This window comes from Mangifera indica, chromosome 11 (assembly GCF_011075055.1).
Source record: "Mangifera indica cultivar Alphonso chromosome 11, CATAS_Mindica_2.1, whole genome shotgun sequence".
NCBI lineage: Eukaryota > Viridiplantae > Streptophyta > Magnoliopsida > Sapindales > Anacardiaceae > Mangifera > Mangifera indica.
This window is the reverse complement of record NC_058147.1, coordinates 7,357,749-7,501,927: the sequence shown is the minus strand read 5'-3', so window position 1 is coordinate 7,501,927 and position 144,179 is coordinate 7,357,749. Positions and strand designations below refer to the sequence as shown.

The window sequence follows — 144,179 nt, the reverse complement described above, 5'->3', positions numbered from 1 at the left end:
TGTCTTAGATTATCCTTTGACACTTTTTCTATTCATGCTTCAGCCTTGTTTTCCTTCCACGAATTGAATTCTTAGTCCCCCATCATCTTGTGGACAGGAGAATAATGCATAACAAAGTTCTTTCACTTGGTTGAGATTCAACATTTGAAGAGGGATAGGCTTATCCGTAATCATTGTACTATTAGAATTTCTAATTCATCTAATTACTTAGTATCTAGATAAATGGTTTATTCACTTCATTATTTTCATAGCTGTTAGTTGTTATATCATAAATTTTGGTTTACATATTTCTTTTTTATTTCTAGGACTTTTGCAGTGAATAGTAATCCGAATAAAATCAAATTAGTGTCCATTTAGGAAAAAGGAATTCCTTTAAAATTAGTTATATGAAATCAGAGTCACTAGAGGATTAGGATTGAACCATTATAAAATCATTACACTCTTCAGCCTTCCAATTCAATGCTTTTAAAGATAGACTTTGTTTACCAACTTTGGGTAGAACAATCTGTTAAAGTGTTGAATCTCCAATGCGAGTCCAGAGTCCATTTTCTACTCTCATAGGTGGACTTGAGTACACATAATAACACCTTTAAATATGCACATATTTAAATGAGAGATCGCAATGATGAGTTGTTAGACTAGTTTTAGAAGAGTGTTGTAGGGGTGTACATAATTTGATTTAAATCATAAAATCGAACTACTAAAAAATTACAGTTTGATTTGTAAAATAGTTTAGTTTGAGTTAGAAATTTTTTAAACCGTTTTTTTTTTTTTTTCAATTTGGGTAGAGGTTTTGATAATTTTCAAATAGAACTAGACTGTAAACCATATTTTTTTAAAATACATATATATAATTATATTTGATAAAATTTTTTAATAAACAATTAAATGTACAACTTATTTTGCTCATATTTATTTTGGAAACTAAACCCTAGGGAGGGAATGCCATTTTTTAAAACTTGGTCTAGGGGGCAAACTTTCAGATTTTAGGGTTTTGGGGGGAAAAAAGATTAAATTTTAATTTATTTTTAATATTATAGGTAAAATGATAATTTTGTCCTTGAAACTAATAGGCTTAACCCCCATAGGTAGGTGTTTGAGAATTTTATAATTATGAGGTGAAAACTTGAGATTAGAGGATACTTTGGGTGGGAATAAGTCCTTTAGCCTAAATTATAAATATATATTGTATATATCATCATAATAGAGAATACTAATAAAAATTTATGAATCAGTTTGTTAAAAAAAAAAATACTATGTATACTTATTTTAAGTATATAAATATATACAATATTTATATATATTATCATATAATTGAATATTATTTTATCTTTAATTTAAAATTTTTTAATTATATGATAACACATATAAATTTATCTTTATTTATATATTAAAAATAAATACATATAATTTTATTAATAAAAACATATCGATGTGAAACTCAATCTTGATTATCTGGTAAAATATTTGATTTCCCAGATTGCTACACAATTTTGATAAATGTGGATAATAAAAAATAAATTTATATACAAACTTTTTGTCAATTAAATTTAATTTAGGTGTGTAATTAATCAGGTAAATTGAATGTTTCACGAAAACTCTTTTTACAAAGATCATTTTCATGTAAGAGATGGCAGAAGAATAATGTCATGTCCCTTTCGAGTAAAATATTATAGAATAAGCCATTTCGTGATTTTTATGATTTTTTTTTTTAGTGCAATGATATAAAATTTCGAGTAATCTAATAATGTGAAATTCTTTTTTTATTTTTTATTTTTTATTTTCTATTCAATCCATATGAATAGATGTCCCTACTTATGTTGATGCACATGAGCCTTCTGCAAAGACACATGAGATGTCAATGTGTTTTTAATATTGTTAGTTTTTTAAATTAAGGGGAGAAAATGAGATAAAATGATATATATTTTAATATTATTGATAAAATAACGATTTTATTTTTAACCATAACAGAAAATTCTTAAGTGATTAAAAATGAATTAAACTTTTGATAGATATTTGAAATTTTGAAATCTTGTACATGAATATTTGGAAATGCAGTAAACCTTGGGTGGGAATATGTCTTTTGGCCATTTTAAAATTCTATATGACTCACTCATATAATAAAATATTAGCCAAACGACTATTTTCCACTCAAGGTTTGATGCAAACTCAATTTTTTATTTACTAACTATTGAAAATTCAAATATCTATTATTTTGTTAAATTTCATTATTACTATCAAGGGTAAAATTGTTATTTAATAAAAATATTTAAAAAACTATAAAAAAAAATCACATTTTACCCCATCAGGTTTAAAAACTACCATTTTATCCCCATCAAGTTTAAAAACCAACAATTTTACCCCCTAGGATTTTTGCAGTAACTATCGATGGTGATTGCAACATTCTCCCTCCCTCTCGGCTGCTCTCTCAACCACCATCTATTTTCGATTATCATCGACTATCCTCATCTCTCATCAGTTAATGCACAAAGAGACCCATATCTAGGTCTCTTCATCACACAATAGAGTAATGAAGAGACCTAGATCTCTTTGTTGCATGATGACATGATGAAGGGATCGAGATCTCTTCGTCATATGATAAAGAGACCCAAATCTCAGTCTCTTCGTGCATTGGCCAGTGAGGGGAGAGGATGACCGATGATGGTTAGAAATGGATAACCACTGAGAGAGAAGCTATAAGGGAGGGAAAACACCATTGTTGTCATCGTCTCTGGCCGTCGACAGTTGCTTCAAAATTTTTAGGGAGAAAATATAAGTTTTTCAAACTTTGGGTGAGGGAAGGTGGGGTAAATTATTAGTTTTTAAACCTAAAGGATAAAATATGATGTATTTATAATTTTTTAAAATATTTTTATTAAATAACAATTTTATCTTTAATAGTAACAATAAAATTTAATAAAAAATAAATACTTAAATTTTTAATAATTATCAAATATCAAATAAAAAATTGAGTTTGCATCAACACAGGCCGGAAAATAGTCGTTTGGCCTAAAATATTTATCTACAAGTTGTGTTCATCAATTGGAGCCACAATTTAAGGCTTTGAAACTCTTATTTATCTACAAGTTGGCCTAAAAATTCACAACTATTACGAAATTCAGTTTTCCATAATCAATTTCAATATCTTGTTCTTAATACTATGATTTGATTTCTTATTACAAAACCTTAAATGAAAAATTAAAATCCAAACCCTAATGAAAATAAACCCTAATTTGGATTTTCAATCAAATCTTAGTTTTATAAAATTTATCTTGATTTCAATTTCCTAATTCAGATTCTCTAACCTCATACATACTGCTCTGATATCACATATAAGATTTATTTTGCAAAAACATAATAAAATAGATCATCCAACTATAATCCCACAATTTATGCACAAATTATAAAATATTGAATTAGACTTTAGAGTTTTAGAAATACATAAATCTCCATGCAATTTGAAACTGAAAAATCTATTGAAATCACATGAAATTATTTGCTGAGATTACCTCTCGATGTGACTTGGTTTTCTACTCCAAAAACCTCCATAAATGACAACTTTAAATGGAAAAACTATACTGCATTAAGTTTTGGAACAGAGACCTAGCCAATTTATAGTAGGTTAATTGACTCCCTATCAAGATCTAATAAACCTTAAGACTCACGCTTATGCTGTCCACTCAGATAATAACTTTTAAGTGTATTATGTTTATCCTTATTGATCACTTAAGTGCATCTATAAACTGGTATTGAAGTATTCAATTATTTAGTTTTATTAAACAAAACTATAATTAATGTTAGTTCACATCAAAGATTTACATATTAAACTTGTTGGAACTCGTATTTGTGCATGACTCATTTGATAATTTTACAGTTCGAATCAGCTACTCAAGACTTGTGCCCGTCGAGTTTGAAAAATGAAAAATTGAACATGAAGCAAGAAGACTCACAAGTCACAATATTCAACAAGAGAAACGACACCAAAAATTTTATCAATAAATTAAAATTCAAAACCCAAAAAAAAGCATCAAAGTTACATACCCTCGATGCAGGTGAACAACTGAGTTGAAGGATGCGGAGTCGTTGCAGAAAGTTGAAGGCTCTTGATCAGGCAGTCGGCATAACAAGACTCTTGAGCAACAGAGTAAGTGAAAATCGACTAGTGAATGAAAAGCGTCCCACGGAAGACTCTTGATTCTACAGTTGATGGAACAAAACTCTTGAGCAGCACGAACAGTAAACGCTAAAGAAAGTTGAAGGCTTGGAGTTTCGCCATAGAAAGTTAAAAGCTTGGAGTTAATGCCAGAGAAAGTTAAAGGCTTGGAGCAACACGGACATCAAACGACATTAGTGGCGATTGACAAGCTTGAACTTGAACACTTGGCGTCGTGCAGCGGTGACTTTAGTTTTAGGTTTGATTTTATAATTTGAAATTTGAAACACGTTTTCAAGAATAGATTTTTAATTAGATTTTTTTTAATGCTATAATTATCTTCCTGAAGCATCCACTGGAAACTTTCCTTATTCTATAAAACAAGGGAAAACAGCTCCCTCACAGAGTAACATATTTTTAAATTTTACACAAGTGAGCCTAGCTAGGCTCGTGAGCCAAGCATAACTTATATTTGGGTTTGGACTTATGTTCGTTTCTCACTTTAACCTCAAGCTCGTGTTTGAGCTTATACTCATTTAGGGCAAGTTCATTTCAGGCTTGTACTAGTCTAAGACAGACTCATTTCAGGTTTATTCTAACAAAACTTGTTTCAAGCTCAAACAAACTCACTTTGAGTAGACTTGGTCACAGTTTATGAACCGTTGATTTCAGTTCAGAATCGTCGGTTCACAGTTAAAAAAAAAAGAACTCTGAATTGGAACCGTTACAGGACAGTTCATAACCAGTTCAAAACTGATATTGAACCAATGGTTCTAGTTCATCGCCTCGGTTCGAAATTGACATTGAATCGTCAGTTTTAATACAAGGCCTCGATTTATTTTGTAATTAATAATTAAAATAATCAAAAATTAAAAAAATTAAAAAAAGACTTGGACTTAATTTTTCAATTAAGCTTCCTATGTATCCTCTTGGGGTTTAGAAGAATCAAAGCCTAGTAGTTCTCTTATTTTTGCGTATCTAATAGCCGGTGGTACCCCCTTATCTTGTCATTCACCTCCGTTATCTTGACTACTGGTTTTCGTCATCGAACTATCTGTAGTTAAATCAAGGGGTTTTTCAGTAAAATCCACTTTTATATCTTATTGGCGTAATTCGGCTCTTATCCAATCATCCACACATACTTGAGCTTCAATAAATTCAGAAGCTAAACTTAATCGCCTCTCATCCAATACATTGCCCCTTAACTAAAAGTTTATTCTACTACAACAGTTGATGATGGTACTGCTAGGACTTGTTTAGCAATAGCTGCTAATATTGAAAATGTTGATGTATGTCGACTCTACTATTTTAGAACTAGAAAGTCTTTACTTATATTGTTGTCATCAAACTCAAAGGTAATAGTTTAATAAATATCAACCTCCGAGGTGGAGTTTGATGTTTCTCTTGGTCTTTTGCCCTTTTGCATCATAATACAATCACCATAACTAATATTTTGATTGGTGATGGGGTAGTAGATGGTAGAGAGGAAGAAGTAGGGCTGGATTCGAGCCGAGCTTGGCTCGGCTCGGTTCAGTTCGAGCCCGAAACGAGCTCGGCTAAGCCGAGCTCAAGCTGGCTCTAGTTGGCTTGGTATATATATATTTTAAATTTTTTATACAAAACGGCGTCGTTTTGATAAGAAAAAATAAGCCGAAACGAGCTGAGCTGAACGCAAGCCCGAAACAAGCCGAGTCGAGCTCGAACCGAACTCAAGCCTCTCATATATGAACCGAGCCGAGCTCGAGCTAGCTGCAAGCCGAGCTTGGTTCGGCTTGAATGCAGCCCTAGGAAGAAGAACCACCATGGTTACCATAAACTAATGAATATTTAGTATAAATTTTTTTAATTAAATTTATAATGGTGGTTATAGTTAATGGAATATTAACTTCATTCTCATAATCTAATTGCATGCATTCATAATATAATGTTAAATAATCTGTAACATCATCTAATTTAAACCTAGGATAAAAAAACAAACAATAAGAAAAAAATTTGGAATTTTTTTCTAGTAATTTATCCATTTTGTTTTCATTAAAAAAATAGCTTCTTTTAAAATAACATTTTATTCGACCTCTTGTAAAGCCCTAATAATATTAAGAAAAGCAAATGAGAAGTGGGATAATAACCCTACTTAAAATATAAGTTGCATTATTAAAATTTCTTAATACGTTTAAAATTGTCTTACAAATATCCCAACGTTGAGGATACAATATAATTTGTGACATATTTTGTAAAATAAATGTGTATAATAATTCTCTATAATCAAAAAACTCATTATGTAATTTATATGTTGAATTCTAATGAGTCAACACATCTTTAGGAAATCTTTTTGGTCTTTTATTATGTATTTTACAAAATTTATCCCATTTTTTTATTGTTTGAGGATGTGTCCATAAAAATGAAATTGTTGTTTTTATTGGACTAATATAATTATTAAGATATCTTAAACTATTTTGTACACATAAATTTAACATATGACATGCATATCTAATATGAAAAAAATCTACCACCTAAATTGGGTTTGCAAATTTTTGTTAAATTAGTAATTGAGACTGTATTTGTAGCTACATTATCAAATAAAATTGAAAAAATTTTAAAAACTAAACTATATTTTTTTAATATTTCTTTAATTATTCTTAAATATTATCGGTCACATGTCGGTCATCAAAAACCCTAAATACTAAAATTGTTTTTTGTAATTGAAATTTATCATCTATCCAATGACAAGTTATACCCATATAAGAGTGAATTTGCCAATAGTCACTTCAAATATCACTACATATAGACACACGTCTATCTAAATTTGTAAATAATTGAATTAATTCATTTTTTTTGTTTTTATATAAACTTAATAATGATCTTTTTAATGTATTTCTTGAAATAGTTTTATGTGCAGGATTTAATACAGTTTTATAATAATTATTAAAACTTAAATTTTCACCAAAACTAAACGCTAAGTGATTTATTGCTACCATTTTTATAAATTATTCTTTACTTTTATTATCATTATAAATAAATAAAGATTTATGCGAAGAATCATATTCGGTTATTTGTGTTTAGCCTCTATTTTGCCCCATTTTTTAGATGTTTTGACTCAAAGTGCTTTTTAAATGCTCCATATCCATCTCCTTACCTGAATTTATAAATTTGTATACAATAATTGCAAACAACTTTAAAATTATCATCTTTTTTTTTTATATTTTCTTGAAATAAATCTTCAAAATATCAAAAGTAATAATTTTTTTGGGTTGTTGTTCTATCTTCATTTGTTGTTGATGTTGTTATTGCTCCACCTCTACATATTAACTTCCACTTTCTTATGTTGAAAAATTGTATATAAATTGATCTTTATTCACATTTGATGTATATGAATATTGACCGAATCTCTTATTACCAAAAAAATTTCCATTATTTGTTATTTTTTTATAATAAATAAAATTAATTATATAAATAAATTATATAACTAATTATAAAAGATAATGAGAAAATAAATAAATAATAAATAAAATTAATTATAGAGATAAATTATATAATTAATTATAAAATTGTATAATAGAAAGATAATAATAATTAAATTATAGAAATTAAAATTGGAATTGATAAAAAATAAAGAGGGCACTTAATTGAATTTGACAGAATTTGATTGAAAAATTGAGAGAGTATTGAGAATTGAGAGAATAAGAAATGTGAAAAAATGAGAGAGTTGAAAGATTGAGTGAATATTTATTAGGGAAATTTAAAAAAAAATTATATAAAAAAAAGGGGCTAACAGATATTTGCAAAGGCTGCCTTTGCATTGAAGTTTTGTAAGGACCGGTGGTCCACTGCAAAAACCTGAAACATTTGTAGGGGACTTTCTTAAATTTAAAAAATAAAAAAATTTAAAAACTTTTTAATATTTCCGGTTTATCAAGCTTTGAACCATCGATTCATGATGGTTCATGAACCGGCGGTTCGATGATTTAAAAATAAAAAAATCTCAACCGAGTCATCAAAATCCGATTTTAGTTTCGATTCAGACTAGTTTTGATTCTAATTTTATACGGATCAGTTTTAGTCTAGTTTACAAGTCAAACCAGCCCATGGCCTAGCCTAACTTCGAGTCTAACCCAATAGACACCCAAACTATCAATCATGTGTGGATAGCTAAAATTTAAGTTGAATTAGAAAGCATTAACAATATAAAGTTACCATTAATAAACCGAACAAAAATTGATTAAAAAAAAAGATGTAATAGTGATTGGCCCTTGCCAGACTTCTTGTTTTTGGACAAGATCCCTTGGATTAAGGGATGATTAATCTATAGGTTTTGATTGCAATACAACGTTATTTTTTATTTTTAGTTAAATTTAAAATACAAAATTTTCTATTTGATTATGTATTATATTACATTATTTTTAATAGTTAATTAAATATTTTATATTTAAATTATTATATTAATTTTTAATAATAGTTTATAAAAAACACTAAAATTATTATAATATTATCGTATTTTTAAAATTATATTATTAATAATATATCATATTAAACCTATATTTATATATATATTATATATTTTTTATATAAATTTTAAGAATATTTTTTTATAAATATATTATTATTTTTATTTATTCTATTATATTCGTATAATTCATTAACTTTTTTTTTTCGTTCCCTATTTGCCAACTAAGTGGTAAAGCATTCCCCTTTCTGATTTTAAGTTGTATGGTTATGATTAGTCCACCAATCTTGACTCAAAACTAAACCCATCCTGAAACTTATGGTGTGTTTGTTCACACAACGTCGTTTTTCAATCAACCAATAATAACACACCACAGTTCAAAAATTCACTGTGTTAACAACACGCGAATAGAACAATACAACGCTGCTTTCCCTTATAATTTGTTTACACGTGATCCCTTATTAGTCTCATTTCCACCGTTTTCTCTTCTCTGAAACCAACATTCCAACTCCTCGATGTTTTTTTATCGATGATATTGGTGGAATGAGATTAAAGATCTTGGCAGCATTGATGACAAGAAATAAATCAATTATATAAATTATTAATTTATGAAAGTATTTTTTATTATATTTAGTAGAAAAAGATAAATCAATAATTTATGATTAATCTACAAGAAGATATTAATAGAATTGAATGATAGATGAGCATTTGATTTTTTTTTTTTATTTAATGGGTGAAAATTTGTGGATAGACTATGCCTTTGGTGGGATCATTATATTTATAAAAAGGGTAAATTAATAATTTATGATTAAACGAATAAAAAACATTAACATACTTAAATGATAGATGCGTGCTTAAAATTTTCAAACTCAATTGGTAAGAATTTCTTAATGGGCTAAACTTTCGGCGGGACTAAGTCTTTTGGCAAATAAGTCCAACAAAAGTCAGACAAGATGTGCGAGCGGCCTTCTTTTACAATTTCAGGAAAGTTCAAGGAAGTAGCATTGCTGATGAAGCGAACCTACTTCCATGATAGTTTTTTTTTTTTTTTCAGGAAAAATATTATTATTTTCGTTGCTGAAGATGTTACTCTAGCAAACTTTCTATATTGCTTCTCCCGAAGTTGCTGGTTAATTTTTGCAAAGTGATTAAAGTAGGATGGCTTCTTCTTCTTCCACTACTGTTGAAGTGAAAAAGCATGATGTATTCCTCAGTTTTTGTGGTGTTGACACCCGCTACACTTTTGCCAACACTTTACATGAAATTTTGCAGAGCAGTGGTATTGATGTTTTCATTGATTACGAACTTAAGAGAGGAGAGCACATTTCTTCATCTCTTATGAGCGAAATTTCGGATTCCATGATTTCAGTTATCATTTTCTCGAAAGGTTATGCATCTTCAAGATGGTGTCTGGAAGAACTTGTGAAGATCTTGGAGTGCAGGAATACGGAAAAACAGGTGGTAATACCAGTTTTCTATCATATCAATCCATCAGATGTAAGGCATCAAACTGGATATTTCGGAGAGGGATTTAAAGAGCTTCTAGGAAGTATGGATAAGGGGAAGTTAGAGAGGGTACAATGGACAGAAGAACAATGTACAGAGAAGGTGCTGCAGTGGAAGAATGCTTTGAGAGAAGCAGCTGATATATCCGGCCGATCAACAGAAGAGGACCCGTAATTTTCTACTCTTTAATTTCGTACCCTGCAGTGTCGGCTGATTAATTTAATTTTCACATTATATATAACATTTTGTTTTTCACTTTTGTTAGATTTTTCCATCTCTTAATGATTTATTGCATTATAACACTTTGTTTTTCATTTTTGTTAGGTTCGATTATAGTCTTGCAAATAAAGTTGTCCAAGATATTTGGTTGACACTAAACAACATGGTCCCCACTAATAATTACGAAAAATTGGTTGGAGTTGAATCAACCATCCGCCATATTATAGATTTATTGAGCGCTCGGTCGAGAAATGTCCATGCTATAGGAATTTGGGGAATGCCTGGTATAGGTAAGACAACTATTGCAAATTGTGTATTCAGCCAAATAAGAAGTCGTTTTGAGGGTTCTTATTTTGTTGAAAATATTAGGGAAGAATCAATGAGTCTTAACAGACTAAAACCAATGCGGCAAGAACTTCTTTCATCTATTTTTGAACATGCTGATTTGATGACAAATTCCAAAGTAATAAAAACAAAGCGTAGACGAAAACAAGTTCTTATTGTTTTTGATGATGTCACAACTTTGAGTCAAATAGAATATTTAGTTGAAGATATGTATTCCTTTGGTTTGGGAAGTCGAATCATTATAACAACTATAGATAGACAAGTACTTCGAAGTTGTGGAGTGGATGACATATATATATATGAGATGAGGGGGTTGCCTGAGGATGAAGCTCTCCAGCTTTTTAGTTGGTACGCTTTTAAGCAAAGTAATCCTAACAAAGATTATGATGACCTATCAAAAAGGGTTGTAAAATATGTTGAAGGTGTTCCATTAGCTCTAAAAGTGTTGGGCTGCCATTTACTTTGTAAGTCAAAACAAATTTGGGAAAGTGCAATAAATAGATTAGAAATAATTCCTCATAAGGATATTCACAATGTACTAAAAGTTTGTTACGAGGGACTCAGTGATGATGAACGAAATATATTTCTAGATATTGCATATTTCCTTAAGTTGGAGAATATAGAATTTGTGATGGACTTTTTGAATGCTTGTTACTTGGAGGTTGAAAGCCAAGTAAGTGTTCTTAAAGACAAGTGTCTCATGACCATATCAAGAAATAATAAGGTAACAATGCATAAATTGCTTCAAGATATGGGAAGGGAAATTGTCCGACAAGAATCCCCAGGCAATCCTGGTATACGTAGCCGTTTATGGAACCATATAGACATCGATAATGTATTGAAGGAAAACAAGGTGAGCATTGAAGACATTTTGTAAAGTTGGATTTGTTAATTTATATATACTAAATCTAACATAATATCATCTATATAAAATGGGCAATGTTGTGCATACATTTTTTTAGAACACAATTGGATATATAAAAATAAATGATGTGTCATTGTGTGATTAGATATTATTATTTTTATTTATTCAAAATTACCCCATTACAAGATGACACATCATCTATGTATTCAATTGCGTATTTAAAAGTGTATACATATTATTTTATTGTATAAAAATTACATTTCGACTTTTGTTAGGTTGGCATAAATGTGTTTGAGTAGTGTCATGTGCACAATTTTTGTGCACAAGCAATGACGTGTCATCATGCGATTGGATGTTAATTTATCTTTAATTTTCAATTATCTAATTATATGATGACACGTCATTGTTTGTGCACATAATTTTATGAAATGTGTTTTGGTCTATGTGTTATCATTTTTCAGGGCTTATAAACTCGTAATAAGTTTGTAGCTAAGAAATTTTCTTTCCATGGTATCAGATGTCTAATGCAATCGAAGGCATATGTTTAGACATGTCTATGCAAACAAAGATCATATACTTACAACCTTCGTCTTTTGGAGTGATGGATCAATTGAGATTCTTTAAACTACATAACTCAGTGAATAATATCAATAAGGTGTATGTTTCTCACAGGCTTAGTTCTATTTCCTCTGAGCTACGATACATATGTTGGTATGGATGTCCATTAAAATCATTGCAGCTAAATTTTCTGTCAGAGAACCTTGTTGCACTTCACATGCCTCATAGCCATATTGAACAACTTTGGTCAAGTGTTCAGGTAATGCAGTGATTTTTGTATTGCGATATTTTCTTCTCATGTTGTCATTATCAGAGTGCTAATTAATTTGCGTTACTTTTTATGTTGCAGCTTGATAATTTGAAACATATTGATCTAAGTTTTTCTAAACATCTGAGAAGCCAAGATCTCTCATTGACTCCAAATGTTAAAATTTTGGTTCTGGAAGGTTGTACAAGTTTACATGAGATTTCCTCGTCTATTCACGGCTGCAAATACGAGCTTCATATGTTAAATCTAAGGCACTGCAGAAGCCTTGAGAGTCTTCCAACAGACATTCATGTAGCATCTTTCGAAAAAGTTATCTTTTCTGGATGTTCGAAACTCAAGCAATTTCCACAGGCCTCGTGGGATATGAAAGAGATATATTTAGATGAAACTGCAATCGAGGATTTGCCCTCATCAATAGAGAATTTATCCAGACTAGTTATATTAAATCTTAAGGACTGCTCAATGCTTCAGAGGCTCCCGAGCAGTATCTACCAGTTGAAATCTCTTCAATATCTCAATCTCTCGGGGTGTTTAAAACTTGATGGATTGCCTGATAAATTGGGAATTTAGAAGCTTTGAGGGTGCTTAAAGCAGAGAGGGTGGCTACAAGAGAAGTACCAACATCCATTCTAAATTTAAGATGTCTAGAAGAGTTAGATCTGACCAACTCTAGTATTGTGAAGTTGCCGAACAATCTTGGTCAGTTATCATCGCTAAAAAGTTTACTTCTTGGCAGAAACTTCTTTGACAGCATTCCAGAAAGTATAGAACAGTTGTCTGAATTATCTTATCTTGATGTAAGCTATTGCGAGAGGCTTCAAATCCTGCCAAATCTTCCGAGCAAACTGGACAATATAAATGCAAACAATTGCATATCATTGGAAGAACCACTAAGTTTACGAGATCTTCTGAAAAGAGATTTTTCTCCCAGCATAAGATTTAACTTCAGCAATTGTTTCAAACTGAATCAAAATTCCTGCAGTCAAATTATGAGACAATTTCAAATGTCAGCGAATCTTCAAATTTTAAGGGTATGTATGGTTGGGAACAACTAAAAGGTCTCCACACTCTTCCTTATTTCTTATAATTTCCATTACTGGTTAACTTCAATTTATTTATTTATTTTTTTACAGGGATTGGGACAGGAAATTTTTCTAGAAACTGATAGAAGTTATTTCTGTTTTCCGGGAAGTGAAATTCCAGAATGGTTTACCTTGCGTGCTAAAGGTTCTTCTGTATGGTATCCATGGCCAAATTTTTGCAGTAGTGACTTGACTTCTCTTCTTATCTGTGTTGTGGTGGAGTTTCGAGACTATAATAAAGACCAAGGTTTGGCGATTGGCTTGGACTGGTTGCTCCAGAGAGAACATGGAGCAGAAGTAGTTATCCATGGAACTTGCAGTGTATGGGACAATGGTAATGGACCCGACTATCTGGAATCAGATCACGTATTCCTGGGATTTTATCCTACTTTCAAGTTCGATGATCCACTTTTACCCAGAGATGAAAGATATGGTGGCATAGGCATCCGATTTCATGTTCAGAATTCATATGCTGAAAGACTACATTACTGCAACGTAAAGAAGTGTGGATTTTTTGGTCAATATCTGAATCCAGTCAAGGTAAATAAGTTGCCATTTCTTTTCCCCTTTTACTGTGTTATCTATCTTTTTAAGATCTTATTTTACTTCGATTCTCGGGTATATGTGCCACATGTTTATCTTTCTTTATTGCATCAAACCATTACCAATGCCATTTGTCATTGGTTTTCATTTGTTATACTCCACTTACGATCTAGGCCAAATGTGCCACAAACAAATTCTCTTCTTATTCGTATAACATTGATTCAATGTAAATTAGAATCTTCCCCTATTCTAATTTCACTTACACTTGATGGAGAAAAATTTTGTGATCAATATTAGTTTGTTATCAATTTTCTCACTTACAACCGAAATGAAACCACTCTGTATCCTCCCACTCTTACCGAGGTTCTAGTTCTTTCTTGAACCATTCACATATATAGAAATCCTATGAAAGATTTATCAAAATTGTGGAACTTACTTCATCTCAAATTAATATTCCAATTAGAATATAATTTTTCTAATTTTTTTAGGTATAATTTTTTATTTAAAAAATATAATTAAGAATAAAAATATAATTTTTTAGGAATTTAAATAAAAGCCTTATTAAGATATGAATTATGAGTAATATTAGGAATAGTATTTCAGATATTAAGTACAAAAAAGGTTAAATTTTAGAGCTAGAAATGGAACACAATAGGAAGAAACTATTACAATTAGAGAGTGAGAATCACTAAAGGGAGGTATAGAGTGAACCAATTTCTGAGTCTTGCTAGAGCCTCCTATAGTTTTTTTTGAAAAATGGACATGGCTCTCTTACGGAGAGTAAACCACTATAAACCTTGTGCGTGTGTATGGGGATTACGTTTAGTCTTTTGTTTGTTATATTTTTATTTTCAAAGGGATTTAGGATTTGCTTGCATTTGATTAAATCCTGACAAAAATTACTGATATTTGAGCTTGGAAATAAATTACACATTTAGGAAGGTGCAAATTGAAGATCATTTTTATGGCAGAAAATTGCATCTACCTCTTTTGGGAAAGCGACTAGAAAAGATGTCATTTGAAGACTGAGAATGTTTTAAGTACTCTAAAATCAATTGTCACATCTATGTATTAAAATTGTAATTATATTTTTGTTAATAAATCCGATTATTTTTTACTTAAAGTAAATTCAATTAATATCCTATGTTCACATATATTGTCTATTCTTGCTAGTAATGTTCATAATCCTAATATTAACTTGACAATAGACAAATGTAATAAGATTAAAATTATCATAATATTGAACGATTTTATCGAAAAACAATGATAACTCTCATGTGACAAAATGGTTTGCTTGATAGTGTGGTACAACATATAGATCTAACCAGTCAAAAGGATTTCATATAGATGCGTAACCTATTATTTATGGAACACATCCTCTAACAAACGATGTTATATGTGATCCTTCAACTTGAGTTACTATACCATTTTGTACAAAAATTGATGTAGTTTGACACCAACCTAACGTAGTTATTAAAAAATGATTATTAAAATGGTAGTGATTGATCATACTGAGGATTGTATGAAGGTTATATTGGATCAATATATAATTTATCACTTTAGGGTATAAGAGTGGATATCTCTGTTAGGTCTATTAACATGTATCATTGACCACTGAATTTATGTGGGCACTATAGGATTGAATTATTGTTTAATCTAATATTGTCCAATCATTGGTACAAACACTAGTCAATGTTTATTAAGAGTTTTATGATGTAGACACTAAATTATTGTCTCACCTTCAAAGAGACATCAATTTAGGAAATGATCAAATTATATGATAACTGTATTGTTGACAAGTACATGTCTATTGCTGATACTATTATTTTGATGGTCATGATGGTTTACTAAAGGTCAATTTTAGTTTGCGTATGAATGACTAACGGATTGTAGATTTATCACGAATATGTTCACTAATAACATGATGAAAAACCCACAGGTCACAAACAAAAGGGGTACATCATGACATCTAGAGGACTTAGGTTGTACAAAGTGAATCAAGCCTAAAATACAAGATGACAGGTATGAGTTCCAATAGATGGTTGGACTAAAGTATGAGTTTTTCTTCTTAAAAGGTCAAACTTAAATAACCCAAAAGTGGATGAGCCAGAGTAGAATATTGGTGAGTTGCTTTTATTCAATTTACATAAAGAAGGTTTAAATATTGGATAATGATAGGTCATGTGAATGGTCATGCATGATGGATGAACAAACATTCATTATCTCAAGTTAACCTTATTTGATATCTTATTATACATCCCAAAGATATGAAATATCAAGTATATGAGATGATACTGTGATATGATATGATTCATGTGAATGGTTATACATGATTAGTAAATAATCATTCATTATTTTTTATATAAAAGAATCGTATTGAGTCCTTTTAACCTTTTAACTTTTTCATGAATTTTTACAAGCACATATTATTTCATTCTCTAAAGGTCTTCACAGACTCAAGTCATTGATCATCTTTAACATGATGTAAGTTTCATGTGGATACTGCAATATATTGATGTCGACATGTTGACTCCATTACCAGAGTAAAAGACCAAGAAACTGTCAACAAGAGTAAGTTCTACTAAACTAAACCGCTATGGTAGTTTTTAATATACATGATGCATAAGATGATATCTGTAATTGTATCCAATTGTGTTCCTGGTGGAATGTTTTGATTTTAAACTTTAATATTATTTTTGTTGTGCAAAGTCATTTTGAGACCATGAATTAACCTACAGACACTACAAAAATATAACTTTTAATAAGAGAAAAAATACTCATAAAAAATCCATTAGGCATAATTAAATAACTTTAGTAGCAAAAAAAATCTTATTGTCAACCGTTCTTGTAACCTTTACCACTGAAAGTATTAACAGCAAAAAGAAAAAAAAATTATCATTGATATAAATAACAAGGGATATAAGTCTTATCATTATAAATATTAATAATAATGAATAATTTTTTCACTAAAACAATGTATTTGATTGTTAAAAATAATATTTTGATAAATATTCATGATGTTATAGCAATCATATGTGTGTGTGTGTATATATATATATATATATATATATATATATATATATATATATATATATATATATATATATACATACATATATAAACTTATAACAAAAGGAAAAATTAGTCATTAAAACTCTATTTACCATTGTTAAAGAATTTTAAGTTTTAATATCAAGAAAAATCTTATTATTGTTTGTTATTATACTTTTGCCATTAAAAGTATTAACAATGGGAGGACAAGTCTCATCATTAATATAAATAACGAGAAATATTCTCTATCATTATGATAATATTTCTCTGTTATTATATATAATATCAATAATAAATATTCTCATCATCACAACAATATTTATTGACCATTAAATATAATATCAACGATGAATATCTCAATCCTCATTACAATATTTATTGGTCTTTAAATATAATATCAATAATAAATATTTTTATTATAACAACATTGATAATAAAATTTTGATTATTAAAATATAATCATTGACATTAATTATGTTTTAATAACAATTATTTTAAAGTCTTCATATGATCTACAATTAGAAAAAATAAGAACAAAAAAACTATAAATTTCCTATTATATAAACTCTCCCTATAATCAAAACCAAAAAATTATTACAAATTACATAAGAATCTATTTATTAAATACTATCAAGTGTTTTATGATTTACTTGTATCTTCAAGTACCTACAAATTGTACAGAGAGAATATATGATTAAAATGTGCATAACATATACACACACACACATATATTCAAATATATATTTTTTTCTCAGAAACTAATTATCAAACAAAGTAAAGAAAAACAAAATAGATCGAATCAATTATAATTTCAATCCTGCCAAATTAATAATCATGAAAAAAATCCAACCAAACAACCAAATATTTTCATAAAATGTCACAAATCCTTGAACTCAGTAGTATTTGACAAAATCCTTCTGAATTCACTGTATCATAATGTCAATCTATAGAGGTCACCTTACAGTTTATTAGAATAAACAATAGAGTCACAAAATGCAAGTTGGGTGGTATAGCAAAAACAATCATTTTGAAGACAATAAATATACCACAGTTTAACCAAAAAAAGCATCCAAAATTTATCATATTTAATCTTTGGAGCATTACAAACACTAACGTATGCCATCAATCACTCAGAGATTAATTCCTAGAATCAGATGAAAAATGCATAAAAGTACTAATCAATCATAGTCAAGCATAGCATAAATAGAATGAACTACACAATAACTAACCAAAATCAGCCACTGATAATAACCCTAAAACTAAATAATAAACATCAAGCATTAAAGAAATTAAATGAGCAAATCAATTCAACCATCTTAAATGAAAATAACATATGGCATGAGCAATTTAAGTATCACATTACAAAGAGACCAATTCCTCTACTATTTTACGATTGTCATGTTTTTGTAATGCTGCAACCTACAAATAACAAAATAAACAATTAAAATTTTAATATATAATTATTTAAGCATCATAAATATATCCAAAAAACAATTCACTTAAATTTTAAACCAATCAATAAACCTTCTATTCCATTCCTCATATTCCATCCTTTGCAAATTTAATATCTAAGATTGAAGCAATTATCTCTGTGCAAAATGATCTAGAACCAGGTGCCTCTTGTTCCTCGGACCTATGTACAAAGGATATTAAGGGAAGCTAGAAGCAAATTCTATCATCTCCAATAACATAACCGAACAGATGTTTTTTCCTATCTTCTAAGAGTAAATGTGTCCACGCCAATGATATATCCACCTTTTTTATTCGTTCTACCACAGCAGACATGAAAAGAACTAAACCAACAGAAACACTTACAATTTAGCATGAGAAACACATAAAGCTGACCGTCACAAATCAATAAGCCTTCTTGAGCATTTTGAACTGCTATATGCTAACAAATTACAATGAGCAGGGTGGAATTCTGCAGATGTTACCACTTCTGCAAGAACAAATGAAAATGGGTTTAAGCTTTCAGTAAGACATCAGTAAACAAAACGATAGAACTTAAAAGCAAACAATAAAACAAGCAAACCAAAAACCAGGGAAGAGGAATAGCAAATTGGTCAGGAATCTAAGAGAAATGTCAGAAAACAAGGTTGGTTAGTAAAGTAGAAGCCAGAGCATTCAGGCCTAGCAAAAACCAACTGGCCTGATCAACTCAGTTTCCTACACAAATACCATCAATGGCCAATTTAGTCCCCAGAATATTTAAAATAAAGGTAAGGAACAATGTCAAAAATGTCCAAATATATGCACAGTAAAGAGACAGACATGAAAAGGTGCAGGGTGAGAACATGAAAAGAAACCAAAGCTTCCATGGAAAATGTAAGTGCAAGAAAGCATATTTCATCATATCAGAATCCACTGAAAAAGGAGGATAACACCAAAAAAAATTTCCATAATACCCTGAATGCCAAGATATTAGGATGTTTACCAGTTAGATCCTCCATGTTTGCAGGCATAACATCAACAATATTGAAACTCTGATTGCTAATCTCCAAGTTCCAAGGAATGCCCCAATATAAAATCTGAACCACTAAATTAGTAGCATCAATTTTCAAAAGTTATAGTATCAGGGAAGCTATCAAAAGATGATGAAAACGTGAGGAATTATGAAGAAATTAGATGCCATTAACAATGATGTAAAACAGTAGTATTGATAGCTGTAACTTGACATTATTGTCCAAGTATATGAGCTTTAGATTGCATGAAGAAAAGAATTAACAGGGAATAAATAGAAAAAAAATAGTACACCATACTTTAATGCCTGAAGTAAAACATTTTTTCAAGAAACATATATACAAGTATTAAGGAATTATCACCAATCATAGACAAGTACTAAAGAATTATCTTAAAACAACATCTCAGTTTGATTAAGAAAGAAGATAATTATCCTTAAATTCTCTTGAAAAAGAAATCAATAACGATAACTACAAATAATCTAAACTGATCTGTTTAAACCTTTAACTAATAGTGATTCAGTCTTCAAAGTAATTTTATTGCCTAAATTTAATGTCATAGACAACTCAAAAGAACAGATTTCGTCAAAATTAGAATAACAACAACTGAGCAATAAATGATCTTTTTCCCAAAGCCTATTTACAGAATTAGTGAACATTTTACAAATCATAGAACTTGAAGTCTAATTATCAAATCTCATTTCAAACTCATTCACACAAATAAAAAATTAACCACAACTAAACCTTATAATCCTTCAATTATCAAAAACAAAATGCAATCATTAGAATTTGAACGCTTTATTGAAATTGGAAGTTGCACAATACTTAATGTACCAAGACTGTTATTGCACAATATTCAAACATAGGAATATACTGAGTTAATGTAGCAAAACTGTTACTGCACTCACCAAATTTGAATATGTATAATTGTCCCTGCATTTTTAAGCACACTGATGTGTATTCTTTTACACCTACAAATTAATGTGCTGCTAACTAATAAAATCATACAGAGTACCAAAAAATATTCATACAGAATACAAAACCAATAAAATTCAATCTCAATTGCTAAAAATGTGTAACGAACATCTTGTTTGAATTGCAAATCTTGTAAATGACCGAAGTATTTAGTGTGGCAAATAAAACTGAAATTTTAGTGGAGGAGATTAGTGTATTGTATACACGGGTTGATGCCCCATATTGATGGGGAAACACATTTTAGTGAAACAACATAAAATAAGATAATAAAGCAAGCATAGGCAGGGTCCAATAGAAGCCAAAGACATGGACAAGACAAGTTTGAAAATATCAACTTACTAGTACAAAAAAAAAAAAAAATGCTCATGTTTCCTGTTATGCCAAAACTTTTACTCCAATCTTCTAACTATCATTTACTTTCAATCCACTCACACAAAAGAGAAACACTAACTATATATATTTCACATATATGGTTTTTGTGAGAAAATTTTTCAACATTTTGAAACTAACCATAAACCATATATATTTCATGTCTTCATGTGCACTACCATCCACAAAATTACAGTTGATATCAACATTGTTTGATATGATAGATGATTTTACGCTAAATTTAAAAACAAATGCATTAATGCTTACCGGTCAAAAAGGAAGTCTGAATATCTCTATGTAATGGAATGGTACAACCTGAAATGTCCCTTGATCTTCTCATTCTGCCTTCAAAACCTGTGTTAAATTTTATAGACGACATAACAAATAATATAAGAAATTAGAGAAAAATTGAATCTAAAGTGCATTTTTTATTTCTCACTTCATAGACTGACTTTAAATAATGATTAACAAGTAACTAGCAACTTTATACTAATAAACAAAAATTACATTAAGGAATTAAGCATAAAAATTAACACATAAATACACACTGACAGGCATCCACTGAGGAGGCCGAATTGTGCATTTTCCTCTCTTCTTAAAAGCCACGACATGCCACTGCAGCACTTTAATGAATATTTGAGAGAAGAAGGGACCAAAATAATCCTGCCATTTGAAACATCTAGACCATTAAAAATTATCATAAACTAAAAGCTTCGATTTCACAAAGAAGGGTAAACTTAGAAAATACACAGATGAAACTGAGAGAATCCATTCTCAGAAATGCTAATCTTCCGCCTATTTGTCAAATTTTATTACAAAATCTATTAATTTCTTTTTATAAAATTCTTAGAAAGACGACAAAAAATCAAAAAATTTGAAAAAAATCTAAGGTATTTTTAAAATTTTAATATACCCCTCAATAGTTTAAAGAATTGGCCTTTACACCCTAAAAACTAGCATAAGTAATTTGATAAACAATATTCATATTGGATATTATCCTAATAACGACAGGTTTATAAGTGTTTTATTGAGAGATTTAAAAAACTTATAATTTTAATGAGAATATATATAATTGATCTTTAAAATTATAATAATAATACTTATAACGAGAGGATAAATATAACAATGGGATATTTATTTTTTCATTAATTTTTTCTTGTTAAAACCTTTTTTTATAATAAATATTTAATAGTTACTAAACATAATATCAATAATAAATATTGTTATCGTTATAACTATATTTACTAATTACTAAACATAATATTGACCGTAAATATTTTTATTCTTATAAGTAAATATACCTATCATTATACATAATATCAACAATAGATATTACTGCTCACTAAACATAAACTTAATTATGAATATTTCTACAGTAATATCTATATACACCAATCAATAAAATAACAATAAAAGTCATGAACAAATTATATTAAATAAAAAACATGTCAATCCAACAATCAAATAAAAATATAGATTATACAATTAAAAAATAATTCATAAGAAGTCTTTCGTTTATCTAATATTAATAATCATTCCAAAAGTTACAAAAGAATCATGAACAAATATATCAACACTTGGATGTCTCTTTATATCTTGTCTTGTCTCAACCCACTCTTCTTTCTTGATTAGAGTGGTGAGATTATCCCTTTTATTCTAAACCCATAGTAGAGAATGGTGAATCAGACAAAATATTATTTATAGATGTATGCAATATAAACTTGGTAAAGTGATACTCACTACATGAATAATTTTGAAGGAGCTCTTATTATCACGTATAACAAGTAAGTCACTCTTTCTATCTTTGCTTTTTGGAATTATGACCTATAAGAAGCACATTGACTCTTAAAACATAAATTTTGGCCTAAAGTAACTAATAGAACAAAAGTTATACAAGAATCCAAAAGTTATACAAGTTATGAGTCTTTATTCAAAAGGTGTTAGGCCAGGCCACAGGTTGTTACTTATAACACATTGTTAATAAGTCTTTTTCTTACATGTAAAGATAAATATGCAAGGAAAATATTTGGGGAGCTGCAACTGAATAATGTTCCACCCAATTTAATTGCATATAATATTTTTATTGATGGGCTCTGCAAACATTTGTTATTAAACTATTTCATACTTAATAAAAAAGGAACTTTCAGCCTGAAATCATCTTTTTCTATCGTCTCATTGATGGAACATGCAAAACAAGGAAACTCAAAAAATCTTGGGACCTATTTCATAGATTGTATATGAAGATTTGGATCCAGATGTTGTGACCTAATGATTGATGGGCTTTTGTAAAGAAGGGCTCCTAGAAAAGCAAATGATTCATTATTTAAACATATTTTAGATGTTGGAGTCTTAAGTGTGTGTTTTGATAAATACAACCTAAAAGTACAGAATTTATATCAGTTTATAAGAAATGAATGAAACATCATACAACAAAACATTAGGAATACCTTATGAATCTCCCTCTCAAATTTGTACATTGGATCTCGAGACTCAAGGTTCATCAATGGGTGGTTCTGTGAAAATATATATATTCAAACATATCTTTTATTTTAATCCCACAAACTAAATATCAAACAAAGTAAAGCAAGCAAAAATAGATCAAATCATGTCACACCAATGGAAGTATCTCTAATAAATGGTTTGTAGAAATAAGGTGAAAAAAGTTTCTTGAAACAAGACCATAAGCTAATTACCCGAGAAATTATATACGACTAAAATTTTAGTTCAAGGACTCAAACCATTAAACAAATAACACTACATTTAACAACTGTAAAAGCTTATGTTATATTAAAATGAATTAGTGAAATCTAGAATTATATAAATTTAACAAATTTTAATGGATAACACAGCATAACATATAACAAAGCAAAGTCAGTTTGTATGCATGACTAGTTGTGCAGTATTACTCCAGTATCAACACAATAGAGAATATATGGAACAAGTAGAATTTCAGACTTCCTGTGTCCATTATATTTCATAGCACCAGTAAAACACATTGAATTTTCAGGCATTTAAGTCTAAAAAATATCTGGTATCTAACACACATCAAAAGATTTCTGGCATAGATACTTTTTGGAAAAAAAATCCCCCAAGAATCGAAAATAAAAGGTGCATTACATCAAGATAATACTCATTATGTGACAATTTTGGGAATCATACCAGCTGCTACAGATGAAAGATAAGTCTTATTTTTTATTTTCCTATAACATATGGATAACCTACAATCAAGCTTTTGTAGTTATTTTAAATTGCTCAAGAAATTTAAATATTTCATTTCACATTATAGGCAGATTTTAGTACTTCTAATGAAAGTTTATTATGTTGGGGATACTTAAGATTGTATTGTCTGTTTGGGTATGTAAGGTCTTCATGTGTTTTGAATATTCAATATCAATTATCTCTTCATGCTATGCCTCTCCACTCTCATCTTACCCCTTTTTTTTTCCTTCTATATTATCTCCCCTTAATTTTCTATCTGTGATAATCGAGATCACAAAGCAAAGAAAGGGACAGTGGATGGAAATTGAGGAAAGCAGAGAAAATATAGAGGACACTTTGAGAAAAAAATTAATGAAATATTCCATTCCTATTATATATTATTATCTAAAGTGCTTCTAGAACTTTATTATAGATTCTCCGTCAATAAAAATAAACCTAATATACATATGCCCAATAGATTACTCACCCTTCGGAGCCATCAGTAGCTTCATTTATTAACTGAAGGAATTCTGCCTGGTGTAATTGAATTAATCTTAAAAGCTGTGGGTTTTGCTTTCGAAGCTCCTGAAGCATAGGCTGTAACACAGAAATAGCAGTCTTAACTCCAATCAAAGGTCAAGATTAACTAAAATTAACTGATTCAAAGCAAAAGACGAAAAAGAAAAAATTATGGACCTCTAAAATCTGTGGATTTGATTGCAGAATTCAATACAAAGCTTGAAACTAAAATGCTAATAAAGTTACAGAAAACAATTAGTCAGTGGCAGGAAAAAGTTTCAACAATCAATTAAGCATATCAAGACTTAATCAAGTAATTCTTCAACATAAGCAGAAAATATTGCGAAATCCAACCATAACCCAAACTTTCTGAGCACATCGATCAACAACTACTTAAAAGATATATGAATTAGAATAATTATCACATATTCATAAAAACATGTATTTCTGAGTGGATTATGTCATGGTTCATTTTCTTATGATAAGCATGACCCATTACATTAACTTCAACACTGCTAATCCTACAACACATCAACAGAATCTTATTAAATGGAATGTAGCCCACACATGTTAACTACAGGACCATAATTGAAAGGAAATTGAACTCAACACATTCTGTCACTGCGACGTGGTGCTTCAATAGAATCAAATAAATAAAACAAATAGTGAAGAAACAACACTTAGATAATACATGAATATTCATACTAGTTGATTGTTTCCAAGAAAGTCCAAGGATCCAAGTCCACCGGCAGCAGCACCTGAAAGTGTCTCCCGAAAGTGGACACAATGAGTGAAGTTTCTCCCTTGAATTAATTGAATCAACTGACATGAAATAGGCCTACCCGTGAGTCAAGTGCTAATTTTGAACTGGTGTGATTTTGCTTACAGGATCCAAATGATCCACCTATTAGATTCTTGTTAGATGAAATGGATCATCCATGATGTCTAGTGCACAAGTATATTAAAAGTTAATTGAGTTTATTATTATACAAAAACGCCTACCAGACATCCAAGCATATATATTTTTTCCTTTCATGACAATTATGAACAGATTACAAATTACGCAGTTTTTATTGAAAATCGCACATCAAACGTCCGTTATTCCTAAGTGTGTAAGACTTTGTTCCACAAAAGCAGTAACTCAAAATGAGCATCATCATCATCATAATGCACTTAGACTTTGTTTTAAAAATTCTAATATTACTATGTAGGAATTTTATCAAACACTTTGTGAGCAACGCAATGCACTAAAACTTTATTACCTAAAGCACTTGCATTTTGATGCAGGGAGTTGCTTTTGGAAAGATGATTAACAGATGAATCTAGAAAAGAAAAGATGAATTACAGAATGAAGAAGGAGAGAATTTGGTTCATGAGTTCTGCGCCAAAAACTATTCTATTCAATTATTCCGCAGTTTTTAAAAACATAACACCCGCGCTCAGTTAGACGACACCGTATCAAGACAATATAAACGACACCGTTCCACAATTGTTTTCCATTAAGAACCGACTCATACGGCACCGTGTCATGATTCAACCGAACCACAACTCTTCAATTTTCTCCTTCCTGCCGCCACCAACGAATGAAATTGTTTAGTCCGCAACACATTTCTTCCAATAAGATGCAAAGACAAATGAATGGTAAGCAAAGACAACTTCATTCTGCCGCTTGCCAGCAGCCTTACAGTGCACATCCTACACTTGTGCAACCTTTTGTTCATGTTCCCCTCGGTGATGCGGTTGACACTGTCGGCAGGATTGATCAAGGATTTTATGTTGGAGATCTGGGTTGTTGATATACGCTTGCTCCAGGCAGGCTATTAATTATGTGTCTCCATATATGAATCCAGCCGCTACTATGCCACCCGCAGCTTTGAAGGATAGCATCAGGAAGCAAATCGAATACTACTTCAGTGATGAAAATCTTTGTGATGACCCGTACTTGATCTCACTGATGGATGGCCAAGGAATGTAAGATTTATCATTTACATGACATTAAAAATTTATTTTATTGAATATAATTGTATTTATTTGATAAAATAATTAATATTTAATAAGATTTTTAATACATAAACTTTATTCACTAATGTAAATAATGTAAATATATGGCTCGTATGATAAAAAGAGAAGACTTTTTATAATAAAAAAATATAACTCTTTATAATGAAAATAGATGACTCTTATAATGAAAAGAGAAGACACTTTACAATAAAAAGATGTAACTCTTTATGATGAAAATGGATGAGTCTTTTTAAACATGTGACTTTTGATAGGAAATCACAATTAACTCTATATATAAATAGGAGTTGATTCTCTCTCTATCTTTTACATTTACACTTAAACGCAACACACTAACAACAACAACTTATAAATTGAAAAACTGAAGTTCTTTTTATCTATCATTAAGTTAAAAAATTAAGTGAGAGAAATCAACATTGTTTGATTAATAATGTTTTTCATCTATTACATTCTATGTCATCAAAGTTTTGAGTCTCTAAATGTGCTATAGATGACTAAGTTCATATGTTAAGGATGTAAATGGTAAGTATGGAAAGGAACTAATTGTCAAGTGATTATCACTTACTCATTTCTTTTAATTAAATGTTTTGTAAGTAAGAAGTGATCAATATAAAAATCCTTTCAATGATATTGTGTAAATTTACTATTAAACAAAAGTCTTCTCAATCATTATCACAAAATAAATGGTCTATTTGTGTTCCTTGATGTATAGTGGATAAAAAATGTATGAAGTCATTGATATTGTAAATGGTTGTTGGTCGTAGCTGCTTAGACATGTTCTCTTGAAGTAATGTTTCTCATAGAGACATCTTGTGATGCAGAATAAGTGGTAATAAGATTATAATATCGTTCATAAGGATGTTCAGGATTGATATTGTTTAACGAACGTAAAAAGATAAACAAGAATTTAATGTAATTTGTAAAATAATTCTAAAAAAACTCAAACTGAATTTTATTAATAATCTGATAATTGATTGACTACGAAGACTTAAGCTTTTTATATAGGCTATCGACTCTTCTAATTAAAATAGAAATCATAATTCTACTATAATATAAAAATTATTAAAATAGGACAATGGTTTAACTAGAATTAAGAATATTAACTAATTCCAAATTTTAGGAAACTTTAGACCTAGGAAATAAATTTAATAGACTCCTAATTAAAATTAAGCTTTTCTTAACAAATAATCCTAAAGCTTTTTATTCCCTAAATTAACATAGGATTTTAATATTAATTAAAGACTCACTTAACTATTTTAGACCAAGAAAGTAAATTTAAACCAAACTTCACAAGAAAACATGATTTAAATTAAACTCTACTCAACTAAGAATCATTATTTGACATTTATTAGGCTTCCTATATGGCTCCACATCATCTTACATGCCCATATCATCATGTCATGTCGCCAAATAAGTTGCCACATCATCATAAGCTTTCATGTCATGTGTCACGCCATTCTCTAGCGTTTGAGTTGTTCCTTTCATGTTTTTAACATTTTCTATCCGATCACTCTCTTTCCATAGTCTTTTATTAATCTTCTCTTTATTCACCTCGCAGACGAAGACGGAAGACATTGATCTAGTTATCTTTCTATCTGCCCTCTTTCTCAAGATAGATAAGCAAGGTCTTTATCACTACTGGCAAGAAGCCTTAAGAGAAGAAGCCATTTCTAGTGGAAGTGGCTGGGAGTTAGCCTTCATGCTCTTATCTTCCTCCTCATGTGGTAAGGAATTAAGAGCACCATCAGTAGACCGCACCAGTTTATACTGATAACTTGCAGTCATACCATTCTTGTAAACTGTCTTTTACCTAACCTCCCTCTTGCCTGGGATTATCCTTTGGCATCTTTTCTGTCCATGCTTCGGCCTTGTTTTCCTTTCACGAATTGAATTCCTTAGTCCCCCATCATCTTGTGGATAGGAGAATAATGCATCACAAAAGTTCTTTCACTTGGCTGAGATTCAACATTTTACTATTAACTTAAATCGAACAGTTCCTTTTTACATTTTTCAAGAGAAAAAAATGACGGAAAGAGAACACAATGCAGAAGATCTTTGAAGAAGAACCTAAAGGTAATGTAGGACACAAACAGCTATTAGAAATTGGAAAGTTAAGTTTGAAGAGGGATTAGGCTAATTCGTAATCATTGTGCTATTAGAATTTCTAATTCATCTAATTACTTAGTATCTAGATAAATGGTTTATTCACTTAGCGTAGTATTTGAATTTAATAGTCACAACTGATTATCATTATTGATTTCTTCATCATATAATCACATAACTGATACAATTAATCAGCTCTTTCTTTATAATAAAAAAATGGCTACATAGTTAAACTTTTCATTTTTTCCATAGCTGTTAGTTGTTAGATCATAAATTTTGGTTTATATCTTCATTTTTCATCACCACTATATATATATACACATACACAAAAAAATATATATATCTTACCCGTAACCGCTAAATTGAAAAACTTGTTTTCATTGTCAGACATCTTTCTTTTTTATTTCCAGGATTTTTCCAGAGAATAATAATTAGTCTCCATTTAGGAAAAAGGAATTCCTTTAAAATTAGTTATACGAAACCAGAGTCACTAGAGGATTAGGATTGAACCATTATAAAATCATTACACTCTTCAGCCTTCCAATTCAATCATTTGTTACACAATTCTTTTGGCTTTCCTTTCTGTACTACATTCTTAATTTGTGTTTTGTTCCCCATGGCTCAACGTAATTTAGATATGCCCATTCCTTTTCCCTATCAATCTCAACTTCATTCTGTCGCTAACCAGCAGCCTTACTGTGCACATCCTACACCTGTGCAACCTTTTGTTCATGTTCCCCTCGTTGATGCTGTTGATACTGTCGGCAGGATTTATCAAGGATTTTATGTTGGGGATCTGGGTTGTGGATATGCACTTGTTCCAGGCTTTCCTACACAGGCTCTGAACTATGTGTCTCCATATTTGGCTCCACATATGAATCCAGCTGCCACTATGCCACCCGCAGCTTTGAAGGATAGCGTCAGGAAGCAAATCGAATACTACTTCAGCGATGAAAATCTTCGTGATGACCCATACTTGATCTCACTGATGGATGGCCAAGGGTGGGTTGCTATATCCAATGTTGCAGAATTCAGGAGGGTAAAAAAGATGAGTACAGATATATCCTTTATTCTTGATGCGTTGAAAAGCTTGACTTCTGTAGAAGTTCAAGGTAATTTGATAAGAAGACAGGGCGTGTAGTGGAAGTGGATTTCAGCTCAAAAGTCATAAATTTTGACTTCTCTTCTCACCATCAATGTTGCACACCCAGGATTTCTGCTTTTCGGCTTGTTATTTTCTGAGTCCAGTGTTAAATCAAGATTTTGTTTAAAGGGCAATGGTTGAAATAATTAATTAAAACTATTTTTTATTTGCTCTTCTTAAAGTTAACTTTGTAGAGAATGACTATTTTCCTAAACCTCACAATGTCTCTTCTTTCAATCCTCATCTGTCTACTCTCTTTTACTCTCTTCTCTCCTGTGCGTTGCTCTTTGCCTTATCTCCCTCAGTCTCTGCTGTTTGTTGGCCGGTCGCGGTGATTTAGGTACTCTGTTGCATCAACCACAGTTGCGCCCAGTAGAAGATGATCAGATGTTAATATTGGGTAAAAGCAAAGGGTCTAATGTTTGACACTTGTGATCTAATTTAATTGTAACCAGACTTTGATTTTACCCAATATAATTATTTATTTATTCTTTTATTTACTCAACATGCCATTAGAGCTGAGGATTAATCCAACATTATTATGAGTTTGAACACAATTAAATTCATAAAAATAAAAGTCTCTCTTATCAACATGCACTGTGCCTTTGAGAGATTTACAATTTAATTTTTTCTTGACTATGCCATATTAATGATGAACATGATGATGATAAAGACTTCGAAATCAATGGTATAAGGGTTGAGTCATGTTCATACGAATATAATATTTCATGCCCTTGTCGTAATTCAAACGAATCATCTAAATGATGGGTATAACATAGCTTTTACTTTTAACATCAAAGTATCTCATAGTTTATGCATGTTTGAAAATCTTAGGATGAAATTTGATTGCAATTTTTTTTTTTTTTAAATTTTGAGATTATTAAGCACAGGCTTTTTGAAGTAGCATGACATTATAGTTTTTTTTTTTAATGGAGAAATTAAATAAATTAATCAAAATTTGAGTGGTGGATACATATATAATCACAACTTCATATTTTATACTGATATAACCATCATATTAGAATTGGACTAAAATGCTCCCAGATGTAATGCGGATTTTCACAAATTGTCTAGCATCTTCACGCATTCACTTCAATATTCTGACTATGTTTTCAACAAAATACCAACCAACAACACTCCTTTGTCGCCATCAGTATTTGTACTTTTCTCCTATTCTCTTGACTTTCTTCTTTATCTTACTTCTTGTTCATTGTCGATCTTCATAGGTAATCAATCTTCTTAGGCACCATTCATGTTTTTTGTTGTTCTTCGCTCAAATTTGGCTTGATGTTCATTCAAAGTATGGGAAAAAATGTTAGCGTTTATTGTTTCAGTTTTAAAGTATACATATTTGTAGGTAAATTATTGTTTTACAAAAATATTATGTGATTTGAAGGTTTTGTACCATAGCCATGGTTTTTGGCTTTAGGTTTGAATATGATTATTGTTTTGATGATTGAGTTGTGAATATGCTTGAGATTGAAGATAGTTGAAACTTATTTGCGTGAAACTGAATTACTTTCTAATTGATTTGGGAAATATTGTTAAAATACTGACACATTTTGTCACTTGGTGTAAGTTACCCAATTGGCATAATTTTATGTCAAGGGGATAAATAATTAGGTATGAATTGATTTAGCTTTATTTGGAGGGTGTAAGTGCAAGAATTTAAAGATTTAAGGGTTATTTGTAATTTTTCACATAGCACATAAATATACCAACTGAATAAATTTTGAACTAATTTTACATGTTAGGGTAGGCAATTATAAACATTTCACGTCGAGAAGAGGTGAAATAAAAGGTCAATTATAATTATATCAAAACATAGGGTACTTTATTTTACTAATAAAACAAACACTTGACATGAAAATATGCCAATCGTGTAAAATTGTTTTGTTTAGAATTGATTTGGTATAGTTAGAGGTAATTGTAAACATTTCTTGTTAAGAGGTGGGTAAAAAGGGGTAACTTTTACTAATATAACAAGTATGATGAAATTGATCTCCCACCCAAACGATTCATAACCACTTATATATTATCTTCATCTCCATTGTATGGACATGAGAACAATGAATGCCTACCATATCAAGTGATTTAGTGTTTGAAGAATCAATTGTATATATTATTTTTACATCAATGTAGCAGATGTTGGTGAGCCAAGAGCGACTGTTTCATAGGCTCATTGTCATGGTGCAATTGTATATCAATGCTTATATCAATGGGGTAAAAGATCAAATGAGTTTGATAGAGCAGTTAATCAATGATTTACAAAAAGTTATGAGTGTATCTCGGATGGTAAGGAAACCACTTACCTAAAGCCCTTATATTGTTCCCTACAACAAAAACCTAAGCCAAGAAAATTAAAAAGCAACTACTACATATTTGGATAGGTCTCTCGCATTACATATCATGATGGATGCGTAATTGGTAGATTGGTATGATGATGCATGCAACTGAAAAATAATAGTAGAACATTGTAATTGTTTGATAACAAAGTAAAGTTGGGTTTCAGTCACCTTTGTTGATACTTGAATTGTGGTTGATAGACACTGTAAGTTTGAATTACATCATTGTTAGATTTTTATTCAATAAGGTTCTATTTTTGGTATAATTTTCATTTAGGCCTTTTAAAACATAACCTACAAGAATTTTTATGGCTCATATAACATTAAGATTTTATTTTATCGAGTATAACAGTATTTATTTGATAAAATAAATAAATACAAGATTTTCGATACCGAAATTCTATTATTTAATATAAAGATATGACTTTTTATGATAAAAAGATATGACTATTCATGATAAAAAAGAGGTGATTCTTTATGACTTTGGTTTGACGGTCTATCACTGTATGACTTGATGAAAACTTGCACCAAACACTACAGGTGGACCCATGAGGGGTCAAGGATGGTCACCTAACCCTTTTTGAGTTTGAAAATTTTGCATTGCCTTCTTTATACAAAAAATGAGTATTTTAATATGCTTTTAGTTTTGAAAAATTACTAGTTTGATATATTTAAAATATCAAAATAATCTCTAAAATTTTACATGAACCCTTATTAGATTTCATCATTTCATAATTAACCCCTTATATTATTACTTTAATTCAATTTTGACCCCTTTATACTATATCTTTGGGTCCATCATTGCCAAAAACCTTGACAAATTTGCAAAGTTGATGTTTCGTGGTCATCTACCTTGTTAGACTACTTACATTCATTTTATACAAAAACGATATTCATTTTATAATTTATTACAATCTTTTGCATATAGACTATCCAATTATGGAGTTACATCAATCAATAGTTTTCAAACATGATCCAAGACCACTATGTGAAGAACCATAGTTCATAGTTATCCTCTATCATATTTCATTATCTTATGTACATAACCAAGTAACCTCATTTGTAGTTTTTATCAATATAGCAACAATAATAGATAAAATATATAAGATGATTTGACTTAAAATATGATTTATCACTAAAAAAAGAAAAATTCATGCAATTAGTAGTAAAATTTCTTTACCCTCTATTAGTCTAAAATTATTGCTCTTACCTCTATCATCCAATATTTTTTATGTTTAATTTTTTATTTAAAAAATATAATTAAGAATAAAAATATAATTTTTTTTAGTAATTTAAGTAAGAGTCTTATTAAGATAAGAATTATAAGTAATATTAGGAATAGTATTTCATATATTAAGTACAAAAAAAGTTAAATTCTAGAGTTAAAAATGGAATACAATAGAAGAAAATGTTACAATTAGAGAGTGAGAATCACTAAAGAGAGGCATAGAGTGAACCAATTTGTGAGGCTTGCTAGAGCCTCCAGTAGTTTTTTCAGAAAAATGGACATGGTTGTCTTACGTCGAGTGAACCACTATAAACCTTGTGCTTGTGTATGGGGGTTATGTTTAGTCTCTTGTTTGTTATATTTTTACCTTAATAGGGATTTAGATTAAATCCTGAAAAAATTACTGATATTTGAGTTTGGAAATAGATTACACATTTAGGAAGATGCAAATTGAAGATCATTTTTATGGTAGAAAATTGCATCTACCTCTTCTAGGAAAGCAACTTGAAAAGATGTCATTTGAATATTACGAATGTTAAATTAAGTGCTCTAAAACCAATTATCATATCTATGTATTGGTAATTGTAATCATATTTTTGTTAATAAAATAAAATTCTCTTAATCAGGTTGTTTTGTACTTAAAGTAAATTAGATGAGTATCCTATGTTCACATATATTGTCCATTATAGTTAGTAATGTTCATAGTCCTAATATTAACTTGACAATGGAAAAACGTAGTACGGTTAGGATTATCATAGCATTGAATGATCCTATTGAAAAACGATGATAAGTCTTATGTAACAAGATGGTTTGCTTGATGATCTAGTATAACACATGGGTGTACATTGAGTAGATGTGTTCGTCAGATCTAATCAGCTAAGAGGATTTTATATGGGTGGTCAACCTATTGTTTATGGAACACATCCTCTACCAAATGATAGTATATGTGATCCTTCAATTTGAATCATTAGACCATTTTGTACAACAACTTATATGATTTGAAACCAATCCAACACCATCATTAAGAAAAGATTATTAAAATAGTGGTGATTGACTATATTGAAAATTGTATGAAGGTTATGTTGGATCAATATATGATTTATTACTCTAGGGTATAAGAGTAGGTATTTCTGTTAGGTCTATTAACAGGTATCAATGAATAGTCAATTTATGTGGCCATAATAGGATTGAATTGTTGTTTAATCTAATATTGTTCAATCATGGGTACAAACATTAGTTAATACATATCAAGAGTTTCTTGATGTAGACACTAAATTATTATCTCAACCTCAAAGAAACATCAGTTTAGGAAAAAATCACATTGTATATATCTATCGTTGACATTGTCATTTTGGTGGTCATAATGTTTTGTTATATATCAATCTTAGTTTGTGTATGGATGACTTACGAAGTGTAGATTCATTACAAATATGTTCATTATTAACATGATGAAAAGTCCATAGGTCATACACAAAAAAGGTACATCATGATATGTAGAGGACTTGGGTCGAACAAAGTGAATCATGCCTAAAATCTGAGATGATAGTTATGAGTTTCATGGGATAGTTAGACTAAAGTATGAGTTTTTCTTTTTAAAAGGTCAAACTTAAATAACCCAAAAATGGATGCGCTAGAGTAGAATATTGAGGAATTGCTTTTATTCAATTTACATAAAGAATGTTTAAATATTGGATAATGTTAGGTCATGTGAACGGTCATGCATGATGAGTGAACAGATGTTCATTATCTCGAGTTAGCTTTATTTAATAATTTTATTATGTATCCCAAAGATCTAAAATATCGTAGATATGAGTTAATATTTTGATATGATATGATTCATGTGAATGGTCGTTCATGACTACCGAATGGTTGTTCATCATTTTCTATATAAAAGTATCATATTGAGACCTTTTAACATTTTCTTGAATTTTCACAAACACTCATATTATTTCATCCTCTATAGATCTTAACAAACTCAAAGGTTCATTGATCACCTTTAACGTGATATGTGTTTCGTGTGGATACTGCAAACATATTGTTTTATCAATCTTATTTTAAAATGAATGCCCCAAAGACGAAGGAACTACCAACTGGAGTAAGTTCTACTAAACCCCTATAGTAGTTTTTAATATACAAGATGCATAATATGATATCTATAAATCGATCTTGTCATACTCATGATGGAATGTTCTAGTTTTAAACTTTTAAAATTATTTTTGTTGTGCTTATAGTCATTTTAAGATCATGAATTAACCTACAAACACTACAAAACAATGGCATTTACTACCAGGGAAAATATTTATTAAAAATCTTTAGTGACACAAAAAATCCTATCGTTAATCGTCGTTATAAACTTTGCTGTTAAAAGCATTAATAACGGGGAAAAAATTTTATCGTTAATATATATAACGAGAGATGTAAGTCACATCAATAAAAATAATAACAATAATGAATATTTTCATCGCTAAAATAATGTATTTGATCATTAAAAATAATAACAATGATAAATATTCCTATCATTATAGTAATATTTACTAGTTACTAAATATAATATCAATGATGAATATTCTCGTCATTATAGCAATCACTACAAAAAAAAAGATTATAAAAAAAATAATCGTTAAAAATTTATTTACTATCGTTAATAAGTTTTAACGATCGAAAAAATTCTCGTCGTCATTCATCGTTATTGTTTCTGTCGCTTAAAATATTAACGATGGGAAGACAAGTTCTCAATAATGAATATCTCTATTGTTATAACAATATTTATTTGTCACTATATATAATATTAACAATGAATATTTTCGTTATTATAGTAATATTTATTAATTATTACACATAATATCAATGATAAATATCTCTGTTATCATAACAATATTTATCGGTCTCTCAACATAATATCAACAATAAATATCATCGTCATTATAACAATATTGATAATAAAATTTTGATTCTCAAAATATAATTATTGACATTGATTATATTCTAATAATAATTATTTCAAAGTCTTCATATGATCTACAATTATATAAAATATGAAAAAAACTATAAATTTCCTATTATGGTAATCTTTTCCTATAATCTAAACTTAAGAGCTGTTACAATATAAGAATCTTTGTATCACGTACAATCAAATGTTTTATGATTCACTTGTATCTTCATATACTTACAAATTGTGAAGAGAGATGATAATATTAAAATGTGCAAAACATACACATATATATACACATTCAAACATATATTTTTCTCACAAACTAATTATCAAACAAAGTAAAGGAAACTAAAATAAATCGAATCAACTATAATGTCAATTCTACCAAATTAATAATTATGAAAAAAAATTCCTACCAAACAACCAAATATTTTCATGAAATGTCACAAGTCCTTAATAGTATTTGACAAAATCCTTCTCAATTCACTGCCATAATGTCAATCTATAGAACTCACTTTACTGTTTATTAAAATAAATAATAGAGACAAAATGCAAGCAGGGCGGTACAACAAAAGCAATTATTTAATGATTTCTTGTTGTTTACTTAGGTCAATTTTACGAGTCGAAAACTTACCATATTAACCTACTTAAACAATAATCATCAGATGAGTAGAAACATTTCATGAGGACAAGAAATATAACACAGTTTAGCGAAAGAGAGCATCCAAAATTTATCAAATTTAATCTCATTGGAGCATTAAAACACTAATGTATGTCATCAATCACTCACAAATCAATTCCTATAATCAGATAAAAAATGCATAAAAGTACTAATAGCAAATCAATTCAATAATCCTAAATGAAAATAACATATGACATGAGCAGTTTAAATACCACATGACAAAAAGATCAATTCCTCTACTATTTTATGATTACTGCAACCTACAATTACAAAATAAAATATTAAAATTTTAATATATGCTTGTTTAGGCATCATAAATATAATGAAAAATCAATTCACTTTAAATTTAAACCAATCAGTAAACATTCTATTCCATTCCTGATATTCCATCCATTGCAAATTTAATATTTGAGATTGAAGCAATTATCTTTGTGAAAAATAATCAAGAATCAGGTGCCTCCTGTTCCTTGAACCTGTGTACAAAGGATATTAGAGGAAACTGGAAGCAAATTTCTATCCAATAACATAACTGAACAGATACTTTTCCCTATCTTCCAAAAGTAAATGTGTCCAAGCCAATGATATATCCACCTTTTTTATTCGTTCTACCACAAAAGATATTAAAAGAACAAAACCAACAGAAACACTTATAATTTAGCATGAAAAACTGTTAGGATCCTAAGTGCAAGGTATGAAACTTGGATCCCGCATTGGAAAATATGGACAACTAATGTGGGGTTTATATAGTTTTGGACTCTCTCATCTCAATAACTAGTTTTTGAAGTGTGATTCTCCTAAGGTTCGTATCAAAAACACAAAAGCTGACTGTCACAAATCAATAAGCTGTCTTGAGCCTTTTAAACTGCTAAATGCTAACAAATTACAATGAGTAGGGTGGGATTTTGCAGATGTTATCACTTCTGCAAGAACAAATGAAAATGGGTTTAAGGTTTCAGCAAGACATCAGTAAACAAAATGATAAAACTTAAAAACAAATAATAAAACAAGCAAACCAAAAACCGGGGGAGAGGAATAGCAAATTGGTCAGGAATCTATGAGAAATGTCAGAAAACAAAGTTGGTTAGTAAAGTGGAAACCAGAGCATTCAGGCCTAGCAAAAACCAACTAGCCTAATCAACTCAGTTTCCTCCACAAACACCATCAATAGCCAATTTAGTCCCCAGAATATTTACAATAAAGGTAAGGAACAATGTGGAAATATCCAAATATATGCACCGAAAAGAGACAGACATGAAAAGGTGCAGGGTGAGAACATGAGAAGATTCAAAAGCTTCCATGAAAAATGTAAGTGCAAGAAAGCATATTTCATCATATCAGAATCCACTAAAAAAGGACACTGAAAATTTTTTCAATAATACCCTGAATATCAAGATATCAGGATGTTTACCAGTTAGATCCTCCTCGTTTGCAGGCTTGACATAAAAAATATTGAAACTCTAATTGCTAATCTCCAAGTTCCATAGAATGCCGCAGTGTACAATCTGAACCACTCAATTACTAGCACCAATTTTCAAAGGTTTTAGTATCAGGGGAGGTATCAAAAGATGATGAAAACTTGAGGAATTATGAAGAAATTAGATGCCACCAGTCGTGACATAAAACAGTAGTATTAATAGTTGTGACTTGACATTACTGTCAAAGTACATGAGCTTTAGATTGCATGAAGAAAAGAATTACCAGAGAATAAATAGAAAAAAAATAGTGCACAATACTTTAATGTCCAAAGTAGAACATTTTTACTAGAAACATATATACACATTTACTAGAATGATCAAAACTGTCCAATTCTGATAAATATAACAATAATCATCAATCATAGACAAGTACTAAAGAATTATTTTAAAACAACATCCCAATTTGATTAAAAAAGAAGATAAGTATCCTTAAATTCTATTGAAGAAACAAATTAATAGTGATATTTAAAAATAATCTAAACTGATTTGTTTAAACCCTTAACTACTAGTGATTCAGTCTTCAAAGTAATTTTATTGCCTAAATTAATGTCTTAGACAACTGAAAAGAATAGAATTCATCAAAATTAGAATAACAACAACTCAGCAATAAAAGATTTTTTTCCCAAAGCCTTTTCACAGAATTAGTGAACATTTTACAAATCATGGAACTTGAAGACTAATTATCAAATCTAATTCAAACAAATAAAAAATTGACCATAACTAAACCTTATAATCCTTCAATTCTATCGAAAACAAAATGCAATTATTAGAATTATTCAAATTGGAAGTTACACAATACTTAATTTACCAAGACTGTTACTGTACAATATTCAAACATACGAATATACTAAGTTAATGTGTCAAAACTGTTACTGCACTCACCAAATTTGAACATGTATAATTTCCCCCACATTTTTAAGCACAATGATGTTTATACTTTTACACCTACAAATTAATGTGCTGCCAACAAATAAAATCATACAGAGTACCAAAAATTATTCATATGGCATACAAACCAATAAAATTTAATCTCAATCGCTAACAACGTGTAACGAACATCTTGTTTGAATTGCAAATCTTGTAAATGACCAAAGTACTTAGTGTGGTAAATTAAATTGAAATTTTAGTGGAGGCGATTAGTGCATTGTATGCACGGGCGATGCCCCATTTTGATGGGGAAACACATTTTAGTGAAACAACATAAAATAAGATAATAAAGCAAGCAGCGGCAAGGTCCAGCATAAGCCAGAGACATGGACAAGACAAGTTTGAAAATTCCAACTTCCTAGTACAGGAAAAATGACGCTCAAGTTTCCTGTTATGCCAAAACTTTTACTGCCAATCTTCTAACTATCATTTACTTTCAATCCACTCACACAGTAAAGAAACACTAACCATATATATTTCACATATATGGTTTTAGTGTGAAAATTTTTCAATATTTTGAAACTAACCATAAACCACATATATTTCATGTCTTCACATGCACTCACAATTGAAATCAACATTGTTTAATATAATAGATGATTTTACACTAAAATTAAAAAATAAATGCATTAATGTTTACTGGTCAAAAAAGAAGTCTGGATATCTCTATATGTAAAGGAATGGTACAACCTGAAATGTCCCTTGATCTTCTCGTTCTGCCTCCAAATCCTGGGTTAAATTTTCTACACGATATAGCAAATATTATAAGAAATTAGAGAAAAATTGAATCTAAGTGCATTTTTTATTTCTCACTTTTAAGACTGACTTTAAATAATGATTAACAAGTAGCTAGCAACTTTATATTAATAAACAAAGATTACATTCAAAAATTAAGCATAAAAACTAACACATTAATACACACCGACGGGGATCCACTGAGGAGGCCGAATTGTGCGTTTTCCTCTCTTCTTCAAAGCCACGGTGTGCCACTCCAGCACTTTAACGGATATTTGACAGAAGAAGGGACCAAAATAATCCTGCCATTTGAAACAACTCAACCATTAAAATTTATCATAAACTAAACTTAAGAATAACATAAAAGCTTCGATTTCACAAAGAAGGGGAAAATTAGAAAATACACAGATGAAATTGAGAGAATCCATTCTCATATTAGGCATAATCTCCATCAATTCATCTTCTGCCGTAAACTCAACCTGCTTAACAACAATCCAAAAACTTATCACAATAATAAGATAAATTAAAAAAAGAGTTTAATTAATATAACAATTGAAACGTGTTTGATGTGAATTGAACAAAGAAGAATGGGATTTCTGGCGCAAAGATGTTTGAAGATCTCGCAATTCTGGTGATTGATGGATGAAACCCAGAAGCTGTCGTCGTTGGCAATGGAAGAAGCCGTTTCGGCAAATGAATATTAATAGCACGGCGTCGTTTAGTACAATAGGAATTGTATAGCTAAATTATACGGTCTCGTTTGTGTTGTAAATAATAGAGTAATGCGTCGTCGTTTACATCAGTCATGCGTTGCGTTTTGGAAAAGTTAATTCAGCAATTGTGCAAGTCGGAAAATTTGAGGGGCAGTTACTCAGTTGCAATTCTATGCCTTCTGTTCTTCTGTTGTTCTCTGAATCTTTTCTAACCCTATTCAATCTCTTTCTGTGATTCCAATTTGATAGTTAGCAGCATCAGTGTTATGGAGAAAAACAGAGAGATAGTAGAATCAGATTGACCAGACTGAAAGTTTACCCTCGGCGGCGTCTTTTTGCTTCTCCAAGTTCCCCTCACGAGAAATCTTTGACTTCTGCCCTGCCTCCTCCCATTTTCTTCTTTTTGATGTCACGTTAGGGCTCAGACGAGAAACACAAAAGTACCAAATGAGATAAAATTTGATGTCAGTAGTTTTCAAATATCTAATTTGTTGATAGGATAGGATCCAACGATGAATGGCAGATAAAGCAAAAAATGAAACAAAAACAACTGCCTTAGACCACTAAGAATGACTCTACAAGAAAGAAAGTTTTCTATATTTTTATTAAAAAAAATGAGCGCATAAGTGCAGTACAAATGTTTGACGCATTTATGTATAAACAGATAATTACAAATTGGCCCTTCTTGTCTCTAATGATTAATTGAGACACAGATCTCTTGACTAATGACATGTTCATCTTTTTTTTTAATTCTATTAAAAAAAAAGAAAAAAAGGTGAAATGAGTATTTCCCTCCAAGGTTTGATGAAATTAAATTGCCACCATTTTGAAACGCTAATCAGCCGCCTATTTGTCAAATTTTATAATAAAATCTATTAATTTCTTTTTATAAAATTCTTGGAAAGATGAAAAAATCAAATAAAATAAAACTTTGCTCTTAAACTTTATATAAATTTCAATTAAAAATAATAAAAATTGTATTAGTGCTTACATATATATGAGTAATAATGATATATAATCATATATTTTAGAGATGAATTATGATTTTTGAAAATATTATTAGTGTCAATAAAAATTTTAAGGGTTTTTATAAATTTTAAAAATATTAAAATATTTTTAAAATTTTAATATACCTTTCAATAGTTTAAAAAATTGATTTTGACACTCTAAAAACTAACTTAATTAATTTGGTAAAAAATATTAATATGAGATATTACCCTAAATATGACAGGTTTGTTAGTGTTTTAATAAGAGATATTAAAAAGCTCATAATTTTAATAATAATATAGATAATTAGCCATTAAAATTATGATGATAGTATTGATAACGAAAGTACAAATATAATGACGGGATGTGAGCCATCTTGCTCTCTTTATCCATGCCAGACGTACCTTCCTGCAAATCTTGATGTTTGTAAATGTCTACAGGCAGATTCGTTTCAAGTTTGTCCACATTAACTAAGAATTTGGACGAAAATAGGTTGAAACATCATGCAAGGTTAAGCAGGAAAGACTGGAGACTGTTTACTGGTGATCTGTCTAATCCGGTTACCATTGATTTTTTCTCACAAAATCCAGATTCTCCTCACCCCCTTCTGGTCCTCTGGATGTTGTGCTGCCGCAACTCTTGTCAAAGGTCTCCAAAGAAGTGCTCCAGATCATGCCAGCACACATCTTCCAGCTCATGTGACATCTGATGCGACAACTTTAAATTATTAAAGTTTTCACGCGTTTCATGAAAAGTCTCCATGGCCCCCTGCAATATTGAAAGCTTTTTATTATTAAGTCTTAATGATTAAAGCTTTGCTGCACGTCCCTTACAGTGTAAAAGCTGTCTGTACTCTTTCTGATTTTAAACTGTATGGTTATGGTTAGTCCACGTATCTTCAAAACTGAAGCATCCTGAAATTTACAGCGTGTTTGTTCACACAACGTCATTTTTTAGTCAGTCAACGAATAATAACACAGTACAGTTAAAAAATTTACTGTATTAATGACGCATGAATAAAACAATACACATTCCAACTCCTCGATATTTTTTTGAGTTCATATATGAAACCCATCAGCTATCATATCTGATTAGATTAATTTTTAAAGATAAAACTATTTAGTGTTGTAATCACATCCACAACAAATCCAACTTCTAGAGTTATTTTCAACTCATAAGTAATGAATTATTAATTATAAAATTTAGATTTAAAAATGAGTAGAACATCCACCATAATTAGTATTTTTTATTTAATTTAAAATCGATTAATTTTTAAATTAATTCAGTTTTAGTTTATAATTTTTTTTTAAAATTAAAAATTCATTTCAATTCAAAAAATTATCAAATCAATTCAATTAACCGATTTTCAACATATTACAACTATTTGTTTAAACAGATGAATGCTCATATTAGATAAACTTGGTTATTACTGGAGAACCGAGTTTTAATCTTTTAGTGAATCTTGAACCCTGCTATCCTGACCAATAACAAAGTATTTTCACCAATGTCATCAAAGACAAAAGAGGCAAAAGAGGCAAATATATTATTATTATTATCAAGTTAAGACAAAAATTTATTTTCACCAATGCCAGTTGTTTCCTCCAGCTTGACCTGGATTCATCTTCTTCTCCAGTGATGCTTCTGCTTCTTTTCCTTCCGTATTTTCAGATATTTTTTTTCCATAATTTTCCTTTTACCTGAAAACAAGAGCAAGTCTCTATACAATTGTATAATTACAATTAGCACTATATGTTGTAACAATTGATAATCAGCTTTTCATAGTAGATTTTATTACCTTGTGCCCAGTCAATGTTTACAGAATAGATGTTTCAACTATAACATGGGTTGAGGTTAATAATTTGGGTGGTCAAGCTTTGTTTATTGATGAGATTGATGGGATGAGATTGAAGGGTTGAGATTAAAGATCTTGGCAACATTGATGACAAGAAATAAATCAATTATATAAATCATTAATTTATGGAAGTATTTTTTTATTATATTTATTAAAAAGGATAAATCAATAATTTATGGTTAATGGGTGAATGATATGTAAGTATTTGATTTTTTTAAATTTAATGGGTGAGAATTTGTGAATAGACTAAGCCTTTGGTAGGAGTAAGTAATTTGACCAGTACCACTAATTTATGATTAAGCTAACAACACTGATGATTATAAACAAATCACTTACAGAAACTATGAATTTAAATAATGTTAGTGTATGAGGATATTTTTGTTATTGTTTTTATTAAAAGGGTAAATCAATAATTTATGATTAAACGAATAAAAAACATTAACATAATTAAATGATTGGTGCGTGCTTAAATTTTCAAACTCAATGGATAAGAATTAAATGAATGGGCCAAACTTTGGGTGGGACAAAGTCTTTTGGCAAATAAGTCCAACAAAAGTCAGACAAGGCGTGCGAGCGGCCTTCTTTTACAATTTCAGGAAAGTTCAAGGAAGTAGCATTGCAGATGAAGCGAACCTACTTTCATGATAGTTTTTTTTTAGGAAAAATATTATTGTTTTCGTTGCTGAAGATGTTACTCTAGCAAACTTTCTATATTGCTTCTCCCGAAGTTGCTGGTTAATTTTTGCAGAGTGATTAAAGTAGGATGGCTTCTTCTTCTTCCACTACGGTTGAAGTGAAAAAGCATGATGTATTCCTCAGTTTCTGTGGTGATGACACCCGCCACACGTTTGCCAACACTTTACATGAAATTTTGCAGAGCACTGGTATTGATGTTTTCATCGATTACAGTTTTCAGAGAGGAGAGCACATTTCTTCATATCTTATGAAGAAAATTTCGCATTCCATGATTTCAGTTGTCATTTTCTCGAAAGGTTATGCATCTTCAAGATGGTGTCTGGAAGAACTTGTGAAGATCTTGGAGTGCAGGAATACGGAAAAACAGGTGGTAATACCAGTTTTCTATCGTGTCAATCCATCAGATGTAAGACATCAAACTGGATTTTTCGGAGACGGATTTGCAAATCTTCTAGTAAGTATGGATGAGGGGAAGTTAGAGAGGGTACAAAGGACAGAAGAACAATGTAAAGAGAAGGTGCTGCAGTGGAAGAATGCTTTGAGAGAAGCAGCTAATATATCCGGCCGATCAACTGAAGAGGACCCGTAATTTTCTACTCTTTAATTTCGTACCCTGCAGTGTCAGCTGATTAATTTAATTTTCACATTATATGTAACATTTTGTTTTTCACTTTTGTTAGATTTTTCCATCTCTTAATGATTTATTGCATTATAACACTTTTGCTTTTCATTTTTGCTAGGTTCGATTATAGTCTTGCAAATAAAGTTGTCCAAGATATTTGGTTGACACTAAACAAAATGATACCGACTAATAATTACGGAGATTTGGTTGGTGTTGCATCAACCATCCCCCATGTTATAGATTTATTGAGCACTCCGTTGGAAAATGTCCATGTTATAGGAATTTGGGGAATGCCTGGTATAGGTAAGACAACTATTGCAAATTGTGTATTCAACCAAATAAGAAGTCGTTTTGAGGGTTCTTATTTTGCTAACAATATTAGGGAAAAATCAATGAGTCCTAACCAACTAGAACCAATGCGACAAGAACTTCTTTCAACTATTTTTAAACGTGCTGATTTGGTGATAAATTCCAAAGCAACAGAAACAATGTTTAAACGAAAACGGGTTTTTATTGTTTTTGATGATGTGACAACTTTTAGTCAAATAGAATATTTAGTTGGAGATATGTATTCCTTAGGTAAAGGAAGTCGAATTATTATAACAACTACAGATAAACAAGTACTTCGAAATTGTGGAGTGTATGAAAGATATATATATGAGATGAAGGGATTGCCTGAGGATGAAGCTCTCAAACTTTTTAGTTGGTACGCTTTTAAGCAAAGTAATCCTGACAAAGATTATGATGACCTATCAAAAAGGGTTGTAAAATATGTTGAAGGTGTTCCATTAGCTCTTAAAGTGTTGGGTTGTTATTTACTTGGTAAGTCAAAACAAATTTGGGAAAGTGCAATAAATAGATTAGAAATAATTCCTCATAAGGATATTCACAATGTACTAAAAGTATGTTACCAGGGACTGAGTGATGATGAACAAAATATGTTTCTAGATATTGCATGTTTCCTTAAGTTGGAGGATATAGAATTTGTGATGGATTTCTTGAATGCTTGTTACTTGGAGGCTGGAATCGAAGTAAGTGTTCTCAAAGACAATTGTCTCATGAACATATCGAGAGATAATAAGGTAACAATGCACACTTTGCTTCAAGATATGGGAAGGGAAATTGTCCGACAAGAATCCCCAAGAAATCCTGGTACACGTAGCCGTTTATGGTACTATAGAGATATTGATAGTGTATTGAAGGAAAACAAGGTGGGTGTTGAAGACATTTTATAAAGTTAGATTTGTTAATTTATATATACGAGATCTAACATAATATCATCTATATAAAATGAACAATGTTGTGCATACATTCTTTTATAATATAATTGAGTATATAGATAATGTGTCATTGTATAATTGAGTATTACTTTATTATTTATTCAAAATTACCTTATTATAGGATAATACATTATCTATATACTCAATCGTGTATTAAAGAGTGTGTACATATTGTTTGATTGTATAAGAATTATGTTTCGACTTTTGTTAGGTTGGCATAAATGTGTTTGAGTAGTGTTATGTGCATAACTTTTGTACACAAACAACAACATGTTATCACATGATGGGATGTTGGTTTATCTTTAATTTTTAATTATCCAATCATATGATGACACAACATTGTTTATACACATAATTTTATTGAATGTGTTTTGGTCTATCTATTATCATTTTTCAGGGCTTATAAACTCTTAATAAGTTTGTAGCTAAGAAATTTTTTTTCCATGGTATCAGGTGTCTAATGCAATCGAAGGCATATGTTTAGACATGTCTCAGCAAGCAGAGAACATATACTTACAACCTTCTTCTTTAGGAGTGATGGATCAACTGAGATTCTTTAAACTACATAACTCAGTGGATAATATCAATAAGGTGCATGTTTCCCACAAGCTTAGTTTTATTTCTTCTGAGCTACGATACGTATGCTGGTATGGATGTCCATTGGAATCATTGCAGCCAAATTTTCTGTCAAAGAACCTTGTTGCACTTGACATGCCTCATAGCCATATTGAACAACTTTGGTCAAGTGTTCAGGTAATGCAGTGATTTTTGTATTACGATATTTTCTTCTTCTGTTGTCATTATCAGAGTGCTAATTAATTTAGGTTACTTTTTATGTTACAGCTTGTTAATTTGAAACGTATTGATCTAAGTTTTTCCAAACGTCTGAGAAGCCAAGATCTCTCATTGACTCCAAATGTTAAAATTTTGGTTCTGGAAGGTTGTACAAGTTTACATGAGATTTCCTCGTCCATTCACGGTTGCAAATATGAGCTTCATATGTTAAATCTAAGGCACTGCAGAAGCCTTGAGAGTCTTCCAACAGACATTCATGTAGCATCTTTCGAAAAAGTTATCTTTTCTGGATGTTTGAAACTCAAGCAATTTCCACAGGCCTCGTGGGATATGAAAGAGATATATTTAGATGAAACTGCAATCGAGGATTTGCCCTCATCAATAGAGAATTTATCCAGACTAGTTATATTAAATCTTAAGGACTGCTTAATGCTTCAGGGGCTCCCAAGCAATATCTACCAGTTGAAATCTCTTCAATATCTCAATCTGTCGTGGTGTTTAAAACTTGATGGATTGCCTGATAAATTGGGAAATTTAGAAGCTTTGAGGGTGCTTAAAGCAGAGAGGGTGGCTACAAGAGAAGTACCGACATCCATTCTAAATTTAAGGTGTCTAGAAGAGTTAGATCTGACCAACTGTGGTATTGTGAAGTTGCCGAACAATCTTGGTCAGTTATCATCGCTAAAATGTTTACTTCTTGGCAGAAACTTCTTTAACAGCATTCCAGAAAGTATAGAACACTTGTCTGAATTATCTTATCTTGATGTAAGCTATTGCGAGAGCCTTCAAATCCTGCCAAAGCTTCCAAGCAAATTAGGCAATATAAATGCAAACAATTGCATAAGTTTACGAGATCTTCTGAAAAGAGATTTTTCTCCCAGCATAAGATTTAACTTCAGCAATTGTTTCAAACTGAATCAAAATTCCTGCAGTCAAATTATGAGACAATTTCGAGTGTCAGCGAATCTTCAAATTTCAAGGGTATGTATGGTTGGGAACAACTAAAAGGTCTCCACACTCTTCCTTATTTCTTATAATTTCCATTACTGGTTAACTTCAATTTATTTATTTATTTTTTTTACAGGGATCGGGACAGGAAATTTTTCTAGAAACTGATAGAAGTTATTTCTGTTTTCCGGGAAGTGAAGTTCCAGAATGGTTTACCTTGTGTGCTGCAGGTTCTTCTGTAACGTATCCATGGGCAAATATTTGCAGTAGTGAATTGACTTCTCTTCTTATCTGTGTTGTGGTGGAGTTTCGAGACTATAATAAAGACCAAGGTTTGGCGATTGGCTTGGACTGGTTGCTCAAGAGAGAATATGGTGCAGAAGAAGTTATCCACGGAACTTGGAGTGTATGGGACAATGGTACTGGACCCGACTATGTGGAATCAGATCACGTATTCCTGGGATTTTATCCTGCTTTCAAGTTCGATGATCCACTTTTACCTAGAGGTGAAAGATATCGTGACATAGGCATCCGATTTCATGTTCAGAATTCATATGCTGAAAGACTACACTACTGCAACGTAAAGAAGTGTGGTTTTCTTGGTCGATATCTGATTCCAGACAAGGTAAATAAGTTGCCATTTCTCTTTCCCTTTTACTGTGTTATCTATCTTTTTAAGATCTTATTTTACTTCGATTCTCGGGTATATGTGCCACATGTTTATCTTTCTTTATTGCATCAAACCATTACCAATGCCATTTGTCATTGGTTTTCATTTGTTATACTTCACTTACGATCTAGGCCAAATGTGCCACAAACAAATTCTCTTCTTATTCATATAACATTGATTCAATGTAAATTAGAATCTTCCTTATTCTAATTTCACTTACACTTGATGGAGAAAAATTTTGTGATCAATATTAGTTTGTTATCAATTTTCTCACTTACAACCGAAATTAAACCACTATGTATCCTCCCACTCTTACCGAGGTTCTAGTTCTTTTTTGAACCATTCACATATATAGAAATCCTATGAAAGATTTATCAAAATTGTGGAACTTACTTCATCTCAAATTAATATTCCAATTAGAATATAATTTTTCTATTTTTTTTATGTATAATTTTTTATTTAAAAAATATAATTAAGAATAAAAATATAATTTTTTAGGAATTTAAATAAAAGTCTTATTATGATATGAATTATGAGTAATATTAGGAATAGTATTTCAGATATTAAGTACAAAAAAGGTTAAATTTTAGAGCTAGAAATGGAATACAATAGGAAGAAACTATTACAATTAGAGAGTGAGAATCACTAAAGGGAGGTATAGAGTGAACCAATTTTTGAGTCTTGCTAGAGCCTCCTATAGTTTTTTTAGAAAAATGGACATGGCTCTTACGAAGAGTAAACCACTATAAACCTTATGCGTGTGTATGGGGGTTATGTTTAGTCTTTTGTTTGTTATATTTTTACCTTCATAGGGATTTAGGATTTGCTTGCATTTGATTAAATCCTGACAAAATTTACTGATATTTGAGCTTGGAAATAGATTACACATTTAGGAAGGTGCAAATTGAAGATCAGGCAAAAAATTGCATCTACCTCTTTTAGGAAAGTGACTAGAAAAGATGTCATTTGAAGATTGAGAATGTTTTAAATGCTCTAAAATTAATTGTCACATCTATGTATTAGAATTGTAATTATATTTTTGTTAATAAATCTGATTGTTTTTTACTTAAAGTAAATTAGATTAATATCTTATGTTCACATATGTTGTCCATTCTCACCAGTAATGCCCATAATCCTAATATTAACTTGACAATAGACAAATGTAATACGGTTAATATTATCATAGTATTAAATGACTTTATCAAAAAACAATTATATGACAAAATGGTTTGTTTGACAATTTAGTATAACATATAAGTGTATATTGAGTAGATATATTTACTAGATCTAACCAGTCAAGAGGATTTCACATGGATGTGTAATCTATTGTTTATGGAACACATCCTCTAACAAACAATGTTATATGTAATCCTTCAATTTGAGTCATTAGACCATTTTATACAAAAATTAATATAGTTTAACATCAACCTAACATAGTCATTAAGAAATGATTATTAGAATGATAGCGATTGGCCATACTGAGGATTGTATGAAGGTTATATTGGATCAATATATGATTTATCACTCTAAGGTATAAGAGTGGATATCTCTGTTAGGCCTATTAACAGGTATCAATGACCACTAAATTTATGTGGCCACTATAAGATTGAATTATTGCTCAATCTAATATTGTCCAATCATTAGTACAAACATTAGTCAACGCATATTAAGAGTTTCATGATGTAGACACTAAATTATTGTCTCACCCTCAAAGAGATATTAGTTTAGAAAATGATCATATGATAACTGTATTGTTGACAGATATATATCAATTTTTGACACTATTATTTTGGTGGTCATAATGGTTTACTAAAGATCAATTTTAGTTTGCGTATGAATGACTAACGGATTGTAGATTTATCACGAATATGTTCACTACCAACATAATAAAAAACCCACAGGTCACATATAAAAGGGGTACATCATGACATCTAGAGGACTTGGGTTGCACAAAGTGAATCAAGCCTAAAATCTAAGATGACAATTACGAGTTCCATTAGATGGTTGGACTAAAGTATAAGTTTTTCTTTTTAAAGGGTCAAACTTAAATAGCCCAAAAGTGGATGAGCTAGAGTAGAATATTGGTGAGTTGCTTTTATTCAATTTACATATAGAAGGTTTAAATATTGGATAATGTTAGGTCATGTGAATGGTCGTGCATGATGGGTGAACAAACGTTCATTATCTCAAGCTAACCTTATTTGATATCTTATTATGTATTCCAAAGACATGGAATATCAAGTATATAAGATGATATTATGATACGATATAATATAATTCATGTGAATGACAATACATTATTAGTAAATAATCATTCGTTGTTTTTTATATAAAAGAATCGTATTGAGATTTTTTAACCTTTTCTCGAATTTTCACAAACACTTGTATTATTTCATTCTCTAAAGGTCTTAGTAGACTCAAGTCATCGATCATCTTTAACTTGATGTGTGTTTCATGTGGACACTGCAGGACCCTTCTGATTTATACTTCGATGCTCACTTAGAATAGTAAAAGACGAAGAAACTGCCAACAAAAGTAAGTTCTATTGAACTAAACCCCTATGGTAGTTTTTAATATACATATGCATAAGATGATATCTATAATTGGAGCCAAATTGTGTTCTTGATGGAATGTTTTGGTTTTAAACCTTTAATATTATTTTTGTTGTGCAGAGTCATTTTAAGACCATGAATTAACCTGGAGACACTACAAAAATATGACTTTTAATAAGAGAACAAAGTCATTAAAAATCCATTACGCATAGTTAAATATCTTTAGTGACAAAAAAATCTCATCATCAAATGTTCTTATAACCTCTATCACTAAAAATACTTAAAAAAAAAAAAAAAGATTATATCATTAATATAAATAACGAGATATATACATCTTATTGTTATAAATATTAATAACAATGAATATTTTTTTCGCTAAAACAATATATTTGATTATTAAAAATAATAATATCAATATTGTAGCAATCACTATCTATATATATATATATATATATACACACTCTATTTACCTTTGTTAAAGAATTTTAAGTTTTAATATAAAAAAAAATCTCATTATTACTTGTTATTATACTTCCACCACTAAAAGTATTAATGATGGGAGAACAAGTCCCATCATTAATATAAATAGTGAGAGATGTAAATTTCTTAATTAAAAATAATAATTTCAACAATAAATATCTCTATCGTTATAATAATATTTCTCCATTACTATACATAATATTAACGATGAACATCCTGATCCTCATAACAATATTTATTGGTTTTTAAATATAATATTAATGATAAATATCCTCGTTATAACACTGATAACAAAATTTTGATTATTAAAATATAATTATTGACATTAATTATGTTCTAATAACAATTATCTTAAAGTCTCCATATGATCCACAATTATAAAAAATAAGAACAAAAAAGCTATAAATTTCCTATTATGGTAACTCCCCCTATAATCAAAACCAAAAAATTGTTACAAATAATATAAGAATCTATTTATTAAATACTATCAAGTGTTTCATGATTCACTTGTATCTTCAAGTACCTACAAATTGTGCAGAAAGAATATACGATTAAAATGTGCACAACATACACACACACACACACACACATATTCAAATATATATTTTTTCTCAGAAACTAATTATCAAACAAAGTAAAGAACAACAAGATGGATCGAATCAATTATAATGTCAATCTTGCCAAATTAATAATCATGAAAAAAAGTCCAACCAAACAACCAAATATTTTCATAAAATGTCACAAATCCTTGAACTCAATAGTATTTGACAAAATCCTTCTGAATTCTCTATGTCATAATGTCAATCTATAGAGGTCACCTTACAGTTTATTAGAATAAACAATAGTCACAAAATGCAAGTAGGGTGGCATAGCAAAAACAATCATTTAATGATTTCTTATTGTTTACATAGGTGGATTTTACCAGTAGAAAACTAACCATATTAACCTACTTAAACTATAATAATCAGATGAGTAGAAACATTCCATGAAGACAATAAATATACCACAGTTTAACCAAAAAGAGCATCCAAAATTTATCATATTTAATCTTTGGAGCATTACAAACACTAATGTATGCCATCAATCACTCAGAGATAATTCCTAGAATCAGATGAAAAATGCATAAAAGTACTAATCAATCATAGTCAAGCATAAATAGAATGAACTACACAATAACTAACCAAAATCATCCATTGATAATAACCCTAAAACTAAATAATAAACATCAAGCATTAAAGAAATTAAATGAGCAAATCAATTCAACCATCTTAAATGAAAATAACATATGGCATGAGCAATTTAAGTATCACGTTACAAAGAGACCAATTCCTCTACTATTTTACGATTGTCATGCTTTTGTATCGCTGCAACCTACAAATTACAAAATAAACTATTAAAATTTTAATATATAATTATTTAAGCATCATAAATATATCAAAAAAACAATCCACTTCATTTTTAAACCAATCAATAAACCTTCTATTCCATTCCTCAAATTCCATCCTTTGCAAATTTAATATCTAAGATTGAAGTAATTATCTCTGTGAAAAATGATCTAGAACCAGGTGCCTCTTGTTCCTCGAACCTATGTACAAAGGATATTAAAGGAAACTAGAAGCAAATTCTATCATATCCAATAACATAACTGAACAGATGCTTTTTCCTATCTTCTAAGAGTAAATGCATCCAAGCCAATGATATATCCACCTTTTTCATTCGTTCTACCACAGAAGACATTAAAAGAACTAAACCAACAGAAGCACTTACAATTTAGCATGAGAAACACATAAAGCTGACTGTCACAAATCAATAAGCCATCTTGAGCCTTTTGAACTGCTATATGCTAACAAATTACAATGAGTAGGGTGGAATTCTGCAGATGTTATCACTTCTGCAAGAACAAATGAAAATGGGTTTAAGCTTTCAGTAAGACATCAGTAAACAAAACGATAGAACTTAAAAGCAAACAATAAAACAAGCAAACCAAAAACCAGGGAAGAGGAATAGCAAGTTAGTCAGGAGTCTATGAGAAATGTCAGAAAACAAGGTTGGTTACTAAAGTAGAAGCCAGAGCATTCAGGCCTAGCAAAAACCAACTGGCCTGATCAACTCAGTTTCCTACACAAATACCATCAATAGCCAATTTAGTCCCCAGAATATTTAAAATAAAGGTAAGGAACAATGTCAAAAATTTCCAAATATATGCACAGAAAAGAGACAAACATGAAAAGGTGCAGGGTGAAACATGAAAAGAAACAAAAGCTTCCATGAAAAATGTAAGTGCAAGAAAGCATATTTCATCATATCAGAATCCACTGAAAAAGGAGGATAACACCAAAAAATTTTTCAATAATACCCTGAATGCCAAGATATTAGGATGTTTACCAGCTAGATCCTCCATGTTTGCAGGCATAACATCAACAATATTGAAACTCTGATTGCTAATCTCCAAGTTCCAAAGAATGCCCCAATATAAAATCTGAACCACTCAATTAGTCGCATCAATTTTCAAAAGTTTTAGTATCAGGGAAGGTATCAAAAGATGATGAAAACGTGAGGAATTATGAAGAAATTAGATGCCACCAACAGTGATGTAAAACAGTAGTATTGATAGCTGTGACTTGACATTATTGTCCAAGTATATGAGCTTTAGATTGCATGAAGAAAATAATTAACAGGGAATAAATAGAAAAAAATAGTACACGATACTTTAATGCTTGAAGTAAAACAATTTTTTCTAGAAACATATATACAAGTACTAAAGAATTATCACCAATTATAGACAAGTACTAAAGAATTATCTTAAAACAATATCCCAATTTGATAAAAAAAGAAGATAAGTATCCTTAAATTCTCTTGAAAAAAAAAATCAATAGCGATAACTAAAAATAATCCAAACTGATCTGTTTAAACCCTTAACTACTAGTGATTCAATCTTCAAAGTAATTTTATTGCCTAAATTTAATGTCATAAACAACTCAAAAGAACAGATTTCGTCAAAATTAGAATAACAACTCAACAATAAAAGATCTTTTTCCCAAAGCCTTTTTACAGAATTAGTGAACAATTTACAAATCATAGAACTTGAAGACTAATTATCAAATCTCATTTCAAACTCATTCACACAAATAAAAAATTGACCATAATTTGTAATCCTTCAATTATCAAAAACAAAATGCAATCATTAGAATTTGAACACTTTATTGAAATTGGAAGTTGCACAATACTTAATTTAGCAAGACTGTTATTGCACAATATTCAAACATAGGAATATACGAGTTAATGTAGCAAAACTGTTACTGCACTCACCAAATTTGAACATGTATAATTGTCCCTGCATTGTTAAGCACATTGATGTGTATTCTTTTACACCTACAAATTAATGTGCTGCTAGCTAATAAAATCATACAGAGTACCAAAAAATATTCATATAGAATACAAAACCAATAAAATTCAATCTCAATTGCTAGGAAAGTGTAACATCTTGTTTGAATTCCAAATCTTGTAAATGACCAAAGTATTTAGAGTGGCAAATAAAACTGAAATTTTAGTGGAGGAGATTAGTGTATTGTATACACGGGTTGATGCCCCATATTGATGGGGAAACACATTTTAGTGAAACAACATAAAATAAGATAATAATGCAAGCATAGGCAGGGTCCAATAGAAGCCAAAGACATGGACAAGACAAGTTTGAAAATATTAACTTACTAGTACCCAAAAAAAAAATAAAAACACACATGTTTCCTGTTATGCCAAAACTTTTACTCCAATCTTCTACCTATCATTTACTTTCAATCCACTAACACAATAGAGAAACACTAACCATATATATTTCACATATATGGTTTTTGTGAGAAAATCTTTCAACATTTTGAAACTAACCATAAACCATATATATTTCATTTCTTCACGTGCACTACCATCCACAAAATTACAGTTGATATCAACATTGTTTGATATGATCGATGATTTTACACTAAAATTAAAAAGCAAATGCATTAATGCTTACTGGCCAAAAAAGAAGTCTGAATATCTCTATATAATGGAATGGTACAACCTGAAATGTCCCTTGATCTTCTCATTCTGCCTCCAAAACCTGTGTTAAATTTTATACACGATACAACAGATAATATAAGAAATTAGAGAAAAATTGAATCTAAAGTGCATTTTTTATTTCTCACTTTATAGACTGACTTTAAATAATGATTAACAAGTAACTAGCAACTTTATACTAATAAACAAAAAATTATATAAAGGAATTAAGCATAAAAATTAACACATAAATACACACTGACAGGCATCCACTGAGGAGGCCGAATTGTGCATTTTCCTCTCTTCTTCAAAGCCACGACATGCCACTGCAGCACTTTAACGAATATCTGAGAGAAGAAGGGACCAAAATAATCCTGCCATTTGAAACAACTAGACCATTAAAAATTATCATAAACTAAAAGCTTCGATTTCACAAAGAAGGGGAAACTTAGAAAATACACAGATGAAATTGAGAGAATCCATTCTCATATTATGCACAATCTCCATTAACTCATCTTCTACCACAAAGTCAACCTGCTCAACAACAATTCAAAAACTGATCACAAAAATAAGATAAATTAAAAAAAGAGTTAAATTAATATAGAAATTGAAACGTGTTCTGGAGAAAACAAAGAGATAGTAGAATCGGATTGACCAAACATCCTTTCGGATAGTGTCGAAAGCTTTAGGTAAAATCGAAGGAGAGAGTTTTGTCATTAGATGAATTTGAGAGCGTGAATCTGTTAGGAACCCAGTTTTTATTCAACCAAAACACAAAATACATAATAACTAAAATATTTCATTACTAAAAACATTACAAGATAAACCGAACAATTCGAGGAGTTCGGAACCTTTCATTTTCCGGCCATTCGAGGCGTCGGAGACCTCCCTAAATCAACCAAAGGTGGCTGCCCTCAAACCCAAACCCTAATATTTTTCTTCCCTCCTTTTTTCTTTTAAAACTCAAACATATATTTATAAAAGAAATGAGCCATTGGATTGGGGACAAGTGTCCCAATCCTAACATTTCCCTCCCCTTCAAAATCATCTTGTCCTCAAGATGAGTTTTTTTTTTTTTTTTAAATTTTCCTTTTCTGATTTTTTTTTTTTTCACAGCTGTCTCTTCCTATCCAAGGCAGTTTCCCGCCCACTGTTTTTACTTTTTTTAATTATTTTTTTTTTTTATACAGCTGTCTCTTTTTTTTTTTAATATATATATTTTTTTCTCTCTCCTCTGCTTCTTCACTTTTCTTTTCTTCTTTCCAACGCCCAATTCTCTTCTTTTTCTCTTCCCAATAAACCTACCCACTGCCTCCACCCTTTCTTTTTTTTTTTTTTTTCTCTCTCTCTCCTTTCTCTTTTCTTCCTTCCGTCGCCTGACTTTTCTGCTAATTCCATATCGGTCTGTCCTACGAAATCAACAGGAAATTTGCAGTTGCTTTAGCAGCTCCGGTGAAGGCGAAAAAAGAGCTTCGGTTTGTAAGCAGGAAAGAGAGCAGCAAATTCTGGGCATTCATGTGGAGCAAATTCTCGAACAAGAGCAGGGGATTCTTTTGTCCGAACACCGGATTCCCTGTGATGATTTTTCTTCAAGTCAGCCTCATGAACATTTTCTGGCGACTCTTCACTTTTCCGACCATCAGCTATCTTCTCCATTGGATCGAACGCGCTCTGATACCATTTGTTAGGAACCCAGCTTTTATTCAACCAAAACACAAAATCAAAACACAAAATACATAATAACTAAAATATTTCATTACTAAAAACATTACAAGATAAACCGAACAATTCGAGGAGTTCGGGACCTCCCATTTTCCGACCATTCGAGGCGCCGGAGACCTCCCATTTTCCGGCCATTCGAGGCGTCGGAGACCTCCCTAAATCAGCCAAAGGTGGCTGCCCTCAAACCCAAACCCTAATATTTTTCTTCCCTCCTTTTTTCTTTTAAAACTCAAACATATATTTATAAAAGAAATGAGCCATTGGATTGGGGACAAGTGTCCCAATCCTAACAGAATCTAACTGAAAGTTTAACCTTGGCTACTTCTTTTTGCTTCTCCAAGTTTCTCTCACGAGAAATCTTTGACTTCTGCCCTGCCTCCTCCCATTTTCTTCTTTTTGATGTCACGCTAGGGCTCAGGTGGGAAACACAAAAGCACTAAATGAGATTAAATTTGATGCCAATAGTTTTCAAATATCCAATTTGGTGAGCGTATTCAATGATGGAAGAAAGATAAAGCAAAAAATGAAACAAAAACAGAAACCTTAGATCACTAAAAATGAGTCTAGGAAGGACAAGAAGTCTTTCGTTCATCTAATATTAATAATCAGTCCAAAAGTTACAAAAGAATCATGAACAAATATATCAACAATTAAAATAGCTAAAAAAAAGAAATAGATTTCATAGAAACAAAAAATCATCAATCTCAAGATTATCATGTAGGAGATTTAAAAATATAATACCCATCTAACAAAAAGTTGCCAAAATGCTTTCATATCGTCTAGTTTTAAACATTGTTTTGAAAAATTTTGAATCATTTGGTAAAAGAAAAAAATACACTTTCAGATTGAATGTCTCTTTATATTTTGTCCTGACCCACTCTTCTTTTTTTATCAGAGTGGTGAGATTATCCCTTTCACTCTAAACCTATAATAGAGAATGGTGGATCAGACAAAATATTATTTATAGATGTATGTAATGTAAACTTGGTAAAGTGATACTTATTGTATGAATAATTTTGAAGGAGCTCTCATTATCACATGTAACAAGTAAGTCACTCTTTCTATCTTTGCTTTTTGGAATTATGACCTATAAGAAGCACATTGACTCTTAAAACATATATTTTGGCCTAAAGTAACTAATAGAACAAAAATTAAAGAAAAAGCATTGTGTATTGAGATGTTGGATGAAGGTGTGTGTCCTGATGTCTTGACATTTAGAGTGCTCCTAAATGAGCTTTGCAAGAAAAGGAAGTCAATGGATTGAAAGGAGTTGTTTGATACAATGATTAGTAAGGAATGCAGACCTAATGAATATAGCTATATGTACTACTTTGATGAATTGGTATTGCAAGAATCCAAAAGTTATACAAGTTATGAGTCTTTATTCAAAAGGTGTTAGGCCAGGCCACAGGTTGCTACCTATAACACATTGTTAATAAGTCTTTTTCTTACATGTAAAGATAAATAAGCAAGGAAACTATTTGGGGAGCGGCAACTGAATAATGTTCCACCCAATTTAATTACATATAATATTTTAATTGATGGGCTCTGCAAAAATGTGCTATTAAACTATTTCTTACTTGATAAAATAGGAACTTTCAGCCTGAAATCATCTATTTGTATCGTCTCATTGATGGAATATGCAAAACAAGGAAACTCAACAAATCTTGGGAGCTATTTCATAGAATTGTATATGAAGATTTGGATCCAGATGTTGTGACCTAATGATTGAAGGGCTCTTGTAAAGAAGGGCTCCTAGAAAAGCAAATGATTAATTATTTAAACATATTTTAGATGTTAAGAGTCTTAAGTGTGTGCTTTGATAGGTACAACCTAAAAGTACAGAATTTATATCAGTTTTTAAGAAATGGATTAAACATCATCCAACAAAACATTAGGAATACCTTATGAATTTGTACATTGGATCGCAAGACTCAAGGTTCATCAATGGGTGGTTCTGTGAAAATATATATATTCAAACATACCTTTTTTTTTTAATCCCACAAACTAAATATCAAACAAAGTAAAACAAGCAAAAATAGATCAAATCATGTCACACCAATGGAAGTATCTCTAATACATGGTTTGTAGAAATAAGGTGAAGAAAGTTTCTTGAAACAAGACCATAAACTAATTACCCAAGAAATTATATACGACTAAACTTTTAGTTCAAGGACTCAAACCATTAAACAACTAACACTATATTTACCAACTGTAAAAGCTTATGTTTTATTAAATGAATTAGTGAAATCTAGAATTATATAAATTTAACAAATTTTAATGGATAACACAACATAACATATAACAAAGCAAAGTCAGTTTGTATGCATGACTAGTTGTGCAGTATTGCTCCAGTATCAACACAATAGAGAATATATGGAACGAGTAGAACTTCAGACTTCTTGTGTCCATTATATTTCATAGCACCAGTAAAAAACATTGAATTTTCAGGCATTTAAGTCTAAAAAATATCTGGTATCAAAAGATTTCTAGCATAGATACTTTTTGGAAAAAAAATTGTTAGGATCCCAAGTGCAAGGTATGAGATTTGAATCTCATATTGAAAAGTATGGACAACTAGTGTGGGGTTTATCTGGCCTTAAGCTCTCCCATCTCAATAGCTAGCTTTCGAGGTGTGGTTCTCCTAAGGTTTGTATTATTTGGTATCAGAGTCATCATCATGTCTTCCAGTTGTAATCGCACAACACGGGTGGTGACGCCAGCATTGTAGTGTTCGCCAGGGGCTAGCAGGGAGTTAGAGCACAGCTAGCCCGCATGGATGTCGGGGCTACGGAGCGTCATGATATATTAGGATCCCAAGTGCAAGGTATGAGACTTGGATCCCACATTGGAAAGTATGAGCAACTAGTGTGGGATTTATATGGCCTTGGGCCCTCCCATCTTAATAGCTAGCTTTTGAGGTGTGGTTCTCCTAAGGTTCGTATCAAAAATCCCCCAAGAATCTAAAATAAAAGGTGCATTACATCAAGATAATACTCATTATGTAACAATTTTAGAAATCATACCAGCTGCTACAGATGAAAGATAAGTCTTATTTTTTATTTTCCTATAACATATGGATAGCCTACAATCAAGCTTTTGTGGTTATTTCAAATTTCTCAAGAAATTTAAATATTTCATTGCACATTATAAGTAGATTTTAGTACTTCTAATGAAAGTTTATTATGTTGGGGATACTTGAGACTGTATTGTTTGTTTGGGTATGTAGGGTCTTCATGTGTTTTGAATATTCAATATCAATTATCTCTTCATGCCATGCCTCCCCATTCTCATCTTACCCCATTATTTTTTTCCTTCTATATTATCTCCCCTTAATTTTCTATCTGTGATAATCGAGATCACAAAGCAAAGAAAGGGACAGTGGATGGAAATTGAGGAAAGCAGAGAAAAACTAGAAGACAAGTTGAGAAAGAAATTGATGAAATATTTCATTCCTATTATATACATGTGTCAAACAGAGTACTCACCCTTCAGAGCCATAAATAGGTTCATTTATTAACTGAAGGAATTCTGCCTGGTGTTATTGAATTAATCTTAAAAGCTGTGGGTTTTGCTTTCCAAGCTCCTGAAGCATAGGCTGTAACACAGAAATAGCAGTCTTATCTCCAATCAAAGGTCAAGATTAACTAAAATTAACTGATTCAAAGCAAAAGAAGAAAAAGAAAAAGTTATGGACCTGTAAAATCCGTGGATTTGATTGCACCATTCAACATAATGCTTGAACTGAAATGCTAATAAAGTTACAGAAAACAATTAGTCAGTGGTAGGAAAAAGTTTCAACAATCAATTAAGCATATCAAGGCCTAATCAAGTAATTCTTCAACATAAGCAGAAAATATTGTGAAATCCAACCATAACCCAAACTTTCTGAGCATATCGATCAATAATTACTTAAAAGATGTATGAATTAGAATAATTATCAAATATTCATAAAAACATGTATTTCTGAGTGGATTATGTCATGGTTCATTTTCTTAAGATAAGCATGACCCATTACATTAACTTCAACAATGCTAATCCTACAACACATCAACATAATCTTATTAAATGGAATGTAGCCCAGACATGTTAACTATAGGACAATAATTAAAAGGAAATTGAACTCAACACATTCTGTCACTGCGACGTGGTGCTTCAATAGAATCAAATAGATAAAGCAAATAGCGAAGAAACAACACTTAGACAATACATGAATAATCATACTAGTTGATTGTTTCCAAGAAAGTCCAAGGATCCAAGTCCACCGGCAGCAGCACCTGAAAGTGTCTCCCGAAAGTAGACATAATAAGTGAAGTTTCTCCCTTGAATTAATCGAATCAATTGACATGAAATAGGCCTACCCGTGAGTCAAGTGCTAACTTTGAACTGTTGTGATTTTGCTTACAGGATCGAAATGATCCACCTATTAGATTCTTGTTAGATGGAATGGATCATCCGTGATGTCTAGTGCACAAGTATATTAAATGTTAATTGAGTTTATTATTATACAAAAACGCCTACCAGACATCCAAGCATTTATTTTTTTTCCCTTCATGACAATTATGAACAGATTACAAATTACGCAGTTTTTATTGAAAATCGCACATCAAACGTCCGTTATTCCTAAGTGTGTAAGACTTTGTTCCACAAAAGCAGTAACTCAAAATGAGCATCATCATCATCATAATGCACTTAGACTTTGTTTTAAAAATTCTAATATTACTATGTAGGAATTTTATCAAACACTTTGTGAGCATCGCAATGCACTAAAACTTTATTACCAAAAGCACTTGCATTTTGATGCACGGAGTTGGTTTTGGAAAGATGATTAACAGAAGAATCTAGAAAAGAGAAGATGAATTACAGAATGAAGAAGAAGGAGAGAATTTGGTTCATGAGTTTTGCGCCAAAAACTATTCTATTCAATTACTCCGAAGTTTTTAAAAGCATAACACGCTCATGTGTGGATAGCTAAAATAAAAGTAAAAATTTAAGCTGAAATTAGAAAGCATAAACAATATAAAGTTTCCATTAAAAAACCGAACAAAAATTTGATTAAAAAAAAGATGTAATAGTGATTGGCCCTTGCCAGACATCTTGTTTTTGGACAAGATCCCTTGGCTTAAGGGATGATTAATCTATAGGTTTTGATTGCAATATAACGTTATTTTTGAATTTTTAGTTAAATTTAAAGTATAAAATTCTTTATTTGATTATGTATTATATTATATTATATTATTTTTAATAGTTAATTAAATATTTTATATTTAAATTATTATATTAATTTTCAATAATAAATTTGTGAAAAGCACTTTATTATAATATTATTGTATTTTCAAAAACATATTATTAATAATATATCATATTAAACTTATATATACATATTTTATATTTTTTATAAATATATTATTTTTGTTATTTATTAGTCTCATATCCACCGTTTTCTCATCTCTGAAACCAACATTCCAACTCCTCAATGTTTTTTTGAGTTCATATATGAAACTAATCAACTAACATATTTGATTAGATGGTTAGTAGTTTGTATTCCATAATTAATATTTTTTATTCGATTAAAATCAATTAATTTTTAAATCGAATCAATTTTACTCTAAAATTCATTTTAATTCAAAAAATTATTAAATCAATTCAATTAACCTGTTTTAAAACTACTACAACTATTTGTGTAAATAGATGAATACTCATATTTGTAAAGCTTTGCTGCATGTCCCTTATAATGTAAAAGCTGTCTGTACTCTTGTCTGGTTTTTTATGCTTTTGTAAACCTGTATAAGGCACCTCCACTTGTTGTAGAAGGCAATCGACAATTAATAAAAATTTTACTCTTTTTTCCCCGTTCCCTGTTTACTAACTTGGTAGTAAAGCATTTCCCTTTCTGATTTTAAACTGTATGGCTATGGTTAGTCCACGTATCTTCAAAACTGAAGCATCCTGAAACTTACAGCGTGTTTGTTCACACAACGTCGCTTTTTAGTCAACGAATAATAACACACTACTGTTCAAAAATAATTTTCAAAGACAAATGAGGCAAAACAATAATAATAATAATAATAATAATTTTCAAGTTAAGACAAAAGGGGCAAAAATTTATTTTCACCAATGCTAGTTGTTTCCTCCAGCTTGACCTGGATTCATCTTCTTCTCCAGTGATGCTTCTGCTTCTTTTCCTTCCATATTTTCAGATATTTTTTTCCATAATTTTCGTTTTGCCAATAAGCAAGAGCAAGTCTTTATACAATTGTATAATTACAATTACCACTATATGTTGTAACAATTGATAATCAGCTTTTCATAGTAGATTTTATTACCTTGTGCCCAGTCAAAGTTTACAGAATATTATTACCTTGGGACTAAGTCTTTTGGCAAATAAGTCCAACAAAAGTCCAACAAAAGTCAGACAAGGCGTGCGAGCGGCCTTCTTTTACAATTTCAGGAAAGTTCAAGGAAGTAGCATTGCAGATGCAGCGAACCTACTTTCATGATAGGTTTTTTTTTTTTTTTTTCAGGAAAAATATTATTATTTTCGTTGCTGAAGATGTTACTCTAGCAAACTTTCTATATTGCTTCTCCCGAAGTTGTTGGTTAATTTTTGCAAAGTGATTAAAGTAGGATGGCTTCTTCTTCTTCTTCCACTACGGTTGAAGTGAAAAAGCATGATGTATTCCTCAGTTTCTGTGGTGTTGACACCCGCTACACGTTTGCCAACACTTTATTTGGAATTTTGCAGAGCAGGGGCATTGATGTTTTCATTGATAACGAACTTAAGAGAGGAGAGCACATTTCTTCATCTCTTATGAAGGAAATTTCGGATTCCATGATTTCAGTTATCATTTTCTCGAAAGGTTATGCATCTTCAAGATGGTGTCTGGAAGAACTTCGGAAGATCTTGGAGTGCAGGAATACGGAAAAACAGGTGGTACTACCAGTTTTCTATCATATCAATCCATCAGATGTAAGGCATCAAACTGGATATTTCGGAGAGGAATTTAAAAAGCTTCTAGGAAGTTTGGATATGGGGAAGTTAGAAGGGGTACAACGGACAAAGAAGGAGCTGCAGTGGAAGAATGCTTTGAGAGAAGCAGCTGATATATCCGGCCGATCAACAGAAGAGGACCCGTAATTTTCTACTCTTTAATTTCGTACCCTGCAGTGTCAGCTGATTAATTTAATTTTCACATTATATAAAACATTTTTTTTTTCACTTTTGTTAGATTTTTCCATCTCTTAATGATTTATTGCATTATAACACTTTGTTTTTCATTTTTGTTAGGTTCGATTATAGTCTCGCCAATAAAGTTGTCCAAGATATTTGGTTGACACTAAACAACATGATCCCGACTAATATTTACGGAGATTTGGTTGGTGTTGCATCAACCATCCCCCATGTTATAGATTTATTGAGCACTCAGTCGGGAAAAGTTCATGTTATAGGAATTTGGGGAATGCCTGGTATAGGTAAGACAACTATTGCAGATTGTGTATTCAACCAAATAAAAAGTCGTTTTGAGGGTTCTTATTTTGCTGAAAATATTAGGGAAGAATCAATGAGTCCTAACCGACTAAAACCAATACTGCAAGAACTTCTTTCAACTATTTTTAAACGTGCTGATTTGGTGATAAATTCCAAAGTAACAGAAACAATGCTTAGACGAAAACGAGTTCTTATTGTTTTTGATGATGTGACAACTTTGGGTCAAATAGAATCTTTAGTTGGAGATATGAATTCCTTAGGTCCAGGAAGTCGAATTATTATAACAACTACAGATAGACAAGTCCTTCGAAATTATGTAGTGGATGAAAGATATATATATGAGATGAGGGGGTTGCCTGAGGATGAAGCTCTCCAACTTTTTAGTTGGTACGCTTTTAAGCAAAGTAATCCTAACAAAGATTATTATGACCTATCAAAAAGGGTTGTAAAATATGTTGAAGGTGTTCCATTAGTTCTTAAAGTGTTGGGCTACCATTTATTTGGTAAGTCAAAACAAATTTGGGAAAGTGCAATAAATAAATTAGAAATAATTCCTCATGAGAAAATTCACAATGTACTAAAAGTATGTTACGAGGGACTGAGTGGTGATGATAAGAATATATTTCTAGATATTGCATGTTTCCTTAAGTTGGAGAATATAGAATTTGTGATGGACTTCTTGAATGCTTGTTACTTGGGGGCTAAAAGCGAAGTAAGTGTTCTCGAAGACAAGTGTCTCATTACTGTATCAAGAGATAATAAGGTAACAATGCATAAATTGCTTCAAGATATGGGAAGGGAAATTGTCCGACTAGAATCCCTAAGCAATCCTAGTATACGTAGCCGTTTATGGTACCATAGAGATATTAATAGTGTATTGAAGGAAAACAAGGTGAGTGTTGAAGACATTTTATAAAGTTAGATTTTTTAATTTATATATACGAGATCTAACATATTATCATCTATATAAAATGAACAATGTTGTGCATACATTTTTTTATAATACAATTAGGTATATAGATGATATGTCATTGTATAATTGGGTATTATTTTATTATTTATTCAAAATTACCCCATTATAGGATAACACATTATATATATATTCAATCGTGTATTAAAGAGTGTGTACATATTGTTTTATTGTATAAGAATTATGTTTCGACTTGTGTTAGGTTGGCATAAATGTGTTTAAGTAGTGTTATGTGCACAACTTTTGTGCACAGACAACGACGTGTCATTATATGATTGGATGTTGGTTTATCTTTAATTTTTAATTATCCAATCATATGATGACACATCATTATTTGTTCACATAATTTTATTAAATGTGTTTTGGTCTATCTATTATCATTTTTCAGGGCTTATAAACTCTTAATAAGTTTGTGGCTAATAAATTTTCTTTCCATGGTATCAGATGTCTAATGCAATCGAAGGCATATGTTTAGACATGTCTCAGCAAGCAGAGGACATATACTTACAACCTTCTTCTTTAGGAGTGATGGATCAACTGAGATTCTTTAAACTACATAACTCAGTGGATAATATCAATAAGGTGTATGTTTCCCACAGGCTTAGTTCTATTTCCTCTGAGCTACGATACGTATGCTGGTGTGGATGTCCACTGGAATCATTGCCGCCAAATTTTCTGTCAAAGAACCTTGTTGCACTTGACATGCCTCATAGCCATATTGATCAACTTCGGTCAAGTGTTCAGGTAATGCAGTGATTTTTGTATTACGATATTTTCTTCTTCTGTTGTCATTATCAGAGTGCTAATTAATTTAGGTTACTTTTTATGTTACAGCTTGTTAATTTGAAACGTATTGATCTAAGTTTTTCTAAACGTCTGAGAAGCCAAGATCTCTCATTGACTCCAAATGTTAAAATTTTGGTTCTGGAAGGTTGTACAAGTTTACATGAGATTTCCTCGTCCATTCACGGTTGCAAATATGAGCTTCATATGTTAAATCTACGGCACTGCCGAAGCCTTGAGAGTCTTCCAAAAGACATTCATGTAGCATCTTTCGAAAAAGTTATCTTTTCTGGATGTTCGAAACTCAAGCAGTTTCCACAGGCCCCGTGGGATATGAAAGAGATATATTTAGATGAAACTGCAATCGAGGATTTGCCCTCATCAATAGAGAATTTATCCAGACTAGTTATATTAAATCTTAAGGACTGTTCAATGCTTCAGAGGCTTCCAAGCAATATCTGCCAGTTGAAATCTCTTCAATATCTCAATCTGTCGGGGTGTTTAAAACTTGATGGATTGCCTGATAAATTGGGAAATTTAGAAGCTTTGAGGGTGCTTAAAGCAGAGAGGGTGGCTACAAGAGAAGTACCAACATCCATTCTAAATTTAAGATGTCTAGAAGAGTTAGATCTGACCAACTGTAGTATTGTGAAGTTGCCGAACAATCTTGGTCAGTTATCATCGCTAAAAAGTTTACTTATTGGCAGAAACTTCTTTAACAGCATTCCAGAAAGTATAGAACACTTGTCTGAATTATCTTATCTTGATGTAAGCTATTGCGAGAGGCTTCAAATCCTGCCAAAGCTTCCAAGCAAATTGGACAATATAAATGCAAACAATTGCATATCATTGGAAGAACCACTAAGTTTACGAGATCTTCTGGAAAGAGGTTTTTCTGACAGCATAAGATTTAACTTCAGCAATTGTTTCAAACTGAATCAAAGTTCCTGCAGTGAAATTATGAGACAATTTCGAACGTCAGTGAATCTTCAAATTTCAAGGGTATGTATGGTTGGGAACAACTAAAAGGTCTCCACACTCTTCCTTATTTCTTATAATTTCCATTACTGGTTAACTTCAATTTATTTATTTATTTTTTTACGGGGATTGGGACAGGAAATTTTTCTAGAAACTGATAGAAGTTATTTCTGTTTTCCGGGAAGTGAAATTCCAGAATGGTTTACCGTGTGTGATACAGGTTCTTCTGTGAAGTATCGATGGCCAAAGTTTTGCAGTAGTGAATTGACTTCTCTTCTTATCTGTGTTGTGGTGGAGTTTCGAGACTATAATAAAGACCAAGGTTTGGCGATTGGCTTGGACTGGTTTCTCCGGAGAGAAGATAGAGCAATAGAAGTTATCCATGGAACTTGGAGTGTATGGGACAATGGTACTGGACCCGACTATGTGGAATCAGATCACGTATTCCTGGGATTTTATCCTACTTTCAAGTTCGATGATCCACTTTTAGCTAGAGATGGAAGTTATCGTGACATACGCATCTCATTTGATGTTCAGAATTCATATGCTGAAAGACTAGACTACTGCAACATAAAGATGTGTGGAATTTTGGGTCCAAATCCAAATCTCATTGCTGGATTCGAGCTGAGCTGAGCCGAGCTCAAGCTCGGCTCGGTTCATATATGGGTGGCTCAAGTTCGAGCTCGACTAAGGTCGGCTCGTTTCGGGCTCGAAGTCGGCTTGACTCGGCTCGACTCATTTTTCGTTATCAAAACGATATTGTTTTTAATATATATTAGTCAAAACGATGTCGTTTTGTATAAAAAATCTATCGAACCAGCTTGAGCTTGATCGAGCTTAGCCAAGCTTGGCTCTTTTCGGGCTCAACCAAGCCGCTCGGCTCGAGTCCAGCCCTACCAAATCTGAATCTTTTTTCCTTTGGTCGAAATGCTGAAAGATGTGTGTAAATAGGTTACTATTTCTTTTTTCCTTTTACTGTGCTGTCATCTTTTTAAGATTTTTTCCTTTTACTGTTTATCTTTCTTTATTGCATCTAACCATTGCCAATACCATTTGTCATTGGTTTTTATTTATTATACTTCACTTACGATCTGGGCCAAATGTTCCACAAACAAATTCTCTTCTTATTCATATAACATTGATTCAATGTAAATTAGAATCTTCCCCTATTCTAACTTCACTTACAATTGATGGACAAAAATTTTGTGCTCAGGATTTGTTTGTTATCAATTTTTTCATTTACAACCAAAATGAAACCACTTTGTACCCTCTCACTCTTACCAAGATTCCAGTTCTCTCTTGAACCATTCACACATGCAGAAATACTATGCAAGATTTGTCAAAGTTTGTGGAACTTCATCTCAAATTAATATTCCAATTTGAATACAATTTTTCTAATATTTTTTGCGTATAATTTTTTATTTAAAAAATATAATTAAGAATAAAATATAATTTTTTAGGAATTTAAATAAAAGTCTTATTAAGATATGAATTATGAGTAATATTAAGAATAGTATTTCAGATATTAAGTACAAAAAAGGTTAAATTCTAGAGTTAGAAATGGAATACAATAGAAGAAACTATTATAATTAGAGAGTGAGAATCACTAAAGGGAGGCATAGAGTGAACCAATTTGTGAGGCTTGCTAGAGCCTCCTATAGTTTTTTCAGAAAAATGGACATGGCTCTCTTATGGAGAGTAAACCACTATAACCTTGTGCTTGTGTATGGAGGTTATGTTTAGTCTTTTATTTGTTATATTTTTACCTTCATAGGGATTTAGAATTTGCTTGCATTTGATTAAATCCTAACAAAAATTACTGATATTTGAGCTTGGAAATAGATTACACATTCAGAAAGGTGCAAATTGAAGATCATTTTTATGGTAGAAAATTGCATCTATCTCTTTTAGGAAAACGACTAGAAAAGATGTCATTTGAAGATTGAGAATGTTTAAGTGATCTAAAATCAATTGTCATATCTATGTATTAGAATTGTAATTATATTTTTGTTAATAAATTGGATTGTTTTTTACTTACAGTAAAATAAATGAATATCTTATATTCACATATGTTGTCAATTCTCACTAGTAATGTCTATAATCCTAATATTAACTTGACAACAGACAATTGTAATACGGTTAAGATTATCATAGTGTTGAACGCCCTTATCGAAAAATAATGATAACTCTAATGTGACAAAATGGTTTGCTTGATAGTTTGGTACAACATGTAGATATATATTGAATAGACGTGTTTATTAGATTTAACCAGTCAAGAGGATTTCATATGGATGTGTAACCTATTATTTATGAAACACATCCTCTAACAAACAATGTTATATGTGATCCTTCAACTTGAGTTACTATACCATTTTGTACAAAAATTGATGTAGTTTGACATCAACCTAACGTAGTCATTAAGAAATGATTATTAAAATGGTAGTGATTGATCATACTGAAGATTGTGTGAAAGTTATATTGAATCAATATATGATTTATCACTTTAGGATATAAAAGTGGATATCTTTGTTAGGCCTATTAACAGGTATCAATAACAACTAAATTTATGTGGCCACTATAAGATTGAATTATTGTTCAATCTAATATTGTCCAATCATTGGTACATACACTAGTCAATGCAAATTAAAAGTTTCATGATGTAGACACTAAATTATTGTCTTAACTTCAAAGAGACATTAGTTTAGGAAATGATCAAATTATATGATAACTGTATTGTTGACAAGTACATATCTGTTGTTGACACTATTATTTTGGTGGTCATGATGGTTTACTAAAGGTCAATTTTAGTTTGCGTATGAATGACTAACGAATTGTAGATTTATCACGAATATGTTCACTACCAACATGATGAAAAACCCATAGGTCATTTACAAAAGGGGTACATCATGACATCTAAAGGACTTGGGTTGCACAAAGTGAATCAAGCCTAAAATCTAAGATGATAGGTACAAGTTCCATTGGATGATTGGACTAAAATATGAGTTTTTCTTCTTAAAGGGTCAATCTTAAATAACCCAAAAGTGGATCAGCTAGGGTAAAATATTGGTGAGTTGTTTTTATTCAATTTACATAAAGAAGGTTTAATTATTGGATAATGTTAGGTCATGTGCATGGGCGTGCATAATATATCATTATCTCAAGTTAACCTTATTTGATATCTTATTATGTGTCCCAAAGATATGGATTATCAAGTATATGAGATGATATTATGATATGATATGATTCATGTAAATAGTCATACATGATTAGTGAATAATCATTCATTGTTTTTTATATAAAAGAATCGTATTGAGACATTTTAACCTTATAACTTTTTCTTAAATTTTTACAAACACTCATATTATTTCATTCTCTAAAGCTCTTAGCAGACTCAAGTCATCGATCATCTTTAACATGATGTGTGTTTGATGTGAATATTGCAGTATCATAATTTCGACTGATACACTCCATTACAAGAGTAAAAGATGAAGAAACTGCCAGCAAGAGTAAGTTTTACTAAACTAAACCCCTATGGTAGTTTTTAATATACATTATGCATAAAATGATATTTGTAATTGGATCCAATTGTGTTCCTGGTGGAATGTTTTGATTTTAAACTTTTAATATTATTTTTGATGTGCAAAGTCATTTTGAGACCGTGAATTAACCTACAAACACTACAAAAATATGGTTTTTAATAAGAGAAAAAATAGTCATAAAAAATCCATTAGTCATAATTAAATATCTTTAGTGGCAAAAAAATCTCATCAACCGTTCTTGTAACCTTTACCATTAAAAGTATTAACAGCCAAAAAAAAATTATCATTAATATAAACAACAGGAGATATAAGTCTTATCATTATAAATATTAATAACAATGAATATTTTTTTCGCTAAAACAATGTATTTGATTGTTAAAAATAATATTTTGATAAATATTTTTAATGTTATAACAATAATTAATTTATATATATATATATATATATATAGAGAGAGAGAGAGAGAGAGAGAGAGAGAGAGAGAGAGAGAGAGAGAGAGTTATAACAAAAAGAAAAATTACCCGTTAAAAATCTATTTACCGTCGTTAAAGAGTTATAAATTTTAATATTGAGAAAAATCTTATTATTATCCATTATTATACTTCCACCGCTAAAAATATTAACGATGAAAAGATAAGTCTCATCATTAATATAAATAATGAGAGATGTAAATCTCATCATTAAAAATAACAATTTCAACAATGAATATTTCTATCATTATAATAATATTTACCCGTCACTAGATCTAGCTACGGTTCATGAACCATCAATTTCAGTTCGAAACCATCGATTCACAGTTCGAAAATATAAGGACCCTGAACCGAAATCGTAATAGGACGATTCATCCACGGTTCGGAACAGACGGGTCCGGTTCATGGCCCCAGTTCGGAATTGATGATTTCGATTCGAAACCGATATTGAACTGTCAATTCTAATACATGATCTTGATTTAATTTTTAAATTATTAATTACAATAATTGAAAATTAAAAGAAATGCTTGAACTTAATTTTTCAATTAAGCTTCCTACGTATCTTCTCAGGGCTTAGAAGAATCAAAATCTACATAGTTCTCTTACCTTTGCATATCTAATAGCTGACAGTACTCTCTTACCTTATCATTCACCTCCACTATCTTGAGTATTATTTCTCGTTATCGAACTATCCGTAGTTAAATCAAGCGATTCTTCATGGAAGTCCGCTTTTATTTCTTGTTGACGTAATTCGACTCTTGTCCAATCGGCCACACATACTTGGGCTTCAATAGATTCGGAACCCAAACTTGATCGCATCTCATCCAATATATTACCCCCTTAACTAAAAGTTTGTTCTACTACGACAGTTGATATTGATGCTACTAGAACTTGTTTAGCAATAACTGCTAATGTTGGAAAAGTTGATACGTGTTAACTCCACCATTCTAAAACTGGAAAGTTTTTACCTATATTGTTGTCACCGAACTCAAAAATAGTAGTTAAATAAATATCAAGCTCCGAGGTGGAGCCTAATGTTTCTCTTGGTCTTTTGCCCATTTGCATCATAATACGATCACCATAACTCATATTTTGGGTTGATGATGGAGTAATAGGTGATAGAGAGAAAGAAAAACCACTATAAATTAATGAATATTCAACATAAATTTCTTTAATTAAATTCATAATATTAGTTATAGTTAATGAAATATTAATTTCATCTAATTGCAAACATTCATAATATAATGTCAAATAATCCGTGACACCATCTAATTTAAATATAGGATCAAAAAAACATGTAACAAGAAAAAGTTTTGGAATTGTTTTATAGTAACTTAACCATTTTGTTTTCATTAAAAAAATAGTTTCTTGTAGAAAATATCTTGTTCAGCTTCTTGTAAAGCCGAATAATATTAACAGTTTTATTTAAAGACAAATGAGAAGTGGGATAATAAACCTCATTTAAAGTATATGTTACATTATTAAAATTTCTTAACACATTTAAATTTTTTTTACAAATATCTAATGTTGGGATATAATGTAACTTGTGACACATATTGTGAAATAAATGAGCATAATAAATCCCTATAATCAAAAGACTCGTTGAATAATTCATATGTTGAATTCCAACGAGTCGGCATGTCTTTAGGAAATCTTTTTGGTATTTTATTATGCTGTTTACAAAATTTACCCCATTCTTTCATAGTTTGGAGATGTGTCCATAAAAATGAAATTGCTGCTTTTATTGGACGAATAAAATTATTAAGAGAATATAAACTGTCTTATACACATAAATTTAATACATGACATACATATCTAATATGAAAAAATCTACCATCTAAATTAGGTTTACAAATATTAATTAAATCATTTATTGAGACAGTATTTAAACGTGCATTTTCAAATGAAATTGAAAAACGTAATTTATATTCTTCTAATATTCTTTTAATTATTCTATAAATTTTATCAGTCGTATGTCGTTCATCAAACATTCTAAATGATAAAATTCTTTTTTGTAATAGAAAATTGTCATCTATCCAATAACAAGTTGAACCCACATAAGAGTGAACTTGCCAATAGTCACTCCAAATATCACTACATAAAGATACACGCCGACTAAAATTTGTAAAAATTTGAATTAATTCTTTTTTTGTTTTTTATATAAACTAAATAATGTTCTTTTTAATGTATTTCTTGGAATAGTTTTATGTGCAAGATTTAATGCAGTTTTACAATAATTATTAAAACCTAAATTTTCACCAAAACTAAATGCTAAATGATTTATTGCTACCATTTTTGTAAATTCTTTTTAACTTTTATTATCACTATCCATAAATAAAGATTTGTGTGTAAAACCATCCTGATTATTTGTGTTTAGCCTTGGTTTTGCCCCTTTTTTTCGGATGCTTTGACTCCAAGTGTCTTTTGAATGTCTCGTATCCACCTCCTTATTTGAATTTATAAATTTGTCTATAATAATTGCAAGCAACATCGAAATTACCATTCTCCTTTTGTATTTTCTTGAAATGAATTTTGAAAATATCTAATGTAAGAATTTTTTGAGAGTGTTATTCCATCTTCATCTGTTGTTGATGTTATTGTTGCTCTACCTCTTCATATTGACTTTCATTTTCTTGTGTTGAAAAATCATCTATAAGTTGATTTTTATTCACATTTGATATATGTGAATATTGACCAAATCTCCTATTACTGGAAGAATTTCCACTACTTTCCATTTTTTGATAATAAATAAAATTAATTATATAAATAAATTATATGATTAATCATAAAAGATAATAAATAAATAATAAATAAAATTAATTATAGAAATAAATTATATAATTAATTATGAATTGTATAATAAAAATTGAAATTGAAATTAATAAAAAATTAAAAAAGAATTAAATTTAAGTGAATTTGATTGAATTGAAAGATTGAAAGAGTATTAAGAGTTAAAAGAATGAAAATGAGAGTTTGAAAGATTGAGTGAGAGAGTAAAGAGATTGAAATTTGAATGGATATATATAGAAAAAAACTTTTTTGAAAAAAATTAAAAATAGGAGGTGAATTGAGATTTTAAAAATTGCAGGGGACCAACAATCCCCTACAACTTCTCTGATCCTTCAGGCTTCAGCAAGCCAACGGTTCCCTGTGCAGGGAACCGTTAGCTGTTTAAATAAATTTAAAAAAAATTCTAATTTTTTCGGTTCAGTACAGTAAACCGCCGGTTTATATATCAGTTCATAAACCGGATGTGAACCGACGGTTTCACGGTTCAAATTTATGTAAACCGAAACCGAACCGCAAAAACCTAGTTTCAGTTCCGATTCAGTCCGGTTCTGGTTTTATCCAGACCAGTTTCAGTCCGGTTCACGAGCCAAACCGGCCTGTGGCTAGGTTTACCCATCACTATACATAATATCAACAATAAATATTCTCATCATCACAACAATATTTATTGGCACTAAACATAATATCAACAATGAATATCCCGATCCTCATAACAATATTTATTGGTCTTTTAAATATAATATTAAAAATAAATATCCTCCTCATTACAACAACATTGATAATAAAATTTTGATTATCAAAACATACTCATTGACATTAATTATGTTCTAGTAACAATTACTTAAAGTCTCCATGTGATCCACAATTATAAAAAATAAGAACAAAAAACCATAAATTTCCTATAATGGTAACTCCCTATACTCAAAACCAAAAAGTTATTACAAATAACATAAGAATCTATTTATCAAATACTATCAAGTATTTCATGATTCACTTGTATCTTCAAGTACCTACAAATTGTGCAGAGAGACTATATGATTAAAATGTGAATAACATATATATATATATATACACACACATACGCATATTCAAATATATATTTATTCCCAGTTACCTAGCAAAAACCAACTGGCCTGATCAACTCAGTTACCTACACAAATACCATCAATAGCCAATTTAGTCCCCAGAATATTTAAAATAAAGGTAAGGAACAATGTCAAAAATTTCCAAATATATGCACAGAAAAGACAGACATGAAAAGGTGCAGGGTGAGAACATGAAAAGAAACAAAAGCTTCCATGAAAAATGTAAGTGCAAGACAGCATATTTCATCATATCAGGATCCACTGAAAAAGGAGGATAACACCAAAAAATTTTTCAATAATACCCAAAATGCCAAGATATTAGGATGTTTACCAGTTAGATCCTCCATGTTTACAGGCACAACATCAACAATATTGAAACTCTGATTGCTAATCTCCAAGTTCCAAAGAATGCCCCAGTATAAAATCTGAGCCACTCAATCAGTAGCATCAATTTTCAAAAGTTTTAGTATCAGGGAAGGTATCAAAAGATGATGAAAACGTGAGGAATTATGAAGAAATTAGATGCCATCAACAGTAATGTAAAACAGTAGTATTGATGGCTGTGACTTGACATTATTGTCCAAGTATATGAGCTTTAGATTGCATAAAGAAAAGAATTAACAAGGAATAAATAGAAAAAAATAGTACACAATACTTTAATGCCTGAAGTAAAACAATTTTTTCTAGAAACATATATCCAAGTGCTAAAGAATTATCACCAATCATAGACAAGCACTAAAGAATTATCTTAAAACATCATCCCAATTTGATTAAAAAAGAACATAAGAATCCTCAAATTCTCTTGAAAAAAAAATCAATAGCGATAACTAAAAATAATCTAAATTGATCTGTTTAAACCCTTAACTACTAGTGATTCAGTCTTCAAAGTAGTTTTATTGCCTAAATTTAATATCATAGACAACTCAAACAGATTTCGTCGAAATTAGAATAACAACAACAATAAAAGATCTTTTTTCCAAAGCCTTTTTATAGAATTAGTGAACGTTTTACAAATCATAGAACTTAAAGACTAATTATCAAATCTCATTTCAAACTCATTCACAAAAATAAAAAATTGACCATAACTAAACCTTATAATCCTTCAATTATCAAAAACAAAATGCAATCATTAGAATTTGAACACTTTATTGAAATTGGAAGTTGCACAATACTTAATGTACCAAGACTGTTCACAATATTCAAACATAGGAATATACTGAGTTAATGTAGCAAAACTGTTACTGCAGTCACCAATTTTGAACATGTATAATTGTCCCTGCATTTTTAAGCACATTGATGTGTATTCTTTTACACCTACAAATTAATGTGCTGCTAACTAATAAAATCATACAGAGTACCAAAAAATATTCATATAGAATACAAAACCAATAAAATTCAATCTCAATTGCTAAAAATGTGTAACGAACATCTTGTTTGAATTCCAAATCTTGTAAATGACCAAAGTATTTAGTGTGGCAAATAAAACTCAAATTTTAGTGGAGGAGATTAGTGTATTGTATACACGGGTTGATGCCCCATATTGATGGCGAAACACATTTTAGTGAAACAACATAAAATAAGATAATAAAGCAAGCATAGGCAGGGTCCAATAGAAGCCAAAGACATGGACAAGACAAGTTTGAAAATATCAACTTACTAGTACCAAAAAAAAAAATAAAAAAAAGAGAGAGTCATGCTTCCTGTTATGCCAAAACTTTTACTCCAATCGTCTAACTATCATTTACTTTTAATCCACTAAACACAATAGAGAAACACTAACCATATATATTTCACATATATGGTTTTTGTGAGAAAATTTTTCAACATTTTGAATCTAACCATAAACCATATATATTTCATGTCTTCACGTGCACTACCATCCACAAAATTACAGTTGATATCAACATTGTTTGATATGATAGATGATTTTACACTAAAATTAAAAAACAAATGCATCAATGCTTACTGGTCAAAAAAGAAGTCTGAATATCTCTATGTAATGGAATGGTACAATCTGAAATGTCCCTTATCTTCTCATTCTGCCTCCAAAACCTGTGTTAAATTTTATACACGATATAACAAATAATATAAGAAATTAGAGAAAAATCGAATCTAAAGTGCATTTTTTATTTCTCACTTTATAGACTGACTTTAAATAATGATTAACAAGTAACTAGCAGCTTTATACTAATAAACAAAAAATTACATAAAGGAATTAAGCATAAAAATTAACACATAAATACACAATGACAGGCATCCACTGAGGAGACCGAATTGTGCATTTTCCTCTCTTCTTCAAAGCCACGACATGCCACTGCAGCAGTTTAATGAATATTTGAGAGAAGAAGGGACCAAAATAATCCTGCCATTTGAAACAACTAGACCATTAAAAATTATCACAAACTAAAAGCTTCGATTTCACAAAGAAGGGGAAACTTAGAAAATACACAGATGAAATTGAGATAATCCATTCTCATATTATGCACAATCTCCATTAACTCATCTTCTACCACAAAGTCAACCTGCTCAACAACAATTCAAAAACTGATCACAAAAATAAGATAAATTAAAAAAAGAGTTAAATTAATATAGAAATTGAAACGTGTACTGGAGAAAACAAAGAGATAGTAGAATCAGATTGACCAGACATCCTTTTGGATAGTGTCGAAAGCTTTAGGTAAAATCGAAGGAGAGAAAGCGTGAATCTAACTGAAATCTTTGACTGCTTCTTTTTGCTTCTCCAAGTTCCTCTCACGAGAAATCTTTGACTTCTGCCCTGCCTCCTCCCATTTTCTTCTTTTTGATGTCACGCTAGGGCTCAGGTGAGAAACACAAAAGTACTAAATGAGATAAAATTTGATGCCAATAGTTTTCAAATATCCAATTTGGTGATCGTATTCAATGATGGAAGAAAGATAAAGCAAAAATTGAAACAAAAAAATCTATTAATTTCTTTTTATAAAATTCTTAGAAAGATGACAAAAAAATCAAATAAAATAAAAGTTTACTCTTCCAATTTATATTTCAATTAAAAATACTAAAAATTAAATTACTAATTATATAAATATAAGTGTTCTATCTGATCATATGCTTGTCGCATATCCACCTTAACTGCCACATATCCATCCTTGGTCTTTGATTTTTTCAAAACATGAACCCGCTCTTGTGCAAGGATTGCTTGATGGTGGAGCTTTTTTAAAATTTTAATATACCCTTCAATAGTTTAAAAAATTAGCTTTTACACCCTAAAAACTAGCCCTAGTAATTTGATAAAAAATGTTCACATTAGATATTATCCTAATAACAACAGGTTTGTATGTGTTTTAGCGAGAGATTTAAAAAACTTATAATTTTATAAGAATATATATAATTGGTCTTTAAAATTATGATAATAATACTTATAACGAGAGGATAAATATAACAATTGGATATTTATTAGTCACTAAACATATATTAACAATAAATATTTTTATTGTTATAAGTAAATATATCAATCATTATACATAATATCAACAATAGATATTACTGTTTAGAAAACATAAAATTAATTATGAGCATTTCTGCCGTAATATTTATATACATGGATCAATAAAATAACAATAAAAGTCATAAACAAATTATATTAAATAAAAAACATGTCAATCCAACAATTAAATAAAAATATAGATTATACAATTAAAAAATAATTCATAAGAAGTCTTTCGTTTATCTAATATTAATAATCATTCCAAAAGTTACAAAAGAATTATGAACAAATATATCAACAATTAAAATAGTTAAAGAAACAAATTAGATTTCATAGAAATAAAAGATCATCAATCTCAAGATTATCATATAGGAGATTTAAAAATATAATACCTATCAAACAAAAAGTTGCCAAAATGTTTTCGTAGTGTCTAGTTTTAAACATTGTTTTGAAAAAATTTGAATCATTTGGTAAAAGAAAAAAAAAATACACTTTAAGATTGGATGTCTCTTTATATCTTGTCTTGACCCACTCTTATTTCTTTATCAGAGTGGTGAGATTATCCCTTTCACTCTAAACTCATAATAGAGAATGGTAAATTGAACAAAATATTATTTATAGATGTATGTAATGTAAACTTGGTAAAGTGATACTCATTACATGAATAATTTTGAAAGGGCTCCCATTATCATGTGTAACAAGTAAGTCACTCTTTCTATCTTTGCCTTTTGGAATTATGACCTATAAGAAGCACATTGACTCTTAAAACATAAATTTTGGCCTAAAGTAACTAATAGACCAAAAGTTAAAGAAAAAACATTGTGCATTGAGATGTTGGATGAAGGTGTGTGTCCTGATGTCTTGACATTTAGAGTGCTCCTAAATGAGCTTTGCAAGAAAAGGAAGTCAATGGATTGAAAGGAGTTGTTTGATACAATGATTAGTAAGGAATGCAGAACTAATGAATATAGCTATACGTACTACTTTGATGAATTGGTATTGCAAGAATCCAAAAGTTATACAAGTTATGAGTCTTTATTCAAAAGGTGTTAGGCCAGGCCACAGGTTGCTACCTATAACACATTGTTAATAAGTCTTTTTCTTGCATGTAAAGATAAATATGCAAGGAAACTATTTGGGGAGCGGCAACTGAATAATGTTCCACCCAATTTAATTACATATAATATTTTAATTGATGGGCTCTGCAAAAATGTGCTATTAAACTATTTCATACTTAATAAAATAGGAACTTTCAGCCTGAAATCATCTTTTTCTATCGTCTCATTGTTGGAATATGCAAAACAAGGAAACTCAACAAATCTTGGGAGGTATTTCATAGATTGTCTATGAAGATTTGGATCCAGATGTTGTGACCTAATGATTGAAGGGCTCTTGTAAAGAAGGGCTCCTAGAAAAGCCAATGGTTAATTATTTAAACATATTTTAGATGTTGGAGTGTTAAGTGTGTGCTTTGATAGGTACAACCTAAAAGTACAGAATTTATATCAGTTTATAAGAAATGGATGAAACATCATCCAACGAAACATCAAGAATACCTTATGAATTTGTACATTGGATCTCGAGACTCAAGGTTCATCAATGGGTGGTTCTGTGAAAATATATATATTCAAACATATCTTTTTTTTTAATCCCACAAACTAAATATCAAACAAAGTAAAGCAAGCAAAAATAGATCAAATCATGTCACACCAATGGAAGTATCTCTAATACATGGTTTGTAGAAATAAGGTGAAGAAAGTTTCTTGAAACAAGACCATAAGCTAATTACCCAAGAAATTATATACGACTAAACTTTTAGTTCAAGGACTCAAACCATTAAACAACTAACACTACATTTACCAACTGTAAAAGCTTATGTTATATTAAAATGAATTAGTGAAATCTAGAATTATATAAATTTAACAAATTTTAATGGATAACACAGCATAACATATAACAAAGCAAAGTCAGTTTGTATGCATGACTAGTTATGCAGTATTACTCCAGTATCAACAAAATAGAGAATAAATGGAACAAGTAGAACTTCAGACTTCCGGTGTCCATTATATTTCATAGCACCAGTAAAAAACATTGAATTTTCAGGCATTTAAGTCTAAAAAATATCTGGTATCTAACACACATCAAAAGATTTCTGGCATAGAAACTTTTTGGAAAAAAAATTGTTAGAATCCCAAGTGCAAGGTATGGGACTTGGATCCCACATTGGAAAGTATGGACAACTAGTGTAGGGTTTATATAGGCTTGGAATCTCTCATCTCAATAGCTAGCTTTTGAGGTATGGTTCTCCTAAGGTTCATATAATTTGGTATTAGAGTCATCAACATGTCTCCCAGTTGTAATCGCGCAACGCAGGTGGTGACGCTAGCATTGCAGTATTCGCCCGGGGCTAACAGGGAGTTAGCGCACAGTTAGCCCGCGTGGACATCTAGATTGCAGAGCATGGTGGTATGCTAGGATCCCAAGTGCAAGGTATAAGACTTGGATCCCACATTGAAAAGTATGGGCAACTAGTGTGGGGTTTATATGACCTTGGTGTCTCCCATCTCAATAGCTAGCTTTTGAGGTTCGTATAAAAAATCCCTCAAGAATCTAAAATAAAAGGTGCATTACATCAAGATAATACTCATTATGTAACAATTTTAGAAATCATACCAGCTACTATAGATGAAAGATAAGTCTTATTTTTTATTTTCCTATAACATATGGATAACCTACAATCAAGCTTTTGTAGTTATTTCAAATTGCTCAAGAAATTTGAATATTTCATTACACATTATAGGCAGATTTTAGTACTTCTAATGAAAGTTTATTATGTTGGAAATACTTAAGACTGTATTGTTTGTTTGGGAATGTAGGGTCTTCATGTGTTTTGAATACTCAATATCAATTATCTCTTCATGTCATGCCTCTCCACTCTCATCTTACCCCATTATTTTTTTCCTTCTATATTATCTCCCCTTAATTTTCTATCTGTGATAATCGAGATCACAAAGCAAAGAAAGGGACAGTGGATGGAAATTAAGGAAAGCAGAGAAAAAATAGAAGACAAGTTGAGAAAGAAATTAATGAAATATTTCATTCCTATTATATATTATTATCTAAAATGCTTCTATAACTTTATTATAGATTCCCCATCAATAAACCTAATATACATGTGTCAAATAGAGTACTCACCCTTCAGAGCCATCAATACGTTCATTTATTAACTGAAGGAATTCTGCCGGGTGTTATTGAATTAATCTTAAAAGCTGTGGGTTTTGCTTTCCAAGCTCCTGAAGCATAGGCTGTAACACAGAAATAGCAGTCTTAACTCCAATCAAAGGTCAAGATTAACTAAAAATAACTGATTCAAAGCAAAAGAAGAAAAAGAAAAAGTTATGGACCTGTAAAATCCGTGGATTTGATTGCACCATTCAACATAAAGCTTGAAACTGAAATGCTAATAAAGTTACAGAAAACAATTAGTCAGTGGTAGGAAAAAGTTTCAACAATCAATTAAGCATATCAAGGCCTAATCAAGTAATTCTTCAACATAAGCAGAAAATATTGTGAAATCCAACCATAACCCAAACTTTCTGAGCATATCGATCAATAACTACTTAAAAGATGTATGAATTAGAATAATTATCAAATATTCATAAAAACATGTATTTCTGGGTGGATTATGTCATAGTTCATTTTCTTATGATAAACATGACCCATTACATTAACTTTAACACTGCTAATCCTACAACACATCAACAAAATCATATTAAATGGAATGTAGCCAACACATGTTAACTACAGGACAATAATTGAAAGGAAATTGAACTCAACACATTCTGTCACTGCAACGTGGTGCTTCAATAGAATCAAATAAATAAAACAAATAGTGAAGAAACAACACTTAGACAATACATGAATAATCATACTAGTTGATTGTTTCCAAGAAAGTCCAAGGATCCAAGTCCACCGGCTGCAGCACCTGAAAGTGTCTCCCGAAAGTGGACATAATAAGTCAAGTTTCTCCCTTGAATTAATTGAATCAATTGACATGAAATAGGCCTACCCATGAGTCAAGTGCTAATTTTGAACTGGTGTGATTTTGCTTACAGGATCCAAATGATCCACCTATTAGATTCTGGTTAGATGGAATGGATCATCCATGATGTCTAGTGCACAAGTATATTAAAAGTTAATTGAGTTTATTATTATACAAAAACGCCTACCAGACATCCAAGCATATATATTTTTTCCCTTCATGACAATTATGAACAGATTACAAATTACGCAGTTTTTATTGAAAATCGCACATCAAACGTCCGTTATTACTAAGTGTGTAAGACTTTGTTCCACAAAAGCAGTAACTCAAAATGAGCATCATCATCATCATAATGCACTTAGACTTTGTTTTAAAAAATTCTAATATTACTATGTAGGAATTTTATCAAACACTTTGTGAGCATCACAATGCACTAAAACTTTATTATCAAAAGCACTTGCATTTTGATGCGCGGAGTTGGTTTTGGAAAGATGATTAACAGAAGAATCTAGAAAAGAGAAGATGAATTACAGAATGAAGAAGAAGGAGAGAATTTGGTTCATGAGTTTTGCGCCAAAAACTATTCTATTCAATTATTCCGCAGTTTGTAAAAACATAACACGCGCGTTCAATTAGACGACACCGTATCAAGACAAAAATAAACGACACCGTTCCTCAATTGTTTGCAATTAAGAACCGACTCATACGGCACCGTATCATTATTTCTAGGATTTTTGCAGTGAATAATAACTAGAATAAAATCAAATTAGTGTCCATTTAGGAAAAGGGAATCCTTTAAAATTAGTTATATGAAATCAGAGTCACCAGAAGATTTGGATTGAACCATTATAAAATCATTACACTCTTCAGCCTTCCAATTCAATCATTTTTTACACAATTCTTCTGGCTTTCCTTTCTGTAGCTCAGCGTGATTTAGATATGCCCGTTCCTTTTCCCTATTAACCTCAACTTCATTCTGCTGCTTACCAGCAGCCTTACAGTGCAAGTCCTACACCTGTGCAACCTTTTGTTCATGTTCCCCTCGGTGATGCGGTTGACGCTGTTGGCAGGATTGATCAAGGATTTTATGTTGGAGATCTGGGTTGTTGATATACACTTGCTCCAGGCTTTCCTACACAGGCTATTAACTATGTGTCTCCATATCTGAACTGAATCCAACTGCTACTATGCCACTCGCAGCTTTAAAGGATAGCATCAGGAAGCAAATCGAATACTATTTCAGCGATGAAAATCTTTGTGATGACCCGTACTTGATTTCACTGATGGATGGCGAAGGGTCAATATCCCATACTGCAGAATTCAGGATGGTAAAAAAAAACGAGTACAGATATATCCTTTACTCTGTTAGGATCCCAAGTACAAGGTATGGGACTTGGATCCCACATTGGAAAGTTTGGGCAACTAGTGTGGGGTTGATATGACCTTCGGCTCTCCTATCTCAATAGCTAGCTTTTGAGGTGTGGTTCTCCTAAGGTTCATATCATTTGGTATCAGAGTCATCACTATGTCTCCCAGTTGCAATCGTGCGGCGCGGGTGGTGATGCTGGCATTGCAGGGAGCTAGCGCACAGCCCCACAGCGTGGGCGCCAGGGTTGCAGAGCGTGGTGATATGTTAGGATCCCAAGTGCAAGGTATGAGACTTGGATCCCACATTGGAAAGTATGGGTAACTAGTGTGGGGTTTATATAACCTTGGGCTCTCCCATCTCAATAGCTAGCTTTTGAAGTGTGGTTCTCCTAAGGTTCGTATCATACTCTTGATGCGTTGAAAGGCTCGACTTCGGTAGAAATGGAAGGTAATTTGATACGAAGACGAGGTGTGTGGTGGAAGTGGATTTCAGCCCAAAACTCATAAATTTTGACTTTCTCTTCTCATTGTCAATGTTGTACACCCAAGATTTCTGCTTTTCGCCATGTTATGTTATCAGTCTATTGTTAAATCAAGATTTTGTTTAAAAGGCAATGGTTGAATAATTAATTAAAACTATTTTTTATTTGCTCTTCTTAAAGTTTACTTTGTAGAGAATGATTATTTTCCTAAACCTCGCAATGGCTCTTCTTTAAATCCTCATCTGTCTACTCTCTTTTACTCACTTCTCTCCTGCGCGTTGCAGTCTGCCTTATCTACCTCACTCTCTGCGGCTTGTTGGCCAGTCACGGTGGTTTAGGAACTCTGTTGGATCAATCACAGTTGCGCGCAATCAAAATAATTATCGTATGCTAATATTGCTTAATTAATTTGCCTAATTCAGCAAATTATGGAACTTTAATTAGACTAAAGTCAGATGTTAATACTGCGTAAAAAGAAAGGGTTGAATGTTTGACACTTTGTGATCTAATTTAATTGTAATCAGACTTTGATTTTACTTATTATAATTATGTATTTATTATTTTATTTACTCAGCATACCATTAGAGCCGGAAGATTAATCCAACATTACTAAATTCATAAAAATAAAAATCTCTCTTATCAATATGGATAGTGCCTTCGACAGACTTACAATTTAATTTTCTTGACAATGCCATATTGATGATGAACATAATGATGACGAAAAAGAATTCAAGATTGATGGTATAAAGGTTGAGTCATGTTCACATGGATAAATAGCAATATTACATTAAGTATTGTGGTACATGGAAGAGATTGTGTCGAGAAAGTGACATACAACTGTCATAACTTGCTTTAATATTTTAGTTTAATAATAATATAATGTTATAACCAATGTAAAAAAAGATTTTGGTATAAAATTTTGTGTACATTACGTTCTTCTTATTAAATTATGAAAGTAATAATATATGAGCTACGTGGGAGAATGTAGGATTTATAGCTCACATGGCATTAAAAATTTATTTTTATTAAGTATAATCGCATTTATTTGATAAAATAATTAATATTTAATAAAATTTTTAGTACATAAATTCTATTAGTTAATGTAAATATATAACTCTTATAATGAAAAGAGAAAACTCTTTATAATAAAAAGATGTAAGTTTTTATAATGAAAATAGATGACTCTTTTTAAGCAAGTGACTTTTGATAGGAGGTCACAATTAACTCTATATATAAGTAAGAGTTAGTTATTTCTCTATCTTTTACATTTACACTTAAATGCAACACACTAACAACAACAACTTATAAATTGAAAGCTTAAGTTTTTTTTATCCATTATTAAGTTAAGGGGTTAATTGAGAAAAATCAACATTCTTTAAATTTTTCATTAATTCTCTTATGTTTGGTACATTTCAAAATACAATAAATCAAGATATGTTTTTCTGTCTTCAATCTATGAACATGCAGTTTAAGATCTATGAAGATGATAATTTGATTTTTAATTGTTTTTTTATTAATGTAATTATGATTTATATGAATGATAGTTTGATGCTTAATTATTTTTTCATGAATGTAATTATGTCTTACAAAAATATACAAACCTAATTAATCCTAATTTATAATACAATCATTATGACTTAATGTTCTTTTCCGTTAGGGTAAATGATGTAGAACAAGGGAAATATTTTAGAGAATTAATATAATATCTTTAGATTCTTTTTATATAGGGTTTAGGTTTTTTTAATTAATATTTACTTTTAAAATGATTTTTTTATTATTGAGAATGATATCCATGTCACTTTAATTTGATTCATCCATAAAGGCTAAATATAGGATATAAATCATCTATTCTTGTTAAATCTCTTTGTATAAAATCAACTGCTGTGATATTTAATTAACTATATTATGTGTTTGAGAGATGATATTTGAATATTAACTACATATTTTAATTGAAAGTATTAATACTATAATTTGAAAATAAATTTCGTATGGTATTGTGTTAGGTCTAATGACAACTTAAATAATTTGATTTAAAATGCTATACTAATTTTAACCAAATGTTTCATGAAAAATGATAAAATTAGGGTTAATATTACCGTATTTTTTTAATATATTTTTGACAATATATTATACTAAACCTCTATATACACGTTTCATATTTTTTATTTGAATTTTATGAACATATTTTTACAAATATATTTTTTATCATTTATTGTATCATACTCATATAATTTATGTACAATTTTTCTATCATTCCCCTATTTACTAAATAAGGTTTCTAGGATGTAGAGCCATGTGGGACCTTATCCCATAGTCCATAGATGGACTTAAAGTTCTTGTAGTACATGTGTGAGATCTAATTTTGTAGCACATATGTGGGTTTACAGTTTCATTATAAATGTGTGGGATATTTGTTTCTATGCATTTTACAGTTTTATAACACCTTGAAAATATGTTTTCTCATGAAAGTTTTAAAGAAATATTTTCTAAGAAGGTTTTCTTGAGGAGATACCCCTAAGATTCTTTATACACAAACCCGTAGTAATTCTTATATATAGTGTTCTAATAGATGTGTATGGAAATGGATTACACAATTATGTTATTCACATGATCAGGGTGTTGAATTCTTGTATCAACCTAGTCCAATCAACATAACTACAATTTTTAGAAAATGATGATTTATGAAAATGCTTACACCAATTGTTTGATTAATGATGTTTTTCATGCATTACATTCTCATGTTAAGGATGTAAATGGTAAGTATGGAAAGGAACTAATTGTTGAGTGATTATCCCTCACTCATTTTTTTTAATTAAATGTTTTGTAGATAGCAAGTGATCAATATGAAAATCCTTTCAATGATACTATGTAGATTTACTACTAAACAAAAGTCTTCTCAATCATTGTCACAAAATAGATAGTCTATTTGTGTTCCTTGATGTATAGTGGATAGAAAATGTATGAGGTTGTTGATGTTGCAAATGTTTGCTGGTCGTAATTGCTTAGATATGTTCTCTTGAAGTAATGCTTCTTGTGGAGACATCTTGTGATGTAGGACAAGCGGTAATAAGATTATGATATCGTTCACAAAGATATTTAGGGTTGATATCGTTTAACGAACGCAAAAGGATAAACAAAAATTCAATACAATTTGTAAAACAATTCTTAAAAAGTTCAAATTGAATTTTATTAATAATCTAATAATTGATTAACTATGAAAACTTAAGCCCTTTGTATAGGCAATTGACTTTCCTAATTAAAATAAAAATTCTAATTCTACTAAAATATAAAAAAATGTTAAAATAGGACAATAGTTTAACTGAAATTAGAATATTAACTAAATCCAAATTTTAGGAAACTTAAGACTGTAAGAAATAAATTTAATAGACTCCTAATTAAAATTAAACTTTCCTAAACAACTAATCCTAAAGCTTTTTATTTCCTAAATTAAAATAGGACTTTAATATTAATTAAAGACCCACTTAACTATTTTAGACTAGGAAATTTAATTTAAACCAAACTCCACAAGGAAACATGATTTAAATCAAACTCTACTCAACTGAGAATCATTATTTGACATGCATTAGGTTTCCTACATGGCTCCACATCATCTTACATTCTCATATCATCATGTCATGTCATCCAATAAGTTGCCACATCATCACAAGCTTCAATGTCATGTGTCATGTCATCCTTTTGCATTTAGGTTATTCCTAACATGTTTTTAACGCTTTCTACCCTGCAACCCTTTTTTCATGACCCTCTATTAATCTTTTTTTCATTTAACTCGTAGATGATGATGGAAGACATTGATTTAGTTATCTTTCAATCTACCCTCTTTCTCAAGATAGATAAGCAAGGTTTTTATCACCACTGGCAAGAAGCTAACCTCCCTCTTGTCTTATATTATCCTTCGACATTTTTTCTATTCATGCTTCAGCCTTGTTTTCCTTCTACAAATTGAATTCCTTAGTCCCCCATCATCTTGTGGATAGGAGAATAATGCATAACAAAAGTTCTTTCACTTGGCTGAGATTCAACATTTGAAGAGGGATAGGCTTATTCGTAATCATTGTACTATTAGAATTTCTAATTCATCTAATTACTTAGTATCTAGATAAATGGTTCATTCACTTCATTATTTCCATAGCTGTTAGTTGTTAGATCATAAATTTTGGTTTACATATTTCTTTTTTATTTCTAGGATTTTTGCAGTGAATAATAATTAGAATAAAATCAAATTAGTGTCCATTTAGGAAAAAGAAATTCCTTTAAAATTAGTTATATGAAATCAGAGTCACTAAAGGATTAGGATTGAACCATTATAAAATCATTACACTCTTCAGCTTTCCAATTCAATGCTTTTGAAGATAAACTTTGTTTACCAACTTCGGGGTAGAACAATGTGTTAAAGTGTCGAATCTCCAATGCGAGTCTAGAGTCCATTTTATACTCTCATAGGTGGACTTGAGTACACACAATAACACCTTTAAATATGCACATATTTAAATGAGATATTGTAATGATGAGTTGTTAGACTAGTTTAACATAATTCGATTTAAATCATAAAATCGAAATACTAAAAAATTATAGTTTGATTTGTAAAATGGTTTGGTTTGAGTTGAAGTTTTTTCAAACCGTTTTTTTTTTTTTTCAATTTGGGTAGAGGTTTTGATAACTTTCAAATAGAATTAAACTGTAAATCGTTTTTTTACAAAGACATACATATAATTATATTTGATAATTTTTTTTAATAAACAATTAAGTGTACAACTTGTTTTGCTGATATTTATTTTGAAAACTAAACCCTAGAGAGTGTATGTCATTTTTTAAAACTTGGTCTAGAGAGCAAACTTTCGGTTTTTAGAGTTTTGGGGGAAAAAAGAAGATTAAATTTTAATTTATTTTCAATATTATTGGTAAAATGATAATTTTATCCTTGAAACTAATAGACTTAACCCCCCATAAGTGGGTGTTTGAGAATTTTATAGTTAAAAGGTGGAAACTTAATATTAGAGGATATTTTGGGTGGAAATAAGTCCTTTAGCCTAAATTATAAATATATATTGTATATATCATCATAACAAAGAATACTAATAAAAATTTATGAATCAGTGTGTTAAAAAAAAAATACTATGTATACTTATTTTAAGTATATAAATATATATAATATTTATATATATTATCATATAATTGAATATTATTTTATCTTTAATTTAAAATTCTTCAATCATATGATAACACATATAAATATATCTTTATTTATATACTAAAAATAAATACACATAATTTTATTAATAAAAAAAATCGATGTGAAACTCAAACTTGATTATCTGGTAAAATATTTGATTTCCCAGATTGCTACACAATTATGGTAAATGTGGATAATAAAAATAAATTTATATACAAACTTTTTGTCAATTAAATTTAATTTAGGTGTGTAATTAATCATGTAAATTGAATATTTCACGAAAACTCTTTTACAAAGATCATTTTCATGTAAGAGATGGTAGAAGAATAAAGTCATGTCCCTTTCGAGTAAAATATTATAGAATGAGCCATTTCGTGGTATTTATGATATATTTTTTTAGTGCAAGGATATAAAATGTCGAATAATCTAATAATGTGAAATTCTTTTTTATTTTTTTATTTTCTATTCAATCCATGTGAATAGATGTCCCTACTTATGTTGATGCAAATGAACCTTCAGCAAAGGCACATGAGATGTCAATGTCATTTTAATATTATTAGTTTTTTAAATTTAGAAAAAAAATGAGATAAAATTATATATATTTTAATATTATTGATAAAATAACAATTTTATCTTTAACTATAATAAAAAATTCTTAAGTGATTAAAAATGAACTAAACTTTAGATAGATATTTGAAATTTTGAAATCTCGTATATGAATATTTGGAAATGCAGTAAACTTTGGGTGGGAATATGTTTTTTGGCCATTTTAAAATTCTATATGACTCAATCATATAATAAAATATTGGCCAAACGACTATTTCCCACTCAAGGTTTGATACAAACTCAATTTTCTATTTACTAACTATTAAAAATCCAAATATTCATTATTTTGTTAAATTTTATTGTTATTATCAGGGGTAAAAATTGTTATTTAATAAAAATATTTGAAAAACTATAAAAAAAAATCACATTTTACCCCATCAGGTTTAAAACTACCATTTTATTCCCATCAAGTTTAAAAACCAACAATTTTACCCCCTAGGATTTTTGCAGTAACTATCAATGGCGATTGCAACATTCTCCCTCCCTCTCAACTGCTCTCTCAGCCACCATCTATTTTTGACTATCATCGACTGTTCTCATCCCTCATCAATCAATGCACAAAGAGACCTATATCTAGGTCTCTTCATCACACAACAAAGTAATGAAGAGGCCTATATCTTTTTGTCGCACGATGACATGATGAAGGGACCGAGATCTCTTTGTTGTGTGATGAAGAGACCCAAATCTCAGTCTCTTCATGCATTGGCCAGTGAGGGAAGAGGATGATTGATGATGGTCAGAAATGGACAACCACTAAGAGAGAAGCTGTAAGGGAAGGAGAGTACCATTATTGTCATCGTCTCTGGTCGCTGATAGTTGCTTCAAAATTTTTAGGAAGAAAATATAAGTTTTTCAAACTTTGGATGGGAGAAGGTGGGGTAAATTATTAGTTTTTAAACCTAAAGGGTAAAATATGATGTATTTATAATTTTTTTTAAATATTTTTATTAAATAACAATTTTATCTTTAATAGTAACAATAAAATTTAATAAAAAAATAAATACTTAAATTTTTAATAATTATCAAATAAAAAATTAGGTTTGCATCAACACTGGGCAGAAAATAGTCGTTTGGCCTAAAATATTTATCTACAAGTTGCGTTCATCAATTGGAGCCACAATTTAAGGCTTTGAAACTCTTATTTATCTACAAGTTAGCCTAAAAATTCACAACTATTACGAAATTCAATTTTCCAGAATCAATTTCAAAATCTTGCTCTTAATACTATGATTTGATTTCTTATTATAAAACCTTAAATGAAAAATTAAAATCCAAACCCTAATGAAAATAAACCCTAATTTGGATTTTCAATCAAATCTTAGTTTTATAAAATTTATCTTGATTTCAATTTCCTAATTCAGAGTCTATAACCTAATGCATATTGCTCTGATATCATATGTAAGATTTATTTTGCAAAAACATAATAAAATAGATTATCCAACTACAATCCCAAGATCTATGCACAAATTATAAAATATTGAATTAGACTTTAGAGTTTTAGAAATACATAGATTTCCATGCAATTTGAAACTGAAAAACCTATTGAAATCACCTGAAATTATTTGCCGAGATTACCTCTTGATATGACTTGGTCTTCTACTTCAAAAAACTCTCTGAATGACAATTTTGAATGGATAAACTATATTGTATTAGGTTTTGGAGCAGAGACCTAGCTAATTTATAGTAGGTTAATTGACTCTTTATTAAGGTCCAATAAACCTTAAGACCCACACTTATACTATCCACTCAGATTATAACCTTTAAGTGTATTACGCTTATCTTTATTGATCACTTAAGCGTATCTGTAAACTAGTATTGGAGTATTCAATTATTTAGTTCTATTAAATAAAACTATAATTAATGTTAACCCACGTCAAGAAATTTCTAACATATTAAACTTGTTGGAACTCATGTTTGTGCATGACTCATTTGATAATTTTAAAATTCGTATCAGCTACTCAGGACTTGTGCCCGTCGAGTTTGAAAAATGAAAAATTGAACATGAAGCAAGAAGACTCACAAGTCACAATATTCAACAAGAGAAACGACACCAAAAATTTTATCAATAAATTAAAATTCAAAACCCAAAAAAAAGCATCAAAGTTACATACCCTCGATGCAGGTGAACAACTGAATTGAAGGATGCGGAGGCGTTGCAGAAAGTTGAAGGCTCTTGATCAGGCAGTCGGCATAACAAGGCTCTTGAGCAACACAGTAAGTGAAAATCGACTAGTGAATGAACAGCGTCCCACGGAAGACTCTTGATTCTACAGTTGATAGAACAAAACTCTTGAGCAGCACGAACAGTAAACGCTAAAGAAAGTTGAAGGCTTGGAGTTTCGCCATAGAAAGTTAAAAGCTTGGAGTTAATGCCAAAGAAAGTTAAAGGCTTGGAGCAACACGGACATCAAACGACATTAGTGGCGATTGACAAGCTTGAACTTGAACACTTGGCGTCGTGCAGCGGTGACTTTAGTTTTAGGTTTGATTTTTTAATTTGAAATTTGAAACACGTTTTCAAGAATAGATTTTTAATTAGATTTTTTTTAATGCTATAATTATCTTCCTGAAGCATCCACTGGAAACTTTCCTTATTCTATAAAACAAGGGAAAACAGCTCCCTCACAGAGCAAGATATTTTTAAATTTAACATAAGCGAGCCTAGCTAGGCTCGTGAGCCGAACACAACTTATATTTGGGTTTGGACTTATGTTCGTTTCTCACTTTAACCTCAAGCTCGTGTTTGTGCTTATACTCATTTAGGGCAAGTTCATTTCAGACTTGTACTAGTTTAAGACAGACTCATTTCGGGTTTATTCTAACAAAACTTGTTTCAAGCTCAAACAAACTCACTTTGAGTAGACTTGGCCACAGTTCATGAACCGTTGATTTTAGTTCGGAATCGTCGGTTCACAGTTAAAAAAAAAAGAACTCCAAATTGGAACCGTTACAGGACAATTCATAACCAGTTCGAAACCGATATTGAACCAATGGTTCTAGTTCATTGCCTCAGTTCGAAACTGACATTGAATTGTCAGTTTTAATACAAGGGCTCGATTTATTTTGTAATTAATAATTATAATAATCAAAAATTAAAAAAAATTAAAAAAAGACTTGGACTTAATTTTTCAATTAAGCTTCCTATGTATCCTCTTGGGGTTTAGAAGAATCAAAGCCTAGTAGTTCTCTTACTTTTGCGTATCCAATAGCCTATGGTACCCCCTTATCTTGTTATTCACCTCCGTTATCTTAACTACTAGTTTTCGTCATTGAACTATCTATAGTTAAATTAAGGGGTTCTTCATTAAAGTCCACTTTGATATCTTGTTGGCGTAATTAAGCTCTTATCCAATCATCCACACATACTTGAGCTTCAATAGATTCGGAAGCTAAACTTAATCACCTCTCGTCCAATACATTGCCCTCTTAACTAAAAGTTTGTTCCACTGCAACAGTTGATGATGGTACTGCTAGGAGTTGTTTAGCAATAGCTGCTAATATTAGAAATGTTGATGTATGTCGACTCTACTATTCTAGAACTGGAAAGTCTTTACCTATATTGTTGTCATTAAACTCAAAAATAATGGTTTAATAAATATCAACCTCCGAGATGGAGTTTGATATTTCTCTTGTTCTTTTGCCCTTTTGCATCATAATACAATCACCATAACTAATATTTTGATTAGTGATGGGGTAGTAGATGGTAAAGAGGAAGAAGAACCACCATGATTATTATAAACTAATGAATATTTAGTATAATTTTTTTTAATTAAATTCATAATGGTGGTTATAGTTAATGAAATATTAACTTCATCCTCATAATCTAATTGCATGCATTCATAATATAGTTTTAAATAATTTGTAACATCATTTAATTTAAATTTAGGATAAAAAAAACAAACAATAAAAAAAATTTTGGAATTTTTTTCTAGTAATTTATCCATTTTGTTTTCATTAAAAAAATAACTTCTTTTAAAATAACATTTTATTCGACCTCTTGTAAAGCCCTAATAATATTAAGAAAAACAAATGAGAAATGGGATAATAAACCCCACTTAAAGTATAAATTGCATTATTAAAATTTCTTAATACATTTAAAATTGTCTTACAAATATCCTAATATTGAGGATACAATGTAATTTGTGACACATTTTATGAAATAAATGTGCATAATAATTCTCTATAATAAAAAAACTCATTAAGTAATTTATATATTGAATTTCAATGAGTCAACACATCTTTAGGAAATCTTTTTGGTCTTCTATTATGTATTTTACAAAATTTATCCCATTTTTTCATTGTTTGAGGATGTGTTCATAAAAATGAAATTGTTGTTTTTATTGGACTAATATAATTATTAAGATATCTTAAACCATTTTGTACACATAAATTTAACATATGACATGCATATCTAATATAAAAAAAATCTACCACCTAAATTAGGTTTGCAAATTTTTGTTAAATCAGTAATTGAGACTGTATTTGTAGCTGCATTATCAAATGAAATTGAAAAAATTTTAAAAACTAATCTATATTTTTCTAATATTTATTTAATTATTCTATAAATATTATTGATCGCATGTCGGTCATCAAAAAACCCTAAATACTAAAATTTTTTTTTGTAATTGAAATGTATCATCTATTCAATGACAAGTTATACCCATATAAGAGTGAACTTGCCAATAGTCACTTCAAATATCACTACATATAGACGCACATCTATCTAAATTTGTAAATAATTAAATTAATTCATTTTTTTTGTTTTTATATAAACTTAATAATGATCTTTTTAATGTATTTCTTGAAATAGTTTTATGTGTAGGATTTAATGCAGTTTTATAATAATTATTAAAACTTAAATTTTCACCAAAACTAAACGCTAAGTGATTTATTGCTACCATTTTTGCAAATTCTTCTTTACTTTTATTCTCACTATAAATAAATAGAGATTTATGTAGAGAATCATACCTGGTTATTTGTGTTTAGCCTGTATTTTGCCCAATTTTTTAGATGCTTTGACTCCAAGTGCTTTTTGAATGCTCCATATCTACCTCCTTGTCTGAATTTATAAATTTGCATACAATAATTGCAAGCAATTTTAAAATTACCATCTTGTTTTTATATTTTCTTGAAATGAATCTTCAAAATATCGAAAGTAATAATTTTTTTGGGTTGTTGTTCCATCTCCATTTGTTGTTGATGTTGTTATTGCTCCACCTCTACATATTAACTTCCACTTTCTTGTGTTGAAAAATTGTATACAAATTGATTTTTATTCACATTTGATATATATGAATATTGACCAAATCTTTTATTATCTAAAAAATTTCCACTATTTGTTATTTTTTTATAATAAATAAAATCAATTATATAAATAAATTATATAACTAATTATAAAAGATAATGAGAAAAAAATAATAATAAATAATAAATAAAATTAATTATTGAGATAAATTATATAATTAATTATAAAATTGTATAATAGACAGATAATAAAAATTAAATTATAAAAATTAAAATTTGAATTGATAAAAAATAAAGAGAGGACTTAATTGAATTTGAGAGAATTTGATCGAAAGATTGAGAGAGTATTGAGAATGGAGAGAATAAGAAATGAGAATGAATGAGAGAGTTGAAAGATTGAGTGAATATTATTAGGGAAATTTAAAAAAAAAAAAAATTATATAAAAAAAGGGGCTAACAGACATTTGCAAAGGCTGCCCTTGCATTGAAGTTTTGCAAGGACCGTTGGTCCACTGCAAAAACCTTAAACATTTGTAGGGGACTTTTTTAAATTTAAAAAATAAAAAAATTTTAAAAATTTTTAATACTTCCAGTTTATAAAGCTTTGAACCATCGATTCATGACGGTTCATGAACTGGCGGTTCGACAATTTAAAAATAAAAAAATCTCAACCGAACCATTAAAATCCGATTTTAGTTTCGATTCAGACTAGTTTTGATTCTAGTTTTATACGGATCAATTTTAGTCTAATTTACAGGTCAAACCAGCCCATGGCTTGGCTTAACTTTGAGTCTAACCCAATAGACATCCAAACTATCAATCATGTGTGGATAGCTAAAATAAAAGTAAAAATTTAAGCTGAAATTAGAAAGCATAAACAATATAAAGTTACCATTAATAAACCGAACAAAAATTTGATTAAAAAAAAAGATGTAATAGTGATTGGCCCTTGCCAGACTTCTTGTTTTTGGACAAGATCCCTTGGATTAAGGGATGATTAATCTATAGGTTTTGATTGCAATACAACGTTATTTTTTATTTTTAGTTAAATTTAAAATACAAAATTATCTATTTGATTATGTATTATGTTACATTATTTTTAATAATTAATTAAATACTTTATATTTAAATTATTATATTAATTTTCAATAATAGATTTATAAAAGGTACTAAAATTATTATAATATTATCATATTTTTAAAAACATATTATTAATAATATATCATATTAAACCTATATATACATATTTTATATTTTTTATATAAATTTTAAGAATATTTTTGTTATTTATTCTATTATATTCGTATAATTCATTAACTTTTCTTTTTTGTTTCCCTGTTTACCAACTAAGTGGTAAAGCATTCCCCTTTTTGATTTTAAGTTGTATGGTTATGATTAGTCCACGCATCTTGACTCAAAACTAAACCATCCTGAAACTTATGGTGCGTTTGTTCACACAACGTCGTTTTTCAATCAACCAATAATAACACATCACAATTCAAAAATTCACTGTGTTAATGACACGCGGATGGAATAATATAACGCGGCTTTCCCCTATAATTTGTTTACACATGATCCCTTATCAGTCTCATTTCCATCGTTTTCTCATCTCTGAAACCAACATTCCAACTCCTCGATGTTTTTTTGACTTCATATATGAAACTCATCAATTACCATATCTGATTAGATTATTTTTCAAAGATAAAACCATTTAGTGTTGTAATCACATCCACAACAAATCCAACTTCCAGAGTTATTTTCAACTCATAAGTAATGGATTATGAATTATAAAATTTAGATCTAAAAATGAGTAGAACATCCACCATAATTAGTGTTTTTTATTTGATTTAAAATTAATTAATTTTTAAATTAATTCAGTTTTAGTTTATGATTTTTTTAAAATTGAAAATTCATTTCAATTCAAAAAATTATCAAATCAATTCAATTAACTGATTTCAACATATTACAACTATTTGTTTAGACAGATGAGTGCTCATATTAGATAAACCTGGGTATTACTGGAGAACCGAGTTTTAATCTTTTAGTGAATCTTGAACCCTACCATCATGAACAATAATAAGATATTTTCACCAATGTCATCAAAGACAAAAGAGGGAAAATAATAATAATAATAATAATTTTCAAGTTAAGACAAAAGGGGCAAAAATTTATTTTCACCAATGACAGTTGTTTCCTCCAGCTTGACCTGGATTCATCTTACTTCTCCAGTGATGCTTCTGCTTCTTTTCCTTCCGTATTTTCAGATTTTTTTTCCATAATTTTCCTTTTACCTGAAAGCAAGAGCAAGTCTTTATACAATTGTATAATTACAATTAGCGCTATATGTTGTAACAATTGATAATCAGCTTTTCATAGTAGATTTTATTACCTTGTGCCCAGTCAAAGTTTACAGAATAGATATTTCAACTATAACATGGGTTGAGGTTAATAATTTGGGTGGTCAAGCTTTGTTTATTGATGAGATTGGTGGGATGAGACTGAAGATCTTGGCAGAATTGATGACAAGAAATAAATCAATTATATAAATCATTAATTTATGAAAGTATTTTTTATTATATTTATTAAAAAGGATAAATCAATAATTTATGGTTAATAGGAGAATGATAGGCGAGTATTTGATTTTTTTAAATTGAATGGCTGAGAATTTGTGAATAGACTAAGCCTTTGGTAGGAGTAAGTCATTTGACCAGTACCACTAATTTATGATTAAGCTAACAACACTGATGATTATAAACAAATCAATTACAGAAACTATGAATTTAAATAATGTTAGTGTATGAGGATATTTTTGTTATTATATTTATAAAAAGGGTAAATCAATAATTTATGATTAAACGAATAAAAAACATTAGCATAACTAAATGATCGGTGGGTGCTTAAAATTTTCAAACTCAATGGATAAGAATTTCTTAATGGGCTAAACTTTCGGCGGGACTAAGTCTTTTGGCAAATAAGTCCAACAAAAGTCAGACAAGGCGTGCGAGCGGCCTTATTTTACAATTTCAGGAAGGTTCAAGGAAGTAGCATTGCAGATGAAGCGAACCTACTTTCATGATAGTTTTTTTTTTTTTTTTTTTCAGGAAAAATATTATTATTTTCGTTGCTGAAGATGTTACTCTAGCAAACTTTCTATATTGCTTCTCCCGAAGTTGCTGGTTAATTTTTGCAGAGTGATTAAAGTAGGATGGCTTCTTCTTCTTCCACTACGGTTGAAGTGAAAAAGCATGATGTATTCCTCAGTTTCTGTGGTGTTGACACCCGCTACACTTTTACCAGCACTTTACTTGGAATTTTGCAGAGCAGTGGTATTGATGTTTTCATTGATAACGAACTTAAGAGAGGAGAGCACATTTCTTCATCTCTTATGAAGGAAATTTCGGATTCCATGATTTCAGTTATCATTTTCTCGAAAGGTTATGCATCTTCAAGATGGTGTCTGGAAGAACTTGCGAAGATCTTGGAGTGCAGGAATACGGAAAAACAGGTGGTAATACCAGTTTTCTATCATATCAATCCATCAGATGTAAGGCATCAAACTGGATATTTCGGAGAGGGATTTAAAGAGCTTCTAGGAAGTTTGGAAAAGGGGAAGTTAAAGAGGGTACAACGGACAGAAGAACCATGTACAGAGAAGGTGCTGCAGTGGAAGAATGCTTTGAGAGAAGCAGCTAATATATCCGGCCGATCAACAGAAGAGGACCCGTAATTTTCTACTCCCTAATTTCGTACCCTGTAGTGTCAACTGATTAATTTAATTTTCACATTATATATAACATTTTGTTTTTCACTTTTGTTAGATTCTTCCATCTCTTAATGATTTATTGCATTATAACACTTTGTTTTTCAATTTTGTTAGGTTCGATTATAGTCTTGCAAATAAAGTTGTCCAAGATATTTGGGTGACACTAAACAACATGATCCCGACTAATAATTGCGAAAAATTGGTTGGAGTTGAATCAACCATCTGCCATATTATAGATTTATTGCGCACTCGATCGAGAAATGTCCATGCTATAGGTATTTGGGGAATGCCTGGTATAGGTAAGACAACTATTGCAAATTGTGTATTCAACCAAATAAGAAGTCAATTTGAGGGTTCTTATTTTGCTGAAAATATTAGGGAAGAATCATTGAGTCCTAACAGACTAAAACCAATGCGGCAAGAACTTTTTTCAACTATTTTTAAACATCCTGGTTTGTTGATAAATTCCAACGTAATAAAAACAAAGTTTAGATAAAGACGAGTTCTTATTGTTTTTGATGATGTGACAACTTTGAGTCAAATAGAATGTTTAGTTGAAGATATGTTTTCCTTTGGTTTAGGAAGTCGAATCATTATAACAACTACAGATAGACAAATACTTCGAAGTTGTGGAGTAGATGACAAATATATATATGAGATGAGGGAGTTGCCAGAGGATGAAGCTCTCCAGCTTTTTAGTTGGTATGCTTTTAAGCAAAGTAATCCTAACAAAGATTATGATGACCTATCAAAAAGGGTTGTAAAATATATTGAAGGTGTTCCATTAGCTCTAAAAGTGTTAGGTTGTCATTTACTTGGTAAGTCAAAACAAATTTGGGAAAGTGCAATAAATAGATTAGAAATAATTCCTCATAAGGATATTCACGATGTACTAAAAGTTTGTTACGAGGGACTAAGTGATGATGAACGAAATATGTTTCTAGATATTGCATGTTTCCTTAAGTTGGAGAATATAGAATTTGTGATGAACTTTTTGAATGCTTGTTACTTGGAGCCTGAAAGCCAAGTAAGTGTTCTCAAAGACAAGTGTCTCATGACCGTATCAAGAAATAATAAGGTAACAATGCATAAATTGCTTCAAGATATGGGAAGGGAAATTGTTCGACAAGAATCCCCAAACAATCTTGGTATACGTAGTCGTTTGTGGAATCATACAGATATTGATCGTGTATTGAAGGAAAACAAGGTAAGTGTTGAAGACATTTTGTAAAGTTAGATTTGTTCATTTATATATACTAGATCTAACATAATATCATCTATATAAAATGAGCAATGTTGTGCATACATTTTTTTAGAACACAATTGGGTACATAGATGATGTATCATTATGTGATTGGTATTACATTATTACATATTCAGAATTACCCCATTACAGGATGGTACATTATCTATATACTTAAATGTATATTCAAGAGTGTGTATATATTGTTTTATTGTATAAGAATTATGTTTTGACTTTTCTTAGGTTGGCATAAATGTGTCTGAGCAGTGTCATGTGCATAACTTTTATGCACAGACAATGACATGTCATCATGTGATTGGATGTTGGTTTATCTTTAATTTTTAATTATTCAATCATATGATGACACATTATTATTTATACACATAATTTTATTGAATGTGTTTTGGTCTATCAGTTATCACTTTTCAGGGCTTATAAACTCTTAATAAGTTTGTAGCTAAGAAATTTTCTTTCCATGGTATCAGATGTCTAATGCAATTGAAGGCATATGTTTAGACATGTCTCAGCAAGCAGAGGACATATACTTACAACCTTCTTCTTTAGGAGTGATGGATCAACTGAGATTCTTTAAACTACATAACTCAGTGGATAATATCAATAAGGTGTATGTTTCCCACAGGCTTAGGCTTAGTTCTATTTCCCCTGAGCTACGATACGTATGTTGGTATGGATGTCCATCGGAATCATTGCAGCCAAATTTTCTGTCAAAGAACCTTGTTGCACTTGACATGCCTCATAGCCATATTGATCAACTTCGGTCAAGTGTTCAGGTAATGCAGTGATTTTTGTATTACGATATTTTCTTCTTATGTTGTCATTATCAGAGCGCTAATTAATTTGGGTTACTTTTTGTGTTACAGCTTGTTAATTTGAAACGTATTGATCTAAGTTTTTCTAAACGTCTGAGAAGCCAAGATCTCTCATTGACTCCAAATGTTAAAATTTTGGTTCTGGAAGGTTGTACAAGTTTACATGAGATTTCCTCGTCCATTCACGGTTGCAAATACGAGCTTCAAATGTTAAATCTAAGGCACTGCAGAAGCCTTGAGAGTCTTCCAACAGATATTTATGTAGCATCTTTCGAAAAAGTTATCTTTTCTGGATGTTCGAAACTCAAGCAGTTTCCACAGGCCTCGTGGGACATGAAAGAGATATATTTAGATGAAACTGCAATCGAGGATTTGCCCTCATCAATAGAGAATTTATCCAGACTAGTTATATTAAATCTTAAGGACTGCTCATTGCTTCGGAGGCTCCCAAGCAACATCTACCAGTTGAAATCTCTTCAATATCTCAATCTGTCAGGGTGTTTAAAACTTGACGGATTGCCTGATAAATTGGAAAATTTAGAAGCTTTGAGGGTGCTTAAAGCAGAGCGGGTGGCTACAAGAGAAGTACCAACATCCATTCTAAATTTAAGATGTCTAGAAGAGTTAGATCTGACCAACTGTAGTATTGTGAAGTTGCCGAACAATCTTGGTCAGTTATCATCGCTAAAAAGTTTACTTCTTGGCAGAAACTTCTTTAACAGAATTCCAGAAAGTATAGAACACTTGTCTGAATTATCTTATCTTGATGTAAGCTATTGCAAGAGGCTTCAATTCCTGCCAAAGCTTCCAAGCAAATTGGACAATATAAATGCAAACAATTGCATATCATTGATAGAACAAAATTTTCTGCTAAGAGTTTTTTCTTACAGCATAAGATTTAACTTCAGCAATTGTTTCAAACTGAACCAAAATTCCTGCAGTGAAATTACAAGAGTAATTATGGGACAATTTCAAATCTCAGCGATTCGTCAAGTTTCAAGGGTATGTATGGTTGGGAACAACTAAAAGGTCTCCACACTCTTCCTTATTTCTTATAATTTCCATTACTGGTTAACTTCAATTTATTTATTTATTTTTTTACAGGGATTGGGACAGGAAATTTTTCTAGAAACTGATAGAAGTTATTTCTGTTTTCGGGGAAGTGAAATTCCAGCATGGTTTACTGTGCGTGCTACAGGTTCTTCTGTACGTTATCCACGGCCAAATTTTTGCAGTAGTGAATTGAGTGCTTTTCTTATCTGTGTTGTGGTGGAGTTTCGAGACTATAATAAAGACCAAGGTTTGGAGATTGGCCTGGACTGGTTGCTCGAGAGAGAAGATGGTGCAGAAGAAGTTTTCCATGGAACTTGGAGTGTTTGGGACAATGGTACTGGACCCGACCATGTGGAATCAGATCACGTATTCCTGGGATTTTATCCTGCTTTCAAGTTCGATGATCCACTTTTACCTAGAGATAAACGATACTGTGGCATACGCATCCGATTTCTTGTTCAGAATTCATTTACTGAAAGACTAGACTACTGCAACGTAAAGGAGTGTGGATTTAGTGTTTTGGTCAACACAATAAACCGTGCAAGGTAAATAAGTTGCCATTTCTTTTTCCCTTTTACTGTGATGTCTATCTTTCCAAGATTTTATTTTACTTCGATTCTCGGATATATGTGCGACATGTTTATCTTCCTTCATTCCATCTAATCATTACCAATACCGTTTGTCATTGGTTTTTGTTTGTTATACCTATGATCTGGGCCAAATGTTCTACAAACAAATTCTCTTCTTGTTCATGTAACATTGATTCAGTGTAAATTAGAATCTTCCCCTATTCTAATTTCACTTGCACTTGATAGTGGAAAAATTTGTGTCAGGATTTGTTTGTTATAATTTTTCTCACTTACAACCAAAATGAACTACTCTGTATCCTCCCTCTCTTGGTGAGGCTCTGATTCTCTCTTGTACCATTCACCTAAGTAGAAATCCTACGAAAGATTTGTCAAAAATTGTGGAACTTCACCCAAATTAATTTTCCAATTAGAATATAATTTTTATAATATTTTTTATGTATAATTTTTTATTTAAAAAATATAATTAAGAATAAAAATATAATTTTTTTTTGTAATTTAAGAGTCTTATTAAGATAAGAATTATAAGTAATATTAGGAATAGTATTTCATATATTAAGTACAAAAAAGGTTAAATTCTAGAGTTAGAAATGGAATACAATAGAAGAAAATGTTACAATTAGAGAGTGAGAATCACTAAAGAGAGGCTTAGATTGAACCAATTTGTGAGGCCTGCTAGAGCCTCCTGTAGTTTTTTCAGAAAAATGGACATGGCTCTCTTACGGCGAGTGAACCACTATAAACCTTGTGCTTGTGCATGGGGGTTATGTTTAGTCTCTTGTTTGCTATATTTTTACCTTCATAGGGATTTAGATTAAATCCTAACAAAAATTACTGATATTTGAGCTTGGTAATAGATTACACATTTAGGAAGATGCAAATTGAAGATCATTTTTATGGTAGAAAATTGCATCTACCTCCTTTAGGAAAACAACTTGAAAAGATGTCATTTGAAGATTAAGAATGTTAGATTAAGTGCTCTAAAACCAATTATCATATCTATCTATTAGTAATTGTAATCATATTTTTGTTAATAAAATAAAATTCTCTTCATCAGGTTGTTTTTTACTTAAAGTAAATTAGTTGAATATCCTATGTTCACATATGTTGTCCATTCTAGCTAGTAATCTCCATAGTCCTAATATTAACCAAACAACGGAAAAACGTAATACAGTTAAAATTATCATAGCATTGAATGACTTTATTGAAAAGCAGTGATAACTATCACGTAAAAAGATAGTTTGCTTGACAGTCTAGTATAACATATGGGTATATATTGAGTAGACATGTTCATTAGATCTAATCAGCTAAAAAGATTTTATATGAATGATCAACCTATTGTTTAAGGAACACATCCTCTAACAAATGGTAATATATATGATCCTTTAATTTGAATCATTAGACCATTTTGTACAACAATTTATATAGTTTGACACCAACCCAACACAATCATTAAAAAATGATTATTAAAATAGTAGTGATTGACTATATTGAGAATTGTATGAAGGTTATGTTGGATCAATATATGATTCATTACTCTAGGGTATAAGAGTAGATATTTCTGTTAGGTTTATTGACAGGTATCAATGACCACTCAATTTGTGTGGTCACAATAAGATTGAATTGTTGTTCAATCTAATATTGTTCGATCATGGCTACAAACATTAGTCAATGCATATCAAGAGTTTCTTGATGAAGACACTAAATTATTGTCTCAGCCTCAAAGAGACATCAGTTTAGAAAAAGATCACATTGTATGATAATTGTATTGTTGACAGGTACATATCTATTGCTGACATTGTCATTTTGGTGGTCATGATGTTTTACTAAATATCAATCTTAGTTTGTGTATAGATGACTAACGAATTGTAGATTTATCATGAGTATGTTCATTACCAATATCATGAAAAGCCTATGGGTCATACCAAAAAAGGTACATCATGGCATGTAGAGGTCTTGGGTTGTATGAAGTGAATCATGCCTAAAATCTGAGATGACAGTTACGAGTTCATGGGATGGTAAGACTAAAGTATGAGTTTTTCTTCTTAAAAGGTCACACTTAAATAACCCAAAAAATGGATGAGCTAGAGCAGAATATTGAGGAGTTGCTTTTATTCAATTTACATAAAGAATATTTAAATATTAGATAATGTTATGTCATGTGAACGGTCGTGCATGATGGGTGAACAGATGTTCGTTATCTCGAGTTAACCTTATCTAATAAGCTTATTATGTATCCCAAATATCTGGAATATCAGTTATCATTTTTCAGATGTGTGGATATTTTGGTCGACGTCTGATTCCAGTCAGGGTAAATAAGTTACTATTTCTTTTACTGTACTGTCTATCTTTTTAAGATTTTATTTTACTTCGATTCTCGGATATATGTGCCACATGTTTATCTTTCTTTATTGCATCTAACCATTACCAATACCATTTGTCATTGGTTTTTATTTGTTATACTTCACTTACGATCTGGGCCAAATGTTCCGCAAATAAATTCTCTTCTTATTCATATAACATTGATTCAATGTAAATTAGAATCTTCCCCTATTCTAATTTCACTTACACTTGATGGAGAAAAATTTTGCGGTTAGGATTTGTTTGTTATCAATTTTCTCACTCACAACCGAAATGAAACCACTCTGTACCCTCTCACTCTTACCGAGGTTCTACTTTTTTCTTGAACCATTCACATATGTAGAAATCCTATGAAAGATTTGTCAAAATTGTGTAACTATTTCATCTCAAATTAATATTCCAATTAGAATATAATTTTTCTAATATTTTTTTATGTATAATTTTTTATTTAAAAAATATAATTAAGAATAAAAATATAATTTTTTAGGAATTTAAATAAAAGTCTTATTAAGATATGAATTATGAGTAATATTAGGAATAGCATTTCAGATATTAAGTATAAAAAAGGTTAAATTCTAGAGCTAGAAATGGAATACAATAGAAAGAAACTATTACAATTAGAGAGTGAGAATCACTAAAGGGAGGTATAGAGTGAACCAATTTCTGAGGCTTGCTAGAGCCTCCTATGGTATTTTCAGAAAAATCGACATGGCTCTCTTAGGGAGAGTAAACCACTATAAAGCTTGTGTTTGTGTATAGGGGTTATGTTTAGTCTTTTGTTTGTTATATTTTTACCTTCATAAGGATTTAGGATTTGCTTGCATTTGATTAAATCCCGACAAAAATTACTGATATTTGAGCTTGGAAATAGATTACACATTTAGGAAGGTACAAATTGAAGATCATTTTTATGGTCGAAAATTGCATCTATCTTTTTTAGGAAAGCAACTAGGAAAAGATGTCATTTGAAGATTGAGAATGTTTAAGTGCTCTAAAATCAATTGTCACATCTATGTATTAGAATTGTAATTATATTTTTGTTAATAAATCAGATTTTTTTTTACCTAAAGTAAATTAGATGAATATCTTATGTTCACATATGTTGTCCATTCTGGCTAGTAATGTCCATAATCCTAATATTAACTTGACAACAAACAAATGTAATACGATTAAGATTATCATAGTGTTGAACGATCTTATCGAAAAACAATGATAACTCTCATGTGACAAAATGGTTTGTTTGACACTCTGGTACAACATATAAGTGTATATTGAGTAGACGTGTTTACTAGATCTAACCAGCCAAGAGGATTCCATATGGATACGTAACCTATTGTTTATGGAATACATCCTCTAACAAACGATATTATATATGATCCTTCAACTTGAGTCATTGGACCATTTTGTACAAAAATTGATATAGTTTGACTCCAACCCAATGCAGTCATTAAGAAATGATTATTAAAATGATAGTGATTGACCATACTGAGGATTGTATAAAAGTTATATTGGATCAATATATGATTTATCACTCTAGGGTATAAGAGTAGATATCTCTGTTAGGCCTATTAACAGGTATCGATGACCATTGAATTTATGTGGCCACTATAGGATTCAATTATTGCTCAATCTAATATTGGCCAATCATTGGTACTAACATTAGTCAACACATATTGAGAGTTTCATGATGTAGACATTAAATTATTGTCTTAGCCTCAAAGAGACATCAATTCATAAAAGATCAAATTGTATGATAATCATATTGTTGACAAGTACATATCTATTGTTGACACTATTATTTTAGTGGTCATGATGTCTTACTGGAAGTCAATCTTAGTTTGTATATGAATGATTGACGAATTGTAGATTCATCATGAATATGTTCACTACTAACATGATAAAAAACCCATGGGTCACATATAAAAGGGATACATCATGACATCTAGAGGACTTGGGTCATACTAAGTGAATCATGCCCAAAATTTGAGATGACAGTTATGAGTTCCATTGGATAGTTGGGCTAAAGTATGAGTTTTTCTTCTTAAAGGGTCACACTAAAATAACCCAAAAATAGATGAGCTATAGTAGAATATTGGAGAGTTGCTTTGATTCAATTTACATAAAGAAGGTTTAAATATTAGATAATGTTAGGTCATGTGAATTCGGGTTAGATTCAAAGTGAGTTTATTTGGGCTCGAAACGAGCCCAAATTGAGCTGCCTTAAACGAACACGAGCGCGAACACAAGCTTATGTTTCAAGCAAAAAAGGAACCTGAACCCAAACCCAAACATGAGTTGAGTGAGTCGAGCTTGGCTCACAAGCCAATCATGGCTCACTTAAATGGTTAATTTTTTTTAACTTTGGAAGAAATGACATCGTACAAGCTGTCTATGCTTTTTCTTTTCTTCCATAGTTTGTCGGTTCCACTTTCAAAAACTTCTCTTGATAAAATTTTAAAAAAACCTAAGACTCAACCTAAAGTTAACTAAACCTAAGTTTCTCCATTCGTTGTCGCACAATCCATCTAGACTAGACAATTGTTCATAGTCACTCTTTGATAGTCGACAGTGCCTCCGTTTAGCCACTGCAACTTCGATGTTTTCTGTTGCATTTTCACTAGTTCACGACTTCATCCCACTTTTGATGTTTGTTTCGGTGGTTCTCTAGCAAACATTTATCGTTCGGTGATATCAACAAAGTCAGTATTCGATGGTTCTACAACTTGTATGACTTACATATTTTTCTGCATCTTGTTTGGCTCATATACATGAGATTCTTCTATATATTGGGTTCTACTGCTTCTGAGTATTTCATTCTGCTACTCTTACATTTGTTGATCGAATTCAACCAACCTTGATTTAAAGTCATAGAAGGGTTACAATTCATATGTAAGTCCTAGATGAAGCTTTTAGAAAGATCAATAGTACTTTAAAAATAAAATAAAATAAAATTTTAGGAATGAAGAAGCAAAATCTATGATCCAGTTATTATGATGGCTATCCCCTTCTTTTAGGATTAATTTTATGTCTAGGATGATGAGATATGAGTTGTAATGATCCTATGTTTTGTATATTTTAATGAGTCCTTTCCATATATATAGTTTTGAGAGTTTTGAAAAGCATTTGTTCAAGGAAATTTTAGTACAAAGCCTTGAAGATACAAGCTATTCAAACAAAGAATGTTCAAAAATTCATATGCCTTTGTCCACATTTAGCCACAAAAAAGATAAAATTCAAATTCAGAATATTGCTTCTCTTGTACTTCTTTCAATTGCAGAAGTTTTAGTTTAAAATATTCAAATAAATTTTTAATATAAATTTTAACTCCCGGATGTGTTATTTGGTTTCAATTTAATTAAATTTCTTTCTATTGAAGTTGATTTATACTTTTATTATCAAATGTGATGTTGCCTATTTGTAAGCGTTTGAATTTGGAAATGGTTATTGGTTAATAAGTTACATCTTATGAATGTTATAGAAGAGGGGTTTTTGTTACCGAGATTGAATTTTGGTGTTCTAAACATAAGCTATATTTAATAGAATTAAGGTCGTCTACATTGTATTAAGATTGAGGTGCCAAAATGCTTGAGGTTTAAGCTTGAGTTGAGTAGTCTAGTTATCATTACTCTTTTTTATGATGTATTTATTTTTAATTCCTTGATTAATAGGTAGTGAACCCGGTGAGTACTGATGAAAAAATATTGTGCATGATTCATATCAAAGCAATATTGCAAATGAGTTTATATGATAAACCCTTCATTACAGTTTTTAAGTATATATATTGGCTATAAAATTACAACACTAGTTGATTTAATGTTTGAAATTGTTAGATGATTGATTAGAAAGAATTAATGTTAAAGTATCATCATAGATGAATACAAGATCAATGTTTAAATGTTAATTAAATGTTTTTCAAATGTGATTTCATGATAGGTGAATATAAGAACAATGTTTAGTTGGTCCACTAACATATTTTATTTTTTTATTATGTAAATCAAATCGAAAGAATTGTTTGGTTTCCTTCTATGACTTAATTGCACTCAGAGAAAACACAATCCTGTTGCCAATGTCATTAAAAGGGAAGGAAATAGCAATTCAAGAACTTCAATTGCGTGATTCAGTCGATGATACAGAAGTAAAGACGATTTTTACAGAATATCATAAAAGATCTAATGATATTGAAGATGAAGATGTTGGTGAGCAAGAAGATCTTATGTTTAAAAGGAAATTTAGCTCATCTATTTAACTAGTTATCCCACCCAACAAGAAAAGAAAGACATATGTTGTTCGAGAGTGTTTTCCTGAAAACATGATTGTAACAATAAGGGGTCACAATTTGTTGTATATAAGTTCTGTTACAAAAAAATGAAGCTATAAAATACACATTTAACAACACACCTTTCTCACCATATGAGACAAATGTGTCATGACAAAAAAGGAAATGAGGAAACAAAGTGCTGAGAAATGACAAACGTTGTTAAAGTTTTAGCCATCAGAGGGAAATTGCCTAGGCCCCCTCACTCCACCAACCATGAGACCAAACGCAAAATATAATCATGAAATAGTACGATTTAATATTTAAGTAACTTGTTTGATTATTTACCATCAATTTTATGCTAATTTGTGTTAAAATACTTAATTAGTTTTGTGATTCAATATGTAGATCCAAGAGGCATTGACTTACATGATTTTGATTGATGAATTGTCATTCTCTTTTGTTAAGCATATTGGATTCAACTATTTTTGTAGTATTCTACCACCGCTATATAAGAGAATTGACAAAAGCAAGTAAAATCTTATTGTGATTGAGTTGTACAAGCCGAAGCCAAAAAATTGAAAAACTTTTTAAAGAGTTAAAAAGGGTAAGCGTGACAAAAGATTTATGAAAGTCAGATGCATAGAATATCGAATATATGATAATCACTGTGCATTGGGTGGATCAAGAATGGACATTAAATAAAAGCATTACAAGCTTTGTCTATGTGCCTCCCCCAAGAAATAGGCAAACTGTTGTGTAGACTCTATACAATTGCTTCAAAGATTGGGGTATTTAACACAAAGTAAAGTGCTTAAAATCTTGATTGATAACATGTGTTATTTTGTTTACTAGTACATCTTGATTGATAAATTTGTTAATTCGATGTTAATAAGGATTTAGTGTCACAATGGACAATGCATCTATGAATGATAAGTGCTTAAAATCATTGAAGAAATATTTTAAGATGGATAAATCAATAGTTTCTGGGGGATTGTTATTCCATATTAAGTGCACGACTCACATCGTCAATATGTTTGTTTAAGATGGTATTGTTGAGATTCAAGATATTATTAATAAAATAAGGGACGATGTGAAATATGGGTGTGCTAGTGAGGTTAGGCAATGAGACTTTGCAAGTGCTACACATATTTGTGGGATTAAAGAAAGGAAATTGGTGTTGGATTGCCCAACCAGATGGAACAACGCATATAATATGCTTGATGTGGCGTTGATTTTTCAGGAAGTTTGGCCACAATATAGAGCTAAGGAAGGAAACTACTTGCAATATTTGTCAAATGAGGATGAATGTAACAAATTGGCTATTGTTTGTGATTTTTTAAAGAAATTTAACAATGCAAACAAGATTGTATTTGGAATTGACTACCTAACAACCATTTGTTCTTCATGGAGGTTTTTAGAATAAAAAAACCGTTAAAAGATAGAGAATTTAATCCAATTGTAGCCTCAATGGTTAGATCGATGATGTCAAAGTTTGAAAAGTATTGGGGTGAGGTTAATCTACTTATGGTGATTGCAATTGTTCTAGATTCGCGGTAATAATCTTGCTTATTGGTATAATATTTATTAATGTTGATCCAGTATATATGGAGACAAACTAATTTCTCGTTATCATAGGTATGAATTTGAGTTTATAAAGTTTGCTTATCCTATTTTATACCTGGAATATGATGTGGAGCTTGAGCTAGATAACTTCTACCATACAGTTGACAAGTTATATCATGAGTATGTGGAAATTTTGTTAATAGAGAACCCATCCCTCTTCCCCACATCACATATGGGATAATCTACCTCAGGTTTTATATATTAATAATTTCATTATACATTAATATTAATTCTCATAGAGTTTTAGATTTTTTTATAGTCATGTCATTTTAATAATAAACATTGTAGGAATACATTTCAATTCATATCTTCACATAGAATGATAGATGATTTTGATATTTTGTTGCAATAACATGCGAGTCGTAAGAAAAGTCGAAGTGAAGCCTCGGGAAAGTTGGAATTGGAAATGTACCTAAAATCCGATGTATTTGAGTTTGAGAGAGTGCAGAGTTGATGAAATTTAACGTACTTAATTAGTGGTTTGTTAATCAAACTAAGTATAAAGTTTGGCCATGTATGACAACTAAAATTCTTGCAATTTCGATCTCTATAGTAGCTTCAGAAAGCACTTTCAGTGCTAATGGTAGAGTAATTGACCTGTATAGGGTATTTCTAGCACCAAAAACTGCAAGCATACTTATATGTGGAGGTGATTGGATTCAAGCCAAACATCAGGTAAAGAAAACTAATGCAGGTATGACTTTAACTTTATAAGTTCATATACTTAATGATTTTATGATATCAAAAACTGAGTTAATAAACCACACCTTTTGCTTTATTGAAGATTGATGCTAATATTGAGATTGACATAGTAGACACTTAAACGGACACATATTAGAGGATAATGTAATTTTTTCGTTCAGGTAAGAATGAATTTTGCACAGATAATATAATTGTTTTTACATTTATTCATTATCTTGTTGATGTTAAATGTAATTGTTCTGACATATCATTTTCTATCTAATTAATGTTGGGGATATTGACTTATATTGGGGATAATGAAAATGCTAGTGTTATTATTTTTATTCTTGAATTGATTTTCCAAGTGTGATGAATGGAATAAATTGACTATAGTTTGTGAAACTGCTTGTTGATGTTTGACTGAGGTTTGAAAGGAGGGATGAAAGTTATGGAACTATGACATGAAATTGGCTTGATTTAGGTTTGATAGGAGGTAGCTTTATTTTGGCCATTTATTCATGTTTAAGTAACTTTAAATATACTAAAATTATGCAATTAATGTGTAATGTGAACTACTGTTATTTTGTATTATGTCTTTGGAAACAAATATTGAGGAGAAATCTAAACTTTATATTGAATGATGTTAATGGGATGCAATATATATTTTGGATGGATAATATTCTGTACATATGTATGAATTTGAGATTCTTATTTATACAACAATATATATTTTTCATACTGTACAATGTATATATGAATAATCCAAAATTTGACACGAGCCTGAAGTCCAGCCTGCTGACCCTGAAATTCAAACCTGAAGCTAGGTTAAAACACATGAACCAAAGTTAAGTGAGACTCGATCCCAAACACTAAAATTATGAAACGAGTCAAACACGAACATATATTTAACGAGCTCCATGAGCTTAAACCTAAGCCTGAGTCTCAACTCACTAAAAACGAACCAAAAACAAGTTAAATCCTATTTGGGTTTGGCTCAATTTGTATCCAACCCTAATGTGAATGGTCATACATGATGGATAAACAGACGTTTATTATCTCGAGTTAACCTTATCTAATATCTTATTATGTATCCCAAAGATTTGAAATATCATATATACCAGGTAGCATTGTGATATGATATGATTCATGTGAATGATCGTACATGATTAGTAAATGGTCATCATTGTTTTTTTTTTATTATAAAAGTATCGTATTGAGACCTGTTAACCTTTTCTTGAATTTTCACAAACATTCATACTATTTCATTCTCTAAAGGTCTTAGAAGACTCAAGGGTTCATCGATCACTTTTAATATGATGTGTGTTTCATGTGGATACTGCAGAGTTGTCCCATCTTGATTTAAACATGATACACACTCCACCACAAGAGTAAAAGAAGAAGGTATTGCCAACAGGAGAAAGTTCTGCTAAACCGCTATGGTAGTTTTTAATATACATGATGCATCTATAAACTGACCATATTTTGAAAATTTTTGTGAGAAAATTTTTCAATATTTTGAAACTAACCATAAACCATATATATTTCATCTCTTCATGTGTAGTTACAGTTGATATCAACATTGTTTGATATAATAGATGATTTTACACTAAAATTAAAAAATAAATGCATTAATGTTTACCGGTCAAAAAAGAAGTCTGGATATCTCTATGTAATGGAATGGTACAACCTGAAATGTCCTGAGTAACTAGCAACTTTATATTAATAAACAAAGATTACATTAAGAAATTAAGCATAAAAATTAACACATTAATACACACCGACGGGGATCCACTGAGGAGGCCGAATTGTGCGTTTTCCTCTCTTCTTCAAAGCCACGGTGTGCCACTCCAGCACTTTAACGGATATTTGAGAGAAGAAGGGACCAAAATAATCCCGCCATTTGAAACAACTCAACCATTAAAAATTATCATAAACTAAAATTAACAATAACATAAAAGCTTCGATTTCACAAAGAAGGGGAAATTTAGAAAATACACAGATGAAATTGAGAGAATCCATTCTCATATTAGGCATAATCTCCATTAATTTATCTTTTGCCATAAACTCAACCTGCTTAACAACAATTCAAAAACTGATCACAATAATAAGATAAATTAAAACAAGAGTTAAATTAATATAGAAATTGAAACGTGTTTGATGTGAATTGAACAAAGGAGAATGGAATTTCTGGTGCAAAGATGTTTGAAGATCTGGCAATTCTGGTGATTGATGGAAGAAACACAGAAGCTGTCGTCGTTGGCAGTGGAAGATGTCGTTCCGGCAAATGAATATCAATAGCACGACGTCGTTTAGTGCAATAGGAATTGTATGGCTAAATTATACGGTGTCGTTTGTGTTGTAAATAACAGAGTAATGCTTCGCCGTTTATATCAGTCATGCGCTGCGTTTTGGAAAAGTTAATTCGGCAATTGTGGCACGAATGTATTGTACAGGTGGGAAAATTTGAGAGGCAGTTACTCAGTTGCAATTCTATGCCTTCTGTTCTTCTGTTGTTCTCTGAATCTTGTCTAACCCTATTCATTCTCTTTCTGTGTAATTCACATTCGATAGTTGGCAGCATCAGTGTTATGGAGAAAAACAGAGAGATAATAGAATCAGATTGACCAGACGTCCTTTCGGATAGTGTCGAAAGCTTTAGGTAAAATCGAAGGAGAGAGTTTTGTTATTAGATGAATTTGAGAGCGTGAATCTAACTGAAAGTTTACCCTTGGCGGCGTCTTTTTGCTTCTCCAAGTTCCTCTCGCGAGAAATCTTTGACTTCTGCCCTATCTCCCATTTTCTTCTTTTTGACGTCACGTTAGGACACGAGAAACACAAAAGTACCAAATGAGATAAAATTTGATGTCAATAGTTTTCAAATATCTAATTTGTTGATAGGATCCAACGATGAATGGCAGATAAAGCAAAAAATGAAACAAAAACAAATGCCTTAGAGCACTAAAAATGATTCTACAAGAAAGAAAGTTTTCTATATTTTTATTAAGAAAAATGAACGCATAAGTACAGTACAAATATTTGACGCATTTATGTATAAACAGATAATTACAAATTTGGCCCTTCTTGTCTCTAATGATTATTGAGACACAGATCTTTTGACTAATGACATATTCATCCATATATTCCAATGGTATACTGTTGCTTTAATTCTATTAAAAAAAAAAGAAAAAAAGGTGAAATGAGTTTTTCCCTCTAAGGTTTGATGAAATTATATTCCCACCCTTTTGAAGTGCTAATCAGCCGCCTATTTGTCAAATTTTATAACAAAATCTATTAATTTCTTTTTATAAAATTCTTGGAAAGATGAAAAAAATCAAATAAAATAAAACTTTGCTCTTAAAATTTATATAAATTTCAATTAAAAATAATAAAAATTGTATTAGTGCTTCCATATATATGAGTAATAATGATATATAATCATATATTTTAGAGATAAATTATGATTTTTAAAAATATTATTAGTGTCAATAAAAATTCTAAAGGTTTTTATAAATTTAAAAAATATTTTATTTTTTTTATTTTTATTTTTATTTATAAATTTTAATGATAATATAGATAATTAGCCAATAAAATTATGATGATAGTATTGATAACGAAAGTACAAATATAATGACGGGATGTGAGCCATCTTGCTCTCTTTATCCATGCCAGACGTACCTTCCTGCAAATCTTGATGTTTGTAAATGTCTACAGGCAGATTCGTTTCCTGTGTACTGCACCCATGATCTGTCTAATCCGGTTACCATTGATTTTTTCTCACAAAATCCAGATTCTCCTCACCCCCTTCTGGTCATCTGGATGTTGTGCTGCCGCAACTCTCGCCAAAGGTCTCCAAAGAAGTGCTCCAGATCATGCCAGCACACATCTTTCCAGCTCATGTGACTTCTGATGCGACAACTTTAAATTTTTAAAGTTTTCACGCGTTTCATGAAAAGTCTTCCATGGCCCCCTGCAATATTGAAAGCTTTGTATTATTACGTCTTACAATGTCCTGTCCATTAATTATTAAAGCTTTGCTACACGTCCCTTACAGTGTAAAAGCTGTCTGTACTCTTTCTGATTTTAAACTGTATGGTTATGGTTAGTCCACGTATGTTCAAAACTGAAGCATCCTGAAATTTACAGCGTGTTTGTTCACACAGAGTCGTTTTTTAGTCAGTCAACGAGTAATAACACACTACAGTTCAAAAATTTACTGTATTAATGACGCATGAATAAAACAATACACATTCCAACTCCTAGATATTTTTTTGAGTTCATATATAAAACCCATCAACTATCATATCTGATTAGATTATTTTTTAAAGGTAAAACTATTTAGTGTTGTAATCACACCCACAACAAATCCAACTTTTAGAGTTATTTTCAACTCATAAGTAATGAATTATTAATTATAAAATTTAGACCTAAAAATGAGTAGAACATCCACCATAATTAGTATTTTTTATTTAATTTAAAATCGATTAATTTTTAAATTAATTCAGTTTTAGTTTATAATTTTTTTTAAAATTGAAAATTCATTTCAATTCAAAAAATTATCAAATCAATTCAATTAACCGATTTTCAACATATTATAACTATTTGTTTAAACAGATGAATGCTCATATTAGATAAATTTGGTTATTACTGAAGAATCGAGTTTTAATCTTTTAGTGAATCTTGAACCCTGTCATCATGAACAATAACAAAGTATTTTCACCAATGTCATCAAAGACAAAACAGGCAAAATAATTTATTATTTTCAAGTTAAGACAAAAGGGGCAAAAACTTATTTTCACCAATGCCATGCCAGTTGTTTCCTCCAGCTTGACCTGGATTCATCTTCTTCTCCAGTGATGCTTCTGCTTCTTTTCCTTCTGTATTTTCAGATATTTTTTTTCCATAATTTTCCTTTTACCTGAAAGCAAGAGCAAGTCTTTATACAGTTGTATAATTACAATGAGCACTATATGTTGTAACAATTGATAATCAGCTTTTCATAGTAGATTTTATTACCTTGTGCCCAGTCAATGTTTACAGAATAGATGTTTCAACTATAATATGGGTTGAGGATAATAATTTGGGTGGTCAAGCTTTGTTTATTGATGAGATTGATGGGATGAGATTGAAGGGTTGAGATTGAAGATCTTGGCAACATTTGATGACAAGAAATAAATCAATTATATAAATCATTAATTTATGGAAGTTATTTTTTATTATATTTATTAAAAAAGATAAATCAATAATTTATGATTAATGGGTGAATGATATGTGAGTATTTGATTTTTTTAAATTTAATGGGTGAGAATTTGTGAATAGACTAAGCCTTTGGTAGGAGTAAGTAATTTGACCAGTACCACTAATTTATGATTAAGCTAACAACACTGATGATTATAAACAAATCACTTACAGAAACTATGAATTTAAATAATGTTAGTGTATGAGGATATTTTTGTTATTGTTTTTATTAAAAGGGTAAATCGATAATTTATGATTAAACGAATAAAAAACATTAACATAATTAAATGATTGGTGCGTGCTTAAATTTTCAAACTCAATGGATAAGAATTAAATGAATGGGCCAAACTTTGGGTGGGACAAAGTCTTTTGGCAAATAAGTCCAACAAAAGTCAGACAAGGCGTGCGAGCGGCCTTCTTTTACAATTTCAGGAAAGTTCAAGGAAGTAGCATTGCAGATGAAGCGAACCTACTTTCATGATAGTTTTTTTTGAGGAAAAATATTATTATTTTCGTTGCTGAAGATGTTACTCTAGCAAACTTTCTATATTGCTTCTCCCGAAGTTGCTGGTTAATTTTTGCAAAGTGATTAAAGTAGGATGGCTTCTTCTTCTTCCACTACGGTTGAAGTGAACAAGCATGAGGTATTCCTCAGTTTCTGTGGTGATGACACCCGCCACACGTTTGCCAACACTTTACATGAAATTTTGCAGAGCACTGGTATTGATGTTTTCATCGATTACAGTTTTCAGAGAGGAGAGCACATTTCTTCATATCTTATGAAGAAAATTTCGCATTCCATGATTTCAGTTGTCATTTTCTCGAAAGGTTATGCATCTTCAAGATGGTGTCTGGAAGAACTTGTGAAGATCTTGGAGTGCAGGAATACGGAAAAACAGGTGGTAATACCAGTTTTCTATCGTGTCAATCCATCAGATGTAAGGCATCAAACTGGATATTTCGGAGACGGATTTGCAAATCTTCTAGTAAGTATGGATGAGGGGAAGTTAGAGAGGGTACAAAGGACAGAAGAACAATGTGAAGAGAAGGTGCTGCAGTGGAAGAATGCTTTGAGAGAAGCAGCTAATATATCCGGCCGATCAACTGAAGAGGACCCGTAATTTTCTACTCTTTAATTTCGTACCCTGCAGTGTCAGCTGATTAATTTAATTTTCACATTATATGTAACATTTTGTTTTTCACTTTTGTTAGATTTTTCCATCTCTTAATGATTTATTGCATTATAACACTTTGCTTTTCATTTTTGCTAGGTTCGATTATAGTCTTGCAAATAAAGTTGTCCAAGATATTTGGTTGACACTAAACAAAATGATCCCGACTAATATTTACGGAGATTTGGTTGGTGTTGCATCAACCATCCCCCATGTTATAGATTTATTGAGCACTCCGTTGGAAAGTGTCCATGTTATAGGAATTTGGGGAATGCCTGGTATAGGTAAGACAACTATTGCAAATTGTGTATTCAACCAAATAAGAAGTCGTTTTGAGGGTTCTTATTTTGCTAACAATATTAGGGAAAAATCAATGAGTCCTAACCAACTAGAACCAATGCGACAAGAACTTCTTTCAACTATTTTTAAACGTGCTGATTTGGTGATAAATTTCAAAGCAACAGAAACAATGCTTAGACGAAAACGGGTTTTTATTGTTTTTGATGATATGACAACTTTTAGTCAAATAGAATATTTAGTTGGAGATATGTATTCCTTAGGTAAAGGAAGTCGAATTATTATAACAACTACAGATAAACAAGTACTTCGAAATTGTAGAGTGTATGAAAGATACATATATGAGATGAAGGGATTGTCTGAGGATAAAGCTCTCAAACTTTTTAGTTGGTATGCTTTTAAGCAAAGTAATCCTGACAAAGATTATAATGACCTATCAAAAAGGGTTGTAAAATATGTTGAAGGTGTTCCATTAGCTCTTAAAGTGTTGGGTTGTTATTTACTTGGTAAGTCAAAACAAATTTGGGAAAGTGCAATAAATAGATTAGAAATAATTTCTCATAAGGATATTCACAATGTACTAAAAGTATGTTACGAGGGACTGAGTGATGATGAACAAAATATGTTTCTAGATATTGCATGTTTCCTTAAGTTCGAGAATATAAAATTTGTGATGGATTTCTTGAATGCTTGTTACTTGGAGGCTGGAATCGAAGTAAGTGTTCTCAAAGACAATTGTCTCATGAACATATCGAGAGATAATAAGGTAACAATGCACACTTTGCTTCAAGATATGGGAAGGGAAATTGTCCGACAAGAATCCCCAAGAAATCTTGGTACACGTAGCCGTTTATGGTACTATAGAGATATTGATAGTGTGTTGAAGGAAAACAAGGTGGGTGTTGAAGACATTTTATAAAGTTAGATTTGTTAATTTATATATACGAGATCTAACATAATATCATCTATATAAAATGAACAATGTTGTGCATACATTTTTTTATAATATAATTGAGTATATAAATGATGTGTCATTGTATAATTGAGTATTACTTTATTATTTATTCAAAATTACCTTATTATAGGATAATACATTATCTATATACTCAATCGTGTATTAAAGAGTGTGTACATATTGTTTTATTGTATAAGAATTATGTTTCGACTTTTGTTAGGTTGGCATAAATGTGTTTGAGTAGTGTTATATGCATAACTTTTGTACACAGACAACGACGTGTTATCATATGATTGGATGTTGGTTTATCTTTAATTTTTAATTATCCAATCATATGATGACACAACATTGTTTATACACATAATTTTATTGAATGTGTTTTGGTCTATCTATTATCATTTTTCAGGGCTTATAAACTCTTAATAAGTTTGTAGCTAAGAAATTTTTTTTCCATGGTATCAGGTGTCTAATGCAATCGAAGGCATATGTTTAGACATGTCTCAGCAAGCAGAGAACATATACTTACAACCTTCTTCTTTAGGAGTGATGGATCAACTGAGATTCTTTAAACTACATAACTCAGTGGATAATATCAATAAGGTGCATGTTTCCCACAAGCTTAGTTTTATTTCTTCTGAGCTACGATACGTATGCTGGTATGGATGTCCATTGGAATCATTGCAGCCAAATTTTCTGTCAAAGAACCTTGTTGCACTTGACATGCCTCATAGCCATATTGAACAACTTTGGTCAAGTGTTCAGGTAATGCAGTGATTTTTGTATTACGATATTTTCTTCTTCTGTTGTCATTATCAGAGTGCTAATTAATTTAGGTTACTTTTTATGTTACAGCTTGTTAATTTGAAACGTATTGATCTAAGTTTTTCCAAACGTCTGAGAAGCCAAGATCTCTCATTGACTCCAAATGTTAAAATTTTGGTTCTGGAAGGTTGTACAAGTTTACGTGAGATTTCCTCGTCCATTCACGGTTGCAAATATGAGCTTCATATGTTAAATCTAAGGCACTGCAGAAGCCTCGAGAGTCTTCCAACAGACATTCATGTAGCATCTTTCGAAAAAGTTATCTTTTCTGGATGTTTGAAACTCAAGCAGTTTCCACAGGCCTCGTGGGATATGAAAGAGATATATTTAGATGAAACTGCAATTGAGGATTTGCCCTCATCAATAGAGAATTTATCCAGACTAGTTATATTAAATCTTAAGGACTGCTTAATGCTTCAGGGGCTCCCAAGCAATATCTACCAGTTGAAATCTCTTCAATATCTCAATCTGTCGTGGTGTTTAAAACTTGATGGATTGCCTGATAAATTGGGAAATTTAGAAGCTTTGAGGGTGCTTAAAGCAGAGAGGGTGGCTACAAGAGAAGTACCAACATCCATTCTAAATTTAAGGTGTCTAGAAGAGTTAGATCTGACCAACTGTGGTATTGTGAAGTTGCCGAACAATCTTGGTCAGTTATCATCGCTAAAAAGTTTACTTCTTGGCAGAAACTTCTTTAACAGCATTCCAGAAAGTATAGAACACTTGTCTGAATTATCTTATCTTGATGTAAGCTATTGCGAGAGGCTTCAAATCCTGCCAAAGCTTCCAAGCAAATTGGGCAATATAAATGCAAACAATTGCATAAGTTTACGAGATCTTCTGAAAAGAGATTTTTCTCCCAGCATAAGATTTAACTTCAGCAATTGTTTCAAACTGAATCAAAATTCCTGCAGTCAAATTATGAGACAATTTCGAGTGTCAGCGAATCTTCAAATTTCAAGGGTATGTATGGTTGGGAACAACTAAAAGGTCTCCACACTCTTCCTTATTTCTTATAATTTCCATTACTGGTTAACTTCAATTTATTTATTTTTTTTTTTTACAGGGATCGGGACAGGAAATTTTTCTAGAAACTGATAGAAGTTATTTCTGTTTTCCGGGAAGTGAAGTTCCAGAATGGTTTACCTTGTGTGCTGCAGGTTCTTCTGTAACGTATCCATGGGCAAATATTTGCAGTAGTGAATTGACTTCTCTTCTTATCTGTGTTGTGGTGGAGTTTCGAGACTATAATAAAGACCAAGGTTTGGCGATTGGCTTGGACTGGTTGCTCAAGAGAGAAGATGGTGCAGAAGAAGTTATCCACGGAACTTGGAGTGTATGGGACAATGGTACTGGACCCGACTATGTGGAATCAGATCACGTATTCCTGGGATTTTATCCTGCTTTCAAGTTCGATGATCCACTTTTACCTAGAGGTGAAAGATATCGTGACATAGGCATCCGATTTCATGTTCAGAATTCATATGCTGAAAGACTACACTACTGCAACGTAAAGAAGTGTGGTTTTCTTGGTCGATATCTGATTCCAGACAAGGTAAATAAGTTGCCATTTCTTTTTCCCTTTTACTGTGTTATCTATCTTTTTAAGATCTTATTTTACTTCGATTCTCGGGTATATGTGCCACATGTTTATCTTTCTTTATTGCATCAAACCATTACCAATGCCATTTGTCATTGGTTTTCATTTGTTATACTTCACTTACGATCTAGGCCAAATGTTCCACAAACAAATTCTCTTCTTATTCATATAACATTGATTCAATGTAAATTAGAATCTTCCCCTATTCTAATTTCACTTACACTTGATGGAGAAAAATTTTGTGATCAATATTAGTTTGTTATCAATTTTTTCACTTACAACCGAAATGAAACCACTCTGTATCCTCCTACTCTTAACGAGGTTCTAGTTCTTTCTTGAATCAGTCATATATATAGAAATCCTATGAAAGATTTATCAAAATTGTGAAACTTCCTTCATCTCAAATTAATATTCCAATTAGAATATAATTTTTCTAATTTTTTTATGTATAATTTTTTATTTAAAAAATATAATTAAGAATAAAAATATAATTTTTTAGGAATTTAAATAAAAGTCTTATTAAGATATGAATTATGAGTAATATTAGGAATAGTATTTTAGATATTAAGTACAAAAAAGGTTAAATTTTAGAGCTAGAAATGGAATACAATAGGAAGAAACTATTACAATTAGAGAGTGAGAATCACTAAAGGGAGGTATAGAGTGAACCAATTTTTGAGTCTTGCTAGAGCCTCCTATAGTTTTTTTAGAAAAATGGACATGGCTCTCTTACGGAGAGTAAACCACTGTAAACCTTATGCATGTGTATGGGGGTTATGTTTAGTCTTTTGTTTGTTATATTTTTACCTTCATAGGGATTTAGGATTTGCTTGTATTTGATTAAATCCTGACAAAATTTACTGATATTTGAGCTTGGAAATAGATTACACATTTAGGAAGGTGCAAATTGAAGATCAGGCAGAAAATTGCACCTACCTCTTTTAGGAAAGCGACTAGAAAAGATGTCATTTGAAGATTGAGAATGTTTTTAAGTGCTCTAAAATCAATTGTCACATCTATGTATTAGAATTATAATTATATTTTTGTTAATAAATCTGATTGTTTTTTATTTAAAGTAAATTAGATTAATATCTTATGTTCACATATGTTGTCCATTCTCACCAGTAATGCCCATAATCCTAATATTAACTTGACAACAGACAAATGTAATACGGTTAATATTATCATAGTATTAAACGACTTTATCAAAAAACAATTATGTGACAAAATGGTTTGTTTGACAATCTAGTATAACATATGAGTGTATATTGAGTAGATATATTTACTAGATCTAACCAGTCAAGAGGATTCCACATGGATGTGTAATTTATTGTTTATGGAACACATCCTCTAACAAACAATGTTCTATGTAATCCTTCAATTTGAGTCATTAGACCATTTTATACAAAAATTAATATAGTTTAACATCAACATAACATAGTCATTAAGAAATGATTATTAGAATGGTAGTGATTGGCCATACTAAGAATTGTATGAAAGTTATATTGGATCAATATATGATTTATCATTCTAAGGTATAAGAGTGGATATTTCTATTAGGCCTATTAACAGGTATCAATGACCACTGAATTTATGTGGCCACTATAAGATTGAATTATTGCTCAATCTAATATTGTCCAATCATTGGTACAAACATTAGTCAATGCATATTAAGAGTTTCATGATATAGACACTAAATTATTGTCTCACCCTCAAAGAGATATTAGTTTAGGAAATGATCAAATTATATGATAACTGTATTGTTGACAGGTATATATCAATTTTTGACACTATTATTTTGGTGGTCATAATGGTTTACTAAAGATCAATTTTAGTTTACGTATGAATGATTAACGGATTGTAGATTTATCACGAATATGTTCACTACCAACATAATAAAAAACCCATAGGTCACATATAAAAGGGGTACATCATGACATCTAGAGGACTTGGGTTGCACAAAGTGAATCAAGCCTAAAATCTAAAATGACAGTTACAAGTTCCATTATATGGTTGGACTAAAGTATAAGTTTTTCTTTTTAAAGAGTCAAACTTAAATAGCCCAAAAGTGGATGAGCTAGAGTAGAATATTGGTGAGTTGCTTTTATTCAATTTACCTATAGAAGGTTTAAATATTGGATAATGTTAGGTCATGTGAATGGTCGTGCATGATGGGTGAACAAATGTTCATTATCTCAAGTTAACTTTATTTGATACCTTATTATGTATTCCAAAGACATGGAATATCAAGTATATAAGATGATATTATGATACGATATAATATAATTCATGTGAATGACAATACATTATTAGTAAATAATCATTCGTTGTTTTTTATATAAAAGAATCATATTGAAATTTTTTAACCTTTTCTCGAATTTTCACAAATACTTGTATTATTTCATTCTCTAAAGGTCTTAGCAGACTCAAGTCATTGATCATCTTTAACTTGATGTGTGTTTCATGTGGACATTACAGGACCCTTTTGATTTATACTTCGATGCTCACTTAGAATAGTAAAAGACGAAGAAACTACTAACAAAAGTAAGTTCTACTGAACTAAACTCCTATGGTAGTTTTTAATATACATATGCATAAGATGATATCTATAATCGGAGCCAAATTGTGTTCTTGATGGAATGTTTTGGTTTTAAACCTTTAATATTATTTTTGTTGTGCAGAGTCATTTTAATACCATGAATTAACCTAGAGACACTACAAAAATATGACTTTTAATAAGAGAACAAAGTCATTAAAAATCCATTACGCATAGTTAAATATCTTTAGTGACAAAAAAATCTCAACATCAAATGTTCTTATAACCTCCATCACTAAAAATACTAAAAAAAAAAAAAAAAGATTATATCATTGATATAAATATCAAGATATATGTCTTATTGTTATAAATATTAATAACAATGAATATTTTTTTTCGTTAAAACAATATATTTGATTATTAAAAATAATAATATCAATATTGTAACAATCATTATATATATATATATATATATATATATATATATATATATATATATATATATACACACTATTTACCGTTGTTAAAGAATTTTAAGTTTTAATATAAAAAAAAATCTCATTATTACTTGTTATTAAACTACCGCCGCTAAAAGTATTAATGATGGGAGAACAAGTCTCATAATTAATATAAATAGCGAGAGATGTAAATCTCATAATTAAAAATAATAATTTCAACAATAAATATCTCTATCGTTATAATAATATTTCTCTGTTACTATACATAATATTAACGATGAATATTCTGATCCTCATAACAATATTTATTGGTTTTTAAATATAATATTAATGATAAATATCCTCATTATAACAACATTGATAATAAAATTTTGATTATTAAAATATAATTATTAACATTAATTATGTTCTAATAACAATTATCTTAAAGTCTCCATATGATCCACAATTATAAAAAATAAGAACAAAAAGGCTATAAATTTCCTATTATGGTAACTTCCCCTATAATCAAAACCAAAAAATTGTTACAAATAACATAAGAATCTATTTATTAAATACTATCAAGTGTTTCATGATTCACTTGTATCTTCAAGTACCTACAAATTGTGCAGAGAGAATATATGATTAAAATGTGCACAACATACACACACACACACACATATATTCAAATATATATTTTTTCTCAGAAACTAATTATCAAACAAAGTAAAGAAAAACAAGATGGATCAAATCAATTATAATGTCAATTCTGCCAAATTAATAATCATGAAAAAAAATCCAACCAAACAACCAAATATTTTCATAAAATGTCACAAATCCTTGAACTCAATAGTATTTGACAAAATCCTTCTGAATTCTCTATGTCATAATGTCAATCTATAGAGGTCACCTTACAGTTTATTAGAATAAACAATAGTCACAAAATGCAAGTAGGGTGGCATAGCAAAAACAATCATTTAATGATTTCTTATTGTTTACATAGGTGGATTTTACCAGTAGAAAACTAACCATATTAACCTACTTAAACTATAATAATCAGATGAGTAGAAACATTCCATGAAGACAATAAATATACCACAGTTTAACCAAAAAGAGCATCCAAAATTTATCATATTTAATCTATGGAGCATTACAAACACTAATGTATGCCATCAATCACTCAGAGATAATTCCTAGAATCAGATGAAAAATGCATAAAAAAAGTACTAATCAATCATAGTCAAGCATAAATAGAATGAACTACACAATAACTAACCAAAATCATCCATTGATAATAACCCTAAAACTAAATAATAAACATCAAGCATTAAAGAAATTAAATGAGCAAATCAATTCAACCATCTTAAATGAAAATAACATATGGCATGAGCAATTTAAGTATCACGTTACAAAGAGACCAATTCCTCTACTATTTTACGATTGTCATGCTTTTGTATCGCTGCGACAATTACAAAATAAACTATTAAAATTTTAATATATAATTATTTAAGCATCATAAATATATCAAAAAAAAAATCCACTTCATTTTTAAACCAATCAATAAACCTTCTATTGCATTCCTCAAATTCCATCCTTTGCAAATTTAATATCTAAGATTGAAGTAATTATCTATGTGAAAAATGATCTAGAATCAGGTGCCTCTTGTTCCTCGAACCTATGTACAAAGGATATTAAAGGAAACTAGAAGCAAATTCTATCATATCCAATAACATAACTGAACAGATGCTTTTTCCTATCTTCTAAGAGTAAATGCATCCAAGCCAAAGATATATCCACCTTTTTCATTCGTTCTACCACAGAAGACATTAAAAGAACTAAACCAATGGAAACACTTACAATTTAGCATGAGAAACACATAAAGCTGACTGTCACAAATCAATAAGCCATCTTGAGCCTTTTGAACTGCTATATGCTAACAAATTACAATGAGTAGAGTGGAATTCTGCAGATGTTATCACTTCTGCAAGAACAAACGAAAATGGGTTTAAGCTTTCAGTAAGACATCAGTAAACAAAACGATAGAACTTAAAAGCAAACAATAAAACAAGCAAACCAAAAACCACGGAATAGGAATAGCAAGTTAGTCAGGAATCTATGAGAAATGTCAGAAAACAAGGTCGGTTAGTAAAGTAGAAGCCAGAGCATTCAGGCCTAGCAAAAACCAACTGGCCTGATCAACTCAGTTTCCTACACAAATACCATCAATAGCCAATTTAGTCCCCAGAATATTTTAAAAAAAGGTAAGGAACAATGTCAAAAATTTGCAAATATATGCACAGAAAAGAGACAGACATGAGAAGGTGCAGGGTGAGAACATGAAAAGAAACGAAAGCTTCCATGAAAAATGTAAGTGCAAGAAAGCACATTTCATCATATCAGAATCCACTGAAAAAGAAGGATAACACCAAAAAATTTTTCAATAATACCCTGAATGCCAAGATATTAGGATGTTTACCAGTTCGATCCTCCACACTTGCAGGCATAACATCAACGATATTGAAACTCTGATTGCTAATCTCCAAGTTCCAAAGAATGCCCCAATATAAAATCTGAACCACTCAATTAGTAGCATCAATTTTCAAAAGTTTTAGTATCGGGGAAGGTATCAAAAGATGATGAAAATGTGAGGAATTATGAAGAAATTAGATGCCACCAACAGTGATGTAAAACAGTAGTATTGATAGCTGTGACTTGAAGACTAATTATCAAATCTCATTTCAAACTCATTCACACAAATAAAAAATTGACCATAACTAAACCTTATAATCCTCATTATCACGTATAAGAAGTAAGTCACTTTCTTTCTTGACCCACTCTTTATCAGAGTGGTGAGATTATCCCTTTCACTCTAAACCCATAGTAGAGAATAGTGAATCAGACAAAATATTATTTATTGATGTATGCAATGTAAACTTGGTAAAGTGATACTCATTGCATGAATAATTTTGAAGGAGCTCTCATTATCAAGTATAAGAAGTAAGTCACTCTTTCTATCTTTGCTTTTTGGAATTATGACCTATAAGAAGCACATTGACTCTTAAAACATAAATTTTGGCCTAAAGTAACTAATAGAACAAAAATTAAAGAAAAAACATTGTGTATTGAGATGTTCGATGAAGGTGTGTGTCCTGATGTCTTGACATTTAGAGTCCTCCTAAATGAGCTTTGCAACAAAAGGAAGTCAATGGATTGAAAGGAGTTGTTTGATACAAAAATTAGCAAGGAATGCAGACCTAATGAATATAGCTATATGTACCACTTTGATGAATTGGTATTGCAAGAATCCAAAAGTTATACAAGTTAGGAGTCTTTATTCAAAAGGTGTCAGGCCAGGCCACAGGTTGTTACTTATAACACATTGTTAATAAGTCTTTTTCTTACATGTAAAGATAAATATGCAAAGAAACTATTAGGGGAGCTGCAACTGAATAATGTTCCACCCACTTTAATTACATATAATATTTTTATTGATGGGCTCTGCAAAAATGTGCTATTAAACTATTTCATACTTAATAAAATAGGAACTTTCAGCCTGAAATCATCTTTTTCTATCGTCTCATTGATGGAATATGCAAAACAAGGAAACTCAAAACATCTTGGGGGCTATTTCACAGATTGTATATGAAGATTTGGATCCAGATGTTGTGACCTAATGATTGATGGGCTTTTGTAAAGAAGGGCTCCCAGAAAAGCAAATGATTAATTATTTAAACATATTTTAGATGTTGGAGTAAGTGTGTGTTTTGATAGGTACAACCTAAAAGTACAGAATTTATATCAGTTTATAAGAAATGGATGAAACATCATACAACAAAACATGAGGTCAGGAATACCTTATGAATCTCCCTCTCAAATTTGTACATTGGATCTCGAGACTCAAGGTTCATCAATGGGTGGTTCTGTGAAAATATATGTATTCAAAAATATCTTTTTTTTAATCCCACAAACTAAATATCAAACAAAGTAAAGCAAGCAAAAATAGATCAAATCATGTCACACCAATGGAAGTATCTCTAATACATTGTTTGTAGAAATAAGGTGAAAAAAGTTTCTTGAAACAAGACCATAAGCTAATTACCCGAGAAATTATATATGACTAAACTTTTAGATCAAGGACTCAAACCATTAAACAAATAACACTACATTTACCAACTGTAAAAGCTTATGTTATATTAAAATGAATTAGTGAAATCTAGAATTATATAAATCTAACAAATTTTAATGGATAACACAGTATAACATATAACAAAGCAAAGTCAGATTGTATGCATGACTACTTGTGCAGTATTACTTCAGTATCAACACAAAAGAGAATATATGGAACGAGTAGAACTTCAGACTTCCTGTGTCCACTATATTTCATAGAACTAGTTAAAAACATTGAACTTTCAGGCATTTAAGTCTAAAAAATATCTGGTATCTAAGACACATCAAAATATTTCTGGCATAGATACTTTTTGAAAAATAAATCCCCCAAGAATATAAAATAAAAGGTGCATTACATCGAGGTAATACTCATTATGTAACAATTTTAGGAATCATACCAACTGCTACAGATGAAAGATAAGTCTCACGTTTTATTTTCCTATAACATATGGATAACCTACAATAAAGCTTTCATAGTTATTTTAAATTGCTCAAGAAATTTAAACATTTCATTACACATTACAGGTAGATTTTTATACTTCTAATGAAAATTTATTATGTTGGGGATACTTAAGATTGTATTGTTTGTTTGGGTATGTAGGGTCTTCATGTGTTTTGAATATTGAATATCAATTATCTCTTCATGCTATGTCTATCCACTCTCATCTTACCCCATTTTTTTTTACTTCTATATTATCTCCCCTTAATTTTCTATCTGTGATAATCGAGATCACAAAGCAAAGAAAGGGACAGTGGATGGAAATTGAGGAAAGTAGAGAAAATATAGAGGACACTTTGAGAAAAAAATTAATGAAATATTCCATTCCTATTATATATTATTATCTAAAGTGCTTCTAGAACTTTATTATAGATTCTCCATCAATAAAAATAAACCTAATATACATATGCCCAATAGATTACTCACCCTTCAAAGCCATCAATAGCTTCATTTATTAACTGAAGGAATTCTGCCTGGTGTTATTGAATTAATCTTAAAAGCTGCGGGTTTTGCTTTCCAAGCTCCTGAAGCATAGGCTGTAACACAGAAATAGCAGTCTTAACTCCAATCAAAGGTCAAGATTAACTAAAATTAACTGATTCAAAGCAAAAGACGAAAAAGAAAAAACTATGGACCTGTAAAATCTGTGGATTTGATTGCAGCATTCAATATAAAGCTTGAAACTAAAATGCTAATAAAGTTACAGAAAACAATTAGTCAGTGGCAGGAAAAAGTTTCAACAATCAATTAAGCATATCAAGACCTAATCAAGTAATTCTTCAACATAAGCAGAAATTATTGTGAAATCCAACCATAACCCAAACTTGCTGAGCATATCGATCAACAACTACTTAAAAGATGTATGAATTAGAATAATTATCAAATATTCATAAAAACATGTATTTCTGAGTGGATTATGTCATGGTTCATTTTCTTAAGATAAGCATGACCCATTACATTAACTTCAACACTGCTAATCCTACAACACATCAACAGAATCTTGTTAAATGGAATGCAGCCCTGACATGTTAACTATAGGACAATAATTAAAAGGAAATTGAACTCAACACATTCTGTCACTGCGACGTGGTGCTTCAATAGAATCAAATAGATAAAACAAATAGTGAAGGAACAACACTTAGACAATACATGCATAATCATACCAGTTGATTGTTTCTAAGAAAGTCCAAGGATCCAAGTCCACCGGCAGCAGCACCTGAAAGTGTCTCCCGAAAGTGGACATAATAAGTGAAGTTTCTCCCTTGAATCAATTGACATGAAATAGGCCTACCCGTGAGTCAAGTGCTAATTTTGAACTGGTGTGATTTTGCTTACAGGATCCAAATGATCCACCTATTAGATTCTTGTTGGATGGAATGGATCATCTATGATGTCTAGTGCACAAGTATATTACAAGTTAATTGAGTTTATTATTATACAAAAACGCCTACCAGACATTCGAGCATATATTTTTTTCCCTTCATGACAATTATGAACAGATTACAAATTACGCAGTTTTTATTGAAAATCGCACATCAAACGTCCGTTATTCCTAAGTGTGTAAGACTTTGTTCCACAAAAGCAGTAACTCAAAATGAGGATCATCATCATCATAATGCACTTAGACTTTGTTTTAAAAATTCTAATATTACTATGTAGGAATTTTATCAAACACTTTGTGAGCAAAATGCACTAAAACTTTATTACCTAAAGAACTTGCATTTTGATGCACGGAGTTGCTTTTGGAAAGATGATTAACAGAAGAATCTAGAAAAGAGAAGATGAACTACAGAATGAAGAAGAAGGAGAGAATTTGGTTCATGAGTTTTGCGCCAAAAACTATTCTATTCAATTATTCCGCAGTTTTTAAAAACATAACACGCGCGCTCAGTTAGACGACACCGTATCAAGACAAAAATAAACGACACCGTTCCACAATTATTTGCAATTAAGAACCGACTCATACGGCACCGTATCATGATTCAACTAAACCACAACTCTTCATATTTTCTCCTTCCTGCCGCCACCAACGAATGAAATTGTTTAGTCCGCAACACATTTCTTCCAATAACATGCAAAGACAAATGAATGGTAAGCAAAGACAACTTCATTCTGCTGCTTACCAGCAGCCTTACAGTGCACATCCTACACTTGTGCAACCTTTTGTTCATGTTCCCCTCGGTGATGCGGTTGACACTGTCGGCAGGATTGATCAAGGATTTTATGTTGGAGATCTGGGTTGTTGATATACACTTGCTCCAGGCTTTCCTACGCAGGCTATCAACTATGTGTCTCCATATATGAATCCAGCTGCTACTATGCCACCCGTAGCTTTGAAGGATAGCATCAGGAAGCAAATCGAATACTACTTCAGTGATGAAAATCTTTGTGATGACCCGTACTTGATCTCACTGATGGATGGCCAAGGATGGGTTGCAATATCCCATATTGCAGAATTCAGGAGCTAAGTGGGAGAATGTAAGATTTATCATTTACATGACATTAAAAATTTATTTTATTAAATATGATAGCATTTATTTGATAAAATAATTAATATTTAATAAGATTTTTAATATATAAATTCTATTGGCTAATGTAAATATGTGACTCTTATGATGAAAAGAGAAAACTCTTTATAATAAAAAAATGTAACTCTTTATGATAAAAATAGGTGACTCTTTTTAAATATGTGATTTTTGATAGAAAGTCATAATTAACTCTATATATAAATAGGAGTTGATTATCTCTCTATTCTTTATATTTTCACTTAAACACAATACACTAATAACAACAATTTATAAATTGAAATACTGAAATTCTTTTTATCTATCATTAAACTAAGAAGTTAAGTGAGGGAAATCAATATTTTTTAATTTTTTTATTAATTTTCTTATATTTGGTATATTTCAAAATCTATATATAAAACATACAGTTTAAGATCTATGAATATAGTAATTTGATGTTTAATTGTTTCTTTATTAATGTAATTATGATTTATATGAATGATAGTTTGATGCGTAATTATTTTTTTCTAAATGTAATTATGTCTTATAAAAATATACAAACCTAATTAATCCTAATTTATAATACAATCATTATGACTTGAAGATATTTCCCATTGGGGTAAATGATGTAGAACAAGATAAATATTTTAGAGAATTAATATAATATCTTTAGACCTTTTTATATATATAGGGTTTAGGTTTTTTAATTAATATTTACTTTTTAAATGATTTTTTATTATTGAGAATGATATCCATGTGACTTTAATTGGATTCATCTACAAAGGCTAAATGTAGGATATAAATAATTTATTCTTGTTAAATCTCTTCATATGAAATCAACTATTGTGATATTTAATTAGCTATATTATGTGTTTGAGAGATAATATTTGAATATTGACTATGTATTGTAATTGAAAGTATTAATACTATAGTTTGAAAATAAATTTCGTATGGTATTAAGTCAGGTCTAATGGCAAATTAAATAACTTGATTTGAAATGCTATGTTAGTTTTAACCAAATGTTTCATGAAAAGTGCTATGCTATGCTAATTTATCATTCATTGTATCATAGTCATATAATTTTTATACAATTTTTCTGTCATTTCCCTGTGTAGAGCCATGTGGGACCTTATCACATAGTCCACATATGGACTTAAACTTCTCATGGTACATGTGTGAGATCTAATTTTGTAGTATATGTATGGGTCTATAGTTTCATTATACATGTGTGGGATATTTATTTCTAAACATTTTACAGTTTTATAACCCCTCAAAAATATGTTTTTTTATGAAAGTTTTAAAGATATGTTTTCTAAGGAGGTTTTTGTGAGGAGACACCCTAAGATTCTTCATACACACGCCGGTAGTAATTCTCATATATAGTGTTCCAATGGATGTGTATAAAAATGGACTACATAATTATGTTATTTACATGATCAAGGTGTCGAATTCTTGTATCAAGCTAGTCCAATCAACATAACTACAATTTTTAGAAAATGATGTTTTATGAAAATGCTTACACCAATTGTTTGATTAATGATGTTTTTCATATATTAAATTCTATGTCATCAAAGTTTTGAGTCTCTAAATGTACTATAGATGACTAAGTTCATATGTTAAGGATGTAAATGGTAAGTATGGAAAGGAACTAATTGTCAAGTGATTATCACTCACTCATTTCTTTTAATTAAATGTTTTGTAGGTAATAAATGATCAATATGAAAATCTTTTCGATGATACTGTGTAAATTTACTACTAAACAAAAGTCTTCTCAATCATTGTCACAAAATAGATGGTCTATTTGTGTTCCTTGATGTATAGTGGATAGAAAATGTATGAAGCCGTTGATATTGTAAATGGTTGTTGCTCGTAATTGCTTAGGCATGTTCTCTTGAAGTAATACTTCTCATAGAGACATCTTGTGATGCAGAACAAGTGTTAATAAGATTGTGATATCGTTCATAAGGATGTTTAGGATTGATGTTGTTTAACGAACGTAAAAAAATAAACAAGAATTCAATGCAATTTGTAAAATAATTCTAAAAAAACTCAAATTGAATTTTATTAATAATCTGATAATTGATTGACTATGAAGACTTAAGCCTTTTATATAGACTATTGACTCTCCTAATTAAAATAGAAATTTTGATTCTACTATAATATAAAAATTATTAAAATAGGACAATAGTTTAACTATAATTAAGAATATTAACTAATTCCAAATTTTAGGAAACTTTAGACTCTAGGAAATAAATTTAATAGACTCCTAATTAAAATTAAGTTTTTCTTAACAAATAATCCTAAAGCTTTTTATTCCATAAATTAACATAGAACTTTAATATTAATCAAAGACTCACTTAACTATTTTAGACTAGGAAATTTAATTTAAACCAAACTCCACAAGGAAACATGATTTAAATTAAACTCTACTCAACTAAGAATCATTATTTGGCATTTATTAGGCTTCTTACATAGCTCCACATCATCTTACAAGCCCATATCATCATATCATATTTCCAAATAAGTTGTCACATCATCATAAACTTTCATGTCATGTGTTACATCATTCTCTAGCGTTTGAGTTGTTCCTTCCATGTTTTTAACGTTTTCTACCCCACCACTTTCTTTCCATAGTCTTTCATTAATCTTGTCTTCATTCACCTTGCAGATGAAGACGATGGAAGACATTGATCTAGTTATCTTTCTATGTGCCCTCTTTCTCAAGATAGATAAGCAAGGTCTTTATCACTACTGGCAAGAAGCCTTAAGAGAAGAAGCCATTTCTAGTGGAAGAGGCTGGGACTTAGCCTTCATGCTCTTATCTTCCTCCCTCATGTGGTAAGGAATTAAGAGCACCATCAGTAGACCGCACCAGTTTATACTGATAACTCTCAGTCATACCATTCTTGTAAACTGTCTTTTACCTAACCTCCCTCTTGCCTTGGATTATCCTTCGGCATCTTTTCTGTCCATGCTTCGGCCTCGTTTTCCTTGCACGAATTGAATTCCTTAGTCCCCCATCATCTTGTGGATAGGAGAATAATGCATCACAAAAGTTCTTTCACTTGGCTGAGATTCAACATTTTACTATTAACTTAAATCGAACAGTTCCTTTTTACTTTTTTCAAGAGAAAAAAAAAATCACAGAAAGAGAACACAATGCAGAAGATCTTTGAGGAAGAAGCTAAAGGTAATGTAGGACACAACAGCCATTAGAAATTGGAAAGTTAAGTTTGAAGAGGGATTAGGCTAATTCGTAATCATTGTGCTATTAGAATTTCTAATTCATCTAATTACTTAGTATCTAGATAAATGGTTTATTCACTTAGCGTAGTATTTGAATTTAATAGTCACAACTGATTATCATTATTGATTTCTTCATCATATAATCACATAACTGATACAATTAATCAGCTCTTTCTTTATAATAAAAAAATGGCTACATAGTTAAACTTTTCATTTTTTCCATAGCTGTTAGTTGTTAGATCATAAATTTTGGTTTATATCTTCATTTTTCATCACCACTATATATATATACACACACACAAAAATATATATATATCTTACCCGTAACCGCTAAATTGAAAAACTTTTTTTCATTGTCAGACATCTTTCTTTTTTATTTCCAGGATTTTTCCAGAGAATAATAATTAGTCTCCATTTAGGAAAAAGGAATTCCTTTAAAATTAGTTATACGAAACCAGAGTCACTAGAGGATTAGGATTGAACCATTATAAAATCATTACACTCTTCAGCCTTCCAATTCAATCATTTGTTACACAATTCTTTTGGCTTTCCTTTCTGTACTACATTCTTAATTTGTGTTTTGTTCCCCATGGCTCAACGTAATTTAGATATGCCCATTCCTTTTCCCTATCAATCTCAACTTCATTCTGTCGCTAACCAGCAGCCTTACTGTGCACATCCTACACTTGTGCAACCTTTTGTTCATGTTCCCCTCGTTGATGCTGTTGATACTGTCGGCAGGATTTATCAAGGATTTTATGTTGGGGATCTGGGTTGTGGATATACACTTGTTCCAGGCTTTCCTACACAGGCTCTGAACTATGTGTCTCCATATTTGGCTCCACATATGAATCCAGCTGCCACTATGCCACCCGCAGCTTTGAAGGATAGCGTCAGGAAGCAAATCGAATACTACTTCAGCGATGAAAATCTTCGTGATGACCCGTACTTGATCTCACTGATGGATGGCCAAGGGTGGGTTGCTATATCCAATATTGCAGAATTCAGGAGGGTTAAAAAGATGAGTACAGATATATCCTTTATTCTTGATGCGTTGAAAAGCTTGACTTCTGTAGAAGTTCAAGGTAATTTGATAAGAAGACAGGGCGTGTAGTGGAAGTGGATTTCAGCTCAAAAGTCATAAATTTTGACTTCTCTTCTCACCATCAATATTGCACACCCAAGATTTCAGCTTTCGGCTTGTTATTTTCTGAGTCCAGTGTTAAATCAAGATTTTGTTTAAAAGGCAATGGTTGAAATAATTAATTAAAACTATTTTTTATTTGCTCTTCTTAGCGGGCGTTTAGTTTGGATAATGTTTTATTACTAAAATAAAAAGATTACCTTGAAGATAGATTACTTAGAAGATTACTGAATATAAATAATTACTATGTTTGATAAAATTTGGTAGGTATAAATAATTATTGTGTTTGGTTAAAGGTAACAAAATATTACTAATAAATTATTTTATTTAAATACCCTTGAATATAATTATTTTTAAATACTTTTTATATTATTTGTTATATTAATTAAAAATAAATTTATTTTATCTCAAAAAATTAATAAATAATAATATAATTATAATAATTATAATAAACTCAATATTACTCCAATAATCTTTAAATACCTAAGGTGAAGATGGTAATCTGATTACCACTTATATAAACTGTCAGGTCAACATTGATAATGAAATATTACTATAATTTTTTATTACTGACAAACTAAACAAAAGAATAAAATATAGATTACTAAAGTAATCTTAAAAATCCCCAACCAAACACCAAAAGTTAACTTTGTAGAGAATGACTATTTTCCTAAACCTCACAATGGCTCTTCTTTAAATCCTCATCTGTCTACTCTCTTTTACTCTCTTCTCTCCTGCGCGTTGCTCTTTGCCTTATCTCCCTCACTCTCTGCGGTTTGTTGGCCGGTCGCGGTGGTTTCGGTACTCTGTTGCATCAACCACAGTTGCGCCCAGTAGACTATGATCAGATGTTAATATTGGGTATGTTTGACATTTGTGATCTAATTTAATTGTAACCAGACTTTGATTTTACCCAATATAATTATTTATTTATTCTTTTATTTACTCAACGTACCATTAGAGCTGAGGATTAATCCAACATTATTATGAGTTTGAACACAATTAAATTCATAAAAATAAGTCTCTCTTATCAACATGCACTGTGCCTTTGAGAGATTTACAACTTAATTTTTTCTTGACTATGCCACATTAATGATGAACATGAAGATGATGATGATGATAAAGACTTTGAGATCAATGGTATAAGGGTTGAGTCATGTTCATACGAATACAATATTTCATGCCCCTACCGTAATTCAATCGAATCGTCTAAATGATGGGTATAACATGGCTTTTACTTTTAACATTGAAGTATCTTATAGTTTATGCATATTTGAAAATCTTAGGATGAAATTTGACTACAAATTTTTTTTTTTTTAATTTTGAGATTATTAAGCACAGGCTTTTTGAAGTAGCATGACATTATAGCTTTTTTTTTTTAATAGAGAAATTAATTAAATTAATCAAAATTGGAGTGGTGGATACATATATAATCACAACTTCATATTTTATACCCATATAGCCATCATATTAGAATTGGACTAAAATGCTCCCAGATGTAATGCGGATTTTCACAAATTGTCTAGCATCTTCACGCATTCGCTTCAATATTCTGACTATGTTTTTTAACAAAATACCAACCAACAATACTCCTTTGTCGCTATCAGCATTTGTACTTTCTCCTATTCTCTTGACTTACTTCTTTATCTTACTTCTTGTTCATTGTCGATCTTCATAGGTAATCAATCTTCTTAGGCACCATTCATGTTTTTGGTTGTTCTTCGCTCAAATTTGACTTTATGTTCATTCAAAGTATGGGAAAAAATGTTAGAGTTTACTCTTTCAGTTTTAAAGTATACATATTTGTAGGTAAATTATTATTTTACAAAAATATTATGTGATTTGAAGGTTTTGTACCAAAGCTATGGTTTTTGGCTTTAGGTTTGAATATGATTATTGTTTTGATGATTGAGTTGTGAATATGCTTGAGATTGAAGATAGTTGAAACTTATTTGCATGAAACTGAATTACTTTCTAATTGATTTGGGAAATATTGTTAAAATACTGACGCATTTTGTCACTTGGTGTAAGTTACCTAATTGGCATAATTTTATGCCAAGGGGATAAATAATTAGGTATGAATTGATTTAGCTTTATTTGGGGGGTGTAAGTGCAAGAATTTAAAGATTTAAGGGTTATTTGTAATTTTTCACATAGCACATAAATATACCAACTAAATAAAAACTTGAGTTTTGAACTAATTTGACATGTTAGGGTAGATAGTTGTAAACATTTTATGTCTAGAAGAGATGAAATAAAAGGTCAATTATAATTATATCAAAACATAGGGTACTCGATTTTACTAATAAAACAAACATTTGGCATAAAGATATGCCAATTGTGTAAAATCTTTTTGTTTAGAATTGATTTGGTGTAGTTGGAGGTAATTGTAAACATTTTATGTTAAGAGGTGGGTAAAAGGGGGTAACTTTTACCAATATAACAAGTATGATGAAGCTGATCTCCCACCCAAATGATTCATAACCACCTATATATTATCTTCATCTCCATTGTATGGACATGAGAAAAATGATGGCCTACCACATCAAGTGATTTAGTGTTTGAAGAATCAATTGTATATATTATTTTTACTTCTATGTAGCAGATGTTGGTGAGCCAAGAGCAACTATTTCATAGGCTCATTGTCGTGGTGCAATCATGTATCAATGCTTATATCAATGGGGTAGAAGATCAAATGAGTTGGATAGAGCAGTTCATCGATGATTTACAAAAAGTTATGAGTGTATCTTGCATGGTAAGGAAACCACTTACCTAAAGCCCTTATGTTATTCCCTACAACAAAAACCTAAGCGAAGGACTAAGACATCAGGATTATTAAAATTAAAAAGCAACTACTACTCATTTGAATAGGTCTCTCGCATTTCATACCATGATGGATGCAACATTGGTAGATTGGTATGATGATGCATGCAATTGAAAAATAATAGTAGAACATTGTAATTGTTTGTTGACAAAGTAAAGTTGACTTTCAATCACTTTTGTTGATACTTGGATTGTGATTGATAGACACTGTAAGTTTGAATTACATCGTTGTTAGATTTTTATTCAATAAGGTTCTATTTTTGGTATAATTTCATTTAGGCCTTTTGAAACATAACTTACAAGAATTTTTATGGCTCATATAATATTAAGATTTTATTTTATTGAGTATAATATTATTTATTTGATAAAATAAATTAACACAAGATTTTCGATATCGAAATTCTATTAGCTAATATAAAGATATGACTTCTTATGATAAAAAGATATGACTCTTCATGATAAAAAAGGAGGTGATTTTTTATGATTAAAAAAAAACAACTTTTTGCTAATGAAAATATGTGACTTTTGATGGAAAGTCACTATTAATTTTATAAATAGGAGTTGATCCTCTCTCTATCCCTTAACACACATTTTCTCACAACACTTACATTATAACACACTTACATATTTTATTACACACCCAACACACTAATAGTAACAACTTATATATAAAAAAAAACTTTAAGTTATTTTTATCCATCATTAAGTCAAGGGGTCAAATGAGAGAAATCAATATCCTCTAAATTTCTGCATAAATTCTCTTTATGAGTGATATGTTATAAAATATGAAGAATCAAGGTATATTTTTCTATCATCATTTAACGTGAAAAACATTAAGTTTAAGATTTATGTGCATGATAATTGTTTCTTTACAAATGTAAGAATGACTTACATTATGGGCATAATTAATTGTTTTTTTTATGTATATAATAATTACTTACATTATGAGTATAATAGTTTAATATTTAATTTTTTTTTTCTTAACGTAATTATGTTTTACATTATTGATAGTTCAATGTCATGAATATAATTATAATTTATATGAATTATAGTTTAATATTTAACTGTTTCCACTTAAGATAATTATTAATAACTTATATAACCAACACTTGTATAGGTTAATGATCACTCAAAATTGGATAATCATTGACTATATTTTCATCAAAATCTTTTTAAGGTCCACTAGTGATAAACTCCATGTGGGAATGAAGTATAAAAAGCCCAACATTCAGTGGTTGGAAATGGACCAGTATTTCATGCCCTAGAGTTTAGTGGATTAGGTAAACTGATAACATATTTATAACTATTTCAATAAGTTCTATATTTATCTAACTAGGTATTAAAAAATAAATCTTTGTTTATAGACTCTTAAAAAAGCCTTGGGTATGTGGAGAAATTGACTTTGGTTTGATAATCTATCACTGTATATGACTTGATGAAAGTTTGCACCAAACACCAGGGGTGGACCCATGAGGGGTCAAGGATGGTCATCTAACCCCTTTTGAGTTTGAAAATTTTGAATTGTCTTCTTTATACAAAAAATGAGTATTTTAATATACTTTTAGTTTTGAAAAATTACTAGTTTGATATATTTAAAATATCAAAATAATCTCTAAAATTTTACACTAACCCTTATTAGATTTCATCATTTCATATTAACCCCTTATATTATTCTTTAATTCAATTTTGACCCCTCTATAGTATATCTTTGGGTCCATCATTGCCAAACACCTTCACAAATTTGCAAAGTTTATGCTTCACGGTCATCTACCTTGTTAGACTACTTACATTCATTTTATACAAAAACGATATTCATTTTATAATTTATTACAATCTTTTGTATATAGACTATCCAATTATGGAGTTACATCAATCAACAGTTTTCGAACATGATCCAAGATCATTATGTGAAGAACCATAGTTTATAGTTATCCTCTATCGTATTTCACTGTCTTATGTACGTAACCAAGTAACCTCATCAGTCATTTTTATCAATATTGCAACAATAATAGATAAAATATATAAGATGATTTGATTTAAAATATGATTTATCATTGAAAAAAGAAAAATAAAAAACACTTAGTAGTAAAATTTCTTTCCCCTCTATTAGTCTAAAATTTTTGCTCTTAACTCTATCATAACTCCTATAACCCTAAGATATTTACCATTACTATAACACCCATCTTCAAATGAATATATACCCTTCGAAGAGAATACATATATGAAGATTGTACTAACTTAGTTTTTATGAAATCATGACATTTTAAATATCAATGCAATGGAAAATAACTTAATATCAATAAATAAGCATGAAATCAATACTTATTAAAAATGCATGCAAAAGGCGTCTGAATAAAAACAAGAATAAAACTATGCATACATATTTTTTATACATAATTTAGGTACATAAATCACATGTCATTATGTGATTGGATTATTTTGAATTAAAGATAAAGAAATACTCAATCACATGATAACACATTATCTATATACTCAAATTGTATATCAAAATTATATATACATAACATTGCTCTAAAAACAAATCTATAAATAGTCTTAAACCAAACATAGTAAATGTGCTTACGTTAATGATCTCAAAATACATAAAACAAAAAACAAGAATAATTTCATATCCCTCCTTATGCATCTAACTCAACTAACACTTGCTCCTTTTGCAGTCTCATTACTCATTTCCTACCTTCAAAACAATCAAAACAAATACATGAATGCTAAACACTTAGTAAATTGATGGCCTATCAAGTAACATCACATGCAAGTAGCCCATATTATAATCTTATTGTTCCTTTCTCTTTCTAACTAATATATTCATGAACACGACTCAACTTATCATAACATATCTCTCTTGTCCCTTCTCTTGATAACCATACACTTAAACTCATCTCATTAGTGTATTATTGCACACAATTAAGTCGTTAGGACATTTTTGCATCTTTCATGCACATGTGCTCATAACAGTTTTATTTACTAATGTTGGGTTTTCTCCTCTTCTAAACCATGATAATCTAATAACTTTTGCTCATAAATAGCCATATGTCTTACATACAAGACATTCATGACATTAAATTTACTTTCTTGCCCTCGAGCGATCATTTATATTTCATAAATGATTCACCATGCGCAACATATTATAAACTCTTATATTAAATTTTAATGGATTTAAATATGCAAAATAAACAAAATACTATTAGCATGTACTTGTGGGTGTTACAATTATCTCCAAATACCAAATGAGTTTATACGTGAGATTTTATGTTGTTTTTGCATCCATGTGCCAAGACATGAAATTCAAATACCCCCACGTTTTAACATCATTACCATTTACCCCCTATTGGTGTGGTAATTTTGCAATTACACTCCAACATGCCAAATCAGTTTAAAACCCCAAGACTCTACACACTTGGTATACGTATGTGCCAAGTGGAAAATTTCCTTAACCACCAATATTTTAAATTTTGTGCTGACCCTCCCAAAATAACAAATTAGTTCACACATGAATGTTTATCTAATTGACATACAACTGCATCAATCTGGTAACTTACACCAACTGTTGAAATGCTTAGTATTTCACCTATGTTTCCTAAATTCAATTTCATGCAATATGTCCCTATTATCGTCAATCCTAACCACATTCACAACTTCATTACCAAAATAATAATTAAATTAAAAAAATTATCTCCCTAACTGTGTTTAAAACCTTAAATTTATGAATAATTGCATTAAAATAAGTATTATCCATGAATTTCATGTTTTAGAAGTGGGTTTACACATTTTGAGTAAAGAATCAACTTGATACCTGGGTGTAATGCTCTTTTTCACTGGATTTTGTGTTTTCAAAGTGGGATTTTGCAAAGGAGATATAGAGATGGATAGGGTTAACTAATTAGGGTTTTGTTAAAAGGATAATGATGAAAGCAAAATTATATTGAATTAAGCTAGTTGATTACATTAAAATTATGTTTAATTAAATTAGTTAGTTATATTGTTATAAATTTAAAGTTTTTTTTTTTAATGAAGAATCTCACTCGAATCGGTTTGCACTTTTATGGGATCGACCAACCACACCACATAGAACAAACCCTGTGTTCAGTGACATATTATAAATTTAAAGTTGTTACCTATATTTGTATTTAAGCTTAAAATATGATTAATTTAATTAATTTCTCTCTTTTTTTTTCTTTAGTATTGTTATTTAACTATAGAAATATTTTAAAATTTGTAAAGGTTAGACAACTTCCTATTTTAATAGATACAGGACAAATTGTTGAGTGGCTGAATTAGCCTAAGCTGTTGATTGATAATTTTCTGTAATTTGATTGATGAAAGCTA

General features: G+C 30.4%; 10 protein-coding genes and 3 long non-coding RNA genes across 46 annotated transcripts; 7 read left to right on the top strand and 6 right to left on the bottom strand.

The window, feature by feature from the left end:
• The first annotated feature begins 9,654 nt into the window (after positions 1 to 9,654).
• On the top strand, positions 9,655 to 13,087 carry LOC123229695 (disease resistance-like protein DSC1). The gene is made up of 4 exons (XM_044655612.1): positions 9,655 to 10,270; positions 10,425 to 11,537; positions 12,202 to 12,346; positions 12,437 to 13,087. Exons 1-4 carry the CDS (start codon positions 9,753 to 9,755, stop codon positions 12,923 to 12,925), a joined length of 2,265 nt encoding a protein of 754 aa, XP_044511547.1. The 5' UTR covers positions 9,655 to 9,752; the 3' UTR covers positions 12,926 to 13,087.
• An 11,335-nt stretch (positions 13,088 to 24,422) lies between these two features.
• On the bottom strand, positions 24,423 to 25,935 carry LOC123229895. The gene is made up of 4 exons (XR_006504980.1): positions 25,814 to 25,935; positions 25,257 to 25,309; positions 24,729 to 24,784; positions 24,423 to 24,629 (listed from the first exon to the last, which is right to left on the bottom strand). It is a non-coding gene; the product is annotated as an uncharacterized LOC123229895 (long non-coding RNA).
• Positions 25,936 to 37,327: 11,392 nt separating this feature from the next.
• LOC123229889 (DNA replication complex GINS protein PSF2-like) lies at positions 37,328 to 41,476 on the bottom strand. 5 transcript variants are annotated; one of them, XM_044655912.1, is made up of 6 exons: positions 40,940 to 41,470; positions 40,546 to 40,620; positions 40,329 to 40,443; positions 40,097 to 40,149; positions 38,413 to 38,522; positions 37,328 to 37,477 (listed from the first exon to the last, which is right to left on the bottom strand). In XM_044655912.1, exons 1-5 carry the CDS (start codon positions 40,946 to 40,948, stop codon positions 38,520 to 38,522), a joined length of 255 nt encoding a protein of 84 aa, XP_044511847.1. In that variant the 5' UTR covers positions 40,949 to 41,470; the 3' UTR covers positions 37,328 to 37,477; positions 38,413 to 38,519. The 5 variants fall into 5 exon arrangements, with proteins under 5 accessions (XP_044511847.1, XP_044511843.1, XP_044511842.1 ...); XM_044655910.1 differs by having other exon boundaries at positions 37,400 to 37,924; XM_044655908.1 differs by lacking the exons at positions 38,413 to 38,522; positions 40,097 to 40,149 and having other exon boundaries at positions 37,355 to 37,924; positions 40,940 to 41,083; positions 41,174 to 41,476.
• Positions 41,477 to 44,253: 2,777 nt separating this feature from the next.
• Positions 44,254 to 58,611, top strand: LOC123229881 (disease resistance-like protein DSC1). 2 transcript variants are annotated; one of them, XM_044655888.1, is made up of 7 exons: positions 44,254 to 44,974; positions 45,130 to 46,222; positions 46,745 to 47,044; positions 47,135 to 48,067; positions 48,171 to 48,659; positions 51,174 to 51,239; positions 58,389 to 58,611. In XM_044655888.1, the coding sequence occupies exons 1-6, from the start codon at positions 44,457 to 44,459 to the stop codon at positions 51,210 to 51,212; spliced, it is 3,372 nt and encodes a 1,123-aa protein (XP_044511823.1). In that variant the 5' UTR covers positions 44,254 to 44,456; the 3' UTR covers positions 51,213 to 51,239; positions 58,389 to 58,611. The 2 variants fall into 2 exon arrangements, with proteins under 2 accessions (XP_044511823.1, XP_044511822.1); XM_044655887.1 differs by lacking the exon at positions 58,389 to 58,611 and having other exon boundaries at positions 51,174 to 51,375.
• Positions 52,048 to 78,568, bottom strand: LOC123229887 (DNA replication complex GINS protein PSF2-like). 21 transcript variants are annotated; one of them, XR_006504962.1, is made up of 8 exons: positions 57,807 to 58,089; positions 56,231 to 56,305; positions 56,035 to 56,145; positions 55,749 to 55,835; positions 55,046 to 55,108; positions 54,122 to 54,215; positions 53,504 to 53,854; positions 52,903 to 53,107 (listed from the first exon to the last, which is right to left on the bottom strand). XR_006504962.1 is itself a non-coding variant. In XM_044655900.1 (7 exons), the coding sequence occupies exons 2-6, from the start codon at positions 56,276 to 56,278 to the stop codon at positions 53,536 to 53,538; spliced, it is 417 nt and encodes a 138-aa protein (XP_044511835.1). In that variant the 5' UTR covers positions 56,279 to 56,305; positions 57,806 to 58,095; the 3' UTR covers positions 52,048 to 52,259; positions 53,504 to 53,535. The 21 variants fall into 21 exon arrangements, 7 of the variants coding, with proteins under 7 accessions (XP_044511835.1, XP_044511836.1, XP_044511837.1 ...); XR_006504961.1 differs by having other exon boundaries at positions 53,504 to 53,627; positions 57,807 to 58,087; XR_006504964.1 differs by lacking the exon at positions 52,903 to 53,107 and adding an exon at positions 53,192 to 53,321 and having other exon boundaries at positions 57,807 to 58,090.
• LOC123229884 (toll/interleukin-1 receptor-like protein) lies at positions 63,445 to 68,236 on the top strand. Of its 2 annotated transcripts, none has more exons than XM_044655896.1 (3): positions 63,445 to 64,627; positions 64,782 to 64,966; positions 66,397 to 66,530. In XM_044655896.1, the coding sequence occupies exons 1-3, from the start codon at positions 64,122 to 64,124 to the stop codon at positions 66,402 to 66,404; spliced, it is 699 nt and encodes a 232-aa protein (XP_044511831.1). In that variant the 5' UTR covers positions 63,445 to 64,121; the 3' UTR covers positions 66,405 to 66,530. The 2 variants fall into 2 exon arrangements, with proteins under 2 accessions (XP_044511831.1, XP_044511830.1); XM_044655895.1 differs by lacking the exons at positions 63,445 to 64,627; positions 64,782 to 64,966 and adding exons at positions 64,974 to 65,874; positions 66,787 to 68,236 and having other exon boundaries at positions 66,397 to 66,696.
• On the bottom strand, positions 75,300 to 115,013 carry LOC123229886 (probable DNA replication complex GINS protein PSF2). 2 transcript variants are annotated; one of them, XR_006504955.1, is made up of 7 exons: positions 78,241 to 78,382; positions 78,045 to 78,119; positions 77,849 to 77,959; positions 77,564 to 77,649; positions 75,929 to 76,022; positions 75,627 to 75,662; positions 75,300 to 75,522 (listed from the first exon to the last, which is right to left on the bottom strand). XR_006504955.1 is itself a non-coding variant. In XM_044655898.1 (6 exons), the coding sequence occupies exons 1-5, from the start codon at positions 114,454 to 114,456 to the stop codon at positions 75,655 to 75,657; spliced, it is 381 nt and encodes a 126-aa protein (XP_044511833.1). In that variant the 5' UTR covers positions 114,457 to 115,013; the 3' UTR covers positions 75,300 to 75,522; positions 75,627 to 75,654. The 2 variants fall into 2 exon arrangements, 1 of the variants encoding a protein (XP_044511833.1); XM_044655898.1 differs by lacking the exons at positions 78,045 to 78,119; positions 78,241 to 78,382 and adding an exon at positions 114,391 to 115,013 and having other exon boundaries at positions 75,929 to 76,030; positions 77,841 to 77,959.
• On the top strand, positions 99,104 to 129,408 carry LOC123229883 (disease resistance-like protein DSC1). Of its 5 annotated transcripts, none has more exons than XM_044655894.1 (6): positions 99,104 to 99,719; positions 118,902 to 119,086; positions 120,517 to 120,816; positions 120,907 to 121,839; positions 121,943 to 122,431; positions 124,955 to 125,162. In XM_044655894.1, the coding sequence occupies exons 3-6, from the start codon at positions 120,550 to 120,552 to the stop codon at positions 124,991 to 124,993; spliced, it is 1,728 nt and encodes a 575-aa protein (XP_044511829.1). In that variant the 5' UTR covers positions 99,104 to 99,719; positions 118,902 to 119,086; positions 120,517 to 120,549; the 3' UTR covers positions 124,994 to 125,162. The 5 variants fall into 5 exon arrangements, with proteins under 5 accessions (XP_044511829.1, XP_044511828.1, XP_044511827.1 ...); XM_044655892.1 differs by lacking the exon at positions 99,104 to 99,719 and adding an exon at positions 118,610 to 118,747; XM_044655891.1 differs by lacking the exons at positions 99,104 to 99,719; positions 118,902 to 119,086 and adding exons at positions 119,093 to 119,994; positions 128,992 to 129,408 and having other exon boundaries at positions 124,955 to 125,020.
• On the top strand, positions 101,329 to 103,538 carry LOC123229885 (disease resistance-like protein DSC1). Its single transcript, XM_044655897.1, has 3 exons — positions 101,329 to 101,793; positions 101,884 to 102,834; positions 102,937 to 103,538. Exons 1-3 carry the CDS (start codon positions 101,488 to 101,490, stop codon positions 103,432 to 103,434), a joined length of 1,755 nt encoding a protein of 584 aa, XP_044511832.1. The 5' UTR covers positions 101,329 to 101,487; the 3' UTR covers positions 103,435 to 103,538.
• On the bottom strand, positions 113,968 to 114,384 carry LOC123229896. The gene is made up of 2 exons (XR_006504981.1): positions 114,174 to 114,384; positions 113,968 to 114,092 (listed from the first exon to the last, which is right to left on the bottom strand). It is a non-coding gene; the product is annotated as an uncharacterized LOC123229896 (long non-coding RNA).
• On the top strand, positions 118,230 to 118,751 carry LOC123229690 (disease resistance protein RPV1-like). The gene has a single exon (XM_044655606.1). It carries the CDS (start codon positions 118,230 to 118,232, stop codon positions 118,749 to 118,751), a length of 522 nt encoding a protein of 173 aa, XP_044511541.1.
• LOC123229891 lies at positions 125,846 to 131,938 on the bottom strand. Of its 3 annotated transcripts, XR_006504976.1 has the most exons (8): positions 131,823 to 131,938; positions 131,279 to 131,331; positions 130,751 to 130,806; positions 130,542 to 130,651; positions 129,304 to 129,369; positions 127,926 to 128,019; positions 127,307 to 127,430; positions 125,846 to 126,066 (listed from the first exon to the last, which is right to left on the bottom strand). It is a non-coding gene; the product is annotated as an uncharacterized LOC123229891 (long non-coding RNA). The 3 variants fall into 3 exon arrangements; XR_006504977.1 differs by lacking the exon at positions 130,751 to 130,806; XR_006504975.1 differs by lacking the exons at positions 127,926 to 128,019; positions 129,304 to 129,369; positions 130,542 to 130,651; ... (1 more) ...; positions 131,279 to 131,331; positions 131,823 to 131,938 and having other exon boundaries at positions 127,307 to 127,845.
• Positions 131,939 to 136,454: 4,516 nt separating this feature from the next.
• Positions 136,455 to 136,979, top strand: LOC123229689 (la-related protein 1A-like). Its single transcript, XM_044655605.1, has one exon. It carries the CDS (start codon positions 136,455 to 136,457, stop codon positions 136,977 to 136,979), a length of 525 nt encoding a protein of 174 aa, XP_044511540.1.
• The last annotated feature ends 7,200 nt before the right edge of the window (positions 136,980 to 144,179 follow it).

What these genes read in the sequence shown, in the direction of transcription:
- LOC123229695 (XM_044655612.1), top strand. Translation starts at nt 9,753, where the DNA reads ATGGCTTCTTCTTCTTCCACTACTGTTGAAGTGAAAAAGCATGATGTA. An exon ending in GTGAGCATTGAAGACATTTT is followed by an intron (nt 11,538 to 12,201) that starts GTAAAGTTGGAT and finishes TGTTTCTCACAG; the next exon opens with GCTTAGTTCTATTTCCTCTG. An exon ending in AACTTTGGTCAAGTGTTCAG is followed by an intron (nt 12,347 to 12,436) that starts GTAATGCAGTGA and finishes TTTATGTTGCAG; the next exon opens with CTTGATAATTTGAAACATAT.
- LOC123229889 (XM_044655907.1), bottom strand. An exon ending in ATTCTCTCAATTTCATCTGT is followed by an intron (nt 40,444 to 40,545) that starts GTATTTTCTAAT and finishes TTCAAATGGCAG; the next exon opens with GATTATTTTGGTCCCTTCTT. An exon ending in TCCTCAGTGGATCCCCGTCG is followed by an intron (nt 37,925 to 40,328) that starts GTGTGTATTAAT and finishes TTGTTCTTGCAG; the next exon opens with AAGTGATAACATCTGCAAAA.
- LOC123229881 (XM_044655888.1), top strand. Translation starts at nt 44,457, where the DNA reads ATGGCTTCTTCTTCTTCCACTACGGTTGAAGTGAAAAAGCATGATGTA. An exon ending in CGATCAACTGAAGAGGACCC is followed by an intron (nt 44,975 to 45,129) that starts GTAATTTTCTAC and finishes CATTTTTGCTAG; the next exon opens with GTTCGATTATAGTCTTGCAA. An exon ending in AACTTTGGTCAAGTGTTCAG is followed by an intron (nt 47,045 to 47,134) that starts GTAATGCAGTGA and finishes TTTATGTTACAG; the next exon opens with CTTGTTAATTTGAAACGTAT.
- LOC123229887 (XM_044655902.1), bottom strand. Translation starts at nt 56,278, where the DNA reads ATGGAGATTGTGCATAATATGAGAATGGATTCTCTCAATTTCATCTGT. An exon ending in GCCTGTCAGTGTGTATTTAT is followed by an intron (nt 55,836 to 56,018) that starts GTGTTAATTTTT and finishes AATTTAACACAG; the next exon opens with GTTTTGGAGGCAGAATGAGA. An exon ending in ATTATACATGTTCAAATTTG is followed by an intron (nt 53,628 to 55,045) that starts GTGAGTGCAGTA and finishes TTGTTCTTGCAG; the next exon opens with AAGTGATAACATCTGCAGAA.
- LOC123229884 (XM_044655895.1), top strand. Translation starts at nt 65,056, where the DNA reads ATGAGTCCTAACCGACTAAAACCAATACTGCAAGAACTTCTTTCAACT. An exon ending in GTGTATTGAAGGAAAACAAG is followed by an intron (nt 65,875 to 66,396) that starts GTGAGTGTTGAA and finishes CCATGGTATCAG; the next exon opens with ATGTCTAATGCAATCGAAGG. An exon ending in AACTTCGGTCAAGTGTTCAG is followed by an intron (nt 66,697 to 66,786) that starts GTAATGCAGTGA and finishes TTTATGTTACAG; the next exon opens with CTTGTTAATTTGAAACGTAT.
- LOC123229885 (XM_044655897.1), top strand. Translation starts at nt 101,488, where the DNA reads ATGTCTAATGCAATTGAAGGCATATGTTTAGACATGTCTCAGCAAGCA. An exon ending in AACTTCGGTCAAGTGTTCAG is followed by an intron (nt 101,794 to 101,883) that starts GTAATGCAGTGA and finishes TTTGTGTTACAG; the next exon opens with CTTGTTAATTTGAAACGTAT. An exon ending in CGATTCGTCAAGTTTCAAGG is followed by an intron (nt 102,835 to 102,936) that starts GTATGTATGGTT and finishes ATTTTTTTACAG; the next exon opens with GGATTGGGACAGGAAATTTT.
- LOC123229886 (XM_044655898.1), bottom strand. Translation starts at nt 114,456, where the DNA reads ATGGCAAAAGATAAATTAATGGAGATTATGCCTAATATGAGAATGGAT. An exon ending in ATTCTCTCAATTTCATCTGT is followed by an intron (nt 77,960 to 114,390) that starts GTATTTTCTAAA and finishes TTCAAATGGCAG; the next exon opens with GATTATTTTGGTCCCTTCTT. An exon ending in TCAGACTTCTTTTTTGACCA is followed by an intron (nt 76,031 to 77,563) that starts GTAAGCATTGAT and finishes CTACTGATTGAG; the next exon opens with TGGCTCAGATTTTATACTGG.
- LOC123229690 (XM_044655606.1), top strand. Translation starts at nt 118,230, where the DNA reads ATGGCTTCTTCTTCTTCCACTACGGTTGAAGTGAACAAGCATGAGGTA.
- LOC123229883 (XM_044655891.1), top strand. Translation starts at nt 119,176, where the DNA reads ATGAGTCCTAACCAACTAGAACCAATGCGACAAGAACTTCTTTCAACT. An exon ending in AACTTTGGTCAAGTGTTCAG is followed by an intron (nt 120,817 to 120,906) that starts GTAATGCAGTGA and finishes TTTATGTTACAG; the next exon opens with CTTGTTAATTTGAAACGTAT. An exon ending in GATATCTGATTCCAGACAAG is followed by an intron (nt 122,432 to 124,954) that starts GTAAATAAGTTG and finishes TGGACATTACAG; the next exon opens with GACCCTTTTGATTTATACTT.
- LOC123229689 (XM_044655605.1), top strand. Translation starts at nt 136,455, where the DNA reads ATGGCTCAACGTAATTTAGATATGCCCATTCCTTTTCCCTATCAATCT.